At 44.0% G+C, this 144,179-nt stretch overlaps 2 protein-coding genes, 1 long non-coding RNA gene and 4 pseudogenes across 4 annotated transcripts; 4 read left to right on the top strand and 3 right to left on the bottom strand.

Moving 5' to 3' along the window:
* The first annotated feature begins 43,976 nt into the window (after positions 1–43,976).
* On the top strand, positions 43,977–44,454 carry LOC147424034 (uncharacterized; annotated as a pseudogene).
* A 2,863-nt stretch (positions 44,455–47,317) lies between these two features.
* Positions 47,318–139,771, top strand: LOC147424028 (uncharacterized). Of its 2 annotated transcripts, XR_015186573.1 has the most exons (6): positions 47,318–47,455; positions 47,612–47,723; positions 47,817–47,899; positions 48,579–48,695; positions 131,831–131,979; positions 139,203–139,771. It is a non-coding gene; the product is annotated as an uncharacterized LOC147424028 (long non-coding RNA). The 2 variants fall into 2 exon arrangements; XR_015186572.1 differs by lacking the exon at positions 131,831–131,979.
* Positions 57,527–59,066, bottom strand: LOC147424033 (uncharacterized; annotated as a pseudogene).
* Positions 59,501–60,371, bottom strand: LOC147424032 (uncharacterized). The gene has a single exon (XM_086501941.1). It carries the CDS (start codon positions 60,137–60,139, stop codon positions 59,783–59,785), a length of 357 nt encoding a protein of 118 aa, XP_086358067.1. The 5' UTR covers positions 60,140–60,371; the 3' UTR covers positions 59,501–59,782.
* Positions 60,617–61,465, top strand: LOC147424031 (PHD finger-like domain-containing protein 5A). Its single transcript, XM_086501630.1, has 2 exons — positions 60,617–60,714; positions 61,003–61,465. The coding sequence occupies exons 1-2, from the start codon at positions 60,617–60,619 to the stop codon at positions 61,250–61,252; spliced, it is 348 nt and encodes a 115-aa protein (XP_086357756.1). The 3' UTR covers positions 61,253–61,465.
* On the bottom strand, positions 76,154–79,499 carry LOC147424030 (uncharacterized; annotated as a pseudogene).
* On the top strand, positions 93,895–100,229 carry LOC147424029 (putative pre-mRNA-splicing factor ATP-dependent RNA helicase DEAH5; annotated as a pseudogene).
* Positions 139,772–144,179: the final 4,408 nt, after the last annotated feature.

Raw genomic sequence — 144,179 nt, 5'->3', positions numbered from 1 at the left:
GTCGTTTGTTGCGTTGCAATCACATGTAGGAGCTCTATGCATTGATGTAAACATATCATGATAAATTTGACTCATCGACTTGTGGAATTATTTCATCTCATAAGTAGGAATTCATGCTAAGAAATCACAAAGTAAGTATAGGCGGGGTATTGGGGCATCCTTGCTAAGCATTTAGATGCATTCGGGGACAAAAATGACTAGGTCAAAATCTCACTACTGTTAATAATTGCATTTTTTGCCACTCATTGAAAGTGAAATTTGAGATTATAAGCATGTGTTCTTAGGTCTTATATACTTGTTCTATAAGTTTCATAGCATTCATATGTCGTTTGATGTTGTAATGATCATGGTTTGCTTGTCGATTATTTAGCGACGACTAGCTTTTGATGAATTAGGTCATTTGAGTGTAGCTTGAGTTAGATACAAGTTGTATGTTGTTTTCCAAGAGATTGACACCCTCTTGTAGACTCCATGCACTCATTGAAGCAGCTTCGTCCCATGGATTGAGAATTATGGTCGTGGTTCTCGCTATGTCTACAATAAGATAAAAGTGAGGTTAGGAAGCCCATCCATACACATTCTTTGGCCCACCTGCCTTTGCTATGGTGCACTCATATATCCTTGCTAGATAATGGCTGGTCTTCTCTTTTAAAGAGGTGTCAATGGTTTCTATAAACATAGACCCTCTAGGGTTGATAAGCATCACAATCATATGCATGAACAAAGTCTACCACCGTGCTCTTGAGGATGGCTTCAGTACTGTCTTTCACTTTATCTAGATACTATGTGCGCATCTTATTATAATCAGGGAGAGCAAACCCAATTTTGGTTGTGCTCATTAAAGAATCTTGAAACATGGGGTTGCGCATAGCATTGAATGATATACCGCACACCACAAAATCTTGCATTCATTTCAAGTGAAAGTCAAGCAACCATTGCTTATCTAACGCTTCAAACAGCGTTTGGCCATTGGATGATATTTTACTAACTTTAGTTAAGCTAGGATTTGATTTTTTTGATGTTGAAGCATGTCCATGAAGAGGAGTTGACTAGGGAGTGTGATCATTTGCTTCCGTAGGCACATGCTCTGTCCTCTCATTGGCAGCAGACATTTCAACATCCATTGCACCTTGTTTGGCATTAGCACTTTTATTTTTAGCTACAAGAATTTTCTCTGCTATGCGAGCATACTTTGGAAATCTAGCATGAATATCTCTTGGCGGAGCCATACACTTGGACACATTACCAAGGACTTTGAACAAATGCTCTTTGATTTTGGTCGCATTACCACTAAACTCGTGGCTGAAGGTCTTGCATTTTAATCGAGATGTATTCTTTTCAGCACACAGCTCATGGACGTTACTCCACTCATGTCCTTTCACCATGCTGACAAATGAATTTTATTTGCTAGAGTCAATAAATCTATCTGTTAATTTTCAAGGTCAAAATTAATTAAAAAGCAACAAACCACACATCAATATAGTGATTTAACTATGTCCATATTATCAATAGACTTGCGCTACATTATCAATTAACAATAGATAATGATTGTTTTATCGTTCTTCAAAAAACTCATGTCAATCAAATTATATTTTCAAGCACTAAATACCTTCATCACTTCAAACAAAACATTTCAATCACAATGCTCACATTGCACTATATTCATCTAAAGTGCAAGCTTATGATAATCAATAATCTTAATCACTTATTTAGAACAATACAAATAAATCTCATCATCACATTGCACTATATGATTTATCTAAAGTGCAAGCTTACGACTTTCACACATTACGATATAATATTAATCAAATCTTAGAATTGATTCTCATTGGAACATAAGGATTAATTGCAAACCTTGACGATTGTCATATCTATCTGAAGTGCGAACATGAAGTTCTCACACTCCACAATAGATCTTTGAGAGCTTATCTATCTGCAATTGTTGCACGTGTTTGATCACACAGTATGATAGATGTAGCGATCCAAATAAACATAATTTAATATCAATGTATTTGGACATGAGATTCCTAAATTTTAATTCGAATGAAAGCATAGTGTGATGGTTCTACATAGAGCAATTTTTTTAAAAAAACCTATGTTCACTTTGAGGTAGAAAATATATGCACGTCAAAATTGAGCCTACCTAAATAAAAATGACCTCTATTCTATTATATTTTACAGACTGATAACCTCATGTGAGAGTACACTCTGCACACAACGGCCATCTCTAAATTATATCACTGATTCACTTCCACATGTCAGTAAACCGAGCACATAGCAAGTGACTCCTAAAAAATAAACACCTTGTATGAGTGAGAGTTTGAGCTCTACACAACATACAAAGCTTACATAATTTTGAACCTAAAAAAAAGAATCAATTAGATTTTAAAAAAATATTGAATTGAATTTAAACAAAAGATTTTAAAACTATTTTATTTTTAATAATTTTTTAATTATAAATAATTTTATTTTTTTTCTACTATTGACATGGAATACCTTTTGTGATGAATACTAGTCTCAACAAGGCACACTGCCGCTATATATACTTTTTTTAATCAATGTATTCTTTGATCAAAAAATACTTTGTGCAAACTGTTTTTCGATCGAAATTTTTTTTGATCGAAGTTTCTTTCGATTAAAAAACTAGGAAAAAAGAATGGTTGCCCGTTTTTGCTGATGTGGCACCATATAATATGTCCGTATAATATGAGTTCATGTAAAATACTCCCGTATATGACGTATTATATGCATCCTTTATAACGTATACTGCAACCTAGATCCAAATGTGCATGTGGTAGAGGTGACAAATTCAAATGAGATTGACATGGAAGCAAATGGCATTAAGTGTGGCCGTGGAAAAGGTAAGGAGAAAGGAGTCACGTCACAAAGTGACCATGGACAAGAAAATAAGGTGAAAGAGACCAAGGAAGACAAGAGGACTCGATGTCCTATCAACCTCCAAGACTTCCATCTTGTACATGGTATGGATCCATACAACTTGTTGGAAGACATGAGAGGTAAGGGCCACGATATCTCATGGCAGTTTCTTGCAACATGTCCACAATTTAGGAGGGACTTAACAAAAGTAAAAGGTAAAACAGAGTTGCCTATTGTAGAAATTTCATTAGCTGAAATGAATGAAGATATTACACATGGGCTAGATTGTTATATCAAAGAGAAGGTGGTTAGGAAAGGTCTAGTGATGGGGGTGCACAAACTTGTATCATGATAGAGGGACTCATGCTAAGACTTGGCTTGCACATCCATGAGACACCTGAAATCAAAGTGAAAATGGAAAACAATAGCAAGGCTAGGTGTGTAGGCATTTGTAAAAATGTTTTTGTGGAGGCCTTTGGCATACAAAAGGTAACGGAGTTCTATGTTATGTCTACCAAAGGAAATGGTTATTCATTTATCCTAGGAAGACCATGGCTAATGAAAATGCACGCTTTGCAGGATTGGAAAAGTGGAAAGTTAATTTGCAAGAAAGAGAGTCATAATAAGAAGGTTGTCTTTGACATAAAGGAGCAACACCAAGAGGAGCTTCATGAAGAATCATCACAAAGTGAGACGGAGGAAGACTAGACCGATAGCACTTCAGAAGAAGAAAGTAGCAGCAGCATATTGAAGAGGACTCTTCCATCGAAGTCATGGGGGTAAGGTTTAAGCCAAGCAACCAAGAGACCTCTTGCCCAGGCTTGGAAGAGGTGAGTCCTCAAGAGAACCAAGGTGTGCAAGGTGAAGGAATGTTAGAAGGTATGTTGTATACAACACTTACAAAGGACAAAAGAGAGCAGTTCCCATGTGTGCTAAGGAAGTTTCCTAGTCTTTTTGCTAAAGACTACACATACGTGCATGGAGTTGATGTTGTTCAACACAAAATTGATTTAAAGCCAGACGCTACACCTAAGGCTCGAAAGCTATGAAGGCTAGGAGTCATCAAGGAGTAGGATTTACTCAAGGAGATAAGAAAGCTTTTAGCAGTAGGTTTCATTTATCCAGTGGAGAATTCAGAGTGGGTCTCTCCCATTGTTGTCACTCCCAAGAAGAATGCCAAGTGGAGGGTGTGTGTGGATTACCGTCCACTCAATGAGGCGACAAAATGACATCACTTTTCCCTCCCATTTTAGGATGAGATACTAAATGAGGTATCCTGTCATGAGAAGTATACTGTGTGTGGTGGCTACTCAGGTTACTTTCACATAGGGATTGCATTAGAAAATCAATTGAAAACAACCTTCACTCCTTGGGGTTGTCATGCTTATAGAGTCATGCCATTTGGCCTGACAAATGCTCCTGCAACTTTCCAACACTTCATGAATATGGTGTTTCAAGCATTCTTTAGAAAGTGAATCAGGGTGTTCATTGATGATTTTTGCATTTATAGATCAAAATCGTTGCATCTACACCGGCTAGAAGAAGTATTGACAAAGCTCTATGACATGGGAGGTCAACTCAACCCCGACAAATGCCACATAGGAAAGGATGAAGTGATCTTGCTTGGTAACAAGGTTTCCCAGAAAAGCATTGAGGTGGATCCTTCAAAGGCAAATGGTCTTATTGAGTTACCATCACCCAAGAGTCTAAAAGAGGTCATCTCATTCATTCAAAAGGTGAAGCTTTGGGAGTTAAAATGGAGCGATCAAGTAAACATGATTGAATGCCATAAATGAAAACTTTGAATAACACTTATGTGTATGCATTTTAATATAACAACCATGTGCATAATGTTTCCAACAATGGGCTAAATTCTTGTCAAATTATATTTTGCAATGCCTAATAGCGATCATCCAATGAAGGAGTATTGACGAGCATGTGTTGGTGATGTTAAAGTTTCATAAAATCATTGGACCTGAAAATCAATTTAGTAAACGTTTCATGGAGTTTTTGCTTCTTTTATGAAAACCAAGAATCAAATCACTATGGGTATGATTGTTGCAAGAACATCCTCTTAAGGTTATTATTGCTAGCTTTCAGTACTCACAGTACACACACCGCGGCACCACCACCAATTCACACACAAAAAGTCTCATTAGGTTGCATACCCACCCCACTTGCACCTGCCAATCATCTCGCACAGTACCAGCTCATCCTGCCCACCTCTATTACCTTCAAGGCGCTTTCACAACCCACACACACACACACCTAATTTACACATTAAGGCCGGGTTGGCCGGGTTGGCTGAGTCCACACACACACAGACTGTTTTTCCAAAAATGCCAAATCAAGCCCAGTAAAAAACACAAACTCATCAAACCTAGTAAAATTGCATTAAAAACCAATCGGGTTGCTTACGATCACCTGCAGGCACTAATCCCACACACCCTATATCCTCCTCTCTCTACCTTGGAATGCTACAGCTCGCACAGTTGCGGCCCTGCCCTGTTGACCTATTTTTTCACACGCACATACACGCTTGCTTCCTTGCCTTATGCTTGCACCATCTAGCTCAATAAAACAAACTGCAAGTTTGCAAGAACTGCTCAAGCCTACTTGCCCTAAAATGTCATTTTTGGCTACCACTCATTGGCCTAACTATCTGTCACCACCCAGCTAGTTCCCTACCAAGCCTTGACGCCTTCTCTTCTTTGTCACTACTGCAGACGCGCTTCTATTAGCCTCACACTCGCAAACCCCTCATTCCCTTGCAGTTGGCGGGTATGTTCACACTCTTGAGTCCCGACTTCACAAGACACCTCGCTATACGTCCAGTTGAACTCTGTGTTGTATATGCACCTCCAAGTCTATCACTGCATTGACTCCCGAGTCCCCACATTTCCTGCTTCCAATACACACACAAAATTTCACATATCAAGGGCTCCGCTATTATAGCCATTTTCTTCAACTATTTGCAGTGAAAAAACGCCTTAAGCTGGCCCACCCCCACTAATTACAGCTAGCAATAGTCTATCAATTGACTAACCCTGAGTCCCTGTCATGGATGTGCTGATTGCACCAATGCCACACCCACCCACATCTCCATCACGTGTGGACTATAGCCAACTAAAAATAGGAAAAAATAAGATTTTTTTTAAAGCATAAGGGAAAGTTCTCACGACATCTTTTTGAGAAAATAAATGTGCACCTCAGCGTAGCCATGAGCCGATTTGACATTATCAAATGAGGAACTTATAAAAAATAAGACACTTGAAATTGTGAAAAAATAACATGCTTCTGGCGGTAGAAAGAACTTCTGTGAGTTTTCAATTGGTATTGGGCATCATAAAACAATGGAAAAATTGAATATTTGGATTTCACAATGTCACAATGACCATCTTCTACATGAGAGCATGTGCATTTAAATTTTTCCATTGTAAGGACTTCAAAGTTTTTGCACGAAATGCATAAATGATGTGGGATATTTACCTCTAGCTTTGAGATATTGTCATTTGTGACTAAAATCTTAATTTCATTGACCGCTTCAGAGAGATCTTGTATGCCATACTCGCTACGTGAGAGCAAGAAGGTAAAGCATCGATTGTGTGTGCATGATGATTCTGTGAAACACTTCTATCCATTAATGAACTTCATTGCATAAATGCAAGATTTTCTTTGCACTAAAAGGTAAGTTCATTTTGGCTTGGCATACAAGCTTCATTTGAAAAGCTATCATGAGCTTTCTTTGGCCAAGGGAAAGAATTAAAATTTGAGTTGTGATTGAGCAAAATGAGTCTTAGTGCTTGTATTGGATGTTTATATGCTAATGATTGAGATTTTTTGAAGGGTTGTGGCAAAGTCAAATTTTCATTGATCCATGATAGGTGTTGGCATTGCAATATATTGTAAAATTTGATTATTTAGAGCCATTCATTTTCATTCCATCAGAAGTTGCAGCCATTTCTACCTCATATCTTGCTCTAAAATTGTAAATATTTCATGTGAGCTAGTTGTTAGCCAACTTTTTTGGAGAGCTTTAGAAATGTAAAATTTGGCTTTCAAGAGCCACTTCATCTCATCAAAGTTCTATTATTTCTAGGTCTTGGGTTGTTTTAAATTCCATATTTCAATTGAGCTAGCAATGTATCAGGTTTTAATTATGCATGAAAGGTTGTAAAAACATAAAAATGTTCCCAATTTGAAGCATTTTGATCTCTCTCATTATTTGATATGTATGCATGCATTTGCTACTAAAGAGCATCATGTGCATAACCAAAGGCAATTTTTTCCCTATGGTTTTTTCTATTTGGTATATTTGGGTATTTGAAACCCTAGCATTAGGATTTCATTAAATGTTTTCTTTTTTTGTGTTTGGCTTTCAATAAATGGCTTTTGGAGCTTGTGTTCGTTACATTTAGCTTCAAAAAGCTTAGCTTGCAAATAAAAAGAAAAATCAAAGGGCCTCTACATAAAGTGGATGCTTGCTCAAGGATTGTCAAAAGAGTATGAATAGGTGAAATCCTTCCATGATATTACTCTTTTCTTTATCTCTCCACTCTCTATGCTTGGATTAAGTGATTTTGCTTCTAAACTATGGTCCTTTCATTTTCAAAAGCTGGGCATACTCAAGTTTCAGCACTTTTTCTTTGTGAATATTAAACTCATTAGAAAGTTGGTTTTATGTGTGCTAATCATAGGTAATTGGCCTTGGCCTTAGGTTATTAATGTAGGATCATTGCTTGTTAGTCCTAGACTCTTAGTGATAATCTTAATACTCCATTCATTTTTAACATGACCTAGGGCTATGAACATGCTTTATTCCCTTAGTCCATTTGCCATAAACATCTCATGCTGGAAGCAATAAAAAAGTGCTAAATAATGAAACAATGAAGCAAAAAAGTGTCAAGAAAAAGTAGCAAAAATGCTACTAGATACATGAAAAGAGAATTTCTATGTTATCTTGTGCCCATGTGAGGCCTAGCGCCTTATTGGCACTTGGTAGGCGAGGGAACCACCTTGGCTCGCTTGGTCAAGGCCCTAAACCAATGCCCTTAGCTAATAGGGGTTAGTCGTCACCTTGGTAGGCTAGTAGGTTATTGGACAACCTCCTTGAGTGTTCAAGGAGCCGAGAGTTGTAGGTAGACTTGCCTTGGGGTGGTAGACTTGTGATGTGTTTTACTTTTTTCTATGAATGACAAAAACAAATCTTCCATGAGCTTCAAAAAGCTATAACAATGTGCTAATAGATTTTGAGTTTTTTTAGAGCCCGCAGACATGATAGACTTGGATGCTTTATTAAGATTGATCATATAGTTTTTAGGCTAGTAGCTTTATGACCTTGCATTAGCCTAGGGTCTTAATTAATTGCTTGTGTTTCATGCATAAAACTGAAATTTCAAGTGATTTAATCTTCATAATAGTTTAGGTGTTTTTTTTTCTTTATGTTGTTTAGTTTATGGTTATGATTGACCCAACTTTTAGAAGCAAAAATTCACTTTGCATGATTGCTCATTGTACTTCATGTTCTATTCATCCTTGTTGGCCTTTGATACTCATGACTTGTTCTTATGTTTTGGAGCTCAACATTCTTCCAGGGACGTGCTTTCTACCATGTCTCCGTGCTTTGCTTTAGTGGCACACGAGGACGTGCACCAAATTAGGAAGGGGGGAATGTTAGTTGCTGCCAACGGCTAACACATGCGACACAGATTATGCATCAAGCTAATAATGTGCTATGGATGTGCAAAATATTTTCTATTCACATTGTATAAGTTCTTGGGCTCATTTGAAAGTTCTAAGTTGTATTTGTTAGCTAGGATACTCAACTTAATCCCATAGTAGAAAGGCTTGTGGTGCATGGCTTTATAAGAAAGCCTTTTATGCAAAGAGGCTTCATTCTTGAATAGCCATTCTTGAGATCTCTCTCTCTCTCTCTCTCTCTCTCTCTCTCTCTCTCTCTCTCTCTCTCTCTCTCTATGGATGTTCTAGACTTGAGCTTAATGCCCATTCTTAGAAGGCTAGTACTGATCTTTTGTAATTAGAGAAGCATTTCTTAATCTAATCTCTAATTTCTTCATTAGTCTAATTTCTTCTATATTCCATTATGTCATGAAGTAGTTTCACCTTCTCATTATTCTAGATTTGAGTGTGTGGTGATTGACTTCTTGCTTACTGACCACTCCTATCCTTCTTGAGTACTCAATTTGTGATATTTAACATCTCTAATTAAGTTGACTAAGTGGGTTCTTAATCTTCTGATTAGTGTATGTGCCCCTAGTGTTTTCTCTGTGTGGATGGGTTTAATGAGACTCAAGCACCATTCACCCTTGTGTGTGTAGCTTTTTATGAAGTACATTGATTGGCATGTTGTGATTGGAGTGGCCAACACCAATGCAATTAGTGTGCGCTTGTCAAGAGAAGTGCTTTGAGACTCAAGTCTATGGCAAGTTGGACTTTGGTGGGCTTAATGTGTGTAGATGATGCTTGATTGATGATTATGGTGTGATTAGAGTAAGTGATTCATGGCTAATCTGTATTTTATTGAAAGAGCATTCTCTTGAATCCTCTCATTGAATACATCCAATGATGATCATGCTTCCATGCCCTAACCGAATTGCCAATCCTAGGATTGACAATTTTGTTGGTCTTGGGTTGCAATTAGGTGATGCTACGATTACTCCCAACATTTGGCACCGCTTCCGGGGATAAATAGACCTAAACTAGGGAAAACAAGAGTGTCTAACATAGTTGTCCTTTAACTTCCTCTAAGATCACCTAGAGCTAAACTTTCTCTTTAAAACCGCATAGCATAAGAATGTCGTCTTTTGCTGTGTAGAGATAGCTTGGGAGTAGATTGTACTTGCTAAGTAGCTTGTAGGATTGTAGGATTGTAGGATTTTGAGAATGATTGATGGACAAGACAAGTCTTACAATCAATGCTCAAGAAACCATAAAAAACAACAAAACAAGTGTTTGTGGACACCTTCCAGAACCCAAATACAACAGAACTTAAGAGTAGGGTAAGTAGAATCCGAGGTGGGATCTCAAATCATTGCTCACTCCAAAAGAATAAATTGTGAGTTGTTTATGTGAAGCTGTAGAATTTCAGGTTTATGGTTTGAAACAACATCAAAAGACTATCAACCATTGAAACCGGCTAGAGATTATGCTCATAAAAGTTGTATGAACCAGTGGGTAAGCATAAGGATGCGTTTGAGGTAAATTTTCAAGAGTTTGCAAAAACTCATATTATTTACATTTTCTAAAGAATTTAGGCCAAATTCTATGAAACTTGACTCAGTGGCTTAAAACATGTCACAAAAAGATTGAACAGTGAAAAAATTGCAAAAATTGTTCATTTTAGGCCAAAAGTAAATAATCGCGATTATTTACTTTTAGCTCAAAATTTATCAAGGTTGATACCAGAGACTCTATGCAGGATTACAAACATCTTTTGTGAAGGCTCACAGAGTTTAGATCACAAAACAAACCAAAAACTTGGAAAATTTTGATATCTGTACTGATTGTCAAGAAATTGAGTTTGACTTGATGAATCTTGTTCAAATTTTGTGAAACTTGACTCAAAGCCTTAAAACATGTCTTAAAAAGACTGACAATTGAAAAAGTTGCCAAAATTCTTCATTTTAGGCCAAAAGTAAATAATCTTGATTATTGACTTTTAGCTCAAAATTGATCAAGATTGATACCAGAGACTCTATGCATGATTATAAACATCTTTTGTGAAGGCTCATAGAGTTTGGATCACAAAACAGTCCAAAAATTTGGAAAAAAATGAAGTCTATACTATTTGTCGAGAAATTAAGTTTGACTTGATAAATCTTGTTCAAAATTTGTGAAACTTGACTCAGAGGCTTAGTTAAAAGTGTTTAACATATGTGTATGCTCACAGGATTAAAAAATATGCTAAAATTTTCCATAAATAAATAATCATGATTATTTACTTTTGTTCTGTTTTCAAACATTTTTGGCCAGCCAAGCATACCACAAGTTCTATCATGTTGTATTGAGCACTTATATCAAAATTGGTAAAATTTGGATCTGTAAAGTGAAAATTGTGGCAAGTTATATAAAGTCAGTCTGCAGATACAAAACTGTTGACAAATTGAGTAGGGTTTATCCAAACTTGGTGAAACTTTGCTAAGTAGATATGTTGAGTTTCTTTACCTGTTTGTATCAACATCTTGGCAAAAAAATGTTAAAAACTCCAGAAGTAAATAATCACGATCATTTACATCTGTCCTAGATTTGAGATTTTTTGCAAAATTGAGTATACCACAAGGTTAAGCATATCAAGTAGGTGACTCACATCAAATTTTGTGAAATTTGGGTCACAAAAGTGAGACTTAAGTCAGATTCTTGGAAATTTATTCTGCGGAGACTAAACAATTAATAACTTGGACAAATCTTATTCAAAATCTGTGTAACTTGTCCAGACACTACAACAAGGTGTCTATATGGCAAAACAAGCCTAAAAAATGTAAAAACTGAGAAAAGTAAATAATCGCAATTATTTACTTTTGAGCCCCAGAGACAAGATTTTGAACTTTTGGGCTTGTACAATGTTAAAGCAACATAATAGAAAGTCATTGGTCAAGTTTGGGTTCCATCGTATCAAAATAATACATGATAACTCAATTTCTAGGTTGCAGATTAGTCCTTTACCTCTTTGCAACAATAAAATTTAGAAATCTCATTTGCTGACTCACTTAGCTCAGATTGAAGTGATATATACAGACCAATCACAATAGTTAGCAAAAAATTGAGCAGTTTGAGCGAAAGATTAAAAACTTGTCAAAATGGGATCGAGATGTAACTTGCAAATCGGGGCACAAATCACATTCGATTGCAGATTAGGCTATTCAAAGCCCAGATTTTCATTATTTCAAAAGGTTGCAATACACTTTCTAGCTAGAGTTAATCAACTCTTGTGAGTCTAAGAGCAATTAACTGGCAGAAGTACTTTGGAAAAAGCAGTCTATCAAACTCGAGCAGGAGTAATTTTGCTAATCAACACCAAGATTTGCTAAGAGATAGTTCTTAGAGACCAAGACATCATGGAGTCAAGTCGAGCCGAGAGTCAAATGCATGAGAACCAAATCTAACCATTAGCAGTAGCAAGACATGAACAAGTGCAACAGACCAGATTTTACACTCTATGGCTACATTGGAGATAAGGCTTTGTACAATAGATTCAGAAGGCCATAGGTATCTTATGAGTGGCAAAATCACCACAAGAGCCACAATCCAAATTCAGAGAACTCCCAGATATTCACACACTTCAGTGGAGCTAGGTACTGTAAGCTCAGAGACGAGGTGCAGATACAAGTGCAAAAGATAGATCCAAGTGGTTATCTAGAAACATGCACAAGCCCAGAAAGCATCCATTTAGTGCATATGCAATCAAGATCGTTGTACATGGATTACATTGGCCAAATCTACAGTCAAGAGCTGGTAATGGAAGATCTAATAGATCAGCCAATTGAAGCCAATCTAATTGGAGAATCAAGTCAAAGACACTATAAAGGACAAGATAGAGTAGCCTACAACTTGATGCTCAGTGTTTTAAAAGAAGATGCTGACAACTTGGCAAGTACTGAAGCTGAAACTTCTCAGCTAGAGCTTGACATGACAAAACCAAAAGAAATACCACCAATCATGGTGTATTGCTTAGATTATGGAGAAAAAAATGGAATATTTTTTAAGATTGCCCAAGAAATCTAGACAATAGGGACACATCAACTGCCAAGCAAAGCATGGAGCAAACTGGAAATGTGAATCCCAATTTATCACCTTAAGGTCAAAAAGAATGTAAGGTTTGCAAATGATTTTGCAACACTGCCACAAGTGTGCAATCATTCACGATTCTAAGGGACACATTAAACAGAATGATATTAGCATTGTATGGTACACATAATTCATATGCGCATGATGTAGACCAAAAAGGGCAACTGTACAAAAACGATCTACCAGTGTTTGAATGGCCCACATCCCAGCTCATAGAAGTGCGTCTAGTGATAAATCAGAAAGGATGGTTCATTTTGGAGGATAGAATCTATTATAGCCCATCCTCTATAGAGCTAAAGCATATTACCCGAGTGAACCCAAAAATCTATTCAAAGCCAAACTCTCCTCCATCAAAAATCAAGCTTCAACGTTGTGACCAAACGAGCATATACTTTGACCAAAACATTCGTAGATATAGACGAGAGTCTAAGATCTATCATGACTTGGGTCCTGATGTTACCATATACATGTGGTAGTGATGTGTGTGAACACACTAGGACCGCCGGGGCATTTTTTCCCTCTTTAGGAGGTTTTTTCCCCCGTGCATTAAATATACGCCCATCACTCTAGGGCTATCTATCTTTCCATTGCACACTAAGTAACACACTCTCTATTGTGTGCCTTGAGCTTCCTTCGTCTTCTCCAAGCTGTGTGTGTTTCTCTGCAACCCTAATTCCAACAATTGGTATCAGAGCAGGTCACGTCCTCCCGGGCTTAGTCGCCAGCTACTCCAGCACACGCCTGCTCACTTTCTCCGATTTCAGTGAGCTTTGGCGAGCGTTCGCAGGTCGACAAATATTTTGGGGTACCTCGAAGAGCTATTTCTGCTCAGAATTTTGATTTGGGCTCATTTCGGCCTCCGTTTCCACTACAGGCAGTACTGCATAGGCTATTTCGTCATTTTGTGCAGATTTTCTGTCAGTGCCGTTTTCTACATAACAGGTGCCTTATAGTCTTCTACAGTTTGTGCTACATAGCACAAGTTGTTCCTGCTCCATTTCTCCTATTTCGGGCAGTTTTCACATCAGGTGCAGCATTTACCATGGCTGACAACAACAACACAGATGTGTTCAAGATGTTAGCTGCTGAGGACAGGTTGGATGGGGACAACTACCCTATGTGGTCTTATATGATGCAACATGTTCTTGTGTCAAAAGGTGTCTGGAACATTGTGCAGGGCATTGATGTACGTCCTGGTTCTGAAGATGTAGGCGATGTTGAGGATGTTGCAGGTCTTGCTGCAAGGATTGTAGCTGTTAGAGTTGTTTTGCCTACGGCAGAACAAGCTCGTTGGGCTGTTAAGGATGCGCAGGCTCATGCATTGATTGCGTTGTCTGTGAAGCGCACCATTATTCCTCACATTTGTTCAGCAAAATCTGCAAAACAGGCTTCGGATATTCTAGCAGGTCTTTATGCAAGCCGCAATGAGGCTAAAATTGCTTTGCTGCGTAAAGAGCTAGAGTCGAAGATTATGCATGAGGAAGATGATATGGACACTTTCCTTGCTAGTGTCAAGGATATCAATGAGCAACTCATTTCTACAGGTGAAGTCATTTCGGACAGTTCCCTTGTGCAGACTGTTCTTGATGCCTTACCAGATTCCTACCAGACTTTTGCTAGTACTTGGAGACTCATGACCCAAGGAAATCCTGAAGTTGTCAAGTTTGATGCATTATGCACATTGCTGTTGCAAGAGTCACTTTCTAGAAAAAACAGGACTAGGCAGCGTGCAGTTGAACAGGCTTTTATTGCTTCTCAAAGAAAGGGTAGTAACAGTAATGCAGCCACTTCTTATGGTTCTGCTGCGAGTGGCAAAAATTCTGTTCCTACTGCTTCTGGTGGCAGCACTTCGTCTGGCAATTCTGGTGATAAGGGCAAAAACAAGATGCGTTGCCATTATTGTAAAGCCAATGATCACTTGATCAAGTCGTGTCCTAAGTTGAAAGCCAAAGAGGCTAAGAAGAAAGAGGGTGGTTCCACTGCAAATGCTGGTTCCACTACAAATGCAGCCATTGTTGAGTCTTCTGTGAAAGGAGATTGTGATGCTGATGTTGATGCAGAATGGGCTTTTAGCGCAGAGTGCACTTACAATCCTGTTGTCCATGATGCATGCTTGTCAGTTGCTGCAGATTCACATGTGTGGTATTTCGACAGTGGTGCTACAAAGCACATTACCTCACATCGTGAATTGTTTACCTCTCTCGAGTCTGTCCCTTATGGGAATTCAGTCACTTGTGCCAACAACGCCTCATATCCAGTTCAGGGAGTTGGAAAGATTGTGCTCACTGCTGCTAATGGCAGTTCCTTCACACTTGTTGATGCACTTTATGTACCTGGGATCAAGAAGAATCTCTTGTCTGTATCCGCACTTGCTAGACTTGGACTTGTAGTCAAATTTGTGGATGACAGATGTACAGTTCATGATCTCAGTTTTGGTGATGAAATTGTTGCATCTGGGCTTTTGTGCCGTGGGCTGTATAAGCTCACTTTGTATGACAAGTGTGGACAAAATTTTGCAAATGCTGTTGCAGATTCAAGGGCTATTTCAGATGCAAAACTTTGGCATGCACGTTTTGGTCATCTGAATTTTTCCAGTTTGCTGCGTTTGCAGAAATCTGATATGGTTGCTTCTTTGCCGCCTCTTGAAGCACCTCTCAAACATGTTTGTGAAGGCTGTATTCTGGGTAAAATGCAGCGTTCTAAGTTTCCAAAGGATGGTTCAGTTAGGGCCACATGCAGGTTGCAGCTTGTGCATAGTGATGTTTGTGGGCCCATGCAAACTCCGTCCTTGGGCAATTACCTGTACTTCGTGACTTTCATTGATGATTACTCCAGGCATGCATGGGTATTTCCGCTTAAAGCGAAGTCCGAAGTTTTTATGTGGTTCAAACAATTTCTGGCTATGGCTGAAAATGTCTCAAAATGTACTATGGGCACCCTCCGTTCCGATCGAGGGGGGGAGTATATGTCTCATGAATTTAATGCATTTCTGGCTAGTCGTGGGATAAAACACCAATGTACAGTGCCTTATACACCTCAGCAAAATGGTGTTGCTGAGAGGAAAAACAGGTCACTAACGGAAATGGCACGATGTATGGTCAAAAGTCAAGCTTTGCCGCATTCTTTTTGGCTTGAGGCCATCATGTGTGCCACTTATGTACTTAACAGGTGTCCTACGAAAGCTTTGCAGTCTATTACTCCATATGAAGCATGGCATGATAGAAAACCTTCTATTGAGCACATGCGTGTTTTTGGCTGTTTGGCATATGCTTTGGTGCCACAAAAGCAGCGCAGAAAATTGGATGATAAGGCTGTCAAATGTATTTTTGTTGGTTATAGTGCTGAAAGCAAAGGTTACAAGTTGTATCATCCGCAAACAAAACGTATTCTGGTTTCACGGGATGTAGTGTTTGTGGAAGATTCTGTTCAGCCCTTGCTGTCATGTACTACAGACAGTAATGTAAGCTCACAGGACATTTATGACACTTTGTTGCCTCTTTTCAGTGGTGGAAATACGAATGTAAGTTCCAATGAGGCAAATGTACAGCCTATGGGGGTTTCTGAAAATGTTTTAGAACAGCCTATCACTGATGCAGATGTACATGATGTACTTGATGAGGAAAGGGCTGAAAATGAGCAGGCTAGAGGTATGCCAAAATGGCTGGTGCACACTTTGCGTGACAGTAAATTGGATGCACCTTTATCTAGTCGTACTCGTTCAGGCTCTCGCCATGCATCTTATGCATCAGATTGTTATGCTTTGGCTGTGTCTAGTTTACATGATGTTGAGGAGCCTCTGTCTTTTGATGAAGCACAGAATTCAGAAAATTGGATTGCTGCCATGAAATCAGAATATGATGCACTTATAGAGAATGACACATGGACTTTATGTGATTTGCCTCCTGGAAAAAAGGCCATTGGTACGAAGTGGGTTTACAAGTTGAAACGCAAGCCGGATGGTGAGATCGATCGCCATAAGGCTCGACTTGTTGCAAAGGGTTATGCACAACAAAAAGGCATAGATTATGAAGAGACTTTTGCTCCCACTTGTCGTATGACTACTGTGCGTTTTCTATGTGCATTGGCAGCTCATTTTGGTTGGGATGTACATCAATCAGACATTGTTACTGCTTTCTTGAATGGTGACATATTTGAGGAAGTTTATGTAACGCAGCCTCGCGGTTTTGTCATAAAAGGACAAGAGGACAAAGTGTGCAAATGTAAGAAGGCTTTGTATGGGTTGAAGCAATCTCCTCGTGCTTGGTATGAGAAAGCTGACACTCATTTGGTTAAACGAGGCTTTCGTAACAATCCAACAGAAAGCACATTGTATGTAAAGCGTGAGGATGATGTATTTCTCATTGTGGTTCTTTATGTTGATGATTTGCTGATCATTGGACCAAATGAGAGACATATTACTGAATTTAAGGCTGATTTGAATGCTACTTTCAAGATGAAAGATTTGGGGCTGTTGCATCATTACTTGGGTATACAGTTTAAGCAGTGTGATGGTGGTATTGCCTTGTGTCAGAAAAGTTACATAGAGACATTGCTATGTAAGTTTGGACTTGAGGATTGCAAACCTATTGCCACTCCCATGGAAACAGGTTTGAAGTTGAGTCTACATGATGCTGGCGATCCTGCTGATGTCACTCTTTACCAAACTGCTGTTGGCTGCCTCATTTATGTATGCAACACAAGGCCAGATATTCAGTTTGCAGTCTCGCAGGTCAGCAGATTTATGCATAGCCCAGGGTCTAAGCATTGGCAGGCTGTCAAGAGGATTTTCCGCTACCTTAGTGGCACTTTACATCTTGGCTTGTTTTATCCCAAGGGGGGATCATTGCCGCCAGACTTACATGCTTTTTCGGACTCAGATTGGGCTGGTTGTTTTGACACGCGAGTGTCCACAAGTGGTTTTTGTTTCATGCTTGGCAGTTCATGTATATCATGGTTGAGCAAGAAGCAACCTACTGTGGCCACTTCGAGTTGTGAGGCTGAGTACAGGGCAGTCTTCACAGCTACGGTTGAGTGTGTATGGCTCAGACGCCTTATGGCTGATTTGGGTGTTGGACAGGACACTGCCAATACTATCTACACTGACAGTCAGAGCGCATTGGCAGTTGCGAGGAACCCAGTTTTTCATGCTCGCACAAAGCACATTGAGGTGCATTACCACTATGTCAGGGAGAGGCTCTCAGCAGGAGAGATCAGTTTGGCTTATGTGCCAACACAGGACAACCTTGCAGATCTTTTCACAAAGGCATTGTCTCGTGAGAAGCTTGAAGCTTTCCGCAAAGCTTTGGGCTTACTCCCCTTTGTGGACTGATCCTGTCCTCAGGGCATGGCACTTCCCTTTACTCATGTGCCAGCTCTCGTTCACCGCATCACTCCAGGGGGGATTTGTTACCATATACATGTGGTAGTGATGTGTGTGAACACACTAGGACCGCCGGGGCATTTTTTCCCTCTTTAGGAGGTTTTTTCCCCCGTGCATTGTATATACGCCCATCACTCTAGGGCTATCTATCTTTCCATTGCACACTAAGTAACACACTCTCTATTGTGTGCCTTGAGCTTCCTTCGTCTTCTCCAAGATGTGTGTGTTTCTCTGCAACCCTAATTCCAACACCTGAAACCACAGAAGCTCATATCATAGGAGACCCATGGGATAGACAATATTAGGGAAAAGATAATGCTATCTACAACTTGACTTGGGAAATAATTTTTCATTTTTCACAGAGATACATAGGAAACTATGCATAAGGTTTACAAATGCCAAACATAAAAAATGCTACCCAAAGTGTTTCTTCACAATCCCGAAAGGCGAGACTAAACCATAAGCAAACAGTTTTAAAATCTCATAATGGAGCAGGTTAGGGTGATCACCCTAGGAAGGAGGGAGCTACAAATCCATCAAGCTTAGCTTAAGTATCAAGAAATGCTACACCAGTAAGAAGCCCTAGAAATTTTAATCAGTAGACCCCTTCAAAGCAAAAACCATTTAAAGATCATATGGTTGTTGGAAGTTTCCCACTTACCCATAATGCATCAAAATCCGCAGAAAAAATCCTATATGAAGATTATGAGGAACAAAAGTTTCATTTGATCTCCACAAGTCAAAGCCAAAAGCCGACAAATCCTATAGTGTTCAATCACGTGCATGTGACCAAGCTCACCCATGCATATCAAGATGCAAATGACAATGATTATTAGCAGGTTCATGACCTTGTACAAGCCCCTACGGATGGCCCGACTGAAGTCAAAGACTATCTGAACATGATGCCAAGCCTCATGCTGCCAGAACATGCAACAATAAAGTCAAAATCAATGAAAGCTAAAGTAAAGAAGGCTACAGGAAGGTCACCACAAAAATCTCCTCCGAAGAGACAGATTTCGTCGAAAAGTACAATGGATCTTCTAAGATCAAAAGTTACTCAAATGCAGGTAGAAATTTCTCAACAGTTGCAAGAAAAAGGTGCAGTATCACAGTCAGAAGAGTCAACACCGATTGAAGAAAATGGTCAAAGCAAAGAAGTTGAAGCAAAATTTCAATCCAACGACACTGTGTTAGCAGCAAGCTAACTCAGATAACTCGAATATCATTTTTTGGAGCTTTTATAATAAAAACCCTTATTATTTTGATGAATTGGGAATGTTGTAACTCCTACTTTTTAGATAAATATTGTAATTGATGAGCTGTGGCTACAAGCTTCCAGATTGTATTAACCTATCTTTAGTTAGAGCTCCCAGAATATTAGTTTTGACCACAAAAAACTTGGCTAAGGTATAAAAGCCAATTTTTGTAAGTTTTCAAAAGTTTTGGATAATAGAAACACAGCGTGAGCTAGCGGCGCTCACTTCTCTCCTTCTCATGCTTCCTACTCCCTTCCCGGTTGTCACATTGCAGTGCCGTCTGTTGTGTTGTAACTGCAGGTAAGAGCTCTACGCATTGACATAATCATTTCATGATAATCCGTAGCTTTTGGCATCACCGACTCGTGGCCTAATTTCATCATAAGTAGGAATTCAAGCTTCACAATTATAAACTAAGTATAGGCGAGGTATTGGGGTATCATTGCTAAACATTTAGATGCATTCTAGGTCGAAAACGACTAGATCAAAAACTCATTGTGCTGTTAATAATCGTGATTTTTGCACTTGACCTAAAGTGAGATTTGAGACCATAAGCATGTGTTCTTAGGTCTTATAAACGGGTCCTAGAATATTTGTAATGTTTGGATGTCATTTGATGTTGTAAACGGATGTGGTTTGTTTGCCGTCGATGAGCGATTAGCTTTTAGTGATTTCTGTCACTTGAGTGTAGCTTGAGTTAGATGCGAGTTGTTTGTTGTTTTCCAAGATATTGACAACCTCTTGCAGCCTCTATACACTATTCGAGTCAGCTTCGTCCCATGGATTGACAATTATATTCGTGGTTCTCGCTACGTATGCAATAAGATAGTAGTGAGGTTAGACACCCGTCCCATATTTGGCACCGTTGTCGGGGATCGAAGAGACCTAAACTAGGAAAAAACATGAGTGTCTTATGAAGTTATCCTTTAACTTCCTCTAGGATTTCATAAAGTCAAAACTTTCTTTTTAAAATCGCATAGCTTAAAATTATCGTCTTTTGCTGTGTAGAGGTAGCTTGGAAGTAGGATTTACTTGCTAAGTACCTTTTAGGATTGTAGGATTGTAGAATTAGATTAAGATTTTGAGAATGATTGATGGACAAGACAAGTCTTAAGATCAAGGCTCAAGAAACCATAAAAAACAAGAAAACACGACACTTTCCACAACCCCATTGCAGTAGAACTTAGGAGTAGGGTAAGTAGAATTCGAGGTGGGATTTCAGAACATTTCTCTATTCAAAAGAATAAATTGTGAGTTGTTTATATGAAGTTGCAAAATTTCAAGTCTATGGCTAGAAATAGCACCAGAACACTATCAACCACTGAATCCATTTGGAGAGTATGCTTTATAAGTTGTATGAACCAATGGGTAAGCTTAAGGATGCATAGAGATAAAAATTTCAAGAGTTTGCAAAAACTCACATTATTTACTTTTTCTTGACGTTTTAGGCCAAATTAAGTTTTGACTTAACTCAGAGGCTTAAAATAGCTCATAAAAAGAGTGTCCACAAAAAAAGTTGAGAAAAGTGCTCATTTTAAGCCAGAAGAAAATAATCGTGATTATTTACTTCTAGCTCAAAAGTGACCAAGGTTGATACGAGAGACTCTTTGTAGGTGTACAAACATCTTTTGTAAAGGCCCATAGAATTTGGATCACCAAACTGACCAAAAAATTGGTAAAAACTGAATTATGTACTAACTGTCGAGAACTTGAGTGTAAATTGGAAAAATTTTATTTAAACTCAGTGAAATTTGACTCATAGGCTTATATTGAGGTGTTAAATAAGTGTGCATGCTTAGTTGGCCAAAAAAATACAAAAATTTATCAGAATTAAATAATCGTGATTATTTAGTTTTGTCTCATTTTTCAACTTTTTTTACCAACCCAGCATACCACTAGTTTTAGCATGTTATATTAAGCCCACAAATCAAATTTGGTAAGATTTGGATCATTGGAGTGAAAATTGTGGCCAAATTTGCAAAGTTAATCTGCACCGTGCGGACACAAAATTGTTGACTATTTGAACAAGAATTATCCAAACTTGATGAAACTTGGCTAGGGAGCTTAAGTTGAGCTGCTTAATCATTCTGTATCAAGATTGTGACAAAAACTTGCATAAAAATATTAGGAATAAATAATCACGATTATTTACATCTGCTACAAAATTAGACATTCTTGCACATTTGAGTATACCACAAGGTCAAGCATATTAAGTAGACCGCACAAATCAAATTTGGTGAAATTTGGATCACAAAAGTGAGACTTAAGCCAGATTTTTGAAAACTGAGTCTACGGACACGAAACAGTTAATAACTTAAACAAATTTTGTTCAAACTTAGTGAAACTTGTCCAGAGATCTTAACAAGTTGCATACTTGGCAAATCAAGCCAAAAAGTGTAAAAATTTGGGAAAAATAAATAATCGCGATTATTTACTATTGATACACAGAGACAGACTTTTTGACTTTTGAACTTGTACAGTGTTGGACCAACATAATACAAGGCCACCGAGCAATTTTGGATTCAATCAAATCCAAATTAGTACATGTTTACTCAGTTTCCAGGTTGCAGATTAGTCCTTTGGCTTTTTGCAAAAGTAGAATCTGAAAGTCTCAAGTGTTGACTCACTTAGCTCAATTTGAAGAGATACACATAGACCAGTCACTATAGTTAGCAAAAATTGTATAGTCTTTGTGAAAGAATAGTTAACTTGATTAAAACTGATACAGGAATCAGGTTGCAGACAAGGAATTGAAAGCTTGACATAAGTGGAATCAAGTCAAGTGGAAGTTGATAACAAGTCAATCCGACGGTAAGTACTCTATCTAGGGCTTCACAAGTCTATATGAACTTCTTAGATCTGGTCATATACTAGCAAATCAAGGCATATTTTGAGAGATCGCTAGTAGAGTATCCACCAAAGAGAGTGTGAATCAAGGCGATCACTTGGACACTATCTTTGAAGAAGTCTCAGACACTTTTTCAGAATCAACATTTGAAATGTCTTCCTATTCAACTCATCCAGAAACCGGAACGACAGTGCAGTATAGGCACATACTCTCTTTTTATAATACTAATCGTCATGGAGCTTAGGTTTACCTAGATCCTAATGAAGAGTATGCCATTCGCATTGATGACCATGACATAGAGTTTGAAGAGGAAATCAGGGCAAACAACCAAGGAAAAATGTACATGGATTAAGACGGAACTCAGTATCTACAAGTTGAAAACCTTGACGTGATAGAAAAATGGGGGTTAGAAGTAAATACCATAATTCCAGATATGGCAGCAAAAGAAAGACCACCGACTTTAGAATTCGAGAGATACGATCAAATTGATTTGAAGCCTTTGAAATGGCTGAGCACAGGAATTATAGAAAGATGCACTGTCAAACAGATGATGAATGGCTAGATGGAATGGACCTTCGCATCAAAGTACAGTTGAATAATCATAGCACAAATGCATTGGTCGATACAAGGGCTCCAATAAATGCAGTCAATTATTCCACGTACAAGAAAGCATCAAGTCAGTCTTTGACAGCAGGAATATCGACTATTAAATAATGCCACAAGAATCCAACACCGACACTGGGAGTAGTCAACTTAAATGTGATAGTATATGGATGTCCATGCCCTCATCAATTTGTATGCTGACCAGATGAACACATGAATGAACTTCGAGTAGGGAACCTAAAACAAAATGGATTTCAAAGAAAAAAGAGCACTTATCTTCTTCGCAAGCTATGAAATCGATAAAGCATTGGAGAGTTAAGTCTCAAAAGACTCAACCACAATATTCTGACCAAGACAAACCAAGATACCAATGAGACGGATAAAAGATCAACAAACATCATTATTGATACTGACAGCTCAGAAAATTAGCATGCCAAAGAACCCTGACTGTACAATAAAGAAAAGATCACACAAACTACAAGATTTGCTCTTTGGAGGACAGCAAAAGGAAACCTCGACCTCAGAAACCCTTGAGTTAATTACTCAAGACCCAACCCTTGCACAGTATAATGGTTTGAATTGCATTGATCTTCAAATCATGGTAGAGCCAACCAAGGCTATACATAGACACGATTGATTTGACCCATGCACACAGTCGTCCCGGAGTACGCCATTTAGGAGGTGTGGAAGGAAACTAAGTAATTAAGGGCAATGTTTGAAGAGGGAGGAAATAGTTTGATGTTAAAGTGTGATTTTTTGTAAAATTACCTAATAGTGCCCTTACAACATCATCGATAGGGGAAACTTAACTGGTAACATCTCCCTGATGAGTGTAAATAGTGTATATACTATCAGAGAATCATAAAAAACTGGTCTTTTTTTGTTTTTTTTATTTATTTTTCTTGATATTGGGACTTAAAAATGGAGAAATCTACCAAAAAACAATAAAGCTGTGTTTTTCAATGAATTTTCTTAATTATTGATTTTTATCTTTGCTTTTTTAGTGCATTTTGTTATTTTCTTTGATTTTTTCAATAAATAAGTCAAAAATTAATAATAAATAGCAAATGAGCTCAGACGAAGACATCAAAGATACGCTGATGATTAGAAGGACAAGGCAGACAGGCACAAAAAATTTCAATCAAATCAACAGATGGAAGCGGGAAGCCTAAATTAGGCTATCAAGGCCTACTTTCTCGCAACTTCTTGCAGAATGATCTACAGGAATCCAATTGAAGAAATTTTTGAGTCTAGCATAGATTTGACGGTCTAGTAGGACTAATAGGGAAATTTGGAGAAAAATAGTTTGGGAAGTCCGAGTATAGATATCCAAGGTAGCCCAAAATCACCTCATTTCCACTCGTCGCCCTTGAAGAAGAGAGCTCTCGACCTTCTTCACGTGCATTTTCCGGAGTCCACAGTTGCCCTTTTACAACCCTGTCTCGCATGAGACATGAGGGGTAAGTTCTAAGCTTACCAATGATTAATTCTACATGGCCGGTAGCAAGTCTAGGCTCAAGGAAAAAACCCTAGAAACCTAGCGTGCACGAAGTCCTACGACCCAAAATTGACCATAGCAACCTGTCAGCTCAACCAAATTGGACGACAATTGAACTGTAGCATGCCCCTATATAATAGAACACTTCTATATCACAAGATGACCATTCGGCAGGGATCGAGGGGGGTCCCAAGTAGAAAATCTAGGTTTTTGCCAGATGCCAGAATTGGATTCTGACTCCACAGATAGCTTAAAGATTGGGTCCAGACACAATGTACATGGATGGTTTCATGAAAACAGTCAATGCAAGCTCTCAAAAAGCAGAAAACAGCTCGAAGGCTACAAAGCGTCAAATTTGACATATGAAGTCAAACTGACTCCAAATGGGCCAAAATTGGATGGGTAGCTTCAGGACTATGTAGCAGACAAGTCCATAGCTTCAAAAGTGACTAACCAACTCCACAAGCCATCTAGTCACAAAAATCGTGTTGTTGGCAAAGACATTCAGAATGGGCAAACACAGGAATTAGAATGGAACTGGAACAGAACATAGAAACAGAAATAGACTAATTCCACTATAAATTTCGCCTTCATATTTTGAGAAAGATATTGATCGACAGTTACATATTTAGAGAATACTAATGGGCAACTCCCTTTCCCATGAACATCCCTTGGAATCCCAAAACTACAAAAGTTGATATTCTAAATTCCACTAAGGTAAAACATCCAAAATTCCCTCGGCTTAACACCTAGCACAGCCCGGTGGCTAGAGTCATAGGCTGACCTGGACCAATAATCCCGTGATCAAGTAGTCTGCTCCCCAATAACACCTTCTGCATCTGTCTCCAAAGCCTTTTCTGCCACAAAATCCGGATCCGCTTGCTTTTCCACCTCCGCTTCCGCCTGCTTTTCCACTTCCGATTCCACTCCACCTACCAAATTCTGATCTGGTTCCAAAACCCCACTGCTCAACTCCGCCTTTTACTTACTCAGATCCTAGGCACCTACTTCAATTCCCTTGCTTTTGTTCTTCAACTCCTCCATCTCTGCAACCAGCCTCTCATTCTCCATCTTCAATGCCTCATTATCCCTCCTAATGCTCTCCTTTCCAGCTTGCTGAAACTAGTTCTTGAACCGGTCCGTCGACACTACCATATGCTCCCTCCAAAGCTTAGTTGTTGTATTCCACATCTCCTGCGCATATTCCATCACTTCCTTCTTTAAGGCATCCGCATCCGAATCAACTACTAAGACACATGTCATCCCGAGACCCCTCAATGCTGCCTTCTCCATATCCGCCAATGGAGTTAGTCTATTAATCAGAAAAACATTTTTAGCGGTCAAATCAGCCACCTTGTCCCCTATTTCTTCAAATTGCTTATCCACTACGGTCTTCAGTCCATCTGCCCACCGAGTGAAATCCTCAGCCACACTCAAAATTTCAGCATTCCTTGCCATAGCCTCAGTTTGTAATCCTCTTAACCTCCTCCTGCAATCTTTCCTTATCCGACCTCTCTTGAAATAATTGCATCCTGACTTTCTGAATTTCCCATTATCGAATAGCACTACACTTATGTTCCATCTTCTCACTTTGCATCACCATTCAAATGAGCCAAACAGTTAGCAGCCTCCTCCGCAGATAAAATCCCCCTGGCCTCATAACTGGCACTGCTACCTGCCTTAACCTTCAAATCTCCGGAACACTCTTCTCTGCAGCTCTACCAATCCCTTTCCTAAACAGTGTGACCTTCTTACCTTTAGACTCCGACTTCTTGGACTCTGACTCCATGGTGAAAAAATTCAACTTTGATTCAGGCTCCTCCAAACCCTTCCAAGAAACCTTAAAAGGTGATTTGCTTTTATCAATTGTTGGAGATCCCAACAACAACTTCCTCTGCTTCATTCCACTGAATGTTCCCTCTTCCTTCAACACATTTGCACCCGGTGTCCTCAAAACTGCTGGCAATGACAAAACCCTCAAAACATGCTAAAGATTGCGGCCAAATATGGCACCACTCGGCCCACTGCCGGTGTCCAACGCCTATCTCTCTTACTTGTAAGCTGCATCCGATCATACAACACTGTTCCCCAATCAACCTTAATTACCTTCTCAACTTGAAACAATGGTGCAAAAGACTCCTTAGACATATAAGTTGTCTTCTGCAGAATGCACACCTTCTCCAGATACCAAAACAGATTTGTGACTCTGACTCCACCCGCATTTTGCACCATATAATATGCCTTTGTCCCAATCGGATTTCCAAATTCCCCCTTCATCTTAGAGTCAGTCACCTTCCGCCCCTTAGCCAGCATAGACAAATACGAAACTTTGAAAACCCTGGACACCAATTTTGGTGTCAGGCGCACATCCCCTGTAATCACTCCATCACCCTCCTTAATCATGTTCCACTGCTACCCAGCAAACTCGTTCTCTACCCATGCATCCCAAGGTAAACATGCAAACTCGTAAAGGCCTATGAGCTTGAGCTATACCTGCGTTTCCTCCTCATTCGGATCAAACGCTGTCACTGCCGTCTCCGCACTCCCTTGATCACTCATAGACCTAGCTTCATCACTCTCCACCTCAATGTGATCTTCCTGCTGCCTTGCCTTGAATAGCTCCCCCATCGCCATCTTCATCGACCTTGTGTTTGGCATTGATTCTGATGCATCATCCTGCATCCCCGGCATCAGCTTTGCCTTAATATTTTCAGAAAACATTTTGCCCGTGTTCTCCTTAACAGTCAGTGAACCGCAACGTTCGCACACTTGGATATGATCTCCAACACTTCTCACCACCTTAGTCTTATAATGATGAATTTTCACCTTGATTCGGGCACACCATGCAAGATTCACCCAAAAAATATTTGTCCTTAATTGGGTCACATTAGCACTAAGCGAATTTTTAGCCTCAAACTAAGTACCCCCACTAATGAGTACCCCTTGACCCTTTTGCCCAATTCCATTCCTCCGAATTTCCTCCTTCTTGACTTCCAATTTCACAGTCCAAATTCAAACTTCCAGTCCGCAATCCGAATTCCGAATTCCAGATCCCTTTACAGGTTTTGAATTGCAACAAGAAGTTGTCAGTGCTACCTCTGAAAATTCCGTTGTAACCTGCCTGGCACATCCATGCACTAAAAAATTCCTCCAAAATCCATTTTGCATGTTGAATGTACTTTGACATTAAATCTGCATTCTGCTGAACATCCTCTACTTCCACATTTACATCATCTGCTTGACTCCCAAATCGACAAATGGCTTGACAATCCCCATGATAAAATTCAGCTCCATCTGCATATCCAAAGATGACTTCATCATTTGCTGCAATATCTTTAGCCTTCCACAACATCCACTGTGGAATTTCAATAACTTTTAATATCTGAATTTGCATCTGCATTTTTGCATGAATTTGAATTCCAATCTGAGTCTGAATTTGAATCTGAATCTCACTCGGAATATGAATCTGAACCAAAATCTGACACTTGGGATACTCCTCTTCATGTCCCTTATACAATAGTGCCCAATCAACTCCTTCATATTTGTTCTGATTTTGTCCACTCCAAGAAAAAAATGATGTTGTTAATCCCCACTGAGTATCGATGTCATCCTCCTTGTGACATAGAGAAGGAGTCCTTAGCCCCTGACCTAGCATGGAGTTTAAGCCTGTAACCATATACATGTGGTAACACTAGGACTGCCGGGGCATTTTTTCCCTCTTTAGAAGGTTTTTTCCCCCGAGCATTGTATATACGCCCATCACTCTAGGGCTATCTATCTTTCCATTGCATACTAAGTAACACACTCTCTATTGTGTGCCTTGAGCTTCCTTCGTCTTCTCCAAGTTGTGTGTGTCTCTATGCAACCCTAATTCCAACAAAGCCGTGAGCCGGACTTCATCTAGAGGTACCAGCATCTAGTGCTACCCTTGAATGTATATGAATGGAAGCGCACTCAATAAATGACCAGGTGGAGAGTGATATATGTGTACATCACAATGCAAAAATAGAGAGAGGTAGAGAGAGATTGGAGGATGAAATAGACTGCATAGAGACACATGAGAATGACACAAGAGAATCTTTGAATGCCCCATTTAAATGAAACAAGAAAATCATGAATTAATGAATAACAAAATCTAGGTACATCACATCTTCAAAACCATAAATGACTAAGTAGAAGCACTGGAACCTGTGTAGGGATCGATCGGTTCATCCACCCACATCCATTTCGACTATGGACAAAGAGAATTTCACTTCATCGAGAGTGAGCCAGAACACCTCCAACTTACCTGAGCTAGACATAAGCTGAGGCTGCTTTGCCTCCCTCAATGAACACGGGTTCAGAAAAGATTCCAAATACTAGCAAGTGGTAGAAAATAAACACCAACCATTTCAATTTAGGCACCATGCCTCTTTGGTGCCACACTGGGTGTTTTTAGGCCAAGCCAAAGCAAGATCCCCGGCACGTTAGCTGTGTAGTCCATTCAACCCCCAACACATTAACAGTGTACATGAACCTAACAATAAAAGAAGAAGCTTTAAGTTCCACACCCCCGATCCAACAAAGCCCCAGGTCATCGAACCTTTTGTCTAAGGATAAAGAGATTTAGGCGACCTAATCTTATATTGATTCTCCCATGAGAAATATAGCATATGAGTCCAATCAAAATAGCATCTTGCATATGCACAAACAATCCTTTCCAAGGCAATTTAGATTGTAGAGGGTCCCATCCTTACACGTTTGCCATAAACCATCAACCACTTCATAATCCACCCTAAAAACCATAAATCATAATCCAATCACATCACACGGGTGAGAACTCCACCCTACACTAGATGATGCACAACCATCCTGCAAAAACTTTAGCACGTAATATGGTTGTAAAAATTTCAACAGCACATCCATTTTAAAAAAAAAAGATCCAAGAGCCACACCATCTATCACAAACATTATTTTAAGGTGGATCCCACAGGCATTTCTCATGGAAAGACTAAATTTTTTCCCAATCATGGAAACATATTAACTCATACATCATGATCTCTCTTCAGAAGATCTTTTACATTAACAATCGTACGTGTGGCAACTTGTGTTGGGGTATAAAGCCCAATGTGGTCGCCCAGGTAAGTGGGCGGGCCGCCAGGTATGTACACATATTCTTTTGTAAAAACCTAATAAGAACTCACTATGCTCTACACATTACAGAGAGCGAGTTCACCATATCGTCGTGCTCTTCTTCTCGCACTCTCTCTCGCATCGCACTTCCGCTCGTACTCCTTCAACTGGTATCAGAGCTCAGATCGAGGCTCGGGGCAGCACTTGCAGGTAGCCAGAGTCAGCTACTCAGATTGGAGTGAGATTCGACAGGCGAAGACACGGCCATCTCGACCACCGTTCGGCTTCGACAAAGGTTTGCACAGGCCATTTTCGACTACGTGGTCTCGGCGAGTGCAGATCTGACTCTGCAAATTTGGGGTTTTCGGCCTACGATTGCAGGTGTTGAGGATATCGACACTCCCAGAGTGTTGATTTGTGGCTGTCTACACATCGAAGGACGGCTCACAGTTCTTGGAGGCGTGTCACATACGACACGGGCGCATCTACACACAGACTGTAGGCGACATCCACTGGTTCATCAGGTAGCTTGTGTTTGCTGCTTGATATTCCAGATTTCATCCTGACATTGCAGGTACTTCCACATGGGATGTATTGTCAGAGATGATGTATGTCTGTTGAGGGTTTGTTGGCTGTGAGTCACGCAGCAAACAACCGCAGCAGCGGTTACAGCATACAGTGGGAAATTTGTGGATGTATGACTTTGTGGGAAGTCTATGTACTGTCAGATTTACTGCAGCCTTTGTTGAGGGTCGAGTGAGGTTTTATTGAGCTGGGGGATTCTCGAATGTTGAGATCCTTTCGGTGATATAGGTCTTGGAGCGATCCCTCGAGCACCTTTAGATAGGCAGCTAGGATGTATTGACTGTGAGTTAGACAGTTGGGATTGCATCTTTGCTTTACTGCCATTAAGTCATTGTCGCAGTCTATGCTTATAGGACAGTGACAGGACAGTGAGAGACAGTACAGGTGCAGGACAGGTTTACCCGCATCTTGCAGTGTCAGAGAGACAGTGTTTTTTGAGCTGTTTTTTGGTCTGTTTTTTAGTACACCAGAGCCATTTTACAAAGGAGACTCTGCCAAAATTTATGCAGAATCTGAAGCTTTCTTGGTTCATTTGACAGGTTGATATTGGTTCAGAGGTCAGTTTACAGGGGAAACTCTGCCGAATTTTTCCCAGGAAAGTAAACCACTGTGAAGCGTAGCTATGGCTCGATCACAGGACACTGCTCTTTATAATATCAAGAAGCTGGATGGAACCAATTTCCCATTGTGGAAGAAGCAGATTTGGCACGTGTTGGTACAAAAGAAGCAAATAAAACCTATAAAGCTCAAGGGGATAAAACCAGAAGATATGGACGAAGATGAATGGAGCGAAATGGATGAATTGGCACTTTCCACCATTATGCTGACTTTGGCAGAAAGCGTTTACTTCAATGTAGCAGACGAGATGTCGGCTTATCAAGCATGGTTAAAGCTCAGTGATCTTTATGAGAAGCAGAGTGCAGCTTCACAGGTATACTGGCTTAAGAAGCTTGTTGACTTGAAGATGAAACAAGGGACACCTATGTCCAATCATTTGAATGAATTCAACACAATCTATAGTCAGTTGTCAGCTCAAGGTGTCAAGTTTGATGAACCTGTTAGAGCTATGTTCCTGTTGATCACATTGCCGGAAAGTTGGGACACTTTTCGCACAGCTTTGAGTAATTCTGCACCTCCAGATGGTTTGAACATAGCAGGTGTAGAAGGAAGTCTGCTTACTGAAAAAACCAATAGAAAGACAATGGACAAAGGCAAAGGAACAGCCTTAGTTGTCAGGGGAAGGACCAAAGAAAAGTACAAAGGTGGAAAGAGAAATCAGTCTCGTAGCAAGTCCCGCAGTGCTAAAGGCAAGAGTGACATAGAACGCTACCATTGTGGCAAGAAGGGTCACATGAAAAGAGACTGCAGAGAATGGAAAGCAAAAAAAGGCAAAGAGAAAGCTGAAGACCATAGTGAGAAGAACAAGTCCTCAGTGAAGATTCAAGAAATAAATGTGACAAACACTGTTGCAAAGGATGACAGTCTAGTGTCAGGAGACATCTACTTCTTGAAGAATACAATGGACTCAGCTCTTCTTACAGCATCTGATGGAAATGCACTGAGTGACTGGATTATAGACTCAGGGGCATCACTTCATGTGTCTCCAAACAAGGAGTGGTTTACCTCTTATGTGACCACTAAAGATCATGTTCGGCTAGGCAATGGGCAGACATGTGAGATCTTAGGTGTTGGAGATGTTCAATTGAAGTTTCAGAATGGCTCTTCTTTCACGCTGAAGAATGTGAGACATGTTCCCGCAATTACAAAGAGCTTGATCAGCACAGGTTTACTTGATGATGCTGGCTACGTCACCACTTTTGGACAGAACATGTGGAAGATATCCAAGGGTTCTATGACAGTAGCACATGGAGTAAAGTCTGGAGGACTTTACATGATTTATGTATCAAATGTCTCTAAAAATGTAATCAATGTAACCGAGCAGCCGAACGTTTCTTTGTGGCATAGCCGGTTAGGACATATGTCCAAGAAGGGAATGGAAATCTTGTCTCGTTCTGGTTATTTGCCTGGCTTTTCATTTAATGATTTTGAATTCTGTGAACATTGTCTGTATGGTAAGCAAACACATCAGCCACATAAGCATAGAAGCAGTAGAAGAGATACACAGTTGGCACTTGTTCATAGTGATTTGTGTGGACCTATGCCTAACCTATCTCTAGGGGGAGCTTCTTACTTTATGACATTTATAGATGATTACTCGAGGAAAGTATGGGTTTACTTTCTCAAGCACAAGGATGAAGCGTTTAGTGTTTTCAAAACGTTTGTGACACTTGTGGAGAATCAGAGTGGCAAGAAGCTTAAATGCTTACGCACTGACAATGGTGGAGAGTATGTTTCAAAGGCCTTTCAAGACTTTTGTGAGTCAAAAGGTATAAAACGTGAACTTACTGCTCCTTACAATCCTCCTCAAAATGGTGTTGCTGAGAGGATGAATAGGACCATACAAGAGAAGGTCAGAAGTATGTTGTCTAATGCACAGCTGCCAAATGGGTTTTGGGCTGAAGCTGTATCAACAGCTGTTCATCTTGTAAATAGATCTCCTAGCAAGGTTTTGCAAAAGGATTCAGTGCCAGAGATGGTATGGTCAGGCAAAATGCCCTCATACAAGCATCTCAGAGTCTTTGGTTGTGAGGCATATACTCATGTTCCAAAGGAATTTAGGAACAAACTTGAGCCAAAGAGTAGAAAGTGCATCTTTCTAGGCTATGGTAATTCTGGTGAGATGGGGTACAGACTTTGGGATCCCGAATCCAAAAAGGTTGTCCGCAGCAATGATGTTCACTTTAATGAATCCAAATATCATTCTAAACCAGAGAGGGTTGAGGAGATTAGAAGAGTTGTCTTCCAAGAAGATGGACCTGCACGTGCAAGACAAAATGTCAGGGCTCAAGAGGAGCAAGGACAGGATAGATTGGAACCACAGGTTGTGGCTGAGCCTGAGCCACCTATTGTGCGTAGATCTGGACGTGTCACGCGACCTCCTGATAGGTTTGTTCCATCTATGAATTATGTCATGTTGACTGATTGCAATGAGCCTTCATGTTACAAGGAAGCAGTGCAAATGAAGGACTCCGGGAATTGGCAATTGGCCATGCAGTCAGAGATGACAGCTCTGCATAAAAACCAGACATGGAAGCTAGGTAAATTACCACGGGGCAAAAAGGCTCTACCTTGTAAATGGGTTTACAGGTATAAGATCACCGCTCATGATAGTCAGTCAAAGTACAAAGCAAGGCTTGTTGCCAAGGGCTTTAAGCAAGAACAAGGCATTGAATTTGATGAAGTCTTCTCTCCGGTGGTCAAGATGACTACATTGAGATGCTTTCTTGCATTGGTTGCCATATTAGATTTGGTGTTGCACCAAATGGATGTCAAGACAACGTTCTTGCATGGTGATTTAGATGTGGAAATTTACATGCAGCAGCCAGAAGGGTTTGTTGAGAAAGGCAAGGAAGATTGGGTATGCCAGTTGTTAAACAGTCTTTATGGCTTAAAACAATCACCGAGGGCATGGTACCATAAATTCCACAAGTTTATGCTTTCTCAAGGCTACAAACGTAGTGAGTTCGATCACTGTCTATATACAAAGAAGGCTAAGGATGGCAGTTGGCTGATCCTTATTTTGTATGTGGATGACATGTTGATTGCTGGCAAGCACTTGGAAGAAATTTCAGCTTTGAAGTCAAAGATGGCAAAATCGTTTGACATGAAAGACATGGGTGAGGCAAGTCATATACTTGGTATGCGCATTGAGAGAGACAGATCAAAGAAGTTGATTTGGTTATCTCAAACAGAGTATATTGACAAGGTTTTGCAACGTTTCAATATGGAGAAGGGAAAGGCATTGAGTGTTCCATTGCCACCATATGTGAAACTTAGCAAACAAGATTGTCCTGTGTCTGAGGAAGAAAAGGCTGAAATGGATAAGATTCCATATGCGTTTGCAGTGGGTAGTTTGATGTATGCAATGATTGCTACTCGCCCAGACATTGCATTTGCAGTGGGAGTAGTAAGTCGATACATGTCAAACCCAGGCAAGAAACATTGGGAGGCAGTGAAAGGAATATTGAGATACCTGAAAGCTACAAAGAGTATGCGTATATGCTATGGGAGTTAGGAGCTAAGTGTAAAGGGTTTTACAGACTCAGATTATGCAGGTGACTTAGACAACCGAAGGTCTACGTAAGGGTATGTCTTTACATTGGCTGGTGGAGCAGTATCATGGCGTTCTAGATTACAAGATTGTGTTACTCAGTCTACTACAGAGGCTGAATATGTTGCAGCATCAGAGGCATGCAAAGAATCAATTTGGCTTAATCGACTAGTAACAGATTTGGGAATCAAAGAAGAGATGCCTGTGTTATATTGTGATAGTCAAAGTGCTATACAATTGGCTCGCAATCCAGTTTATCACTCAAAGACAAAGCATGTGGATGTGAAGTATCATTTCATCAGGGAAATGCTCGAGGATAAGCAACTTCAGCTTGTCAAAGTTCACACCACAGAAAATCCTGCTGATCTACTTACAAAAGGACTTCCCTCAGAGAGCTTTGCGCATTTTTGCAAGCAGTTAGGTGTAGGGTAGTACATCACTTCTCTACATCTCTTGTATATTAGCTTGTATAGTAGCTTCTCTCACACTTAAAGTACCACATTGGACTTTAAGTGGGAGGTTGTTGGGGTATAAAGCCCAATGTGGTCGCCCAGGTAAGTGGGCGGGCCGCCAGGTATGTACACATATTCTTTTGTAAAAACCTAATAAGAACTCACTATGCTCTACACATTACAGAGAGCGAGTTCACCATATCGTCGTGCTCTTCTTCTCGCACTCTCTCTCGCGTCGCACTTCCGCTCGTACTCCTTCAACTTGCGACATATCACAATCCCTTCCTTCATGAAAGCCATGATCCATGACACTTGAAACCCTACCAACGCAAGTTTCTATGCTTGATTCCATTTTGAAGCGATATGGTTTTTATCATCTCGATCTCTTCTGCTCTAGACTTTGGGTTTATAATCCTTGTATCTATCCCTGTGATCATCATGCTCTATGTGAGTCCTCCAATCATCATCCATGTGGCTACAAACCCTTCTATAGTCACTCTCTCTATCACAGTCTCTTCGTCTTTCATACCTTCTCTCATGTCAATCATGTCTACTACGATCTCCATCATCATCTCTTCTGCAACTTCTGCCATCGTATTGGTTTCACTTTTGCTATCATGTCTACAATCACCATTGATTTTGTATTGTTTCTTCTCTTTCACCTTAGTCTCATGCGGGGATTTAATAGTTACGTAATTACCAAAAACTTTGTGTGATCACAAGGTCTTATTGACATATTTACATAATCACACTTAACATGATCACAAACAAGCCGGTTGAGAGAAACTTGGAAACCGACAGAAAGCCTGCCGAGAAATACAATTTTCCATGTGCGCCCGTCGAGAATTAGTATTTTCCCTACGGGTCCACCGAGAAAACCCAGATGCCCGGGGGGCCCACAACATAATATATCTAGGGCCCCGATCGAACCCGTTGGGTATTATCCCTTGAGTCACTTGGTGGCACGCACACACACACACACACACACACACACACACACACACACACACACACACACACACACACACACGCACACAGACTTCACAGGTACGTCAAGAGGAGAGAGGGAGAGACAGGGTCGTGTGTGAGCGTGCTCTACGTCGTAGTGCACGGCAACAACGGAGTACCTGACCACACGACCTGGGTGTGTGGTGTGTGCGTGTGTGTGTGTGGTGTGTGGTAGCGTGTCTTTTATCGTATTGCACGGCAGTCATAAAGTACTTTACCACACAATGTGTGTGCGTAAGTTGTTCTATTGAAAACTGCTTACTACAGGGGAATCACCTAGGTGACGCAGGGAGTACGGTGTCCTTGTGGTAAGTATTGGCTCACTGTCTGGGTACTATGTCGGTAACGCGGTGATTCTAGTATCCTTATGGTGGGTCAACTTCCCTTCCCCTTTTCCAAAAATATTGGCAATTTTTTTGAGGTGAATCGTGGATAATGTGCAAAATATAAACTCACGTCTTATGTTCTATCGAAATATCTTGAATTGTTTTGGGTGTTTAATCATGTTATGTTAGATTTGGATAATTTTCTTACAAGTTACTTATTTTTATTGAATTTTACACGATTAAATATAGCATTTTAAATTCAAAATGATTATCAACCTGAATGAATATAATCTTGCACAATTTTTTGAAGTCTTTAAGTCAGGGTATGGTTTGTTTGAACTAGTGTGAGAGTGCAACGTGCAAAATATAAACTCATGTCTTGTGGTTTCTAGACAATATGCTAAAATGTTTCAGGTTTTTAACCTGTATTGTTTGATATGGATGAAGTTCTTAAAAAGTTACTAGTTTTTTTAGCATGTAAACATAGCATTTTAAAGTGAAAATGGTTTTCAACGTGTATCAATATAATCGTGCACATTTTTTGAAGTCTTCTAGTCACGGTTATGGTTTGTTTGAACTAGTCTGAGAGTGTTAGTGTAGTGTGCACCCATGAAATTGTATTTGATATGTTGTTTTTTATTGTCCACTGCAAAAATGATGCCAGATCAAAATAAATTTTTTGTGTGCCACTCATAAAGACCGTATTTTGGCAATATCATCATGTGCAGATGGTCGCATACAACAGATTGGTGAAAGTGACATCTTCATGAAAGACCTCAATAGCGCTATATGGGAGAACACATAATGTAGGCTGTGAGGTGAAGGCCAATACGAGTTGTTGATTCCAACAGGAATCCAAGAATTTGACTCCCACCACAAGGTTAGGACAGTGTGGGGCAATATGAAAGTATGCTTGCAGAGACTTAAAAAAAGATATTCCTCCCACCTAAGATATGGAAAAATTAAAGCTCTAGGACAAATTATGGGAGTAATAGAAGGTCAAGATGAAGCGGGTGAAATCTCATGACCAAACTTCATTACCAAAGAGATTGAAGATGGCCCAAGATGCGCAAGCAGCTGTGGGTGGCCAATCAGATGCCATCAGCACCAACACAATCATGCACATGGCATTGAATGCCAAGTGCGCTCATCTGATCGGCATTCCTTGCAAGCCCTTGGTGGAAGGTACAAGGGTTGGAGTAGGCTCTTTTGGTGTGTGCACATTATACACCGTTAAAGGCATCTCTTTCTTTCCAGAGCAAATTACAATGTGTAAATATGCTACAAGGGAGGGAGTGAGGTAATATTTGATAGCTTTCATATGGAGCAAGGAATGCAAACACTTCACCCCTCCATTGTAAGATGCATTGGCTTTACCACCGAGGTTCCCTAGATCACAATCTTTCCATACTACAATGGGGGCACCTTGGGGGACATGATGTGTCGCTTGCCATTTGCCCATAGAGCATTCACATGCCACATGCACATGCTACAACATGGCTGGATGTTGCTGCCACCAGCAAATCAACACTTACTAAAGATAGAAACTGCACGGTCAAAGCAGTGATTGAGAAGATTCCAGCAATCTTACACGCTTTAATTGATGGCGTTGCGGCTGCTCATTTAGTTGGTATAGTGCACAACGACTTGCACCATTTTAACATAATGTTGGACTTTACTCGCACAAATAAACCCCCCGTCAGCATCATTGATTGGAAAATGATGCTTAGAACGCCAATCAAGGGCGTATCAAATAATGTTTTGCATCCAAGCAGACAGTCAGACTTTGCAGTTTTGGAGGCACAATTAGCAAGGGAAGGAGAGATTGCAAAGTGGCCGTGGATTGATCGAGAAATATATAATCCACGATGCATAGATGCATACATGAAAGCAAGTGACATTTATGCATGATGATTTCTATTTGACATGTTGATAGACTTTTGGAGTGCAACTAAGCAAGTGTATTTCCCAAAAAAAGTATTTTACCACCCCGATCAAGATGCCATGAGGTTCATTCAGATAAAATTAGATTAGTGGATGAAGTTAAGAGAGTGAGAAGCTAGAAGAAATACATCAAGTATTTTGATCTTTTTCAAAGAGCATCTAAAGACATACCCTAATCCTGTCCAGCAATTGCTTGTTGAACTTGCGCCATCTTTTTACCCAGCCTGAACAATTTTTTACTATAGATTTGTTGTGATGTCTGGGTACTTTATTTGCATTGAAGTCTATTATTTGGGTTTAGGGTGGTTCACCTCATTGAGTCATTTGAAGTATATTTGAATCTATATGTCTCTAGTCAATTGTCTTGTAGTTCAATTTGATCAACTGTCTTGTGGTTCAATTGGATCAATTGACTTTAGTAACTTATCTTGTGATTCAATTGGTTCAATCAGTTGTGATTTTGTTTTTCGCGTCAATTGTGATTTGATTGAACCAAGATACGACATGTTGTGTAGTGGATGAGACATATGCCTGTTTCTTTGAGACTGTTGAATCATGAGAATATATTTTTGTCAATGATACTGAATATTTGTCCATTTCAGTTCTAAGATACTATGGGTGATGAAGAACAATTTTGTGGTACCCAACCAATGCCAGATAATCAACAACAAGTGGTTAATGCGTTTCAACGCATATAATCTCTAGCTCATAGTATGTCGGCACAACAAACGACTATCAAAATGGGAAAATCCAAACCACATGCAATGGAAATATATCAATAAAGAAGTGACCAAGGATATGATTAAAACAATATGGCCATGTGAGGATGTGGAGATAAAGAAAGGATGGTGGAAGGTATCGTAGTGCCTTCATGAAGCAATCAAAGATAATGCTAAGAGGATCTACTTGGAAGTTTATGGCCATCCATTACACAATGCAGATTGTGCGCTATATTTTGCAAAAATGTTGTATGTATATTTTGTGCAACAGCGACTAGTAGACTTTTTGTCGAAGGAGACAAATGTTGCCACCCATGATATCAGGAAGAGTTGTGTCACTTTCACTCGGGATCAGCTGACATTGATAGTTGAAGGGACTGACATAAAATTAAAAAATGAGAAAGATATTTACACGACATAACTGGCAGATAAAGATGCAAAATAACACAGCTTTCTATAACCACCCAAACACCCCAATCATCACAGGTCCGGATGGAGAAAAAAGTATTCATTGCTTAAGCCAGGATGTTTATAATTTGAGACATTGAGTGAATCCTCCACGTGTACAAGGAACACACATTAGTCACCTCGCCTTGTATCCAGAGTTGGTCCCCACATTTGCTTTGGATGCATCTTCATTTTACCAGTGTCTAGTTTGCTACAAGGATTATGATGGATGGAGTGGATATTATACATTGGTATGTAGTCATTATTATCACCTCGTGTGTTTAATATTTTTTAATGCAAAATAGTAGCCGATGCGCAATCTGTTCACAAGATACTCCACAAGGAATTTATTGTATGTTTGGAATGGCAAATGAGTAAAAATTCAAGTAAGCCCTCCAAGATACCCTAGCACAATTAGAACATTAGGAAGAAGATGGGGTGTAGGAGGGCCTCTTTATTTGCCATGAGATTATGGAGGTGATTAACATTTTGACAAATAGGTGTACACCATGTGTGCAAGAATGGTGGGTGCGTAAGAGATGTGCAAGAGTTGGTCAGAGGATGTGCTTTCCTCCCCAAAAAGAAGATGGACAATTTTATGATTATTTTCCTTTCCATAACTCCCACAAATGATCTTCAATTTCAGCGGAGATCATAGATCTCCAATCTACACGTCGAGCTCTTTCCATAGGTATGCTATATGATTTGGTTTTACCCGCTAGATTTTGAATTCCATTTTGGGGGGAAACTTTGAATTCATATAAACTAGTTGTTTTGCCTGTTTGAATTCAAAAACTATCCTTTGATTTTTTCTTAATACTAAAGATTTGACTTCCTTAAACTACCAAATAAAGAGGCCCTCCTAGGCCCCATTCTTTTTCTAATGAATCTATTTGGTGATAATGAAGATGCAGGTTCTGATCATAACAATTGAGATCGACAGATTATGAATAATCGCTACTGTGAAGCATTGTATATGATCAAAACACATTGAATACAAGCTCTTTCATAATGAGTTTTGACACAAAATTCATTCTACTCTCAAGCTATATTGAACCTGTGAAGTTGTTATTTGGTTCTGAGTCTGAGTGTTATAGATATTCTTGTAATTCAACTTCACATCTATTATCAGATTCTCTTCTATTTCATCTATAGTGCATTGAGATACACCGACATTGAACTCTTCTTCATCTTTGTTTTGACTCTAGCCAATCCACATATCGATCACATATGTTGTAAGCAAACATACACATTGCAATGCACTCTACACGGCATTATAAATACAACAATGCTATGAATTTCTGAATTCAATTATTATTATTATGATTATTTATACATTCTCTTCAATTTGCAAACAATAAGACACATCTATTTTCAAATGCCAAAAGGATAATCAAATTTTGCACTGAAACAATGTCAATTATTTGCAAAACATACACGAAAGCAATAATATCTATGATTGGTCATGTTATGCACTAGCAATCTTTCATAATACATACTGCACTCCCTACATAAACCAATGCATGAAACAATGCAAATAAATCTTCAATACAATCAAACAATTGAGGACTACTTGTACCCAATCAAGGATTGTAGCCCCCTTATGCATCCTAGTCAATATATTTTCATCCAATTAAGGATTATAGCTCTTTTATTGTGCAATGAAAATGTATATCAATTCAAATCTATGATGGTGAAAAATGCAAGACTTCAAGGATATTTATATACCTAGTACACTATTACAAAGCATCCAACCCTTGACTATCGACTCGTCATTTACATATGCTCATCTTCTCAAACCAACTGCAACCCTTTTATGGACCAATGGCTTCGTCGCAATGAGACTAACTCTCCAAAGTCACAATTGTTTTGGTTTCGTACCTTTATGTTTTATGAAGGATTTAAGTATTGTTAGAAAAGGTTACCGAATTAAGAATTACATTCTTAAGCACCACAATAAGCACGAGGTTTACTTTATATAATTACGTCCGTCGAAATTTTTTATTTTTTCATCGGGCCCGCCGGGCAATGTCTTTTTCCCTGCATGTGGGCCCGCCGGGAAATATAAAAACTCCGGCAGTCCGTGGGGGAATATGCTTATATCCAACAGGCTAACCGGCTCTATTGGTTTTTACAAGTCATCATCAAGGTGATGTTAATAATTAACGTGATCATGTATTTTTCTTGTGTAATTACTAGAGTTATTAACATAATCACACGATCATGATAACGTCAAAGAAATCCTTGGTCTCATGCTCAAGGTTCATGATTCCGGACATGGAGACATAGGTGATGTTATAGGCTTGGAAGAGCCTGATGGGAGGTGTAGATTGGTTAGCCAATATGGGCTTTTGAATCACCTCAAAGAGATAATAGCACACTCAACTGCCAATTGGCATAGGGACAGGGGGCCCAATTTGAGAGAGATATAGGTGGCCCAAATTGAGAAGAAAGAAGAATAAGAGAGTTTTTAAACATAGTAAAAAGAAGAATAAGAAGAAGAGAGATTCTTAATGACTTGAGAGGGATGGAGGCAGGCTACCATTGTCAACAGAGCCCAAGGCTTGAAGAGAGAGAGAGCGAGAGATGACAGTTTGGATGCTGCTCAACACTGGCAGGCTACGCTTGTCAACATTGTTTTTACGTGCGTTATGCTGCGCTTTTCATTACATGCATATGCCACTGCGCTATATTTAACATCGTTGTTTATACTTGGTAAGCGTAATGTATAAAAGTGTTGTCTATGTAAGGCTTTGCAATGCTGGTTACTTGAGGCCATTTGATTTGGGTCAATGGACCGCTTCTGGGGTCAAGAAACAACACAGGCACATTGGTTCAGACTGCATGCGAGCTGCACATGCAACCTTCAATCTTTTCCATGTACACTAAGAGTGGACAACATCAGAAATGAATTAGTACATAAGCAATTTAGGGTTGGTTCAGGCTGCATGTGAGCGCACGGGACCTTCAACCTTTTCCATGAATGTCTAATTCACACTAGGAGCGGACGACATCAGAAATGAATCTTCACATAGGGAAACCGTCGAATGAAATTTGGGTTTGTGATTAGAGCCCTTGCCTTTTCCCAATGGCGTCAAGAGTTCAAAGCTCTCTCGTCAAATGCGGTTATGGTTGGATGAAGGCAATGCCTGTGGGTCTTTTCTCTCCAATCGTCTTAGGTACGTTTTGCCATGAGTGTTGAGGCAGGGCCTCGTCACTATACGGCACGGCTCTGGCCAGGGGGGATCTAGGCCTCGTCATTATATGGCACGACTCTGGGTCAGAGGGGATCTGATTTAGGGCCCAAAATTGGGGGCATGAGGCGTCTTCAATCTCAGCCGTCGGATCACGCGGTGAACTAGGGGTGAGTGAACTGGGGGTGAACTAAGGGTGAACTAACGGTGAACTAAGGGCGGGTAAGCTAGGGGTGGGTGAACTAAGGGTGAACTAGGGGCGCTTAAACTAGGGTATGATCATGTGCCATGCCAACATGGACAACGACACGTGCTAGCGTGTGGTAGGGCATTCGTGTAGCAATCGAGACCGACCCACACCCCGCGAGGCGGGTGAACTAGGGGGTGATCTGACGATCGAGATCAAAGCCGCCTCGTGCCCCAAATTTGGGCCCTAGATCCCCCCTGGCCAGAGCCGTATAGTGACACTCCTGACGAGGGGAGACAGGGTTTTGCTGTTGTCACACAATTTTGTCTCCTAGCTGCAAACGACGTTCTTTGCCTCTCTCTTTCTTCCTTTTCGCCCTTTCTCTCTTCTCTTACTGTGAGCACATAACGCCAGTTGGCCACCTTTTGCGACCCATGCAAGTGCGTTAGCGCACGTGGCAGGATCTTTGAGCGGTTGGAGGTGAGCCCACTCACCCGAACAAATTGTGATTGAGATTTGCCGCCCACCCGTTCTATTATAGATGCCCGCCCTGCAATGGCAATCTTTGCGTCCCATGCCGCCTTTATAAACCCCCATGTGCTGCAGTGTATTGCTCATTGCCTCCTTCCATGCAAGAAGTTACGGCCCGTTGCGTGCTTCTACTGTGTGCGCAGGTCTGCAGTTATAACCGTACTGCTTCAACAGCTGCGTGCAGGCGTACTGTGTGCGCAGGTCTGCAGCAGGTTTACTCCATTGCTACCGGCTGGCAGTGCTGTGTGCAGTCTTCGACTTCAGTTGCTGTTTACGCGTGGCGTCTGCAGCAACAGGTTTTCGACAACGCTTATGTGCTGGTAGTTTATTTTCCCGCGCTTTTCAATTTGAACACGCCTTATAATAAATTGCATTACTAACCATTTGCTGTTGTCTGTGTAGTCGATTGTTTGCGGCATCTTCAATCGGAGGATACTGCAGGTAAATACAATTTGATGCTTTGCAGCTAAGTTATTTTTCTCTTTCACTGCATTTTAGCAGCTACACTCGATAATTGTCTTGTTTACTTACATTGATTATGATTTTGTTAGCAGGTTTTGAGCTAACAAAGGTGAGCTGCAAAGGTTCGAATCCAAGGCTGCTTAGCTAGCTAAATCCACCCCATCTGTTTTTTTACAGATTATGGCACTTGCATGCAAGTCTTTCTTTGAATTGTATTGCTAGCAAATAAATTCTCTACATGGTAGACCTGTGTTTTAACAATAAAAGAAAATGCTTAACCTTGTTTTCAAAGCTACACATCCATTCATTCTCTAAATGATAGCGTTGTGATTTAACAACAAAAGGAAAATGCTTAACCTTTTATTTTTAAATATTTACTCTCTTGCATTTCTTTCCTTTGCTAAAAAATTATCATTGAATACATTGTGTATGCCAACCAGGTAATCGCCATGAGTGCGCAATTTGCATTCCACATTCCTAGACGGGCTAGGGGATCGGGGAGGGTGGAGCAAGGGGGGGAGTCATAGGAGAGGGTCTCATGCACACAACTTTCCCAAGATACATTCACTTCAATGTTGACCGATCCAGAATGGGAGACTTGTAACCTTGGGGATGACAATGGGTCACAACCTTTGGGAGGGAATATTCCAATCGAGACCTTCAACGAGAGCCAAAATAATGAGACCATTGGGGGGGTATCTCAAAACGTGAACTTGGAAGGGGGGAGTGATCATCCTGAGACCGAAGGTAGCAACGAAAAGGGTGCGAAAAGAGCGCGCTATGTTTTGAAGGACTTGTGGACTGAGGCCTCTACTTATGCTCTCATAAAACATTTTGAAGAGCGGTGGTCTCATGTCAACAAGGGAAATTTTAGAACCAAGGATTGGGATGAGGTTAGAGATCAACTTAATAAGGAGGTTAATGGGATTTATACTAACGAGCAAGTCAGGACCAAAATTGACACATTGAAAAAAAAAAATCGGAAAGAGAAAGCAAAAGGAACTGAAACGGGTGGGGTTAGGTCATCATGGGAGTACTTTAAGGTGCTAGATACCTTATGGTCATCCACACCTCGTTGTGTGGGAATACCTGGTGGAGTGGACATTGTTTTGCCGACCCCTACTGCCAATGAAAATATTGATAGTACTCCTGAGGTGGAGGGTAGTACTAGCGAACCATGTGAGGAGCTAGGTTGATCAGGGCCCCAGGATAGTGGTCGAAGAGGGCAAGGAGGGGGGTGTCCCAAGTGTGAAGGCCCAATAGGTGAAGGAACCAAAACGTGCATCCCTTTCATCAGTGTCTAAAGCCTTTGGGGATGGCATGAAGGGAATTTGTGATGCAATGCGAGATGTGGAAGCTACAAAGTCGCGGGAGATGAAAGAGATTGCGAAGATGCAAATAGAGGAAGAGACAAAAAGGATGGATATGTACATGCGATATCAAATGAAGATTGCAAAATTGTTTGCAAAGCCAAAGGTAATTTTTTTTTCTTATTTTGAGAGAGAGAGAGAGAGAGAGAGAGAGAGAGAGAGAGAGAGAGCATTGTGTGATGAAGTATTTTAAATGCTTACTTGTAGGATGGCTCAGGAGGATGAACTCTCATTCTTATGTCTCTTTTGGATGGAGACCATGCGTCAATTTCTTAGGGATAATTGTATTGAGCATGATGTTCTCTTTGATGAAGGGTACAATGCTTCTTTATCACATTATTTAGTGTGCTTTGCATACTTCATTTACTGTCGGGCCTCGTTGCTTTTGATGCTTGAGGAAGGTTTAGTGGGGGAGGGCACAAGAGAATGGTGGTGTTTTCTTAGACAGACATCCTTTTGGCGTTGGATTCACTCGCACTTTTGGAGTGAAGCCAGGTTGCAGTGCCAACATAGATATATATGTATTATCGCATGTCCTATGAAGCCTTCCATCAATTGAAATGCATTATAGAACCCTACTTGTCATGTTCACAAGATGGGGGCTTCGTAAGGCGAGAGCCAATCCAAGCAAATCAAGCATTATCATCTGTGTTGTGGAGATTAGATCATGGTCACTCCTCTAGGACAGTTTCAGAGTTGTTTGGGATAGGAGACTCGACTATACAAAAATACCTAGCTATTATTGTGGGTTTGGTTTTCCAACCTAACATGCTAGCAAGGGTGAATATAAGTGTCCCAACCGGCGAGAGTTTGCGCCGAATCATACATGATTTCGAAAACATTACTAGATTACCAAACATGTGTGGAGCAATTGACGGCTCACACATAAGGCTTCAAAGGAAACCACAGCTTGAGTACTTTCCAGCTCAATATGTTAGCTGCCCGACAGGGTTTTCATAGCATCTTGTTACAAGGAATTGTTGATGCAAATAAGAACTTTTGGAATGTTGTGTGCATGGCACCTGGTGGGACACATGATTCAACCATGTTTAAGGGGTCTACAATCTACAACCAATTGAAGGCTTGTCATGTTCTTAGTAGACCTTTAAAACGTGTGCATGGTATGAACATAAGGCCCTACATTGTAGGAGACTCAACTTATAAGCCAACAAGTTTCTTGTTGAAAGCATTCAAGTCTAAGGCACGAGAAAATTTGGCAGCGAAAACTGAATTCGATAGACAAATTGTAAAAGGAAGAGTGAAGGTTGAAAATGCATTTGGCTTATTGAAAAATAGGTGGCGAATCCTAAGAGATTTGAATGTTGCTTTGCCCTTCGCCTACACAACTATGTCCAACTGCAAGGGGAGGTGGAACCCAATGATCAAGTTGATCCGCAACCTGGTGCTGAACAACCTCTTAGATGGAGGTCCATGAGTCGTCAAAGAGCAATGGGTTTGCAAATGAGAAATGCACTATTCAATGACTTCGTGAGAAGAGCAAGGGTTACAACTGTGCAGGTAATTTTTGAATGATTTCTCTCTCGAGTGTGTTGATTACAATATAAGCATTGTAACTTGAGGTATGGTTTATTTTGCAGGATACCTGATGGTCATGCTGGAGGTATGTTTGCTCTATGTATTAATTTGAACATGCTTCTTTTTTCTTCTTGTGTGTTTGCTTGGGTGCATGTATGCGTGTGTATGTCTGTTATGTTTGTGTTCATGTGCATGTGCATGTATGCATTGTGTGCATGTTTGTTCATGCATTGTGTGATGTTGCTTGTGTCTTCATGTGTGCATCTCAAAAAAAGTGGACAGCTTTTTGAGATCATGTGTACATGGTCCACGTCATTGAAGTGGGCTCTCAATGGCGGTTCATAAGCCTGTGGAGGGGCCGGGTCCGATTCCCGGGTGGTCTTTGACGGAGTGGTCTCCCCCCGTAGCACGCGTCTAAGCGACTACAAAAAAAGAAGGAAACACTAGGTATTACATGAAGTAAATGCTTGATATTTGCTTGTGTATGTGATGTTCCATTTTGACCATCTTATTGACTGGCCAGAATTATGTGTTCGTGCACTTACCTCCTCTGGTGACCCATGGCTGGCCGGAGTTATGTGCTCATGCACTTTTCCTCCTTGGGTGACCCATGGCTGGCCGAACTTATGTGTTCATGCACTTTTCCCCTTGGGTCACCTTTCATGTCAAGTAACCTTAAATTGGGTCACTGAATTTATGTGCTCAAGATTGTGGGTGGCTGGAGGAATATTCTAGGAATTTTGCGTGTGAGCCATGGGTCGCCTGAGACGCTTATGTGCTACGGTAAAGGGGCCATTAAAAAACCAGAGTCCTGTGAAGGGACCTCTGGACCCCTCACTTTAAGTTATTTTGTGTCCACTCTAAAGACACCAACGGCCCTTTGATGAGCCGGCTAGCCTAACTTAGGATGGTGTCCGTGCTGACAAATCTTGTGTTCAAGCCTTGTTGGCGCGATTGGCCTACATTACCCCCCTTATGCGGCATTTTTGGTACACGCAATTCGATTTCTTCCATCGCGTGGCCTCGTGAGAGCTTCGATCACGCCAAAAAATTTGTGGGAGGTAGCGACCGATCCGCTCTATCCATTGAGCGTCTTTGCAGCAAAAATGGTGCATTGTGCGGCGTGCAGCCTGTTGCTCCCCTTGGTTTGACCCTAAAGACATCTCACTCTACATTTTCAGTGCATTGCCTGCTCTCTCTCTCTCTCTCTCTCTCTCACTCTCTCTCAGAATTGAACGGAACGGCTTGGTCACCTAGTGTCTCTCACGCGCGCGCTCAAACTGAAGATTTCTCTGTTGCAGCGTGAGGTGATCCTCGACGGCCTATCTGAAGCCGTGCGTCTGCAGTCCGCTACTCTTGTCGGGCCTTGCAGTGCATAAAAAGATCAGACTCAATGCAAGCAGTTTGGCCAAGGTATAAGTACCGCTGGCTCACACGCGAGTGCATGCACAAACACATGCATGATTTCTTTCATAGCTAAACGTAAATGTGGAATGTACACAACAGGTTTTTGCAGCTCTGAGAATTGAAGGTCTCTCTCTACCTGCAAGCTGCAGCTGTCACTCAAATGCAGGCGTATATATTAACAGGTGAGGAACCTTTTTCTCACTCAAGATTGACTAACTTGCCAAGTTTCCACTGTTTGTTACCAAAGTCTCATTGGATCATTTGTATGGGCGTACATGCATTTGCGTTGCATGTATATTGTTTGTGTGTGAGAGAAAAAGAATCCAACAGCTACCTAGAAAAGAAAACTTGCAGGCCTGTCATCCATAAGACAGTATAATCATCAGCTCCGCAATGTGTAACGTTGACTTTTTAATTGGTTCCACATTGGCGGCTCTTGTAGTCCATGCTAACAGGTAGTATGTGGGCCGTCGGTCGAGAATCGACTTTCTGGACTCAAAAAGGTTGCACCTCCCATGCATGTAAATTTATCGTGAAATTTATGATGAAAAGGCTTGCCATGCTGGGGCTCATACTTGCAATTAACCTAGCTTTAGAGTAATCCTGGTGCTTACCTAAATTTTTTGAAATTTACCTCTGCATTTCAAGTTTGAAAGTGAAAATATATCTAAATTTAGAGATAGCTAGTATGAAAATCTTCTAATGTAGTCACTTTACTCCTTGTACAGAGTCTTCAAGATTTAAGAAAAAAGTATATTTTGAGGATGCACAAGCGCATACATAAATTCTTTCATAGGTGTAAACACGATTAAAGCCCTATCATGATTTGTGCTAAACGTAAACGTGAATTGTACACAACAGGTTTCTGCATCTCTAAGAATTGAAGGAAGGTCTCTGTGTACCAAGATGCTGCTGCCAAATCCAATATTATTATATTTGGCCCAATACTCGATCTTATGCTGACACACATATTAACAAGTGAGGAACCTTTCCTCACTCAGGATTGACTATTGTGATCAAACTTTTAACTATTTTGTAACCAAAGTCTCATCATTGGAATTGAATAATTTGTATGGGCGTACATGCATGTGCGTTGCATGTATGGTGTTTGTGTGCAAGAGAGAATAATTTGTATGGGCGTACATGTATGTACCTTGCATGTATACTCTTTGTGTGTAAGAGAGAAAGAATCCAAGTCACCTAAACTTGGGTATACTCGAAGTGTCAACCTATAAATTTTGAAATTTAGCTCTTATACTTTAAATTGAATGAGAGAAAGCTTGGAAGTGTAGATGTTTAGTGTAAAAAGCTTCAAATATAGTCACATGAAAACTAAAATCTTCCATGTATAGGTTAAGAAAAAGTTTATTCTGAGTATTGAGAGAGAGAGAGAGAGAGAGAGAGAGAGAGAGAGAGAGAGAGAGAGAGATTTTAGTAAGTCTTTGAAAGGTCCTGAGGGCATCCACTATGTAAAATTTTCCTATATCATGTGCGTTCACCAAAATGGACTAAAAGTACCCTTTATAGGCCTTATGTACACATGTTTCGTAACTTCACAAGAATATAAAATCCCTTCTATTGAACGCACGTGCTATGTTACATATTCTATGGTGAACTCCTTGGGGAAAGGTCAAATTTGGCTTATGGGACAAATCGATGTACATATGTGATATATCCTCTGTCACTCCAAAAAAGGAACAATTCAAGTGAAAGTAAAGACCATAGCTAAAGCTAACTGATAAACTGGTGATCTGGGTGTACAATGAGTGGTGATTGTGATGGTGGATAGGATCTCACTGTGTCGTAGTATAAATGTCACAAAGTAATGACGTGGCATGCCAACTGAAAGGGAATTGGCCAAGAGAACAAGAGAAGATGAACAGAATTCAGAGAGTTTGGCCGAGGCCCGAGGGGCTTAAACTTTAAGAAAAAGGACATGAAGAACTTACGAAGCACCGGCCGTGTGGCCTAATCCTAAAAAAGAAGTCAAAAGCTTGAACTCTGGACTGACCCTGCAAATCGTGTTGATTGTTGACGTGGCAAATTGTACAGATGCTAACGTGGCATTGTCACAAATTGCTGACGTGTTCAGTCACTGAAGAACAAAGCCAACCTTCAGATCAGGCCGAGGGGCCTAAACCCTAAGAAGAACAAGCAACAATAGAAGAAGAAGTCCTACCAACTTATGGTACCTCATCCGATGGGGCCCAAGTGATATAAAGGGATTAAAATAAAGCAAGATCCACACACACCCACACAAAAAGACACTTGTGCAAGAACCTGTTGACGTGGCAATCTATACGGATTTCCGCGATTTGCGCTGCTGACGTGGCAGTTGTACGGATTTCTGTAAATCACACTGGCAGCTTTTGGGCATCTGTTTTTGGACAAGATGCTGTCATAAATGGAAGCGCATAGCAATAAAGAATATACTTGGATAAATAGAATTTATCACTTAATACTGAAGCCAGAGGATATATAGAGAGAAATAGAGAGAGAGTGAGAGAGATAGAGAGTGAGAAGATCAACATAGAAGATGGGCTGGTCCCTGCCCGTAATAGTATCTTTATTATTGAGGAGAAGTCTATACAAGCACTTGAACTGAACGTATTACCACGTTCGTTCTCGAATAAGACTTGATGGTTCCTGGAAGCCTCGGCTTCCTTTTCCTAGGGCAAAACTCTATTTCAAGGAATTTTCTGTTTCTTATTCGAGAACCAAGGTTCTCGTCTCTGGATCTCACCTTCCAGACTTAGGGCATAGCATCCCTGCAACTCTTTTCCGACTCTGTTCCCAGAGTCATCTTCTTGCAGAACAACTCTGCTTTCTCGGACACGGAGTCCTTACTTGCGAATCCCTACTTTCAGATCACAACTCAAGAGACTATCTCTCCGATCTGTGGATCTACTTTCCAAACTCGGATACGAAACCCTTGGGCTGATCTGGCTAGTTCCTCAGAGTCCTTTTCTCTTGCAGAGGCTCATGCCTTACTCTGCTCCTACTCCCTTGTGAAGAAGTAGTACACCTGCAAACACACACAAACACAGAACAACAATTCGTATGGCGAATCCACAGTTGATACCTGTCGCTTTTTGCGCGGGAAAAGCGACCTTCGTGCTTCGTAGTCTCGCGATCTCTTGCGTCTTCTGGCGGCAGAGTCTCCTCTTACTGGTGCTGGCAACTCCTCCTTGAGTGAGGGTGTATGATGCTTTTATAGCTCCCTGGCCACGGCAGGAATAGTTGAGCGCAGGTTGCCCGAGTAGAGATCGCGGCGGATTTTTTTTTTAATTTTCATTCTTTTACTCTTTTGCCAGGGAAAGTGAGACAAAAAAAGCTCGCTGGTTTTCTGCTTTATTTCCTAGGTGGCTGCCCAGTTATTAAGTGGACGGCTGGCATATTCTAAAAAATAGTATTAATCTGCCCAAAAACTCAATAAAACCTCATAAGTTAAAAACAATGCTTTCATAGCACTTCCCAGGCGTCCCTGGATGCAACCACACGCATTAATGTAATGCAGACATAGAATTTCTCGCGGGAAAGCATATGCTTTTCCAAAAAACAACCTGCTTTATCAAAAGCAACTGTATTTCCTCAAAGTTTCCTCTGAACCCATCTTCATTCAAGTGCTTGCTCTTCCTTGTGCACAATTCTAACAGTTTGGAATTTCCTCCTGATTGTGGATATTTCATTTCCGATGCACCCGTCACCCACCTTGTGACGCATCAGGAATACCCATCACCTAGTCTTTTCGTACCGAACTTACGATACAATCTTCTTCGCGATGCTCTATGTCACCCGTCATACGACGCATCAGAGATGTCCGTTCCCGGATGGTCGGATAATTCTTCCCAATTCTCCCCGTCACCCATCCGATGTGACGCATTAGAAGTACGATGTCCGTTCCCGGATGGTCGGATAATTCTTCCCAATTCTCCCTGTCACCCATCCGATGTGACGCATTAGAAGTACTCGTTCCTGGTGGCCTTACAGATATTCTGTCACGTGCACATCTAACCCTATGTGCATGTGGACAAGCTACCTTAGGTCTAGGGTTCAGGTCAGGTTTCTGGCACCTTTGTGAGTCTGTTCGTAGGCCGCGCATGTCCAGGGACTTAGAGTAGTTGCATTTCCTCTGGTTGCACACAGCATGATCATTAAATTTACAGTCAGTAGCCATCATGAGCATTTTACATTGCATAGAACCCATTTTCCCTATTTTAGCCATCTTTCACTTTTTATTAATAAGTGACTTTGTTGGGAAACTGGGTAGGGCAATTCTGGTAAGTCAGTATATAAGAAAAGCTAGTGCTAGTACTTTTTGGTAGAAGCAGCAGTAGAGACCCAGTGTCTGTGACAGTGCACCTTCTCAGCAAGACCCCGATAGGACAACCTAGCGTTTTCCAGCCATCAAGACCAGCGTAGCATTTTCAACAATTGCAGATCAGTCCCAGCATTTTGCAGATTGCAGATCAGCCTGGCGTTAGCAGTTTCCAGCAGATCAACATAGCGTTTTTGCTGCTGCACCACCTAGCGTTTTGCAGATTCTTGGCGACGGTTCAGCCTATAGCATCAACGTTTTCCATTTGCAGCACCTAGACACCACAGATCAAGTCCCATACCTCGTAGATCTCACTTCCCGCAGAGCAGATCCTCGCCGCACGGTCAGATCAGCCAGCGTTTACAGATTCAGCACGCTATTCGCAGATTTCACTATTTGTGTTTTTCAGCGCATCGTCGTCGTCATTGCCGTCATCGCCGACATAGAGTCAGAATTCAGCAGATACAAGATTTGCAGATTTCAGCTGCTAGCGTTTTCAGTTTTCAGCCCATCTCGTCGTCCTCATCCTCGTCGTCGACATCGTCGGCAAGTCCATTGCATTTAGACCATTGTAGAGATTTGTGCAATCAATAGCATAGACCTCTCTCGCCATAGAGTGGAGGAGGGTCTGACAACATTTTGGTGTCGTATTCTTCTCTCTTTGTCTCGCAATCTTAACACCTTCATGCACAGTGTTTACCCACTTTCTTTATGATCATGTGCACTCTCACTAAAGAAACGGAAGGCTCTCCCTTCCATAAGTAAAAGGAACCCTTGAGCACAGTTCAGAGCACTCATCTTGAGCAAAGTTCAACATTCACTTCCGCTGCACGTTACATTGGTATCAGAGCTTTGACAGTGTTCTGTATCACTTAAGGAAAGAACCACAAGAATTTTTTTTTGCTTGCTGCGGTCGCACGTAACCCAAGTCCTCTTGGGTGTGTCGATTCCTAATCGTGTTTTTGAAGAGTGACAAGAAACCCAAGAAAGAAGGGCTTGTCCAGCCTCCTCTAGTTCCTCTTTTCACTCATTGAGAGCGGACTGTGCACTTCGTGGCCGGCCAATCGATGTGAGGTGGGAAAAGCAACCTTGGTGTGAGCGCAAGGCCGTCAAGGGGTGCGCCCGCGGGGAAGATAGAGCTCGGGTAAGAGAAAAGCCTTCTCTAACAGTTGCAAGCTAAGGAAGAACCTCAAGAACCTCAAGACTCAAGACCTCAAGAACCTCAAGAACCCAAGAACCACAAGAACCCAAGTTCCTTGTGAACTTAAGAACCCAAGATTTCAGTATCACTCGAAGCGGAATGGATACTTCGCATGGAGATGGCGTAGAAGAATTTTCCCCACTAGGAGGTTTTTCCGACCCTCACCCTTTCCCATCTACGCCAAGGATTGCACCAAATCCTATGGAGGCTTTGATGAAGACGATGATGGACATGATGTTACAACAAGCAGTGCAATGCGTCACCTTGGAGCGCGAGCGCGAAGAAAGAAAGGTAGATTGGATCGTGAGCCCAAAGAAAGAAAGGCCGAATGGGAACGCGAGCGCGAAGAAAGACGGTTAGCCTTGGAGCGAGAGCGCAAGCAAGCGTGCTTGGCGGTCGAAGACAGAAGGTTAGCCTTGGAGCGTGAGGGTGAGCAAGTGCGCTTGGCGGCTGAAGATAGACGAGCGGCCTTGGAGTTAGAGCGTGAGGCGCAGAGAGACCGAGGCATGCAAGAGTTGGTCCTACAAGTACTTACCTCGAAGCCCGAGCCGGTCAAAGATGTTGGTAGTTCATACGTAAAGATTCGGACTCCAACAACCCCAGTCACAAAGAAGTTGACATTCAGTAAGTATGATGGTAAGATGGATGCTAATGCTATTCATTCTTGGTTGCATCAATTTAATGCTTATTTTGCGACAACTAAGAAGATAAGGAATAGCAAAGTTTTGACGACAGCCATGTACCTTGCCGGTGATGCCATTAATTGGTATCAAGTGTGGCAAGAGGAGCAATCAGCCGTGCACCTAGAGGAAGCCGAGGTAGGCGTGCGCCTTTCTTTCAGTTGGGCCGACTTCCAAGACGAGCTCAAGACGCGGTTCTTGGCACCTCAGTACCTAGCGCGGTTAAAGGTAGATTGGCGCAATCTTAAGCAAAATCGAACTCCAGTCATGTCTTTTTCTTACCGTATTTTGCAGCTTGGCACCCAATTACGTAAATCGGATGCGAAGCGCAAAGAGGCTTTCATTTTCGAGTTGGACGACTATATCAGGTTTCATGTGGAAGTCTTCGATCCCGTCGATCTCAACAAGGCGGTAGCGATTGCTCTCGCACATGAGATGAAGCACAATAAGGGAAAGCCCAAGGAAAACAAGACTTCTCAAAGTACCACTCAGACTTCTCAGAACCCTCAGAACGGTAAGAATGGTAACTCTTCTAACCAATCTTCCTCTAGTCTCTCAGAAAAGCTCACACAATGAATCTAAGGATAAAGCTAACACAATTGCTAAACCTAAGCTTACTCCAGATGAAAAAGCCACACAAGGAATTTTAGGAGGATACATAACATCAAAAGAACAAGGTATTTATTCTAAGGAAGGTCGATGTTATCATTGTCACGTCAAGGGTCACATAAAAAGAACATGTCCTAAGATTGAATCTAACAAACCTAAAGAACCCACAGAACCCACATCCTCTGTTAATGCCATAAATGAGAACACTAGTGTGTACCAAGTTTCTCATGATCCTCCCATTGATGAGTCTCTCATTAAGTGTTATGGTCATGTGAAAGATCACTGTTTTGTCATATTGTTTGATCCAGGTAGTATGTATGATGTGATTAGTGACTCTCTTGTCGAAAGAGCCCGCTTGGATGTGTTACTATATACATGTGGTAGTGATGTGTGAACACACTAGGACCGTCGGGGCATTTTTTCCCTCTTTAGGAGGTTTTTTCCCCTGAGCATTGTATATTTTGCCCATCACTCTAGGGCTATCCATCTTTCTATTGCACACTAAGTAATATACTCTCTATTGTGTGCCTGGAGCTTCCTTTGTCTTCTCCAAGCTGTGTGCGTTTCTCTGCAACCCTAATTCCAACAATTGGTATCAGAGCAGGTTGCGTCCTCCTTGGCTTAGTCGCCAGCTGCTCCAGCACACGCCTTCTCACTTTCTCCGATTTCAGTGAGCTTTGGCGAGCGTTCGCAGGTCGACAAATTTTTCTGATTCGGGCTCATTTCGGCCTCCATTTCCATTACAGGCAGTGCTGCACAAGCTATTTCGTCATTTTGTGCAGAGTTTTTGTCAGTGCCGTTTTCTGCATAACAAGTGCCTTACAGTCTTCTACGGTTTGTGCTATATAGCACGTGTTGTTCCCACTCCGTAAGAAGAAAGAGGGTGGCTCCACTGCAAATGCTGGTTCCACTACAAATGCAGCTATTGTTGAGTCTTCTGTGAAAGGAGACTGTGATGCTGATGATGCAGAATGGGCTTTTAGCGCAGAGTACATTGTCCATGATGCATGCTTGTCAGTTGCTGCAGATTCACATGTGTGGTATTTCGACAGTGGTGCTACAAAGCACATTACCTCACATCGTGAATTGTTCACGTCTCTCGAGTCTGTCCCTCATGGGAATTCTGTCACTTGTGCCAACAACGCCTCTTATCCAGTTCAGGGAGTTGGAAAGATTGTGCTTACTGTTGCTAATGGCAATTCTTTCACACTTGTTGGTGCACTTTATGTACTTGGGATCAAGAAGAATCTTTTGTCTGTATCTGCACTTGCTAGACTTAGACTTGTAGTCAAATTTGTGGATGATAGATGTACAGTTCATGATCTCAGTTTTGGTGATGAAATTGTTGCTTCTGGGCTTTTGTGCCTTGGGCTGTATAAGCTCACTTTGTATGACAAGTGTGGACAAAATTTTGCAAATGCTGTTGCAGATTCAAGGGCTATTTCAGATGCAAAACTTTTGGCATGCACGTTTTGGTCATTTGAATTTTGCCAATTTGTTGCGTTTGCAGAAATTTGATATGGTTGCTTCTTTGCCGCCTCTTGAAGCACCTGCCAAACATGTTTGTGAAGGCTGTATTTTGGGTAAGATGCAGCGTTCTAAGTTTCCAAAGGATGGTTCAGTTCGAGCCACATGCAGGTTGCAACTTGTGCATAGTGATGTTTGTGGGCCCATGCAAACTCCGTCCTTGGGCAATTACCTTTACTTCGTGACTTTCATTGATGATTACTCCAGGCATGCATGGATATTTCCGCTTAGAGCGAAGTTCGAAGTTTTTATGTGCTTCAAACAATTTCTGGCTATGGATGAAAATGTGTCGAAATGTACTATGGGCACCCTCCGCTCCGATCGAGGGGGGGAGTATATGTCTCATGAATTCAATGCATTTCTGGCTAGTCGTGGGATAAAACACCAATGTGCAGTGCCTTATACACCTCAGCAAAATGGTGTTGCTGAGAGGAAAAACAGGTCTCTTACGGAAATGGCACGATGTATGGTCAAGAGTCAAGCTTTGCCGCATTCTTTTTGGCTTGAGGCCATCATGTGTGCCACTTATGTACTAAACAGGTGTCCTACGAAAGCTTTGCAGTCTATTACTCCATATGAAGCATGGCATGATAGAAAGCCTTCTATTGAGCACATACGTGTTTTTGGCTGTTTCGCATATGGTTTGGTGCCACAAACACAACGCAGAAAATTGGATGATAAGGCTGTCAAATGTATTTTGTTGGTTATAGTGCTGAAAGCAAAGGTTACAGGTTGTATCATCCACAAACAAAACGTATTCTGGTTTCACGGGATGTAGTGTTTGTGGAAGATTCTATTCAGCCCTTGCTGTCATGTACTAGAGACAGTAATGTAAGCTCATAGGACATTTATGACACTTTGTTGCCTCTTTTTAGTGGTGGAAATACGAATGTAAGTTCCAATGAGGCAAATGTATTGCCTATGGGGGGTTCTGAAAATGTTACGGATCAGCCTATTACTGATGCAGATGTACATGATGTACTTGATGAGGAAAGGGTTGAAAATGAGGAGGCTAGAGGTATGCCAAAATGGCTAGTGCACACTTTGTGTGACAGTAAATTGGACATAGTCACATGGGGACGTGGCGGGTCCCGGGGACGAGGACGTGGCAAAACAGTGGACGGGGGAGGCGACAGGGGACGCGTTTTAAAAAACACTAATTCTTTGCAAATTTAATACTGAGACAATAGTGAACACTAAGAGCACAAGATTGCAAAGAAAAAGTTGTTTTTGCATTCATATTACATAACACCAAAATATAACAAAGGCCGTGCGACGTGCGCGACACAGTACACCATTGGTGTGGTGATCAAGCATCAATCATCCTCGCCAAGGGGCAAAACATAATTATGTACAAGTGAAGAGTGGATAAGTAGCGTTTAGCATAAATGGGAGTGAAAAAGGGAAGGACTCGAGTCAAGAGTCAAGACTCGAGACTCGAGACTCGAGACTTAAGAGGTCTAGACTCTAGACTCTACATGTTGGCCCATGGTGCCAACTGAATGTCAAGTGGATCTGCATAGTCCATTTGATCCAAAAAATCATCCTCAAGTGGTGTTGTCTCAATCTCTACCTCTGGCACCTCTGCATCTATCTGTTTCTCTGGGACAGGATTATCCTCACCAAGTGCCCATTCCGCGAAATCATCACTTTGGTATGACTTGGAAAGCATCTCAAATTTGATGAGACATATATGAGATCATTGGCTCTCTGCACATCAAGATGATTCCTCTTCTTTGAGGCTACATGAGCATACACACTCTAAAGTTGCTCCAAGCAACTCGTAGTACATGCTTGGCTAAGAATGCGAATAGCCAAATCCTGTAAACCGCCCAATCCCGCTCCAAACTCCCCCCACCAAAGAGCACTCCCCATCTCAAAGCGAGATGCTTGTGCATCGGGCATGTGACAAATTTCTCCCTTTCCATTCCTGTAGACATTGATTTGCCTCCGAATCTCGGTCCTTTCCTTTGGGTCGGGCACAAGGCACGCAAGGATGGTTTGCCAACCATTCATCACCTCTTTGTCCTTCCATTGGTTCCCTTGTTGGAATTGTGGATCCACTACATAAGCAGCCGCATGAAGAGGAGAATGGTAGGCATTCCACCTTGACACACACAATCCTTGGATCTCCTCGTACCTACGTTATGAAGATTCAAAACAAAGTTAAAACTCAAGCGAGTAAACTTGTAAAGCATAGGGAAAACTTAAAAGTGACTCGTGCGACGTGAATATCTATCGGGGTCGGTCACAAGTTTTTCAAGAGAGTCAATCATGGTGTCCATGGCCTCATATATCTTGCCGATGCAAGGCTTCATGGAATCCAACACCCGCAAGAGGTGGATGATAGGCTTCACCATTTTGGAGATTGTCTTTACTTCCTCCCACCATTCCGGCATGTCGGCCCGTGCTCGGCATGCCACTCCGTTGGCACTTTTTGACTCGGGCACTGCCAAGAACTCATCACTAATGAAGAGTCCCCTCAATGTCCCACTACATGAACTCAAGCGATGGAGCATAATGAAGTTGTAGGCGAAGCGAGTCTCCGAGTGTTTGAGAAGAGCTAGCTTTGACCTCTTTGAAAATTCAGCCCTCGCCTATTTAGAAAAATCAAGTTTCAACATTCAAAACGAGAATTGGCCTTCCATATTGAAATTAGATTCGAATTGAAATAAGATTGGTTAACACTTAATGGTTACCTTTTGATGATTATTGACAAAAGTCACCATTGAATTCGCATGCTCAATGACTGGGGAAATCCATTCCAAGGCGCCCATATCTTTGAGAAGATTGTTGAGGCAATGAGCGATGCAATATGTGACTGTGGTTTGTGGATAAAGGGATTCGATGATGGCTCTGGCGGCACGATTGCAATTTTCTCTATCGGTGACGATGGCAATGACATCATGCTTTCCCACCTTCTCAATGGTAAGCGCCCACTCCGATGCAAGTACATGCGCACTCTTCCTGGTCCCCGATGCATCATGGGAGTCAATGAAATACATCTCCTCCCGAGAATATGCCACCACGCCATGAATGGAGTGGCGACAGGTATCACTTCACCCATCCACAATGAGGGATACCCCATTCTTCTTCCATGAAGCCCTTGTGGATGCACATGCCGCCTCCACCATGATTTTCTCCCTGTCAAGAAGAGTGGTGTGCAATCTCCGAAGAGGGAGGGACATATGTGGGTCCAAACTCTCCGACCTTCCGTGCCATTTCTTTAAAATATGGAGATCTTTTATGTCAAAAAAAAAGTGTAAATGAGACTTGATTGATATACATTGTATAAACTAAAGATTAAAGCTTAGCTTGGCTTACCGCGCCGCATTGAAAGCAATATGGTCGTGGTAGAAAAATCTTGCTACGGCGACATCTACCTCCTCTATCAAGGCCGGTTTCCAACTATCTCCAAGAGTTGCTTGCAATACACATCATAAATGAAAGCATCCTGTACATCTCGCACAGCATCTTGTTCAACAATGTTCCTTACAAGAAACCGCTTGACAGCCTTGTCCTTGGGCACACATCGCCCATAGTTAGAGCATCTGATGGGGTTGGTGTGGCCTCTTCCATGCTTGTTACATCCACCATTGCGGACATCCCTATGCTAGAGAGAGAGAGAGAGCAATCTACCAACCAACAACCCTGTTAAAGAGATCTGGCAGTTTAGATACAAGAGAGGACTAGCTAGTGCTTATAGGTGGTGCTGGTGGAAGCTAGCGAGCTAGGCATGCGGGCCGTGGCCACCATGACCGCCATGCCCCTTATCGTAGCTGCCGCCATAGCCCTTGCCTTGGTCGCCTCCATGGCCGTTGTTATAGCCGCCCTTGCCACCTTGACCGCCATGCCCCTTATCGTAGCTGCCGCCATAGCCCTTGCCCTGGTCGCCTCCATGGCCGTTGTTATAGCCGCCCTTGCCACCTTGACCGCCATGCTGATCATAACCACTGCTGCCCTTGCTGCCATAGTGGCCCTTGTCCCCACCCGCGTTTGTGAGGCTCGCCACCCCCATCGCCAAAAGCATGGCAAGAAGCAGCAGTGCTAGACCCTTGTTGCTACCCACATAAGAAGAGCTCGCCATTGCAGTACTATGGTAGACTCAAACGCTACTCACTAGTGAATACCTTGCTAGAGGTGCAGAATGCAAGTGATGGATTCTCTCTCTCGCCACCTTGACCGACATACGCGCTGATTTTCAGCAGCTTACAAGGGGATGCACTACTCTTGAGGAATTGCTCTTTTAAACCAACCCATCTCCTACAGCTCTAGGCATATACCTAGCCAGTATTCTAGAACATCACACACTACTCATGGAAAAGGCAAAGGGTGCTACACACCACACCCCCCCCCCCCCGCAAGGGGAGTTTGCTTAGAGTTTTCGAGGGTCCCATTGGTCATTTTGGCCCCCCGAGGACGTAAATATCAAATCAAATCTCAAACACTCAACTCTCTCAAAGAGCGCGCGTCGGCGCGTGCTCTTTGAGAGAGTTTTTTTTTTTTTTGGAGAGAGAGACACTCTCTTAGCACACGCGGGGCAAGCGGGCATTGACGAGCAGCCATGGCGAAGCATCATCCTGATCTGATAATGTGTCGCAAGCAACGGGGCATCACTATAGGGCGACTCTGGGAGAAGTGCGATGGCAACCTACCGCAGAAGTCGACGAGCAGGCAGCCATCACTGAAGCGTACGAAGGGGAATCCCGCGAATGTCTGGCCGTAGGGGCGCTGCGCTGTCCGAGTCCCACCATTACTCGCTATCCGCAGAGCCCAACCATCTCTGCAATGTCCCCTATTCGTGACCTCACCCTCAGGTCCTTGCTCACGAAGAAAACTCAATTGCCGAGTGCTCTCCCTTGCAAGCAGCGCTTCCTCAAATACCCTCAACCCCACAGACAGACTACTGCCTCCATCCTTTCCCTCCTCTCTCAGCAGCAGACATGGGAGTCAGTGCGTGATTTGCGAAACATACGTGCGCCCCTGTACTCTGGTTCGAGCGTGCGATGAGTGCAATTATGGCTCCTTCCTAGGGCGCTGCGTCATCTGCGGAGGTGTCGGCATTTCTGATGCTTACTACTGCAAAGAGTGCACCCAGCAGGAGAAGGATAGAGATGGTTGCCCCAAAATTGTGAACCTTGGCAGTGCCAAAACTGATTTGTTCTGTGAACATAAGAAGTATGGTTTCAAAAAAAGATAGGTCAGTGCACTCTCTCAACCTTTTGCTTTGTCGTGCCTTATGAGGTTGGGGGGTGCTGCATACATACAGCTGAAATGTGTCATGCTTATTGTGGGCTATGATGGCATGTTCTTGCAGATGTAAGAGTGCAAAGAATGACACCTTTTAATTGTGAGGTTTGCACCCGTTCAGATAGACATACTGTATTGATGTTAAATTATCTCCTATTGCTGTTAGATGCTGCATAGTTATTTCAGAAAAGGTTTTTCTTTCCAGAGAGAGAGAGAGAGAGAGAGAGAGAGAGAGAGAGAGAGAGAGAGAGGGCAACGCAGGGTTGCGGGAGCAGAAGCAGAAGCAGCAGAAAGAAAGGAGAGGAAACCAGCAGAGATGTCGTCCAAATTGGATCCCTCGCAGATAGTGGAAGGGACGACAGCGACCTTGGCTTGACGATTCTGGACAGTGAGCTTGACGATAACCCGCAGGCCCTTCCAGTCCTTGGCAGTCTCCTTGGCGATGTCCTCTCCTACCTTCTTGGGCGACAGACTCAGAGGCCCGATCTTGGGCGCCAATGAAGAGGCAGATCCAACTTCCCCTCCTGTTAAACGAGCAAAAACCACCTCCTCATTCTTTTTTTTTTCCGAGAAAAAGATCCTTCTATTAGTTAATGAAAACTACCCATAGGGCTACAACCACCTCTGCAAGAGAGGGCTACAACAAGCATGATGGGGAGACTCTCCCAATGAAAAAACAACATATATACAATGAGGCTAAATCAAGAGATGGGAGGAGGGAAGAGCCACACAGGTGGACAGTAGTGCCATCTGAGCACCCCCTGGACTATGGTGTAGAAAGGCCCAGGGCGCCAGAGTCGAAGGAAAGCCTCGTGGCGCTCCCGCATGCGGTCGGAGCTGCCTTGTAGTCCCTCAAGCTGTCCTTTGAGAGTATGGATCAGCTCTAGCCAGAAGTCACGAACAGTCTCTGTTGGTGACACAGGGAGAGCCTCAAAGATGCGGAAACAGCGGGCCCGCCAGATGAACCAAAGTGTCAGGCCACTGATGAGCTCCCAACACTCCTCTCTCTCACTGCATCACTCCTGTGGAGTAAGCTCTGTAGCAGGCTGGAGTGTAGGTCGCCCCCCTTGCATCACTATCATCCTGCTGGTGGAAGATAGCTCAAGAGGGGGGTATGTCACGAGGACGTGGCAGTTATTAACCATGTCACAGAGATGTGGCAACTGCTAACCTTGGTTGTTGGTTTCTTTCCAATGGGGTTTATTTTATTTGTTTTGAGACCCTCTTTTTGAAGTAGCAAACGGTCGGACATTGTATGGCCAATGTGAACGGTAGATTCACCCGCAGACGGGAAGTGGTCGGCACTGGAATTCGTATGGTAAGAGGATGTCTAGGCTCAGAGCAAGATCATATAGGTTCCCCCCGTCGCACTTAGCAAGTTGGTGGATACTAGGAAGTGAACTCAATTAAGGCGTAAAGTCAAGGTGGGACTACCAACAAAAAGTATCCGACAGTTGGGCCACATTGCATTTTTGGATGCGGTCCCAATGAGGATAGATGGTCAGAAGACCAGTGGGAGCCCAACGGAAGCATCTCCTAAAATTTAGGGAACTGCTATTTTGGGCCGTGAAATGTGTTCGCGTCATTACCTCCGGTATGACTAGGGGAACACTTTATAACTCTGCCGCGAAGTCAACTGACGCGTCGGCTGGGATATTTTTAAGCGGCGAACCCGAAACGGGAAAATGCTTGAAAATGCGCCAAGTGTCACATTTTCGTGAACTTTCCTCTTGCAGAAAAATGGGTGCTGATTTTTATGCTGGGAGAGGCCTCATTTCAGTTTTTGTCACAGGTTAAGAGCTATGGAGTGCTTCCTTTCCCTCTCATGTACAGTGTGGTGCTAGGAGTGATGCCCTGCACACTACACACTGCTCTCTCTCTCCCCTACGTGCAGTTATGTGATGCCCCACAAGAGGGCTACTCATTTGACTGATGTACAGTTGTGTGGGTTCATGCTTTTGTGCTGAGGCAAGAGCCTCCTTGAGCAGGAACAGGGGTAGCTAACTGCTGCTCCAAAGCAGGCACTGGTGAGGGTCATAACCTCACCGTACAGGTGCAAAATCAGCGCTGTGTATGCGCTGTAAATTCACTGTTTTTCAGCCGTACGGACGCCAGGATCATTGGGAATCGTGCCCCACTGGCAAAGGACAGTTAGGGGACTGTTTGGGGCTGAAAACAGGGCAAAAACCAGTAAATACAGCGTGCTGAATTTACTGTTTTTGGACAGAAATCAGAGGGTATACGACAGTGCAAGCGAGTTCCAGCAGGGGAATTGGTTTCGCGCAAGTTTTGGGGTTGTTATGCTGCCGAAATTTGGCCAAATCAAATGGTATCTAGGTGGATACACGTGAAGGATTCCGAGGACCTTACCTTGTAGTTTACCCTCCTAAAGAATAAAGAAATACCGAAAGGGGCGCCAATTTTGGGGCCTACAGATTGTCGGCGTCTGCTCGGAGCATTCTAGCTTCCGAGCTGTGTGTGTGATTAAGTGTTAATTCCCATTACAGGTTCTCTTTGCAAAGTGCTCTGTGTGTGTGTATAAAGTAAAGAATTTCGGGTGAAAGCCAATGTCTACCGCCCTACGGGCCGGTTTCAGCGGGGCCTCTACTGCAACTCGCTGTAATCGTCCCCCACCCTGAAGCTCGAAGAACAGGGTTGGGACTATCTCTGAGCAGGCCCTGACTGAAATGAGAACCTCCAGTCGTGTGAAGGCTCCCATCCACCGGGGTGCTACTGGCTTGAGAGGCGTGAGCCACTCAGCTGGAACTAACTCTGAGATGTCCTGACACATGCTCTGCATCCCTCTCATGCCCTGCAGCTGGCAACCCTGTACCTCCTCTGACAAACCTGTGAACTCTAGCTAGTCACCTAGAGAGCGCGCTGGACCTGCTGCCATGGGACCCTAGGAAACATGCGGTCGACTACCAACCAAGTGGCCTCTTTGAGTGCTAACCATGGGGTTCCAGACGAGGGGCTGCCGTAGGCGCTCCTCCGTGCACATCGGCTGTCGCTGCTCCAGGCCACGCCGTAAGAGCTCCCAAGAACGAAGCAAACTCACAGCGAAGTGGTCCTCCAGTCTCCTGCTCAAACCAACTCGGCGCATCTCTGTAAAGATCCATCTGGTCGAAGGTTGCCAAGGGCCTGCTGACTGAGGCACCCTGGCACGAAGCCTCTGCAACAAGAACTTCTTCCAGGGCTCCTCACCTGGAAGAAGTCCTCTGACTATGAACTTCCCTAGAAGGGCTCTGCTCTGCTGTGCTGGATCAATGATCCCAAGCCCTCTCTGAGAACAAGGAAGCGTGATGACCGACCAAGCCACATTGGCTATGGCCATCTGAGTGTCACGTCCTTACCAAAGGAAGTTCCTGATCAGCCTCTCTACCTGGCTGATACAAGAACTCGAGAAGATCGAGCAGGAAGTGATGTACCACATAGTTGCCAACAGCACCTGGTTGGCAACTACTACTCTACCAGCCAGCGACAGACGTGCTGAGCTCCAATGTAATAGCTTTCTCCTGATGGACAGGAGAAGAGGAGCAATTTGCTGCTCGGGAGACAAGTCCAAACCAACCTGACAACCTAAGTATCGAACTGCAGTCCCTGGGGGAATCCACCTGAAACCCTCTCTTGGCATCCAATCTGGCATAGGAGCACTACCAAGTGAGAAAGCCACCGTCTTTCTCCAGTTGATCAGTGCGCCCGATGCACAACAAAAGGTCTCCAGAGCCTGCTCACATCTGTGAAGATTGGCCTCCTGGCCATCTAAGTACAAGGTTGAGTCATCGGCAAACTCAGCGTCCAGTAGCTCCTCTCCCCGAATAGGGAGTGCTAAGCCCCGAAGACCAACCTGCTATGACACCAAAAATCTGCTCATCGCCTCCGCATAGAACAGAAAGAGAAGGGGGGCAAGAGGATAGCCTTGTCTGACCGAGCTTATGAGCATGAAGCGCTCACCTCTCCCCCCTGCCAAAAGCACCTGACTGTGAGTCTGTCTATACAAAGGTGACACCCCTCTGATCCAAGCATTTGAGAAGCCCATCCTGCGAAGAGTGCCCTCTAGAAAGTCCCAGTCAACTCGGTCGTAGGCCTTCTCAAAATCGAGAAGAAGAATCACAAGGTCCTCACCACGGAGCCGTGCTAGGGCAGAAGCCTCCCAAAAACTAAAGATGTTGTCAAGGATACTGTGTTCCTTGACAAAACCTGTCTGAGTCCCATGTATAAGGCTCTCTAAAAGTGGCTGAATCCTCAAACTCAGAGCCTTGGCAAGAATTTTGTAGGCTGAGTTGAGGATGGTGATGGGGCGCCACTGTCGAATCTCATCCAAGGAGCCACCCTCCTTGGAAATGAGGTAGATCAGGCCCTCACTCATGCTGTCAGGCATCACTCCTGTGTGCAAAATGTACTGAAAAGCACTACAAAGATCTGGGCCAAGCAGGTCCCAGTACTCCAAGAAGAAGCTAGGAGTCAACCCATCCTCTCTTGGACAGCTACCACGAGGGAGGGCCCTCAGAGCTGTGTGTAGCTCCTCAAGCTGAAGTGGCATCTCTAGCCTCTGGCGCATCTCCTCTGTCACAAGACATGGCATCTGTGCCCAAACCTGCTCCTTGCATGCATCTTGCCGCTCTGACTGAGGCTCAGCCGATAGTAACTCACGGTAAAAGTCAGTAGCGACTGCACGCATATCCTCCGGCTCACAAGCAACTGACCCATCGGGCCTCCTCAACTGACTGACCTTGGCATGCGAGTGCCGAGGCCCCACTGTCTCAAAAAAAGCACCAGTCACTCTGTCACCCACTTGAGTCCACTGAGATGCCTGTCGGTGGAAGGCAAACTCATGACGCCTCTCCTTTGTGCTAGCAAGCTCCTGTCAAGCTTGCTATAACTGCTCCTCCAACCATGGACTGTCTGGATACTGCTCCTGCATCCTCTGTAGTGAAGCAATGCCTCGTCTGAGACGCTTCTCCGCCTCTCTCGCTGCAGCCCGGCGAGCCAGAGACTCCTGGAGAAAAAAGTGGCTAAGCTGAGCTAGGCCTGAGGCCACTCTGTCTGCAAGTAGAGCCTGGCTGTCCATGCCCTCTGTCCAGAGAGCCTCTACCCTCTCTCTGAGTGCTGAGTCCAACAAGACCCTCTCTGGGATGCGGAGCATCGTGCTCCCACTCCTCTGCCTGTCTGCCACTTTGAGGATCACTGGTGCATGGTTCGAGAAGGAAGTCCCTGCTAGGATGCCCACTGAACCCCCCATGTCACTGAGGTGGTCACTAGTGTAGAAGCGATCTATGCGCGATAGATTCACTCCTCCCACTCTGCGGTCCGATCTAGAGAAGGTAAGACTGTCTGGGGGCCTCACAAAACCTGAGTGCTGCCATGTATCCGAGACCCTCAAAAGTCATGCAAAACCTCTCCCAAGCTGCCAACTCGACTCAATGCACAGTAGCATGGTTGCCGCCAATCCTGTCAGAAAGGTCCTCCAACATGTTGAAGTCCCCTCCTATACACCAATGATCGGCCTGCGGCAAAGACTCAACAATCTGTGACCAAAACTCTGCTCGAGCACTCGCCACATTGGGCGAATAGATGTTCAGGAAGCCCACAAGGCCACCCTGAACCTGCATAGTAATCCCCTGAGCCCTGCCTGGCACAATAATCCCTCTGCCCACAATGGCCTGCTGCAGTGAGTCCGCAATAGTCATACATACCCCTCCTTGGATGCCTCCAGGTCCAAAAGCAGCTGACCAAAAGGTATCATAACGTCCACGCAAAATCTGACCACAACGTCGAATGCGGCTCTCACACAGATGGTGCTCCTGAAGCATGAGGAGATCAATCTCTTCTCCCACAAGGCAATGCTGAAGCTCCTGACACAATCGGCCCCGCTGTCGCTGAAACTGGGGCCCACCTAGTCCTTGCACATTCCATGAGACGATCCTCATGGGGAGTGAGAGAGAACAGATGCTGTTGCAGCAGCAAGACGGGCTATCTTCGAGGCAGGCTTGGATGGGGAGTAATCCGCATCCGAGCGTCCTCTAGATAGGCGTGACTGCAGTGAGTGCCTAGCCCAAGCCCAAGCAGAGCGAGCCGTACGCAACGCAACCTCCTCTGTCCAGGAGTCCTCATGAATGTATACATAGCAAGGCAAACACTGCGTATCAGCAAAGAAGTACACCACAATGTGCCTACATCCTGTTGAGTCCGGGGGTGTCACCACAACCGGGGGTGTCACCACAAACTTGGCCAATGGCCACAAAGTCTTCAACATATCTGTATCTCCAAGTTCTCCCATGTGGTGAGAGAACTCTAGGACCTGTGTATGTAACCATCCCACCACTGAGTCAAGGGACCACTCTGAATCGGCCCTACCACAGAGGAGGAAGGAGAAACCAACTGCTAAGTCCAGGGCCTTTGTCCTCCTAGCGGTGAGGAACAAAACATGGACCCTGAAACAGGCTGCCTCATGGTTTGCTGCGGAATCGCCGAGAAAACGAGTGAACCCGTAGTCGAAGAAGTCCCAGCGGCCTCTGATGTCAATGCTCGTCAGCCCACGAGGGATGGCTGCAAGGGAGGATGTCTGAATCTGCAGAGAGGGCCGCAGGAAGGGCTGTCCCTCTCGCACTAGGCGGCTCGTGGCAAAGGCGCTGCCAAGAGATCGCCTAGCCGTCGGAGAGGGACCAGTCTCCTGAGCCGACTGAGGAACTGGAGCAGGAGGGGGGGGAGAGGGAGCTGGGGAGAGTGGAGGAGAAGAGGGGCGGGATGGGGCGACAGAGGTAGAGGGGCGAGGTGGAGAGGCGACGAGAGCAGAAGGCGGGGAGGATGAGGCAAAGGGGGGGAACTTTGGGGGAGGAGCGACTGTCGAGGGAGAAGCGGAGGTGGAGGCTGGCGTAGGGATCTCCTCCCGCTCGAGAGGACCAAAACGGTTCCCCGTGGGAACCCACTGCTGCTGAGTAGGCACCTGAGGGCCACTGTGAGTGCCAGGCTGACGCTGTGGCCCCTGGCGTCGGCGGCCACGGGCCTGCTGCCACCCCTCCTCCGATGGAGCCCCAGGCTCGGAGGGTGGCTCTGCATCTGTACGCTGTGCCGCTGGCTGTGGCTGCGGGCCAGCCCTAGCAGGCTGGGGCTGAGGCTGAGGCTGTGGTGCAGGTTGCGGCCTCCTCCGTGGACAGGCCTTCGCTAGATGGCCCATCTGTCGGCAGATGAAGCACTGGTTCGGAAGGCCCTAGTACTCCACACTCTGTCGAAACCAACCCCCACTCACCCGAGGTAAAAGGATAACCTTCGGGAGAGTGTGGGTATCTCTAACCAAAACTCGAACTGAGGGAATGCCAGCCGCCTTGGCAGCTACTGATGCTGCCGTGCGAGGTGTCTCCAGGAAAGTCCCAATGGCGGAACCGATCCTGGAAAGAAGTGGTAGGTAATCTCTCCGTAAACCCGGAAAGCAGACTGAGATGGGGATGTTTGCCTCCTCTACTAGAACATCCGAAGCTGGGTCAAAACCATGTCGCCACTGTCGAAAGTGGGCACGTGAGGCTCGGATGGCCAGTGGACTCATAGCTATGACCTTGGACGCCATCTTGGAGGACTCAAACTCGATCTGATAGTACCCCCGTCCGAGAATTTAGACATCCAAAATCTTTCCCACCTCTGCGAGAAGGCGGGCCTGGAGAAGGTCTTGCAGCTCTCCTCTGCTAGGTCGGGTGCCGAGAATCTTGCAGATGAAAGAGGTCGCCTGCAATCGCTCTACCTCGGCGGCAAGGCTCGCTTGCTCTGTAGGCGAGAGAGCAAGTCGAATGGTGGGCTCAGCGGGGTCTGGCGAGTCCCACTGTGGCGAAGCTGGAGCCTCCATCTGTGTCTACTGCTGTGGCGTAAGAAGAGGATGACGGGAGGGTGCTGCAAAAGGGCGCGCCGACACTGCTCCAAGGAGTTGAAGCAAATGCCAAAAGTGCCGAATTTGCAGGGAGCAACCGAGGCGGAGGGCCCAAATTGACGGGCGAACGGGCCGAGTCGGGGTGGGGTGGGGTGGGGGGGGGGGGGGTTGAAAAAGCGGGCTGGGGCAAGCGGGCCAGCGGCGAGAGAGCTGGGGCTGAGGGCGTGCGGCGGCAGCAGGGGCTGATGGCGGGAGCGGACGAGCTGGGACAGGGTAGCGCGAGGGGGGGCAGCGGGGGCTGAGGGCAGGGGGGGGGGGGGGGGGGGGGGGGGGGGGGGGGGGGGGGGGGGGGGGGCTGGGTGGTGATGGCGATCGCGCAGCGAGGGTGGGTGCACAGCAGCAGCGAGCGCGCTATCTTTTTTTCTAATGCCACCTCCTCATATTCTTGCTGCCCTTTCTTTATCAGCATTGCATCTTCATCGTGGGTGCAAAACATGCATCACTCAGCTTCATGTGTAACAAACTTGGACATTCCAAGTCAAGAATCAACCGCGACAGCACCAAATAACCACTTCAAAACAATTCACAGATCACAATAGATTTGCCCTGGCCCGGCGGAGTTCCGTGCCTAGAGATATTGGCCCCAAAGACTGGCGCCCCTTTCGGTATTTCTTTTTGTATTAATCAATCATCAAAGTACAAGAGAGCGGTTAGGGTTTCACTCTTAGACTCTGCGTCCAGATGCTCTGAGAAGTGAGGCCCTCACCACTAATTTAAAGGTTACAAGGGATGCCCAAAAGCAGAGCCCCAAAAGCTTTTAAAATCAAAAGCATCAGTTCTCTCTCTCTCTTAGAGAGTCTTTTCTCTTTTTTTTTTATAAAAAAAAAGCAAAAGCAAAATTCGCGTCGCTCATCATTTTCCAAAAAAAATTTTTTTTTTTTTTTTTATAATAATCCGCCTCCGCGATTTCCGGAATTTAGGGTTTTTGGCAAAAATTAGGGTTTGCAGGAATTTTAGGGTTTCTGGCAGAAATTAAGGTTTCTGTTGTCCGCCACGTCATCACTTTGTGACATACCCCCCTCTTGAAAGCATTGTAATCGACCGCGATTACGCCTGCAAAACCGACAAAAGCCATAAACCGTCTTAGCAGACACTGACTGTTAGTACCTACGTACTAGGAACACACATCTAGCACATGTACAAAATCGACAGTCACATCACACGACATCACAGGACATCACCAGACATCACAGGACATCACATGACATTCAACATTCATTCGGATCTTAGACCATGATTTATCGGCAATGTAGCTAGCAATCACATCTAGGTCCAATCGGGACCTCATCGATGTCCGATTGACTAACCCCTATTGCAACCATGTCTATTCGAGATCAATCAGACCAAAATGCTGCAGTCATTTCGGCTATCAGTTCCTGTACTCACAAGAAGTCAAGAACAAATCAGTATCATAATCAGGAATTCCATTTCATAAAGTCATCCAGCAGAATACTGTCAGCTCTCAGTATCCCTGAAGCTCAAAGAGACATCAGTGACTTTAGTATCAAAATCGAGGCATCTGTTGACAAAGGAGTGGAGTAACTCCCCTCTTGTGCATCCCACTGCACCAGATCTTCGGCCAAGCTGAATTCTGGGTTCCATTTGGAGTAGACTATGCTAAACCAAAAGCATCGAGGTAAAGTTTCACAATCTGAGGAGTATCTGCTAGGTCCTCCTCCTCCATCCACTTCGCATCAAGTGCAGGATAATTCTTGAACTTAACCAAGAACCGCCTTCGAACTTTATCCTTATTCTTCGTATCCTTATGTGCCAAAATCTGTTCAGGAACAAGGATCTCCTCGTTTTCTTCCACTTCGGGTTGCTCATCAGGCTCCCCATCATCAGGCACATCACCTTTAAAAGGTTTCAAGAGATTCACATGAAATGCATTGTGAATCCTCCAAGTATCTGGCAGTTTCAATCGGAAGGAGACTTCATTTATCTTTTCAGTAATCTGGAAAGGGCCGTAGTATCGCATACTAAGCTTTGGAAAAAGCCTCTCCTTTCCCTTGTTCTTTCGTAGGCGTGCCTTCTCAAAACGTAAGAGCACCCAATCATCCTCCTTCAATTTCATGTCGCGACGACGGCGATCCGCTGCCTTTTTCTGTCGTTCTTGAGACTTCTGCAAAGTCTCGCGAACCTTGGCAAAAGCCGTATCCAGATCTCGCGTATATTTATCCGCTTCAAAGATCTTATCTTTCGTGCTCAGGAAGGGTGGAACCTTCGCAGCACCTTCAGCAATCTCAAATGGCGCCTTACCCGTCGACGAGTGTATCGTGTTATTGTAGGCAAATTCCACCAGAGGTAAATATCTTTCCCATTGAGTCTTCTGATCTGAGATATAAGACTTCAATAAATCTAGAACCACTGAATTGGCAATCTCGGATTGCCCATCAGTCTGCGGGTGGAACGATGACGAGAACTGTAACCGCGTGCCAATGTTCTCCCAAATTGCCTTCCAAAACAAACTCGTAAATCTGGGGTCTCTGTCGGAGACAATTGTCTCAGGCATGCCATGTAATCTGACAATCTGGGCCACAAACAGTCTCGCTAAGTGATCCGGCTTGACTGTTTTCTTCACTGGAATGAAATGAGCCTGTTTGCTAAATCTGTCAATAACAGTCCAGATACCATCGTGACCACTCTGTGTTCTCGGGAGATCAAAAATGAAATCCATCGCTATACTTTCCCAGGGGCGGGTGGGTATGGGTAAAGGCTGTAACAATCCCTGTGCTTTATGCCTATTAAACTTAACCTTCTGGCATACCAAGCAACTGCGCACAAACTCTTCCACATCTTTCTTGAGTCTCGGCCAAAAGAAATATCTCTCTACCCCTTTCATGGTGGTAGCAATGCCGCGGTGACCCGTAAAAGGTGGACAATGGCATTCAGTCATAACCTTTTCCCTCAACGGCTGTGTAACGCACAACATAGTCTTTTTCATCAAGTAGCCTTCCCGAAGGGAGTATCCAGCTACTATCTCCCCCTCCCGTATCCGTGTGAAAATATCTGCAAAATCTGTATCTGTGGCATACTGATCGACCATATCCTCGAAGCTCCTATGATGTATCGCGGAAATAGCCAGAACCAACGGTTTCCGAGACAAAGCATCTGCCACCACATTCTTCTGTCCCTGCACATGGACAATCTGGAAGTGGAATTGTGACAAGATGTTCACCCACCGCATCTGCTTTTCCGAAAGCTGCTTCTGTGACAAGAAGTAGCGCAAACTCTGATGGTTTGTAAAGACAGTAAAATCCGCTCTGAGTAGGTAATGCCGCCACTGAGTAAGAGCATGGATAACCGCCAAAAGCTCTTTCTCATAGATCTGTGCTGTCATCTCCGGCCTAGAGAACAAACGGCTCTCGTAAGCTATGACATGGCCTTCTTGCATCAAGACCGCACCCAGACTACGACCACAAGCATCACAATATACTTCGAATGACTTCTGCAAGTCCGGCAAAGTCAAAATAGGTCCCGTAGTCAATTTCTCTTTCAATGTCTGAAAGGCAGTCACCTCTGTGGGTCCCCACGAAAAAGGTACTCCTTTCTGTGTCAAGATATGCAAAGGGGAAGCAACCTCTGCAAACTTTCGTATGAACCGCCTGTAGTACGAACATAGTCCCAAGAAGCTTCTAACTTCATGGACATTCTTCAAGTCGGGCCAATCACGGATAGTCTCTATCTTGGCCGGATCCATTTGCACTCCTGCTGCTGACACAATGTGCCCCAAAAAGTGTATCTCTGGTAGGAAAAATTCACTTTTCTTTGCATTGATCACTAACTTGTGATCTCGTAATGCCTAAAAGACTTGAAGCAGATGATCTCTGTGTTCTGCCTCATTCTTCGAGAAAACAATGATGTCGTCAAAGAAAGTGCCAACAAATAGCCTGTACTCTCGAAAAATCCCGTCCATCATCCGGTTAAATGTCGCAGGAGCATTGGTTAAGCCAAAAGGCATCACCAAAAACTCAAATAACCCAAAAGTCGTCCGAAAAGCTGTCTTGTAGACATCTCCTGGCGCTATCCTGATCTGATGATATCCACTCTTCAAGTCAATCCTGCTAAAGCACGAGGATCCCTGTAACCTGTCGAGTATATCATCGATCCTAGGAATCGGAAATCTGTTCTTGATGGTGATTTCGTTGAGAGTGCTATAATCGATGCACATTCTCCAAGATCTGTCTTTCTTCAAAATCAACAACACTGGAGAGCAATACGGTGAAGTACTAAGCTGGACAAGACCCTTTTCCAAGAGGTCTTTCACTTAGTTCATAATCTTTTCATTCTGTACTCGGCTCACACAATAAGGTGGCCGATTCGGTGGCGTGCTTCCAGATATCAGATCAATGGTATGATCTTCAGGCCCTCTCAAAAGCAATCGGCATGAGTGTGGAGAAAAAAATCTTTGCGTTCTTTTCTTCAGGTCAAAACATATTCAACTTTTATCCATCGTTCAGTTCTCCCAAAAGAATGAGTAAGAAAACTGAAGTTCATCAAGTACAATCTCTAAGCCCTTCATTTATCAAAGTCGCTTTCTCGGCCCGGTAGTCAACCACGGCATAGTTCTTGTGGTACCAAGGGATCCCGAGTAGAACGTCACTCACGTGCCCTGAACACCCCTGTCATTGCAAACGAAGTTTGCCAATGCTCGGTGTAATGGCAACATCCCATCCGGGTGCCAGTCGAACTACCTCCGCCAGTGGCGTCAGTCTGTCGGGCGCAGTTCCAAATCGAGCCGCCAATTCCAAGTGAAAAGAAGTTGGCCTTGGCTCCTTCAAAAGAGCTTCCTGATCCTTCACTTTGCCCCAAAAAAAAACGGCAAAGTTTGTACTTTCATTCATTTGATTCGGTTCAAGTCCCACGCCATGTGGTACCAGTTCTGCTTTTCTATCTGCCTTTTCTGCCACATTCCTCAGCTGCTCTCGAACTCTCAGACCTGTCGTCGTCTTTATCATTCTGTTCTTTCTGTGCCTTATCATGGCACTTTGCGGAAATATGTCCATGTTTCCCGCATCCAAAGCACTTCCCCTCTCTGATGAAGCGAGCTCTCTCCTCAGGAGTAAGCTTGGGTCGTGCATCCTTTTTTTTTCTCTGGGTTGCTCTTTTTCATTCTACTTTCATTCCCAGAAGTCTGTTTGGCTCCTTGTGTCATGGCCTCATCTGTGGGGTAGGTCAGACTGCCAGAGTGAATGGCAAAGCCCCGCTTCGCATGACTCATCAACTCCTAAATAGAAGCTGACTTCTGTTCCAAGCAGTGATCTCGGATCTCTGTAGGTAGACCCAAGGTAAACCGCTCAATCTGTTCTCTGAATGAGATCTTCTTGAATGAAGAGGCGGGTAGAAAAGAGCTCCAGAATCTTTCACAATAAGAATTCACTGTATCGCTCTTGGTCATCCGGAGATGGTTCCAAGCAGCTCGTATATCTCGCTCAAACTCTTGAGTCAACCAAGAAGAAATAAAAAAGCCTCTTGAATTTCAGCCATGTAACTGGCACAGTCTTGCTTAATAGAAGCGTGGACCACCAAGTACGAGCATTCCCCTCAGAGTAAGAATCAGCTCTCCGAATCTTGGAGTGCTCTGAATAGCGTCCTCCCGCGAAAGCGATGTCAAACTGCTGTATAAGAGACAAAGCCTTCGAAGCATCTGAGTATCCTGAAAAGTATCAAACTTGATCGAGTGGCCACCTTCCTTAAACTCTCGGACTTTCTTGCTGTTATCTTCGAGAAAGTCATACTGGTTGGCTTTGTAAAAATTCTTCTTGTTCGCATAAAACTTTCCGTCATCGGAATCTGAGCTGTCTGTAGACGAGTCCTCAGTAGAACTGTCAGTCTCTGGGCGAGATGTAGCCTTCTTTGCCTTTTTCTTGCCCGTTCCGAAGCTTTGTGTCTTGCTTCGCTTTTTGCTTTTTTTTCTGTCTTCTTCGCTCTAATCCGAGGAGCTAGAAGAACTGTCAGAAGAAGAAGAAGAAGAACTGGGTACTCCTTCAAATCGAACACGCTTCTTCTGTTTCTTTGCTTTGTCGAATGTCGACTGACGACCCAAATATCCCGGGAAGTCAGTACCTTTGTTCTGCTTTTTGCCGTGCTTTTTGCCTTTCTTTTGCACGTCGAAAAGCTGAGCAATCCGTGCATCAACCACGTTCTCCAGTTCCTTCTCCGTATATTTCTTGGAGGTAGAAGGTTTCTTGAGAGCGGGTTTCGGGAGTGGTGTTGTGGTTCTCTGCCACTCCATCTGTACCTCTTTCAAAGAGGTCTGGTTCATATATTTTACCATCTTCGGGTCCTTGGCAAAATTGAGCATCATCTTTGTTGCATCGCCAATCAATTGACGACGCTCCATCTCTGTTTGCTCCGCCTGAGTAGGCCGAGGCGGGCCATACTCTCTGTCTGAATCTTCGTTGTGATCCCAGCCCGCATCTCCAGATGCAGAGGGAGTCGACTGATCATTGCCTGAAGCCATAGGTGCCGCGGAAAAAAAATTCAGGGATCGGATTTCCCGTAGAAGAGAAATCGGCCGTGCTCTGATACCACTGTAACAAACTTGGACATTCCAAGTCAAGAATCAACCGCGACAGCACCAAATAACCACTTCAAAACAATTCACAGATCACAATAGATTTGCCCTGGCCCGGCGGAGTTCCGTGCCTAGAGATATTGGCCCCAAAGACTGGCGCCCCTTTCGGTATTTCTTTTTGTATTAATCAATCATCAAAGTACAAGAGAGCGGTTAGGGTTTCACTCTTAGACTCTGCGTCCAGATGCTCTGAGAAGTGAGGCCCTCACCACTAATTTAAAGGTTACAAGGGATGCCCAAAAGCAGAGCCCCAAAAGCTTTTAAAATCAAAAGCATCAGTTCTCTCTCTCTTTTAGAGAGTCTTTTCTCTTTTTTTTTTATAAAAAAAAAGCAAAAGCAAAATTCGCGTCGCTCATCATTTTCCAAAAAAAAAAAATTTTTTTTTTTTTTTAATAATCCGCCTCCGCGATTTCCGGAATTTAGGGTTTTTGGCAAAAATTAGGGTTTGCAGGAATTTTAGGGTTTCTGGCAGAAATTAGGGTTTCTGCTGTCCGCCACGTCATCACTTTGTGACATCATGTCTACCATCTAGTGGAGTTCATGGGTGGCTCCCTCAACGGTGACGCTGAACTGGAGCAGGACTAGAAGTAGGGGAGCAATTAGCGCCGTTGCCCTTGTGATCAAAGCCCTTAAGGAGCCCGAGCGCGATAAGAAGAAGATGAATGCATTGCTGCAGCTGCTACTCCTCGCGGGACTGAAATAGTAGCTAAACGTGTTATAATCCTTGGTCAAGAACGAGTACTGCTGTGGTGGGCGCCTGTGCTCTGGTGTGAACACAGCCTCTGAAGACAACTGGAGCTGCTCATGATTAGTGCTAAAGGCCTTGTTAATCCGCTCTGAGTTTCGTGCAGCAATTATCTCCTTCCTGATCTTGAAGAGTGCGAGCTCTGACAGTCAGATTCCTGCCCATTTAATCCATAATTAATACCACAATGATGAAACCGACTGACATAAACAACAGAGATGCCATCATTTGCATTTATGACATTGTTATACTGCAGGTGCTCCTCATGATTGCTGGCCAGTGGCTACTCTCATAATTGCATTGTCAGAATTCCTCCTATTAATCTGACCGTGCAAGCCGCTGCAGCACTCGATTGCCTCCCATGGTGGTCTACTGAGGGTCCCCATACCTGAACTCCATAGAGCATAGCTAGAGTCACTAGAGTGTTAAAACCCAGAGCTTTGTTCGCGGTGCCCGAAACTGAACCTGTAAACACATCCTCTCCAGTCCTCCCAAAGCTGCATATGCTCTTGTCAGTCTAGTCTCTGATGCTCTCCTTAGTGAAAACACCGGTCCACGACTACCCCAAGATAAGTACATGCATCTGTGTACTCCACAGTCTCCTGGCCATACGTAAATGTGGGTGCCGACCTCCTGACCCACTATGGTGTGGTGTTGAACACCATAACCTTGGTTTTCCCTAGATTGACAGACAATCCACTGTCAGAGCATCCAAATGACGTTGCATCCCCTCTGGAGAGTCAGAAATCAGCACAATATCATCAGTATATAGTAACAACGGAATCCATGTCCCTACTAGCTGATCCCCCTTGTCTCCCTGATGCTCTACATAGTTCGAAAACTTATCCATATACATCCCAAAAAGAGTCAGGGATAGGGGGCATCCTTGCTTTACTCCAATAGTGGAATGGACCATGTCAGACATTCCCTCGGTGGTGCGTACCCGCCCCATCACTGTGCTGTATAGAACCAGAATACCCCATATCGGCTCTGTAGGCACACCCATGTCGTGTAGTCTGCGTATAAGTCTGGCTCTCGGCACTGTGTCAAAAGCTCTGCAGAAATCCACAAAGCTACAATAGATCCTCTTGCCATGGTGTCTACCCTCCTCAATAATAGCTCTGAGTGTCAGAATCCGGTCAAGAGTGGAGAAACCTCTCCTGAAGCCTGCTTGCCCTGGTGCTCTTATGCCCTCTTGCTCTGCCCATCTACTCAGCTCCTGCTCAAGAATGGATGCATATAGCCTAGCTAATGTGTGACCAACCATGATGGTGCGATAATTCATGGGATCTCCTGACTTGAAAATAGACACAATCGTAGGCATACTCCAAGTCTCCGGGAAGCCTTCATACATGGCTCGATTAAACATCATAGCCAGGAGCTCTGCAAGCATATCTCTGGCATGGATGAAGTGCTCTGCTACCAGGCCATCATGATCATGTGCTCTCCTTGTCTTCATCCTGTCAACGGTTTTCCTCACCCTCTCGGCAGTAAAGAAAGAACATGTCTCCGGACATGCCTCTAGTGGGTGCGGCAAAGGTGGTTGACCTGATGCCGTGTAGCAAGATGTGGCATAATCCCTTCATGTCTCAGTGGAGGTGACCGTTGGTGGTGGTGAATGCTCGTGGAATAGCCTCTATGCTTTGCCTGAGTCCTGACTTATAAATAGCTGATACAGATCCCGCTCTAGCTGAGATAGATAAGCCCTTTTCTTTCGTCGCACTAGGCGGTAATACCCATGAGCACTTCCCTCTATAGTTTGATCCTCATCTCTCTACACTCATCATCATATCAACTATTTTGGGGCATGCTCCCAGATCGTCTCCGTGTGGGTTGGCTGTGGAGGTATGCCTCTGATGCTGCATCATGGAGCGTCTCTGTCAGTATCTGAGTGAGTTCATCTAGTGGCCGTCCCGGCTCCTGGGTGCATAGCTACCTGTATATCTCATTTATATACACAGAATCCGTCTCCCTCATGAAGGTATACCGAGTGTGTGTGGGGACCTCTCCTAATGGAGCTGTACTGAACTGAAAGGTCAGAGTGAAAGACAAGATAGCATGATCAACTGCTACTCCAACTAGCCTAGTGCCCACCATGAAGTCTTGAAGAATGGAATGAGACCTGGCTGGGCCATAACATAATATACTGTGCTGGCACCATGTCGGTGTCGGTGTGGAAAGGAAGTAAAACCTCTAGTTGTCGAAAATCTTTGTAGGCCATTCACAATGGCCAATCTATGTGCGGTTCCCATATCTATCAAATATCTACCATATTCAGTGTATTCCTCATCTTGTGATAGTCTAGATAGGCCCATCTCTGTGACGTCCAGCTCCCTACGCATCTCCTCGGAAGTATCATAAATATTGTCTGGTGAGGGGTAGTCCTAGCATTGAAATCCCCTAGGATGATAATGTCACCATCCTTGGAAAACTCCCATATGTCATTATCCAAAATAGCAAAGGGAGATTGTCCTCTAGGTGATGCATATACTGACGAACTCAGAGGAAAGTAACAAATAGCAATGTAGAGGTATGTGCCCGTCTTTGCCCTGAGCCTCACCCACATATACCTAGCCTGTTCATCCTTGCATGCTATATATATTAGTGGCTGCAACTCCTCCCTGAATAGAACTGCCACTCCCTCGATCCCCGTCCTCGATGCTTCGATCTGGTCTCCTGTCTGCAGGCTGTCTCCCATCTATATCTGCTCGCTTGTGGCATGGATTGCCCAGGTGCTTGATGCGTCTCAGAGTAGAAAATGATGTCTCCCAATGAAACTATCCTCAAAAGGCCCCTACATCAAGGCGGAGTGACCCATTACAATTCCAGGTTGCCATCTTTAGTGTGGTCCCATAGGTCTCGCACCGTCATGCGGGGCGTCGCTCTAATACCACCACCTTTCCATCCCTGTAAAAAGCAATCTTCCCCTTTTCCCTTGCTCCTCTAATTTCCAGCATTACTTCTTGCATATGAGCAATCTGCGAGAGGGTGAGGTCATCTCCAAGAAAGATGCCAGTCTTCTTTAGGGTCGGTCTCTTTTTCAAGAAAGATGTCAGTCTTCTTTAGGGTCGGTCTCTTCTTCAAGAAATCCTTCTTGGCTTCCATGGAGGGGAAGCGGAGAATGCGTGCCCTTTCCTACGAGGTTTCTCCGTTGCTCCCACTTGTCTTAGTCCCCACTCTCTAAGCCCTCGTATGTGTCTGCTCGTTGACTCCCACCAGAGTCATGAGTTCTTTCACCTCTTTATCCACATTATCTCGGTCTCTGAGGCCTTATATCCTTACGTGTAAGGCTTGCACACGTCTCCTTTGCTCCTCTTCTAGTGTCAAGTTGATGAGGGGGTGGGGGTTATTTCCTTGCCTTTTCCTTTCTTGACAATCTCGATCCATTTTTCGGCCTTTTCTTCTTTTTGTTGGGTCTTTGTGATGACATCTACCCACGAGGTCGTCATTTCTTTTTGTTGCTCCTCACCTTCTTTGATGGCTCGCACTTGTTCCTTAATCGTGTGAAGCGAAGAAGAAGGTCTTTTTTCCTCCCTCCCTCTCTCTCTCTCTCTCTCTCTCTCTCTCTCTCTCTCTCTCTCTCTCTCTCTCTCTCTCTCTGTAAGATGCAAAAAGAGAGGGAGAGGGGCACAGAAGTGAAGTGAAGAAGAAGGTCTTTTTTCCTCCCTCTCTCTCCTCTCTACGCGTGCAAGCTCTCTCTCTCTCTCTCTCTCTCTCTCTCTCTCTCTGTGTGTGTGTAAGATGCAGCGGAAGTGAATGTTGAACTTTGCTCAAGATGAGTGCTTCGAACTGTGCTCAAGGTTCCTTTTACTTATGGAAGGGAGAGCCTTCCGTTCCTTTAGCGAGAGAGTGCAATGGACACAAACAAAGTGAATAGACACTGTGAATGAAGGTGCATGAGTCTGAGAGATAGAGAGAGAATACGACATCAGAGATGTTGTCAAACCCTCCTCCGAAGGCCCCACTCGATGGCGAGAGTGGTCTACTATTGATTGCACAAATCTCTACAATGCTTTGGACTTGCCGGCGATGTCGACGACGATGAGGACGACTATGAGACGGGCTGAAATCTGAAAACTCCAAGGGTTGAAATCTGCAAATCTTTATCTGCTGAATTCTGACTCTATGTCGGTGACAACGGCAATGAGAACGATGCAACGACGACGCGCTGAAAACGCAGATGCTGAAATCTGCGTTTTCCGGGCTGAAACTGTAAACCTTGCGGAAATTGACCGTGCGGCGACGAATTGCTGCGGGAAGGTGAGATCTGCGAGGTTTGGGGGTTCTTCTGCGAGTGCTAAAGGCTGAAAACTGAAAACGCTTGTGGTTCTTGATGTTCCGTCGCGATGATCTGCAAAAACGCAGAGGTTGGGCTGCAAACCAAAAATGCTAGGGCTGAAATTTGTCTTGCCATCGCCGGTGGTTTTGCAAATGCAAAATGCTAGGCTGATCTACGGTGTCTTGACGACGCCGGGGCTGATCTGCTGTGCATAAATCGCCAAGGCTGATCTGATGCAAAAACGATAGGTCTTCTGTGGAGAAAACGCCAGAGTAGTCGCGGGGGTTGGTCTTGCTAGGAAGTTGCGTGTTGCGCAAGGTGCTCCTTCTTTTTCTTTTGCTAGAAAGTGCTAGCTTTAGTTTGTTTATGTACAAACTTAGCAAAATTGCCCTACCTACTTTCCAACAAAAGTCACTTAAAAATAATAAGTGAAAAATGTCAAAAATAGGAAAAAGAGGCCTATGCACTGTAAAAATGCTATTGATGGGATTTGATTGGAATCTGATGGTCATGCTGTGTGCAACCAGAGGATATGCATCTAATCTAAGTGTCTGGACATGCACGGTCTGCGAACAGACTCACAAAAGTGCCAGATCACTTCCTATTCTAGACTGACTTGACTGAAGTGAACCCTGATCATGCTATAGCTTGTCCACGGACACATAGGGTTGGATGTGTCACGTGACATCCCCTCCTTTTCAAAGTGAGGTACTGGTACGCTCTATGGTTGCCACTCTTTCTTCGTAGTCACGATCTATGGCTGCCCTTCTTTCTGCGAACTCCTTGTCCATCATCCTCATGTCGAAAGCCTCCATAGGAGTTAGGGCAATCCTTGTCGTAGATGGGGAAGGGTCGGAAAAACCTCTTGGTGGGGAAAACTCTTCTTCGCCATTCCCATGCTCACCACCTCCAAGCGAAGTATCCATTCCGCTTCGAGTGATGACAATCCACTGAAGTCTTGGGTTCTTGTGGTCTTGGGTTCTTAAGTTCACAAGGAACTTGGGGTTCTTGTGGGTCTTGGTTCTTGAGTTCTTGAGGTTCTTCTTTCGCTTGCAATCTGTGTTAGAGAAGGATCTTCTCTTCACCCGAGTTCCGCTCTTTTCCGCGGGCGCACCCCTTGGCGCCCTTGCGCTCACACCAAGGTTGCTTTTTCCCACCTCACGTCGATTGGCCGGCCGCTAGGTGCATGGTCCGCTCTCAATGAGTGAAAAGAGGCACAAGGGGAGGCTGGACAAGCCCTTCTTTCCTGGGATTCCTGTCACTCTTCAAAAACACGATTAGGAATCGACACGCCCAAGTGAACTTGGGTTCGTGCGACCACAACAAGCAAAAAAAATTCTGTGCTTCTTGTAGTTCTTTCCTTTAGTGATACAGAACGCTGCCAAAGCTTTGATACCAATGTAAGATGCAGCGGAAGTGAATGTTGAACTTTGCTCAAGATGAGTGCTCCGAACTGTGCTCAAGGTTCCTTTTACTTACGGAAGGAGAGGCTTCCGTTCCTTTAATGAGAGAGTGCAATGGACACAAACAAAGTGAATAGACACTGTGAATGAAGGTGCATGAGTCTGAGAGATAGAGAGAGAATACGACACTAGGGATGTTGTCAAACCCTACTCCGAAGGCCCCACTCTTGATGGCGAGAGTGGTCTACTATTGATTGCACAAATCTCTACAATGCTTTGGACTTGCCGACAATGTCGACGACGATGAGACTGGCTGAAATTTGAAAACTCTTAAGGGCTGAAATCTGCAAATCTTTATTTGCTGAATTTTGACTCTATGTCAATGACGACGGCGATGACAACGATGCAACGACGACGCACTGAAAACGCAGATGCTGAAATCTGCGTTTTCCGGGCTGAAACTGTAAACTTTGCGAAACTGACCGTGTGGCGAGGAACTGTTGCAGGAAGGTGAGATCTGCGAGGTTCGGGGGTTCTTCTGCGAGTGCTAAAGGCTGAAAACTGAAAACGCTGGTGGTTCTTGATGTTACGTCGCGATGATCTGCAAAAACACTGAGGTTGGGCTGCAAACCAAAAACGCTAGGGCTGAAATTTGTCCTGCTGTTGCCGGTGGTTCTGCAAATACAAAATGCTAGGCTGATCTGTTGTGTCTTGACGACACCGGGGCTGATCTGTTGTGCACAAATCGCCAAGGCTGATCTGATGCAAAAACGCTAGGTCTTTTGTGGAGAAAACGCCAGAGTAGTCGCGGGGGTTGGTCTTGCTGAGAAGTTGCCTGTTGAGCAAGGTGCTCCTGCTGCCTCTTCTGCCAGAAAGTGCTAGCTCTAGTTTGTTTATATCATAGTCACAAGGGACGCATTCCGGGACGGGGGAACGGGGGACGGAGGACGGGGCTGAAATGGATTTTTAGTGTAAAAAAGAGAGCGGGACGGCAAGTGGGGACGGAAAAGTGGGGACGGGAAGCCCGAAAAAGGGTGTCCCCTGTTACTATGGTTTATATACAAACTTAGCAAAATTGCCCTACCTACTTTCCAACAAAAGTCACTTAAAAATAATAAGTGAAAAATGTCAAAAATAGGGAAAATAGGTCTATGCACTGTAAAAATGCTATTGATGGGATCTGATTGGAATTTGATGGTCATGCTGTGTGCAACCAGAGGATATGCATCTAATCTAAGTGTCTGGACATGCACGGTCTGCGAACAGACTCACAAAGGTGCCAGATCAGTTCCTATTCTAGACTGACTTGACTGAACTGAACCTTGATCATCCTGTAGCTTGTCCACGGACACATAGGGTTGGATGTGTCATGTGACACTCTCTTTCTTTACGCTCGCAGGTATTTTATTCCCTCTCTCTCTACGCGTGCAAGCTCTCTCTCTCTCTAGGCTCGCAGGTTCTCTCTTTCTCTCTCTCTCTCTCTCTCTCTCTCTCTTACATGGCTATTCTCTCTCTATGCCTGAACTCCCCTCTTCTCTCTCTACACCTAAATCTCTCTCTCCCTACGCTAGAAAATTGAAATTACTCTCCACGTTGGAACCACCTTCTCTCTCTATGCTGGGAAAAGAACCGAAGTGCCCATTCTCTCTCTACGTGGGAGGTCAGGGGTACGGGAACGAGGCTGCGCGTGCGGGAGCAACGGGAAAAGAGGTGGGCAGGCAGCCCGGGGGGGGGGAGGGGTGTGCAGAGCCCGCGCGAGCACGAGAAGGGGCGGGTGCAGAGCATCAGCGAGTAGGGGGAGGGGGTATGCAGGGCAGTCGCGAGCAGGGGGGCAGAGAGAGAGAGAGAGAGAGAGAGAGAGAGAGAGAGAGAGAGAGAGAGAGGCAGGTGGGTGCAGAGTAGGGGTAGGGGTGGGTGCAGAGCAGCAACAAGCAGGGGTGGTGGGTGCAGAGTAGGGGTAGGGGCAGGGGCGGGTGCAGAGTGCGCGCGCGAGAGAGAGAGAGAGAGAGAGAGAGAGAGAGAGAGAGAGAGAGAGAGAGAGAGAGAGAGAGAGAGAGAGAGAGAGGACGTTCATCAGTTTTGTCCACTGCATGGGGTCCCATTAATGGTCCAATCCCTTGGGCCATGCCATGCCAACTTGTGATAGTTTGATTGGTCATGATGGGACTTGTGTGCATATTTGATCGTGGATACTATTTCAACAAATTGTATGTTCATAATACTCGAAGCTCGAGAAGGCCAAGCAAGAAACTGCGTCAAGGGCTCGCCTAAAAAAATGCTTTTAACGGGAGAAAAAATGGGCACACGTAGAACTCTCCAAGTTTCTAGGTTAAAATTTGAAGCATTTGTGGGACTTACACTAAAACTTGTAAAGTTTCACCTGTTTTCTTCAAGGCAAGCTTGAAAGCTGGCAAGGATTTTGCAATTTAGCTGGTTAAAAATACATTAATTCTTGGGGTTTTACAAACACTAATTTCCACTTGGTGATACAAAAACATGAGAATTGAAGCAACAAGAGCCACTTAAACTCTAGAAACAAATTTTACTTCTACTAGAACTTTTGCAATCACACCATGTAAACACTCAAGCAGCTTGCTCCACAAGAACTTAAGGTAAGAATGCCCATAATTTTTCCATTTGTTAGGCTTATTGTGGCTATGTCTAGATTGCATTGCAAATCTAGTGCAACTTAACACTAGTTTTGTGATTGGAAATCCAAGTGTCGTGAGACACTTATGTCGGGCATTTACCAACCAAAATTTGAACTAATTTTACAAAGCTATAAATAAAAATCTGAGGTGGTGTTCATTTCGTAGTCAGGTTATGACATGAAAATGGAGGATTTTTTTCCCTGTCAAAATGAATACTAGCTTAATTCATGAAAAATTTTAAGTTGAGCATTTCAACTAATTTTTAGTTGTCTTCTCAAAAAATTCATGAAAGGCGTATACCCTTTTTAAAAAATTGTATTTCTCATGTTTATAAATCCTTTCTATTAGCTAATGACGTTTAAAAAGGAAGAAGTACCCAGAAAAGCTATTTTTTATGCATACCATAAGTAATAAGCAAAAATTGAAATTGAAAATTTTGGTCTTTTGAAGCTCATATCAAAGAGTTGAGATGTTTTTTAAGTGTAAAGCTAGGTGTTGGAACAAGGGTTGCAAAGAAACGCACACAGCTTGGAGAAGACGAAGGAAGCTCAAGGGACACAATAAAGAGTGTATTACTTTGTGTGGAATGGAAAGCCAGATAGCCCTAGAGTGATGGGCGTATATACAATGCATGGGGGAAAAAAACCTCCTAAAGAGGGAAAAAATGCCCTGGCGGTCCTAGTGTGTTCACACACATCACTACCACATGTATATGGTAACAAATCCCCCCTGGAGTGATGCGGTGAACGAGAGCTGGCACATGAGTAAAGGGAAGTGCCATGCCCTGAGGACATGATCTTGTCCACAAAGGGGAGCAAGCCCAAATCTTTGCGGAAAGCTTCGAGCTTCTCACGAGACAATGCCTTTGTGAAAAGATCTGCAAGGTTGTTCTGTGTCGGCACATAAGCCAAGCTGATCTCTCCTGTTGAGAGCCTCTCATTGACATAGTGGTAATGCACCTCAATGTGCTTTGCAAGCATGAAAAACTGGGTTTCTCGCAATTGCCAATGCGCTCTGACTGTCAGTGTAGATAGTGTTGGCAGTGTCCTGTCCAACACCAAAATCAGCCATAAGGCGTCTGAGCCATACTCACTCAACCGTAGCTGTGAAGACTACCCTGTACTCAGCTTGCTTCTTGCTCAACCATGATAAAGATGAACTGCCAAGCATGAAACAAAAACCACTCGTGGACACTCGCGTGTCAAAACAACCAGCCCAATCTGAGTCCGAAAAAGCATGTAAGTCTGGCGGCAATGATCCCCCCTTGGGATAAAACAAGCCAAGATGTAAAGTGCCACTAAGGTAGCAAAAAATCCTCTAGACCGCCTGCCAATGCTTAGACCTTGGGCTATGCATAAATCTGCAAATTGAATATCCGGCCTCGTGTTGCATACATAAATGAGGCAGCCAACAGCAGTTTGGTAAAGAGTGCCATCAGTAGGATCGCCAGCATCATGTAGACTCAACTTCAAACCTGTTTCCATGGGAGTGGCAATAGGTTTGCAATCCTCAAGTCCAAACTTACATAGCAATGTCTCTATGTAACTTTTCTGACACAAGGCAATACCACCATCACACTGCTTAAACTGTATACCCAAGTAATGATGCAACAGCCCGAAATCTTTCATCTTGAAAGTAGCATTCAAATCAGTCTTAAATTCAGCAATATGTATCTCATTTGGTCGAGTGATCAGAAAATCATTGACATAAAGAACCACAATGAGAAGTACATCACCCTCATGCTTCACATAAAATGTGCTTTCTGTTGGACTGTTACGAAAGCCTCGTTTGACCAAATGAGTGTCAGCTTTCTCATACCAAGCACGAGGAGATTGCTTCAACCCATACAAAGCTTTCTTACATCTGCACACTTCGTCCTCTTGTCCTTTTATGACAAAACCGCGAGGCTGCGTTACATAAACTTCCTCAAATATGTCACCATTCAAGAAAGTGGTAACAATGTCTGATTGATGTACATCCCAACCAAAATGAGTTGCCAATGCACATAGAAAACGCACAGTAGTCATACGACAAGTGGGAACAAAAGTCTCTTCATAATCTATGCCTTTTTGTTGTGCATAACCCTTTGCAACAAGTCGAGCCTTATGGCGATCGATCTCACCATCCGGCTTGCGTTTCAACTCGTAAACCCACTTCGTACCAATGGCCTTTTTACCAGGAGGCAAATCATATAAAGTCCATCTGTCATTTTCTTTAAGGGCATCATATTCTGATTGCATGGCAGCCATCCAATTTTCTGAATTTTGTGCTTCATCAAAAGACAGAGGCTCCTCAACATCATGTAAGCTAGACACAACCAGAGTATAACAATCTGATGCATAAGATGCATGGCGAGAGCCTGAACGAGTACGAGTAGACAAAGGTGCATCCAATTTACTGTCACGCAATGTATGCACCAGCCATTTTGGCATACCTCTAGCCTGTTCATTTTCATCTCTTTCCTCATCAAGTACATCTGCATCAGTAATAGGCTGATCTCTAACATTTTCTGAAACCCCCATAGGTTGTACATTTGCCTCATTGGAATTTACATTCGTATTTCCACCACTGAAAAGAGGCAACAAAGTGTCATAAATGTCCTGTGAGCTTACATTACTGTCTCTAGTACATGACAGCAAGGGCTGAACAAAATCTTCCACAAACACTACATCTCGTGAAACCAGAATATGCTTTGTTTGCGGATGATACAACCGGTAACCTTTGCTTTCAACACTATAACCAACAAAAATACATTTGACAGCCTTATCATCCAATTTTTTGCGCTGTGTTTGTGGCACCAAAGCATATGCAAAACAACCAAAAACTCGCATGTGCTCAATAGAAGGCTTTCTATCATGCCATGCTTGATGTGGAGTAATAGACTGCAAAGCTTTCGTAGGACACCTGTTTAGTACATAAGTGGCACACATGATGGCCTCAAGCCAAAAAGAATGCTGGAAAGCTTGACTTTTGACTATACATCGTGCCATTTCCGTAAGTGGCATGTTTCCTCTCAGCAACACCATTTTGGTGAGGTGTATAAGGCACTGTACATTGGTATTTTATCCCACGACTAGCCAGAAATGCATTAAATTCATGAGACATATACTCCCCCTCTCGATCAGAACGGAGGATGCCCATAGTACATTTCGAGACATTTTCAACCATAGGCAGAAATTGTTTGAAGCACATAGAAACTTCGGACTTCGCTTTAAGCGGAAATACCCATGTATGCCTGGAGTAATCATCAATGAAAGTCATGAAGTAAAGGTAATTGCCCAAGGACGGAGTTTGCATGGGCCCACAAACATCACTATGTACAAGCTGCAACCTGCATGTGGTCGTAATTGAAGCATCCTTTGGAAACTTCGAACGTTGCATCTTATCCAAAATACAGCCTTCACATACATGTTTGACAGGTACTTCAAGAGGTGACAAGGAAGCAACCGTATCAGATTCTCGCAAACGGAGCAAACTGGTAAAATTTAGATGACCAAAACGTGCATGTCAAAGTTTTACATCTGAAATAGCCCTTGAATCAGCAATTGTATTTGCAAAATTTTGTGCATGCTTGTCATACAAAGTAAGCTTATACAGCCCATTGCACAAAAGCCCAGATGCAACAATTTCATCACCAAAACTGAGATCATGAACTGTACATCTGTCATCCACAAATTTGACTACAAGTCCAAGTCTAGCAAGTGCAGATACAGACAAAAGATTCTTCTTGATCCGAGGTACATAAAGTGCAAGAACAAGTGTGAAAGAACTGCCATTTGCAACAGTAAGCACAATCTTTCCAACTCTGTGAACCGGATAAGAGGCATTGTTGGCACAAGTGACTGAATTCCCATGAGACACAGACTCGAGAGAGGTGAACAATTCGCGATGTGAGGTAATGTGCTTTGTAGCACCACTGTCGAAATACAACACATGTGAATCTAAAGCAACTGACATGCATGCATCATGGACAGCAGGATTGTAAGTACACTTTGCGCTAAAAGCCCATTCTGCATCAACATCAACATCATAGTCTCCTTTCATAGAAGACTCAACAATGGCTGCATTGGTAGTGGAACCAGCATTTGCAATGGAACCACCCTCTTTCTTTTGAGCCTCTTTGGCCTTCAATTTAGGACACTGTTTGATCAAGTGATCATTAGCTTTAGAATAATGGCAACGCATCTTCTTTTTGCTCTTATCACCATAATTGCTAGACGAAGTGCTGCCAAGCAGAAGCATTGGGAACAAAAGTTTTGCCACTCGCAGGAGAACCATAGGAAGTGGCTGGATTGCTGTTACCACCCTTTCTTTGAGAAGCAATAAAAGCCTGTTCAACTGCACGATGTCGAGTCCTGTTTCTTTTGGAAAGTGACTCTTGCAACAACAATGTGCATAATGCATTAAACTTGACAACTTCAGGATTTCCTTGGGTCATAAGTCTCCAAGTACTAGCAAAAGTTTGGTAAGAATCTGGTTAAGGCATCAAGAATAGTCTGCACAAGGGAACTGTCTGAAATGACTTCACTTGCAAAAATAAGTTGCTCATTGTTATCCTTGACACCAGCAAGGAAAGTGTCCATATCATCTTGCTCATGCATAATCTTTGACTCCAGCTCTTTACGCAGCAAAGCAATTTTAGCCTCATTGCGACTTGCATACAAACCATCCAAATATCCAAAGCTTGTTTTGCAAATGTGAGGAATAATGGTGCGCTTCACAGACAACGCAATCAATGCATGAGCCTGCACATCCTTTACATCCCAACGAGATTGTTCTGTCGTAGGCAAAACAACTCTAATAGCAGTAATCCTTGCAACAAGACCTGCCACATCCTCAACATCGTCTGTATCCTTAGAATCAGGACGTACATCAATGCCCTGCACAATATTCCAGACGTCCTTTGACACAAGAACATGTTGCATCATGTAAGCCCACATAGGTTTAATTTTCCCCATCCAATCTGTCCTCAGCATCAAACATCTTGAACACATCTGTGTTGTTGTCAGCCATGGTAAATGCTGCACCTGATGTGAAAACTGCCCGAAAAGAGGAGAAACGAAGCGGGAACAATAGGTGCTATATACGACAAACCGTAGAAGACTGTAAGACACCTGATATGCTAAAAACGGCACTGACAAAAATTCTGCACAAAATGACGAAATAGCCTATGCAGTATCGCCTGTAGTGGAAACGGAGGCCGAAATGAGTCCGAATAAAAAATCTGAGCAGACTGAGCTTTGTAGAGTGAGAGGCCCAAGGGCCCTTTTATTCTTACAAGGGATGCCCAAAAGCAGAGCCCCAAAGCATTCAATTCAAAAGCACTTAACCCCAAAATCATCTGCTCTTCAAAAGCCCATGTAAAATCAGCAAAAATCTGCAGCCTGCCACGTTAGCACAACAACGCGTCTTGCGGAAATAAGTCATGCCACGTCATCATGTCAGCGTGATTTACAAAAATCAGCGAGAGTTTGAGCTTTTGATATTTTTAGTGTTAGTCCCCCATGGCCAGTGCTCCATAAGTTCTTAAAGTCTTTCTTAGGCCTCTCGGCTCTTTCTGAGTTCGGTTCATCTTCTCTTGTCCTTTTGGACAATTCCCTTTCAGTTGGGCATGCCACGTCATCACTTTGTGACATTCCTCCATCTTAAAAGAATAGTAATCGCCCTCGATTACACCTGCAAAAATAGCCAAAAGACAAAAACTTTCTTCAGTAGACACCGACTCTATGTACTCAGGCACCAGACTCCACAAATTCGACACAAATACAAAGACATCAGTCACTGATCAATCACAATTCTGTCGAGGTTCTCATATACAGATCATGATCATTGTAACCATTTAGCAATCACATCTAGACCGCACTGATCTCTGACGGATGTCTTGATCTACTAAATCTTGTTAATATCAGGTTCTTATCTTTTCTTCACATTTCAATCAAGCCAATCTTGCCCATGACCATCTCCACAAGACAGTACATCCACATAGCATGCAGTTCATAAATCATCACACTTAGTTCACACTAAACACCGTGTTTCAATCATTCAACCATTTAATCTACCCATCTCATTCCATCCAGAGCTCTTGATGCACATAGTAATTGTGCAGTCATGTCATCCTTCGGGAACTCTTGATGCACTTACACCAGTATCTAATCATCTCATCTAGATAGAAATCTTGATGTACTAGAGTCTTATTCAATTCACGTTCACTTAGGCATCGCATCTAGATCTCACCGATCTCTTACAGATGTCTATATGCACTAAGCTCAAATCACATTCTTTCCTCATTCACTTACTAGATCTCACCGATCTCTTACAGATGTCTATATGCACTAAGCTCAAATCACATTCTTTCCTCATTCACTTATGCATCACATCCAGATCTCACTCATCTCTAATAGATGTCGGGATGCACTAAGTTCAATTCATTCATCAGACAAAATGCTGCAGACATTTCATCTTTCTCTACATGTCTCAAACAATACACACATGAAAGAGCGCATGTTCTTTAGTTCAATCAGAGAAATTTCCAATTCAGTGCACACATTTTCATAAAGTCATTTCGCAAAATTCTGTCAGCCCATCAATATCCCTAAAATCTTAAAGAAATTAGTGACTTTATTCAATCTAGGCAATTTGTGAGTCGTGACAAAGGAGTGGAGTGGCTCCCCTCTTGTGCAGTCCTCACCGCACTAGATTCAATCTACTGATTCATTGGTAACTCTTGGCATAGACGCAACTAAAAATCCAAAAGTTTCAAGGTACAACTCACATATGAGGAAAATTTGCAAGGTTCTGTTCCTCCATCAAGTGTGCATCAAGACCCAAAAGGCGTCCTTGAGCAAATTTAGCTTACCTTTCTAGTCTTTTCTAGTACCCTAGGACCTGTTGGTAGCCCTACTGGCCTCCCCTCTCCGTTGGCACCTTCATCGGAATTCTCGGAATGCTCTGATGAACCATCAACTGATTTCCTTTCTTCTTCTTCTTCGGAACCCTCGGATGCACTATCATCTGATTCCATTCCCTCTCCGGAATCCTTTGATGAACTTGCATCTAGTTCCTTTGATTCTTTCTCTTCACTTGAAGACTCTTGCCCTGCTGAGGTGGACACTGGCCTGTCCCTGGGATAAGTCATACATACCAAAACCTTGTTTCGCATACCCCATTAACCTCTGAACGGAGTCAGACTTCTTTTCTAGAAAGAAGGTTTGTATCTTTGTTGGTAATCCATAGCAAAACCGCTCAATTTGGTTCTTCAAAGTGATCCTCTTAAACTAGGACATGGGCAAATACGTATCCCAAAACCTTTGACAATAGTCGTCCAAGGTATCTTCTTCGGTCATCCTCAGATGGTTCCATGCTGTGATGACATCGTATTCATATTCTTTTCTCAACCATGCAGAGTTGAAAATTCTCTTGAATTTTACCCAATTCGTTGGTGCTTCCATCCGTAACAATGCCGCCCTTCTTTAATTTTACCCAATTCGTTGGTGCTTCCCTGCATAACAACAGAGTAGACCACCATGTCTATGAATTTTCTTTCAAGTAAGATGCCGCCCTTCGTACCTTGGAGTGTTCTGAAAAACGATCCCTTGAGAAGGCGATATCAAAATGCTGTACAAACTCAAGGGCTTGATGGATGTCTTCATAGCCTGAAAACGTGTCAAACTTGACTGCTTGACGCCCTTCCTTGAACTCCTTGGTTTTCTTGTTCTTTTTCTTTCTGTTAGAAGAGGACGAAATCCTATCCTCTGATATGCTAGATGGCCTCCCATCCGTATAGTCTGCCTCAAGAATCTGCTTTTTTCTTGCTTTCTCTCTGTTTCTTCTGCTTTTTCTTATCCTCTCTAGCACTAGAGGACGACGAATTGTCGGAACTCTCTGAAAATGGAAAGAAAATATGAGTCATTCTCGAAGGGAACACGCTTCTTGGATCTGTGAACCACCTCGAAAGCCGACCTCCGGCCTAAATAACCAAGGAAATTTGCTGACTTCCTCTTCTACCGAGAGTGCTTCTTGTTCTTCATCAGTTTGTTGACTCGTCGCTCTACAGCTTCGTCAACATCTTTTTGCGAGTACAGCTTCTGGTTGCTTGCACCCGTCTTTTCTTTCTGTTTCATTTCTTGCATTCTTTATGGCTTATGCCCCTTAAGACAGAGCGATGAAGACAGGAGCGCGCCCGATGCGTGATGTATGAAAGGTGGGAGTGGCTAGTAAGCTTGAGGCAGGGACACAAAGATTCTTTATCAAAATCTTTATACACTCTCTTCCTCTGTCAAGATTGCCTTTGATTTCTTCTGTTCCCTCACCGGGAACTTTTTGTTCTTCAAAATATGTCAAGACTCTCCGCGAGAACCCCTTGTGTGCTGCAGAAAGGATCGGATTCTCCGTAGAAGAAGAATCCTCTGAGCTCTGATACCACTGTCACAGGCTTGGACACTCCAAGCCAGAAATCAATAGCAACACACGAACAAATTTTCAAACAACTAGACAAAACTATAACAGAGAGAGGGAGAGAAAAGAAGAGTCGACACGGCACGGCAAAGTTCCGCACCTAGATGCAGTGGCCCCTAAGACTGGCGTCCCTCTCGGTATTTCTTTATTATCCAGTCGTCAATGTACAACTCCTGAGGGCTCTCTTCTCTCAATCTCTGCGTCCAGATGCTCTGCAGAGTGAAAGGCCCAAGGGTCCTTTTATTCTTACAAGGCATGCCCAAAAGCAAAGCCCAAAAGCATTCAGTTCAAAAGCACTCAACCCCAAAATCATCTGCTCTTCACCAGCTCACGTAAAATCAGCAAAAAGCTGCCAGCACAAAATACGGAATTCCGTACAGCCTGCCACATCAGCACAACAGCATGTTTTGCGGGAATCCGTATAGTCATGCCACCTTATCATGTCAGCGTGATTTATGGAAATCAGCCAGAGTTTGAGCTTTCGATATATTTGGGTTAGGCCCCACGGCCGGTGCTCCATAAGTTCTAAGTCTTTTGTAGGCCTCTCGGCCAATCTTTTTGAGTTATGTTCATCTTCTCTCGTCTTTTTGGCCAGTTCCCTTTTAGTTGGACATATACCACGTCATCACTTTGTGACAATCGCAGGGATAGATGCAATGGATATGCTGGCAGTGATGACGATGATGAACGTAGAGGCCGGAGCAAGAGGGATGATAGAACCCCTAATCTTCAAAAGGGTAACTAGAGCTCTTCAATATATACCGAGGTAGGGTTTATGGATCGTGGCTGCTCCGTATAGATTGCGGGCTTCATGATCGAAAGGAAAGGATTGTGCATGTGTCGCAAATTTCCACACGTACTTGCTAATGCAAAAGATGTTGTGAAGAGAGATCAAGAGGTATGGGTTAAGGTTGTGTCCATGATTGGGAACGACTAGCCTTTCCATGAGGGATGTGGACCAAAAGACAGGGCAAGATCTTCTATCAGTGAAAAGAAGATTTTTCGATGAGCAATTTAATCCCAGCCTTCAACAGATTGCAAAGGGATTTCTGGGATTATCATCACAGAGGAGGATGAAAATGGCTCTTCTAGACGACCACTAAAGAGAACTAGTTAACCTGAGAAATGGGAAGCTAAGCAGCTAATAGCATGGGTCTTGGATGTGAGAGATTACCCCAATTATGATGTTGATGGATTTGGACTCGTGTCAAGATGAAGAAAGCCAAAGAGAAACTTGAATTGAGCTCATTGATGATGAACCAGCCTTCTTTAGAGGCAAACAAGGTACTCCATGGATGTGTCACCTATCATACGAAATCCAGATGGTTCACTTCAGATAGCTACAATGAGACAATCTGCTTTAGCAAAGTGGCAAGAGCAGCAGCAAAGGACCATGCTTGATTCTATCCCAAAGGATCTGAATCGTCCAAGGACGCTCCTACGCTAGAAACAGAAGTGCTGCATCTCGCTGAGGAACTTCGTGGTGAATCTCTGCGTATGAAACGCTGGAGTGGAAGAAGGATGCATTTGGTAAGGCACCCACATTTGGTCAACGGTGAAAGCTACCAATACAGGAGCGAAGACAAAGTCTTCCCATTTCCAAGCTGAAAATGAGCTAGTTAGAGCAGTCCAGGAGAACGGGGGTTTCTAATCACCGAGCAAAAAGAATCGAGCGAAGACAAATCCGAGCAAATTGATACAATAGCAACAATGGTGAAAGAAAATAATTATGCCATGCACATTACTTACACTACCACAAATCTGACACTCAATCGACATAAAATGAGATTTTAGAACCATTATGAAAATTGAATTCACGAGACACAAGCAATCTCTTCATACTCGAAACATACATAAATCAATTCCATGTTGCATACCTCCTCTCAAAAATTTGGCACTAGATTTTGCAAAAAATTCAACACAACCTCCTAAGCCACGATGCTATCCGGGAACATCCTAAAGCTTGAAAAAACTCCACTTTTGTAAGCAAGCAGAAACAAGCCCACTTTCTGTCTGCTCTCAACTTCATAGTGAAACACCCTTGAGCTGCCCTCCCTTTCCTCTTGCTAGCTCGGCACTGGGTGGATGGTGGAGGAAATGAGAGCAACAAGTTGTGGATGTACCTGCTATAACTACATCGATGTCGTATGCATTGGTGATGATGACTTAATGTGCCCAATGCATGATGAGATTAAGTATATACCCAACTGCTTCATGGCCATCTCAACAAGATTCTTGAGGTACGATTTTTCTATTACTTTTTACCATACTTGACTAACAGTTAATCCATGTTAAGTTTTGCTAAGAACACAAACAAAGGGCCCATTCTGTGAGGCTCACGTGAAATAAATAAATGTTTATTAGTTGCTGCTTTGCTTGGTTGTGAAAAACGTTGATTCCTAAAGTCTCCTTTACTCAAACAGATTTGCAGACAGCGACATTCTGTAATTTGGCCTTGTATGGATGGACAAGACCATGAAAGGGGTTGACTGGACAACTCTAGCCTACAAAATCAGAAAAATCAACCAAGGAAGCATAGAAGGTTGTCATTTCCTTTCAAAATGGTTGCATCACAATGAGAGTGGTCCTTTGGAAGTTAATACCCCTGCTGAAGAAAACTGGATATCTGTGCCTGAGAGAGAAATTGAAAGAGTCGTAGTTATAGTGGAAAATCTAAGTAAAACGAAGTTATTTTAAAGAATTTAGAAGTTGCTTATACAAGCAAGTTAAATTGATTGAGAGGCTAACATGTCTAGCTATCATAGATTCGCCTAACCTCTTGGGAACCGATTGTTGTCTTCTAGATTTGTGACATAGTTGCTGACATGCATGAGGTCTTAGACAAAATTTTAAGGGAGGAGTCCAAGACAAAAGCGAAGCGGCAAGGTATTTTGAGAAGATGCAGTAAAAGAGTTGTGGAAAGCTCCAATTTACTAATCACCAAAAGTTCAAGTCAAGACTGCTTGTCTCGCTTAAGTTCCTTAACAGCTTGTACAACATTGGCTTCTAAGCTGCCTCTTTTCCCAGCCCACGATAAAATAAAGCTTGAAGAGGTGCTTTGCATGGACCACCAAAACGCTACTTTATCTAATCGTTTTGCTTTTGGAACCACTTTCCTTGAGGACCATTGCTTGCCTAACGAGTCTATCGTGAACAGTATAAACAGTAACGATAGGACCTAGAGCCAAATGCAAGTTCTTATGCAGAGGAAAGGCCCAAGTGCTCTCACTGTTGAAACAACCAAGGTCATGGCACATCTAGAGCATCATTTAATCCCAGGATATCCGAGCCTTGTCCTGGCAGGCTTTCGAAGCTGTACATTGCCATTATGTGAGCACAGCTAGTCATATACACGTTCTGACATTCCACCGGGAAGCGAAGTCAAAGGATTGCACGGCAGCGGCAGGATTGCAGGGTAGGCCGTTGATTTTGAGGGTGAGCTGGAGCTGCTGCAGCTCGTCAGGGTTGAGGGCCACGAAGAAGTCTTGCAAGGGGTCCTCGTCAGCAGCACGAACAGTTGGAGTTAGGACTGTCGTCTCTGCCCACAATCCAATTCCTTCAATCTGTCGCCGTACAATCGTCCGCCCTCAAACATCTTAACATTCTCTTCCTCAGCCTGTGGCGCCACATGCTCTAGTAGCTCCTTGGTTTGCTGCTGCAACCAGTCCGTGCGGCGTGGACTGGTTGCAGCGGCAGACCAGTGGGGGTGGAGTCATTTTTAAAAAAAAAATTGTCAAAATGAATAGGTGGGCACTTAAGTGGAATCTGCAAGGCGTTTGTCTCACTCGCACCTTTGATTGCTGTGTTTTGCCCATTTATTGCTTCTTGCCCATAGAATAAGGCCCACGCAATCCCCTGCTTCCATGCTTATCTCTGTGTGTGTGTGTGTGTGTGTGTCTAAAGGCGAGCAGGTGGTGTGGTAGGGAGAGAGGAAAAGCATCACCAGAAAGAGGGTTGGGGGGAGCGCGTTGACAAGAGAGAACGGGGAGGGGAAGGGGGAGGGCGAGCATGGCAAGAGGGGGAATGCCTAGGTGGTGCAAGGGGAAATCAATTTTTGAAGGCTTCTGTGAATAAATTGTTTTTATTTAATGAAGAGCATGTAGTAGGTGGGTCAAGTTTTGAAAGTGCGTGGGATTAATAGGAATCTAGGGCAGATGCCTCATGGGGCGAAGGACGAAAAGGTAGGCAAGCATGGGCCGTCGCATCGTGCAAGGCAGAAATGCAATCTAGAGACAATAGCTATCAGGCAAGGACGTAGAGTAGCAGTGTTCGAGAAAAATGTGTCTCTTCTTAATATGGTGCCGTTTTCAATTTCAAAAATGCCGGTTGAGAGCAAGGGGAAAAGGAGAAATTCCACCTCAAAATAGAGAAAAATAGTGTAAAAACCTGAAAAATAAATCTAATTTTTGAAAATTTCCTCTTGTGCTGAATTCAAGAAAAGGAATTCTATAAGTTTGGAAAAATACTTTTTCTCAAACAATGCAAGGTAGGGAGTTTAATAGAGGGGAGCTCACAAGAAAAATAGCAACGACGAGGACAATGAATTGTACTATGATGATGGCATCATGAGATCAATGCTCTGGGCTGCTCGAGGAGTTTTCTTTCCATGGCTATGAGGTTGCAAAGGTATCTTCCAAGATTTCAGAAATTGAGAGTGTAGAAATGCCTATTAGGATATATTGTCTTTAAGATATGCAGTGTCGCCACGTGTTATGAATTTGGCCAGATCACTTCAGTTTTCAAGCTGAAGAAATCATATAACTTAAACTTCTTTAATCCAGCTTGTCCGACAAGGAAAGCTCTTGAATGCTAGGTACTCTTGACTACTAATTGATTACGTTTTTCTCATTAATGCTTAGGCGGTACAAAGCTAGAAAAACACATTTTCCTTGATAGGGCAAACTTGAAATTCTCCCAGTTTTTCTCTTAAAATTTGAAGCTTTTGCCGATAATTACACTAAATGTGTGTAAATTTCCCAGTTTATTTCTGGTTTTGAAAAATTGGGTATAGTCTTGAGAATTAGGAGAGCCTCAAAGAAAATGAAGATGGTTTGGGGCTCATCATCCTCTATGTAGTGATCAAGTGAGCTCTAAGTCAATCACAAAGGACTTTGATGACAATGATCTTCATGGTGATGAGAGCGAGAGCACAGACATTGGCTTGGGGCCATGGAATGAAGTAGATGCTCACATAGCTAGGCAAGAGACAACCTTGAATTGGCTCCAAGTTCGATTCCATGGGATTAGTCATCATGGGATTTGAGTTTGGTTGTGGGATTAGTTTTCAATAACGGAAAACCCTCTTGTACTAAGGCAATCCGCTCTTAGTAATAAAGAATGCATTAAGGGACTTGCTCGATTATTTTGTTGCTCGAAAATGCTTGCTCACCAATTTGTATAACCCAGGAGAACCATTTTGATTGGAGAAACTGGTTCTGGGAAAACAGCACAGGTTACACAACATCTAGCAGAAACAGGGTACACAACAAAGGAAAGATTGGCTGCACAGAACTTCAAAGAGTGGTCCCAATGTCCGTAGCCAAGAGGGTCGTTGAATAATTTGGTTGCAGGCTTGGTAAAGAGGTTGGTTATGCGATTAGGTTTGAGGATCTAAGACTGTAATCAAGTATATGACAGATGAAATGCTTCTGAGAGAAGTGCTTGTAGCTTGTGAATAGCCAGCTCTGTTATCGTGCTTGACGAAGCATATGAAAGGACAATACACAATGATGTCCCCTTTGGGCTGCTAAAGGACCTACTAAGGCGGCGTTAAGATTTTGCCTCTTATAGTCACCTCAGCTACACTCGATACTGAGAAGTTTTTTGGGTACTTTAGTGACTAACATTTTCACTATTCCAGGAAGATCGTTCCTGTGGAGATTCTGTATGCAAGCATTTAGAGAGTGACTATCTAGATGCTGCACTTACTACTGTTAAGCAGATCCATTTGATTGAGCCAGAAGGTGATATCCCTCTCTTTTAAACAGCACGAAGAAATTGATACAGTGTGCCAGAACTTGTATGAGAGAATGAAGGGGTTGGGTCCCAACACACAACCAGGAACAAGGAAATTGGTGGTTGCAACCAACATTGCAGAACCGTCGTCAACCATTGATGGAATCTACTATTTAGTAAATTGGGGTTTCGCTAAGCAGATTGTCTCTAAACCCAAGCTTGGGTTAGATTCACGTGTCATCACGCCCATTTCTCAAGCTTCTGGAAAGCAAAGAGCAGGGCAAGCAGGCAGAACGTGACCAGAAAAGTGCCATGCTTGTACACGGAGAGTGCTTACAGGAATGAAATCTTACCAACAACTGCACCTAAATTTCAGAGAAAAAATTTGGGCAAAACAACTTTGCAAATGAAGGCTAGGGGCATTGATGATTTGTTGACCTTCCATTTTAATGGATCCAACCCCTCCACAAGCTCTAATATCAACCATGGAGTTAGGAGCCCTGAATGAAGAGGGGCTTTTGACAAAGTTGGGAATGAAGATGGTTGAGTTTCCTTTCGAACCTCCTTTACCAAAAATGCTACTCGCTAGCGTGGACCTTGGCTGCAGTGATGAGATTTTAACCATTATTGCCATATTAGCTGTGCAGAACATTTTCAATCAAGTGCCATTACACACTGCCCGTGATGAACCTACTTCATTGATTAGCAACTAAAGAGTGGACACTAGCACAAGACAAGAAGCATTACATGATAGAAATCTGCAATATGCATATCACTTCAGAATCCGTATGCAACCTTGAGGCTGACCACAAAAGAGCAAAGTTTTTCCTGCTAGAGGGGGACCATTTGGCCCTAGCTGTTTACGAGGCATAGAAAGCTCAGAATCTCCATGGAAATGTCACTCTTTCTGTGTCTCTTGCTGTTGCTCTCTATCGTGCTGCGTGAACGTTTCAGTGCTGCCATGATTCCAATTTCTGAAGTCAAGAACAACTCTCTGTTAGGCTGAGCATGTGTGTTCAAAAGTCGACAGAGAGCGAGGGGCTATCCTGATTCCTGGTCTTTGTGTGGTGTGCGCTGCCCCAAAATTAAATTGACTTTGGCCAGAATGCTTTTCAGTTCTTCCATTATTGAGGCGGGCTCCTCGTGCTTTGGAGCTGGTTCTGGGGAGGATAAAGGAGGTGTTAGAATGTGTGGTAGAAGATTTGACAAAGCTGGGTGAGGTGGATGCCTAGGGAGGTAGTGGAAGTGGGGATGGAGGGCTTGTAGTGAATAAGAAGGGTTGACGCTTTCTATAGTAGTATTGGACATGGCTCTTGAGGTGGTTGGAATGGTCTTTAGACTGCCTTGTATGTATCATACATGAGCAGCGTGAGAACCAACTAGCCTAGCAGGAAGAGAACCGCTCTGTACTGCTAGACAAGTCGACCTTACCCCAATCGACTTGCTAGTCTATTGGACTAGGCTCGACCTTGGTCTATGGACTAGGTTGGATCTACTAAGCCAAGGTCAACTTGTTGGACCATGGTAGTCTAGGCCTCTGTAGCAGGCTACAATGTCACTTTCACAAGACACACAATTAGTACAATTGGTCTGGTCTGGTTCACACTAGATGGACTCTCTGGGTTTGGGAAGTGACACGTGGCAGGGATAAGGACGGTGGTCAAGTGGACATCGTGGCGAGGTCACCACAGACTTAGATGGCTGACATTTATGAGCCGTTGGTGGCTCTTTATGGTTGTACATCTGAGTAGTAGCTGTTGGGTCATCATTATCATCTTCTTCAAATATGGTCCAACGTCGTTGTCTAGAGTAGAGAGTCTATACACATCACGTCTGCACCATCCCTGCACATCTGAGCCTCGACACCCCAATTGTACGAGTGAGTTCTGGGCTGGAGCTGAGTGTGCTGCCACACCGGAGTCTGGACTGGTTCCTTTGAGATAGTCGAGTCCATATGTTCTGGTTTGTTGCTGTGTCTCTGTGTTGATTTGTTGTTATCTATTGTTTCCTGTGTTTTCATTCGGTTTGAGTGAGATGTCACGCATATTGCACTGAGGAGCACCCACTGTAGAGAGCACGACACAGTATCCACGCTACAGGTGCTCTCATTTTTGGCACGCCCGGTGGGACCTCAACTGAAGTCTCACTCTTTGTTGAGGTACAAATCGAGGAGCTAGCTGGTTTTTACCTAGCCTCGCCTACTTCACCTTGCACAATGCAGCTTGCTGGTTTGGTCCAGTTTCACCCTAGACAACTTAGTCTAGCTGACCTAGTCTCTCGCCCTGCTGGTCTGGTCCTCTCTCGCCCTGGTCCAACCAGCTCTCGTCCTGGTCTAGTCCTTCCTCGTCCCTCGTCCAGCGAGGTGGTCTAGTCACTCGCCCTGGTCTAGTAGAGTCTAGACCGATGTTCAGCCAGTTAAAGTCTTCTTGCCCAAAGCTTGGTTGGGTTTGTGGTTACTGCATGACATATACAAGGCAGTCATTAGAGCGTCAAAGCGCACTACGGAGTCCTCTGAAGTACTACCACAGCAGGCGTCAACCCTTGGTACCTAGTAGAAGTCCACCAACCCCATCACCCATACCTCCACATACCGCATCATCCATTCCTCTATCTGGTTCTACATCTTCCAGGTCACCTTCCCAAGTAAAGCTCTCTCCCATTTTGTTACAGCAAGCTATTGAGCAACAGGCTCTTGAGCAAGAGGCCATGGAAGAGTTGACCAGTGTTTTGGCCAATTTAAACATCAAGTTTCCTACTTTCAAGGGACTCTCCTCAGAAGATGCAGTCGACCATGCAAGGAGGTTTGTATCTCTCTGTAGAGGTCGTGGTCTTAATAGAGAAGATGCTTATTTGGTGCTGTTTCCATCAACCTTGGATGGTTTAGCAGACAAGTGGTACAATTAGTTTGCAGGGAGTCACTTTCCAACTTGGGCAGCTTTAAGACAACAATTTTGTGCAACATTCAGGCCATGTGACTTTCAAGAAAAGGTTTTGGATGAGTTGGCCAACATTGTGCTCCAGCCAGAGGAGGCTTTTGCAGAACTCATGACTAAAACCAAGTCTCTGGTTGCCAAGCTTCCTTAGCAACCAGGGGAATTTATGGTCAAGAAGTGGGTAGAGAAAGCTCTTCCAAAGACGTCTCAATAGAAACTACGCGAAAGTCTTCGACGTGAAGCATCTCTGGAGGAGTTTATAGCGGCCGCTACCAGGATAGGAGGAGCATGGAGCGCTTAGAATGGTTGTCCCCTATGGTTATCGCTCCCAAGAAGCAGTCCAACAAAATTCGAGCTTGTGTCGACTACCGGGCTCTGAATAAGGTGACAATCCCGGATGGATTTCCGACTCCTTTCACTGAGAGAGTCCTCGAAGATGTCGCTGGGCATGTACTGTACAATTTCATGGACGGGTTCAACGGCTACAATCAGTTAGGAATACATCTTGACGACCAAGTAAAGAGGACTTTTGTCACTCCATGGGGATTTTTTATCTACAAAAGGATGTCCTTTGGGCTGAAAAACGCTCCTCCATTCAACCGTACTGTCTACATCATATTTTGTCCCCTTCTCAACGACAATCTCAGAATCTTCATGGATGATTTTCCACCTTCTCTGGCGCCCAATGTTCCACTCTGGTGGAAAACTTGGAGGAGCACCTGGATCAACTCTCTGCAGTCTTCTCGAAGTGTCGCAAGGCGCGTCTTAAGCTCAATCCAAACAAGTGCCACTTTTTTGGTGACTCAAGGTACGCTTTTAGGTCATGTCGTGTCTATTGAAGGTTTAGCACTTGACCCTGAGAAAATAGTGGCCATTTTAAGATTGCCCCCTCCACTTAATCCCCAAGGTGTTCAAAGATTTGGAGGCCATACAGGCTATCATCGGAGGTTCATTCGCATGTATGCAGAGGTTGCCCAACCCTTGACTCGCCTGACTAGTACTGCTGTACCCTTTCAGTGGTCCACAACTGAATCCCAAGCTTTTGCCTATCTCAAAAAGCGCCTAACTGAGGCACCTATTTTAGTTGCTCTTGATTGGTCCACTCCTTTTCATGTCCATACTGATGCTAGTTAATTTGCGGTCAGCGCGGTCTTGACTCAGCCTAGCAAGGAGTTCAACCTAGATTGCCCAGTCCACTATGCCAGTCGCGTGCTCAGTGCTCACAAAGGCTGAGCGCAACTACAGCACCACAGAAAGGGAAGGTTTGGCTATGGTGTATTCTTTACAAAAGTTTCGTTATTACTTGTTAGGGGTTCACTTCACTATCATCATGGATCATCATGCGCTGTGCTATCTTCTGAATAAACCCCAAGTTGCAGGAAGAGTCTGGAGGTGGCTATTGATATTCTAGGAATTTGATTTCGACGTGGTTCTCTGTCCAGGCAAGCCGCACGTCACGGCTGACCACCTCTCTCGCATACACACAGGTGAGCAAGATACTGGGGTTGATGATGACTTTTCGGATAGTCATCTCTTTAAGGTCGACACGACCCCGGAATGGTATGGAGATGTGTTACATTTGCTCTCTACTGGCCTATATCTTGAGAATGCTTTTCCCTTGCAAAAAAGAAGACTCTTGTTGAAGTCTAGACCCTTCTCTCTGATTAGCGGACAACTCTACAAATCTGGTCCAGATGGTGTGCTGCATAGCTGCGTCTCCCCTCATGAAGTGGACCACATTCTGGAAGATGCACACGGTGGTCCTACAGGTGGCCATTACCTTGGTCACATCACGGCGCAAAAAATCTTACAGACAAGCTTATGGTGGCCCTATCTATTCAGAGATGCTATTGCTCATGTCGAGATTTGTGATGTCTGTCAACGATGTGCGCCCAAGCCTAGCAAGCAATCCAATCGCCCTCTGCAGGTATCTATGGCGTGGTTGCCCTTTGAGCGATGGGGCTTGGACTTTGTTGGTCCAATTGCTCCACCTGCTCAACCCGGCTATTGTAAGTATCTCCTGGTAGCGACGGATTATGCAACCAAGTGGGTCGAGGTAGTGGCTACCATCGACTGTACATCAACCACTGACACAAATTTTCGTATAAAAATATTTTTTGCAGGTTTGGGTGCCCTCTAGAAATCACAAGTGATCGAGGTAGTCATTTCGTCAATGAGCTGATCTTCACACTCCTCACAAAACACAAAATTTTTCATCGCAAATCTTGCTCTTACTATCCCAGATCGAATGGGCAAGCTGAGAGCACTAACAAAGTGCTATTCGCACATTTGAGGCAAGCTTGTCACTTGCATCCAACTTCTTGGGCTCAAGCTATCCTTGGCATAGTCTGGGCTTATCCCACAGGCTCTCCAGAATCGGTTGAATCCTCAAACTCAGAGTCTTTGCTAAGATTTTGTAGGCTGAGTTGAGAATAGCGATGGTTCGCCACTGTCGGATCTCGTCCAAAGAGCCTCTCTTCTTGAAGATAAGATAGCTCAATTCTTCACTCATGTTGTCAGGCATCACCCCAGTCTGCAAAATGTGCTAGTAAGCACTACAAAGCTCTAATCCAAGCACCTTTGAGTACTCTAAAAAGAAATTGGGAGTCAAACCATCTTCCCTTGGGCAGCTACCCCTACTGGGAAGTGCCCTGAGGTCCTCTTGCAGCTCCTCTCGCTCGAGCGGGCGCGCGACCCACAGGCGCATCTCCTCAATGACTAAGCACGGCATCTGTGCCCACATCTGCTCGCTGCATGCCTCTGACGCTCTGGCTGTGGCTCGGTTGAGAGTAGCCCGCGGTAGAAGTCAGTAGCAACTGCACACATATCCTCTGGCTCGAAGACCCATCAGGCCTCCTCAGCTAACTAACACTAATGTGTGCATGGTGAGAACCCACAATCTCAAAGAACTCATGTTAGGTGCAGCGGAATGAATGTTGTATTTTCTCAAGATTAGTGATCTTTATTGCTCAAGGTTCCTTTTAGTTCTTATGGAAAGAGAGAGCTTTCCGTCTTATGGAGAGAGCTATGATCACGAACAAAGTGAGTGGATATTGTGTGTGCAAGTGAATGAGACTGAGAGAAGGAGAGAGAAGAGATACGACACCCGAGAGGTTGTAAAACCCTCCTCCGAAGGCCCCACTCTCGTCGGCGAGAGTGGTTTATTCTTTGATTGCACAAAGGTGTACAATGCGTATGCAATGGACTATGCAACTTGGTCTATGCCGACGACGACGACTGTGACGACGACGACGATGGCTGAAATCTGAGATCTTCTAATTGCTGAATTTCAAGACTGTTTCGGTGGCTGAAAATGACTGTTTTGGCTGCGTTTTCTTGGCTGAAAAATGAGGTTTCTTAGGGCTGAAAACTGATGGTCTTTACGGGCTGAATCTGCTACACTTTACGTGAATGATGCCGGTCTTAATTTGCTGCTGAAATCCAAAAACGCCAAGGGCTGAAATTGGTCCTTCTGTCGCCGGGGTTCTGCAAATGCAAAAACGCTAGGTTGATCTGTTGTGTCGTGATGACGCCGGGGCTGATCTGCTGTGCACAAATCGCCAAGGCTGATCTGATGCAAAAACGCTAGGTCTTCTGTGGAGAAAACGCCAGAGTAGTCGCGGGGGTTGGTCTTGTTGAGAAGTTGCCTGTTGAGCAAGGTGCTCCTGCTGCCTCTTCTGCTGTGGAGTGCTAGCTTTGGTTTGCTTATATATTAACTTAGCAAATTTGCCCTACCTACTTTGTTGGAAAGTCACTTAAAAATAATAAGTGAAAATCCCAATAAATAGGAAAATAGGCTAAATGCACTGGAAAATTCCCCTAACTGATGCTAATGGATTTTGATGGGAATTCCAATGATCATGCTGTGTGCAACCGGAGGATATGCATCTATGCTAAGTGATTGGGGATGCACGGTCTACGAATAGACTCACAAAAGTGCCAGATCACTGCTAATCTAAACTGACTTGATTGACAGGAACCCTGCTATGGTGTAGCTTGTCCACGGACACATAGGGTTGGGATGTGTCACGTGACATCCCCTCCTTTTCAAAGTGAGGTACTGGTACCGAACTGTATGGCGTCGAGGGAGATCGCCAATAGCATCCGGAATTCTGGAAGGGACTCTTCGCCGGCCCACTCTGATGTGTGGGTCATGCGGGACTTGAACTTCATAAAGGTCTGCAACGCTTGCTTCTTTGGGCCGCGCCAAAAGCGACTCAAAGTCTTCTGAATCTCCTTTCTTGCTTCAACTTCGTCTAGAGTCCTGCTTCTTTCGTCTTCAAGAATCTCCATGGTTGAAAATTCCTGAAACCATCTCCAACACAAAAGCATGAACATACCCATTCCATGTAAAGCGAAGGAAAAAAATCTCGTCTTCTCTAAAGACCGTGTATCCAATGTAGATGAACATAAAGACGGAGTGACAACCCGTTCATCAAACACATGCAAACAATGCGATCGAATCTTTTCTGTTTGATCGAAATCAATCAACTGTGGCAAATCACAATGGAAATGCCCATGCTTGGTGCTCATACAATCATGTGCTCATTCGGAAACTGTGTCATGCCAAGGAAGAGACATGGAATGTGACTTCTTGACATAGAATCTTTTTAACTTTTCATGAACAATCTGCATACATTCGTGCTCATCCATGAGAGAAACATGCTCAACATACAATATGTCATGCTTAGGAAAAGGGATCACATAACGATGCTGACTAAAATACAGGAAACCGTCACGAATGAAACACTCTAACAATGCGTGCATATCAATCATGCGAACACATAATACTTCCTGTGATGTTTCTTGAGACCTAGGCACGAGAGCTAAGATCGGTGCTTCCTGACGGGGTTCTTCTTGAGTGGGTTCTTTCTGAGGGGGTTCTGTTGAGCTAGGCTCGAGAGCCAAGATCGCTCCTTCGTGATTGATCGAATCTACTTGTGGGGGATCTGTGAACCTCGACTCGAAAGCCAAGATCGATTCTTGGTGATTGATCGAATCTACAACGAGGTTAGCTTCGCTAGAAAAAGCATCTACTAACACATCATCCTTGTGAACAATCACATCATCTTCATGCAATTCATCATGCTTGTGAGAAATCACATCTTGATCATGCAAATCCTGTGTTTCATGCTTTGGAGAAGAAGAGACTGAGAGAGTCTCCTTTTTCCGATTCTGTTGCATCTGTGCCTAAGCTTGAGAAAAGAGTCGCAATAACTCTTGCATTTGTGCTTTGTTCTCGCGATAAAATTCTGCCCTTATGGCTGCCCTTATTTCTTGGTACTTACGCTCGATGGTTGCCATATCTTCTTCGTAGGCTTTTCTTTCTGCTTCTCTTTCTTGGTCCAACTCCTCCATAGAAGTTAGTGTGCAATCTTTGTCGTAGATGGGGAAGGGTCGGAAAAACCTCTTGGTGGGGAAAATTCTTCTTCGCCTCTCTCATCCTCATCACTTCCAAGCAAAGTATCCATTCCGCTTCGAGTGATGACCATTCTGCAATCGTGGGTTCTTGTGGGTTCTTGGGTTCTGAAGTTCACGAGGAACTTAGGTTCTTGCGGGTCTTGGGTTCTTAAGTTAACGAGGAACTTGGGTTCTTGCGGGTCTTGAGGTTCTTGAGGTCCTTGATTTGTGAGAATCTTGGGTTCTTGAGGTTCTTGAGGTCCTTGATTCGTGAGAATCTAGGGTTCTTGAGGTGTTATTTCGCTTGCAAATCGCGTTGGAGAAGGATCTTCTCTTCACCCGAGTTCTACCCTTTTCTGCGGGCGCACCCCTTGGCGGCCTTGAACTCACACCAAGGTTGCTTTTTCCCACCTCACGTCGATTGGCCGGCTACTAAGTGCACGGTCCGCTCTCAATGAGTGAAAAGAGACACAAGGGGAGGCTGGACAAGCCCTTCTTTTTTGGGATTCCTGTCACTCTTCAACAAAACACGATTAGGAATCGCCACGCCCAAGTAAACTTGGGTTCGTGTGATCACAACAAGCAAAAAAATTCTTGTGGTTCTTGTGGTTCTTTCCTTGAGTAATGCAGAACACTTCCAAAGCTCTTATACCAATGTTAGGTGCAGCGGAATGAATGTTGTATTTTCTGAAGATTAGTGATCTTTGCTCAAGGTTCCTTTTAGTTCTTAGGGAAAGAGAGAGCTTTTCGTCTTATGGAGAGTGCTATGATCACGAACAAAGTGAGTGGATATTGTGCGTGCAAGTGAATGAGACTGAGAGAAGGAGAGAGAAGAGATACGAGACCCGAGAGGTTGTAAAACCCTCCTCCGAAGGCCCCACTCTCGTCGGCGAGAGTGGTCTATTCTTTGATTGCACAAAGGTGTACAATGCGTATGCAATGGACTATGCAACTTGGTCTATGCCGACGACGACGACGGTGACGACGACGACGATGGCTGAAATCTGAGATCTTCTAATTGCTGAATTTCAAGACTGTTTCGGTGGCTGAAAATGACTGTTTTGGCTGCGTTTTCTTGGCTGAAAAATGAGGTTTCTTAGGGCTGAAAACTGATGGTCTTTACGGGCTGAATCTGCTACACTTTACGTGAATGATGCCGGTCTTAATTTGCTGCTGAAATCCAAAAACGCCAGGGGCTGAAATTGGTCCTTCTGTCGCCGGTGTTCTGCAAATGCAAAAACGCTAGGCTGATCTGTTGTGTCGTGATGACGCCGGGGCTGATCTGCTGTGCACAAATCACCAAGGCTGATCTGATGCAAAAACGCTAGGTCTTTTGTGGAGAAAACGCCAGAGTAGTCGCGGGGGTTGGTCTTGCTGAGAAGTTGCATGTTGAGCAAGGTGCTCCTGCTGCCTCTTCTGCTGTGTAGTGCTAGCTTTGGTTTGCTTATATATTAACTTAGCAAAATTGCCCTACCTACTTTTGTTGGAAAGTCACTTAAAAATAATAAGTGAAAATCCCAATAAATAGGAAAATAGGCTAAATGCACTGGAAAATTCCCCTAACTGATGCTAATGGATTTTGATGGGAATTCCAATGATCATGCTGTGTGCAACCGGAGGATATGCATCTATGCTAAGTGACTGGGGATGCACGGTCTACGAATAGACTCACAAAAGTGCCAGATCACTGCTAATCTAAACTGACTTGATTGACGGGAACCCTGCTATGGTGTAGCTTGTCCACGGACACATAGGGTTGGGATGTGTCACGTGACAACTCACCAGGAACCTTGTCAGCGACCTACGTCCATTGGGATGCCTGACGATGAAAGGTTAACTCGTGGCATCGCTCCTTTATGGTGATCAGCTCCTGCCGAGTTGTTGTATTTGCCCTTCCATCCAAGGACTATCTGGGTGGTGCTCCTGTATCCGCTGTAAGGATGCAATGCCCCGTCAGAGTTGCTTCTCCTCTTCCCTGGTCGCATGCAAGCAAGCTGCAGACTCTTGGAGGAAGAAACTGCTAAGCTCTACAAGGCCATTGGCTGCTCTAACAGCAAGGTCCCCTTGCACGGCCAAGCTCTTTGTCCACAGTGTCACAACTTGCTCTCTGAGCTGTGTATCCATCAAAACCCTCTTGGGATGGGTAGGATGACACTGCCACTCGTGTGTCTGTCTGACACAGTGAGAAACAGTGGCGCATGATTTGAAAAAGTGGTCCATGTCACTTTGCAAACTGAGCCACCCATGTCACAAATGTGGTCACTAGCATAGAAGCGATCTATCTTGAATAGGTTCACGCTTTCGACTCTGGGGTTTGACTGAGAGAAGGAAGGGCTATCTGAGGGCCGTACAAAGCCTGCATACTGCCATACATCTGAGATCCTCATAGTCATACATAGGTGTTCCCATGTAGCCAACTCTGTCCTGTGAATATTGACATGGTTGCCTCCAATCCTATTCGAGGGGTCTTCCAACAGGTCGAAGTCCCCTTCAATGCACCACTGCTTTGCATGAGGCAAGGTCTTTGCAAGATGTGACCAAAACTCAGCCCCTCCACTCACATGGTTGGGCGCATAAATGTTCAAGAAGCCTATAAGGCTCCCTTGAACTTTCACGGTGACCCATTGGGCCCTGCGTGGCACCACAATGCCTCTGCCCACAATGAGCGTGTTGCCATGAATCTGCAATAGTCATACATACACCTCCCTAGATGATGTGACAGGTTTTAGGGTTAGGGTTTCTGTGTTGAGGTCATTTGACCTATGCGTCCGTTGGCTTGTCACGGATCTCCTCTCCCTAGAAAGGTGGTCCATGCCAACCTCTAGGTCAAAGCTAGAATCTTCTGTGTGTGAACATCTCTCTTTATATGTGGCATTTGCATTTGCAAGGCTCTAGGATATCTGAGACTAGCTTTATTGAGTTTTGCAGGGACCGGCCTAAGGGCCTAGACCTAAGTTTACTGTGTTTTGCAAGAACCAGTCGAGGGGTCTAAAAGCTAGAGGAAAGAAAAGGTACCAACTTATAAGTTCTATCGAGAGGCCTAACACACACATACACAGAGCTTGCATTACAAAGGATGACGTGGCAAAATTGTCGAAAATTGCGTTGAGCATGATGACGTGGCAGATAATACGGATTTTTGTTTTTTGTGCTGACAGGTTGACGCCTGGCTGCCTATACGGATTTCCACTTTTTGTGCTGGCATATTTTTGCAGTTTCGAGTGAGCTTTTTGGAGGCAAAAGTTTTTGAGTTAAATACTTTTAGGTGCCACGAGCTGAAGGCACATTGTTGTTCACTTCTTTGCAGATGCACAGCTTCCTCCTTGCTATGTATATACTCATGAGGACTCTTGAACAGAGGATGTGACTCAGAGGATCGTACGAGCCTCTTGGGCATGGGTAGGACATGAGATGCAGTCTCGCTTATCTCGAGGTCGATCGAATGCAGATTACTCCCCTTCCAAACCAACCTTGAACATAGCTTGCCTGGCTGCTACAACAACATCGGTCTTTTCTCACTGAGACCATGAGGATAGTCTCATGGAACAAACAGGGCCTTGGAGGACTACAGTTTGTGCGCCATCGGGGCTGTCTGAGACAGAACTTACAGAGATGCTTAGTGGGTGGTCCTATTGATATTCTTATGCTTTAGAGACACCACCTTTGTGAGAGCCGTATTCGGCGCTGTGGACGGATTTTGCATGGCCGTTACGAGACTTTTTCGTCAGGTGCCTTTGGGCCTGGTGCTATTTGTAATCACTTTCGGCGAGTGATCGGACGAAAAAACAAAGATACTGCAATCTACATGCTTGGCAACACTTTTAGTACTTCAAACAACTTGAAGAACTGAGAGAGAAAGGGAGAGAGAAAATCCACGTGGGAACACACATAGTGGTAGAGTTCCACCCCTAGACGTTTGGCCCCAAACACTTGTGTCCCTTTCGGTATTTCTTTATTTATTAATATGCAAGAGTACAACTCCCGTCGGAACCAATCTTCGAGGTCTGCATCCAAATGCTCGAAAGAATGGCCCAAAAGCCAAGTCCCAAATGCTCGATCAACAGACAGTGGGACCTCTTTAGGTACACCTTCACCGCTTTCTTGGCGAACCGCATGTTGAGCTAGAGACGGCTTGCTTTCAAGTTCGTATTTTGTTTCTTGCGGCACGTGGTACGGATGCTTTAGACTCTGCAGTGGAGTTTTCTTTTCCATTGTGCGGTTGTGACCAGCAGGATTGGACCTTGGACTCATCCCTTGGTTGGCTTCAGACTCATGTCCTTGAGTTCTCTCATTACACAAGGGACCTCGGGATTACAGATTTGTTGTAGACATTGTGGCCGTTGGCCAAGTTTATAGTAACTTTTCCCGCCAAGTTAATCTATCTTGGAACGTAATTTGCTTGAGTGATAATCTAGCCTACACACTCACTCGCACCCTAGCTAGCACGATCCCATTTCCATCAAGTGATATTAGAGCTATGGTGTGCTAGCTAGGTTATTACCATTCTTTTGTGTTAGTATGATTAGCAGTCTTTAATTATGTGTTAGTATGATTAGGAGTCTTTAATTGTCATTAGCATTTCCATTAGATTTCTCTACCCTCTAATCAATTCACGACTAAGCTATGTGTGGGTAAGTTCACGGTCAAAGTCCACTGAGCCACTACCCTCCATAGCTAGGTCGAGTTTGATTAAGAGCTCCTTGCACTTGATTATGGTCGATTTTTGCACTTTTTGCGTCTTTGATTAATTTCATTGAGTTCTTTTTCTTTTTCATTGGCTATATAATCTTAAAGCCACACTCACAAGCTACCCGAAGAGCTCTCAAGCACCTCAATTAGAGCTCGGGAGCTCCCTCATCCCCATGCCCAAATTTATTGCTTAAAATAGGTGTGTGTGTGTGTGTGTGTGTTTTTGGTGGGTGAAGCCCTGCAGAGCCGAGGACAAATATCTCTATTTTGGAGTTTCCCTCACGTGGAGCCCATTGGTTCCCTTGGTCTAGCTCAACACACTATTAATAGTGTGTATGTGGTGGGTTGTGGGTTCAAGATGCCCTTTTAACAAGGGGAAACGTGGGCGAACTTGTAATAAGCGCTCAAATTCACTTTACTGGCCCGGTGGGTCTGTAAGCGGTTGCTCCGGTGCGCATGTGGTGACGCCGTCGGACGTCGAACCGCGCCTCTGCCCTGTGCTCGCTGCCTAGCCTCTTGACCGCCTCTATACAAATTAAAAATGGAACATAACAAAGATGTTGCAAGCTTGGTCAATCGCCTTAAAAGCATGACCACACAACTAGCTTATGTAACAATACAGTACGAGAGGAGGACAAGATTGCAGCTCTTCTAGCAGCCTTACCACCTAGTTTTGACCCGATAATGACCATCATTGAGGAGAAGGATCCAATGCCAGATTTCCAAGATGTAATCAACTCTTTAATGTCCAAGGAGAAGAAGCAAGGGAGGAATGCTACTTCAGGGGGAGGAGCTTTTGGAGTTATCTCTAGTAACAAAACATGCTTCAAGTGTTGCAAAGAAGGGCACAGGGTCCGCACTCTCGGGCCCAACGCTACGCTTTGAGATGGCTTCAGTTGGTAGGATGATAGTGATACAGGAGGGCAGGCCTACATTGCAACCCGCCATAGAGCTCGTTCCTGTGTAGTGGAGCAGTGATAGTGAGTGGTGTTGGGAGCTCATTTGCAGCCTGATATTGGTTCATCTGGAGAGCCCGTTGATTTCGCATCTTTGAGGCTCGATTGGTTTTATCACTCTTTACTTAATAATGCTTATAGGATAAGCTAAATGATGACGTGGCATGTCCACCTGAAAACTTATTTCTTTTTTCTCTATTTGGAGCGCTCTTCAACAAATTTTACACACCGCTGGAGCTTTAAAGAGTGAACCTCTCTATCTCTTTTATTGCCATTAGAACCGGTTTTTGGTGATCAAGATTTCGGAAAATGCCGACTGGAAGAGATAATCAACTTAGAGTAGCTCCATCGTTACCCCTGAGCACGTTGAGGTGGAGACTGTTCATGACATATGGCTAGAGTTGATCCATACACTTGGGGGCCAGTTTGAGCGACTCTAGGGTAGCTCCGACCGCATGCGGGAGCGCTACGAGACCAGCTTGAGATTGTGGCGTCCAGGACCACTTTTCACTATGGTTCATGGCGTGCCTAGATGGCAGTACCGCCCACCAATGTGGTTGTTTCCCCCTTCCATTTCTTATCCACCCTTGTACATATCTTGTTTCTTCATTGGGAGAGTCTCCCCACATGCTAATGTAGATCTCTCTAGCAGCGGCAGTTTGTAGCCCATAGGGCAGTTTTCTTAACTCATGGAAGGATCTATTTTTTGGAAAAAAAAAGATGGGACTCCAATGGAAACATACATCCTCAACAAGATAAAACAAAAAATAAGGTATTGTCAAATGCATCGTCCAGCACAAAGATTGACACCAAAGGAAAAGCCAAACTGGTCGATTCCAATGATGGTTGGCAAACCCCTAAGAAGGTGGCTAAGCCTAGAATTCCACCTACATCAAGAAACTATGTGCCTTCTTCAAAAGGAAAAATTGGTGCGACGTTCTGCATCTGCTCGCATGATCACAAAACGTTGGTTGAAGCATGGAATAGAGTGGGCCATTCTTACAAAGATCCCGTGCTTAACACCACAACCTCTTCATCAACTTTGCAACTCCCTCCTTGGCAAGAAATGCATTTTGATAAAAGGGTGTACGTGAAGTAACGAATGTGCTCACTGCTGCTGTTCTCCCTCCCCGCCCCCCTGCTCGCCATCGTGCCCCCTTGCTCTCCATAGCCCTCCCCCCCTACGTGCTCACCCCGCCTCCCTGCCCGCTATCTGCCCCCTGTCCGGCTGCCCTGCCCGCTACTGTTGACATGCACACTAGTATGTCAGTTATTTGGTGAATCAGATGTGGTTTGTTGGTAAGTCGGATATACTTTGTCGGGTTGTAATAGATCGGATTATGGTCAAATCATATTGTGGTGAATCGGATATTTCAGTTGGTTGTATTCCAAGATTGAGGTTGTTATAACCACATTCAGGTGAAGCATGCTTATAAGCTCACTCTGCGCTTGTATGGATCCGACTGTAATGGGTTGAGGTTGTAGTTCCTTTCTTGATGAATAAAGTGGATCTGAGTTCTGTTCTAAGTTACATTCTTGCTCGATCATATCTCTTCTATGTATCACTTTGCTGTATCTGAATGTAGTCTTGAGTTATGTGAGGTTAAGGGTAGTACTTTGGTTCAATTTTCTCTGTGTTGATGAACCACAACACATTTGGCGATCCTGTGGGTTATATCCTCTTTTCTGAGGTCGTAAGCAGTTGTTTGGTATTCTTTTTCTCTTTTATGGATGTTTTTCTGGGATGATGCATGTCCGAGAGGGGTAGGAGAATCTCTCGCATATATTATACAAGGGCTCAAGCCAGAGCAAGAAACATAGATCCATTTCATTATGATAATGTTCTTGATGATGATGGAATTGATCCACCACTTGAAGAACCACTGTTAAATTCTTGTGCGGAGAGTTCTGGCGCAACAGAGGGAAGGGTAGTGAGGCAATTTGTTCGGGCATTACTGTTGACAGGAGGACCTTCAAGAAGTAGAAGACTACTCCACTTTGACCCACTGGAGGTTTCTAACAGGCAAAGACCTACAAGAATCCCAAATCCTATCCCCATGGCCCAGCCACCTCCTAATCCGCAGATTAAATCAGCAAAATTCAGAGGAAGTCCAAGGAAGATGCAGATTGTCACGTGGCGCAATTTGAAACGAGATGGCAAGCTAGTGGATATCAGGTGATGTCACCGATTCCTATAAAATTACAGCAATTTGCAGCTACATTGGAAGGTAAGGCCATGAGTTGGTTTAGCCAATATGGTATGGCTCACTTTGCTACTTACAATGCACTTAGAGTACCCTTTTTACAAAGATTCAGAAAGGAGAAAACATTGAATCAATCCCTTTAACATCTGAGTAATCCCAAGCAAATACATCCTTATATTTCAACAATAACTGCAACAACTCCTGTAGAAATTCTCCATCCACATAAATATTGACATTGACCATTTTAGGATCATCCTCAGTTCCCAAATTGAATTCCTTTAATTCATCTCGTTTAACTCTTTTAGAGCCACCAAACCTTTTGTTATAGATCTTCTCCACCATGTCTTTGGCATCCTTTTCTTCCTGTTGAACTTCCTGTCTAGTACTAGAAGATACACTCTGATTCATTAACTTGAGTATTTCGGATCTCTGAATTTCCTGACCCAAAACAGGTTCAACAACAATTTCTTCAAGTTCCTAGTCTTTTTGCAAGATACCTGCAATATCCACCTCAAAAATTGGAACCACAGCCAGATTAGTCTGCAAAAAGGCTTTCTCCTCATCATCCTCCACTTTCGCAGCCAAATTAATAGATTGGGCAAACAATGGCCTTTCTTCGCCAGGAATATGCTTTCTTCCCAACATAGGAATAGTGATTACCTGTTTACCCTTGGTAAGAACCACCTGATTCTCACCCCAATCTTGTTTTACCCTAGCTAACCTGAATCAAGGCCTTCCCAACAACATTTCATAAGAAGCACCTCCTTCCTTCATCCTTAGTACTACAAAATTGACTTAAAACTGCATATCTGCAATTTGAATGGAAGAGTTCCTCAAAATATCCACAGGCCGGACCCTTCTCTGATCTGCCATTTTGACTTGAAAAGGTGACGGTTCCAACTTCCCTAAGCCCATTGTAATATACACTAACTCAGGTAGAATATTGACTCCAGATCCTCCATCCAACAGTATCTCATCAAATATCCTGTCTTATAGGGTAACTTTAATAACAGGAACTACAAAATCCACATCAGAAGGATGAATTGTGTTCACACCAGGTTCCCCCATTTGCTGAGTCGGAACTTCATAGTGCTTACCCAGCAGTTTATGCAACAACCTTTCTTTAAAGGCTAGAACTATAGAAAGCATCTGATCCAAAGATAAATGTAAAGGAGAATTAATGAGTACCTCCAACCAATCAGGTTCAGATACTTCAACCCTCTGTTGGTGTTACCGTGGTTCATCGAAAGAATCAAAATTATCCTCCAAAATCTGATGCTGTTGTTGCTTCTGAACATGCTTATTCACCCGATCTCGTACCCCTTTCTGCTGCTCTTAGTCAATAGGACCCTTGACCTTAGACCTTGTTACAGCCAATACCTCAATCTCCTGCTCTAGGTGCTCTGGATTATTGCAACTAATTTCCTCCTCTTCATAATCCTCAATCTGGACTATTGAATCTGATCCAATTTTTGGTCCGTGATAATTCGGAATATCAATGTTATGTCATTAGCTTGTGCCTGAGGTTGATTTTGGGGAAGTTGTGGAGGATCTGCTTGTTGGTTCTCCTGATTAAAAGGAACAACTGGAAGACCTCTTTCTTCTCTATGTTTTACCCATAACGCACAACGGAGCCTAACCCAATAATTAGGATCACCATAGTAAACACAAGGCATCACCCCTTGGGGTCTTCTTTGATTGTTGTCTTGGTTTCTCCCAGGTGCTCTCTGATTTCCCTGACCAGGTGGTCTTTCTTTGAATGGAGCCACTTGATTAGCCTCAGCTGAAGTACTACCTCGCCCGGTATTAGAAGGTGGTTTATTCCTTTGCTTTGGATTATACTAACACTGAGCAGTTGTATGACCATCATTCTTACAAATTTCACAAATACTCTTTAACTGTTGAATCAAATCAACTTCATCACCCGTTTTATCTTTCTTTTTCTTATCAGGAGTCTTTTGCTTCTTCTTCTGATCCTGATCATCAGATAAATTCTCTGAATGAGATTCGGAAGAAAAAGCTGTACCTGAACCAGAACCAGATTCAGAATCCTTGTTTCCTCTTTTGCTAGACTTGGTCATGCCAAGCCTTTTCTCAACTTTGGATGGAGCTTGTACCAAAACCACCTGCAATATCAATACTGGCCACAACATTCCTAATACCACTCCTTAAACCTTTCAGAAAATAGCCAGCTAACATCCCATCTTGAATTTCTGAGCAAAATCCTCTACAAGCATGGTACCTTGTTTGATACGACGCAGCTTTCTTAAAAGGTTTAAGGAGTGGTACTAAGAATGCTGTGGCAAGTATTGATATTGCAGGTGGTTTTAATGACTTGGTACAAGCTGCATTCATAGCTGAGAAAAGGCTTGGCATGACCAAATCTAGCAAAAGAGGAACTAAGGATTCCGAATCTAGTTCTGGTTCAGGTACAACTTCTTCTTCCGAATCTGGTTCAGACAATTCCTTTGATGATGAGGATCAGAAGAAGAAGAAAAAGACTCCTGATAAGAAAAAGAAAGATAAGACAGGTGATGAAGTTGATTTGATTCAACAGTTAAAGAGTATCGGATATTCGGTAATTGCTCCTAAAGAGAATAGGTTTTGTGAAATTTGTGAGAAGTATGGTCATACAAATGCTGGTATAAATTAAAGCAGAGGAATAAACCACCTTCTAATACTGGGCGAGGCAGTGCTTCAGCTGAGTGTAATCAAGTGGCTCTAGTTAGAGGAAGACCACCTAGTCAAGGAAATTAGATAGCACTTGGGAGAAACCAAGACAACAATCATAGAAGACCCCAAGGGGTGATGCCTTGTGTTTACTATGGTGATCCTAATCATTTGGTTGGGCTCCGTTGTGCGTTATGGGTAAAACATAGGGAAGAAAGAGGTATTCCAGTTGTTCCTTTTCATCAGGAGAACCAACAAGCATGTTCTCCTTAACCTCTCCAGAATCAACCTCAGGCACAAGCTAATGACATAACATTGATATTCTGATCTATCAGGGACCAGAAATTGGATCAGATTCAATAGTCTAGATTGAGGATTATGAAGAGGAGAAAATTAGTTGCAATAATCCAGAGCACCTGGAGTGGGAGATTTGAGATATTGGCTGTAACAAGGTCTAAGGTCAAGGGTCCTATTGACTCGGAGTAGCAGAAAGGGGTACGAGATCGGGTGAATAAGCATGTTCAGAAGGAGTAGCAGCATCAGGTTTTGGAGGATAATCCTGATTCTTCCGATGAACCGCGACAACACCAACAGAGGGTTGAAGTATCTGAACCTGATTGGTTTGAGGTACTCATTAATTCTTCTTTACATTTATCTTTGGATCAAATGCTTTCTATAGTTCTAGTATTTAAAGAAAGGTTGTTGCATAAACTGTTGGGTAAGCACTATGAAGTTCCGACTCAGCAAATGGGGGAACCTGGTGTGAACACAATTCATCCTTCTGATGTGGATTTTGTAGTTCCTGTTATTAAAGTTACCCTATAAGACAGGATATTTGATGAGATACTGTTGGATGGAGGATCTGGAGTCAATATTCTACCTGAGTTAGTGTATCTTACAATGGGCTTAGGGAAGTTAGAACCATCACCTTTTCAAGTCAGAATGGCAGATCATAGAAGGGTCCAGCCTGTGGGTATTTTGAGGAACTCTTCCATTCAGATTGTAGGTATGCAGTTTTAAGTCAATTTTATAGTACTAAGGATGAAGGAAGGAGATGCTTCTTATGAAATGTTGTTGGGAAGACTTTGGTTCAGGTTAGCCAAGGGAAAACAAGATTGGGGTGAGAATCAGGTGGTTCTTACCAAAGGGTAAACTTGTAATCACTATTCCTATGTTGGGGAGAAAGCATATTCCTGGCAAAGAAAGGCCATTGTTTGCCCAATCTATTAATTTGGTTGCGGAAGTGGAGGATGATGAGAAGGAAGCCTTTGTGCACGCTAATCCGATTGTGGTTTCAGTTTTTGAGGTGGATATTGTAGGTATCTTGCAAAAGGACCAGGAACCTGAAGAGATTGTTGTTGAACCTGGTTTGGGTCAGGAAATTCAGGAATCCGACATACTCAAGTTAATGGATCAGTGTCTATCTTCTAGTACTAGAGAGGAAGTTGAATAGGAAGAAAAGGATGCCAGAGACATGGTGGAGAGGATCTATAACAAAAGGTTTGGTGGTTTTAAAAGAGTTCAATAAGATGAATAAAAGGGATTGAATCTGGGAATTGAGGATGATCCTAAAATGGTCAATGTCAGTATTTATGTGGATGGAGAATTTCTACAGGATTTGTTGCAGTTGTTGTTGGAATATAAGGATGTAGTTGCTTGGGATTACTCAGAGGTTAAAGGGATCGATCCAATGACTCGCCTGCCTTGCCACTGCCTGTCCACCTGCCTGCTTGCTCGCCCGCCTGTCTGCTCACTGCCTCGCCTGCCTGCAGATTGTCCCTAGTCCACCTCCTTGCCCTCTTCAGTCTTTCTTGGCTGTTCTCCACAACACTTTGGAGGTGCTCGGTCCAGGAGATCTTCGTTCGTCGACGCCTCTTTGTCCTCTCTTCACAGCAGCAGACACAGATGTAGGCTCAAGTTCCACCACAGAGAGACTCCAATGAAGTCCCCTCGCTCGACCCCGCTGAGCCTACCATTCGGCTTGCTCTCTCACCGACAGAGCAAGCGATCCTAGCTGGAAAGGTGGCTCACCGACGGAGCAAGCGATCCTAGCTGGAAAGGTGGAACGCCTTCAGGCGACTTCCGTCATTTGTAAGATTCTCGACACCAGACCCAGGAAAGGAGAGCTGCGTGATCTTCTCGAGGCCCACCTTCTCGCAGAGGTGGGCAAGATCTTGGATGTTCAGTTCCTCGGACGCGGCTATTATCAGATAGAGTTTGAGACTTCTGAGATGGCGTCCAACGTCATTGCGATGAGCCCCTTGGCCATCCGAGCAGTTCGAGCCCACTTTCGACAGTGGAGGCATGGTTTTGATCTAGCTACAGATGTTCTGTTAGAGGAGGCAGACCTTCCCATCTCCGTCTGCTTTCCTGGTTGGAGGAGGGAGTACCTACCACTTTTGTCCAGGATAGGCTCAGAGCTTGGGAGTGTCTTGGAGACACCTCGCACTGCAGCCTCTGTAGCTTCCAAGGTGGCTGGCATCCCCTCAGTATGTGTTCTGGTTAGAGACACCCACACTCTCCCGAAGGTCATCCTACTTCCTTGGGTGAGTTGGGGTTGGTTCTAACTGAGCGTGGAGTAGTCGTGCCTCCCGAATCAGTGTTTCATTTGTCGACAGATACGCCATCTTACGAAGGCCTGTCCACGGAGGAGACTTTGAACTACATCTCAGGCCTAGTCCCAGCCCTCAAGGGTGGGCCAACAACAACAAATAGAGTCACATAGTACGCTGGCAGAGCCACCCTCCGAGCCGGGGGTTCAAACGGAGGAGGGTTGGTAGCAGGTTTGTGGTCGACGGTTGCAGGGGCCACCATGCCAGCCTGGCACTCAGAGTGGTCCCCAGGCTCCTACCCAGCAGCAGTAAGTTCCCACAGGGAACCAATTCGATTCGCTCCAGCAGGACGAGGTCCCTGTTCTAGTCTCCACCTCAGCCTCACCCTCAATAGCCCCTCCTCCCCCCGAGTTCCCCTCTTTCGTCCCTCTCCCTCCACCCTCTCCATCTGCCTAGCCATCTCGCTCTCCTCCCCCTGCCACTCCCCTTGGCCCCCCCTCTCCCCCTTCTCCCTCGAGCCCCCCTGCTCCCACATCCCCTCCCGCTCCATCCCCGCAACCGTCCTAGGGGGCAGCATCAGTTCTCTCTTGCTTCCCACGAGGGTCGTCTCATGGAACGTGCAAGGATTAGGTAGGCCCAAGTTTCAGCGTCAGAGGGGCCGACTGCGTCAGAAGCTTCAGCCATGCATTGTGGGAGGAGAGATTGGCCTTCTTATGCTACAGGAGCATCATCTGTGTCAGAGCCGCATTAGACGTTATGGTTAGCTTTTGTGTGGACGATATGAGACTTTTTAGGTGAGCTGCATTTGGACCTGGAGGCATTCAAGGAGGGGTATGTATGACTATTGTGGATTCTTTGCAGCAGCAGGTCATTGTGGGCAAAGGATCATTGTGCCAGGCAGGGCTCAGTGGATCACTATGCAGGTTCAGGGTTGCCTCGTAGGCTTCTTGAACATCTATGCACCCAATGTGTCGAATGCACTTGTAGAGTTTTGGTCTCAGATTGTTCAGTCTCTACCACAAGCAGAGAAATGGTGCATTGGGGGTGACTTCAATATGTTGGAGGACCCCTCTGACTGGATTGGAGGTAGCCATACTGTTGTGCATGGAGTTGAGTTGGCAGCTTGGGAGAGGCTTTGTATGACTGCGGGTTTTAGATGTGTGGTAGCATTCTAGCTTTGTGAGGCTCCCAGACAGCCTGGCCTTTTCTTGTTCGGACTGCAGCGTGGGAGGAGTGAATCTATCTCGAATAGATCGCTTCTACACTAGTGACCACTTCTGTGACTTGGGTGGGACAGTTTGCATTCTGGCTGGGACTTCCTTTTCGGACCATGCACCAGTGATCCTCATAGTTACAGATAGGCAGAGGATGCGAAGCACGATGCTACGCATCCCTGAGAGGGTCTTGCTGGACTCTACGCTCAGAGAGCGAATGGTGGCTCTTTGGACAGAGAGCTTAGACAAATTCTCATGCGCTAACAGAGTGGCCTCGAGACTTGCTCAGCTTAGTCGGCTCTTTCTTCAGGAGTCTTCGACTCGTCTGACTGCAGAGAGAGAGGAGGAGCAGCGTCTCCGACGGGGTGTTGCTTCCTTGCAGAGGATGTAGGAGCAGCATCCAGACAGTCCTTGGTTGGAGGAGCAGTTCAGTCGGCCCGCCAGGAGCTCGTTAGCACAGAGGAGAGGCGCCATGAGTTTGCTTTCCGTCGACAGGGATCTTAGTGGACCCAGGTGGGTGACTGAGTGACAGGCGCTTTCTTTGAGACAGTGGGACCCCGACATACGCATGCCAAGCTCAGATAGTTGAGGAGGCCTGACGGGTCAGTTGCTTCAAAGCCAGAGGACATGCGTACAGTTGCTACTGACTTTTACCGTGATCTATTGTCTGCAGAGCCTGAGTCAGAGGGTCAGGATGTATGTAGAGAGCAGGTGTGGCACAGATGCCTTGTCTTGTGATAGAAGAGATGTGCCAGAGGCTTGAGCTGCCTCTTCAGCTAGAGGAGCTACACGCTGCCCTTAGAGCACTTCCCCGTGGTAGTTGTCAAGGTGAGGATGGTTCGACTTTGAGCTTTTTCTTGGAGTACTGGGACTTGCTTGGCTCAGATCTTTGCAGCGCTTTTCAGTACATCCTGCACACAGGAGAGATGCCTGACAGCATGAGTGAGGGCCTGATTTACCTCATTCCCAAGGAGGTGGCTCCTTGGATGAGATTCGACAGTGGCGGCCCATCACCATCCTCAACTCATCATACAAAATTCTTGCCAAGGCTCCGAGTTTGAGGATTCAGCCACTTCTAGAGACTATTATACATGGGACACAGACAGGTTTTGTCAAGGAGCGTAGTATCCTTGACAACATCTTTTCATTTTGGGAGGCTTCTGCCCTCGCGCGGCGCCATGGTGAGGATCTGGTGATTCTTCTTCTCGATTTTGATAAGGCCTACGATAGAGTTGACTGGGACTTTTTAGAGGGCACTCTATGAAAAATGGGCTTCTTAGATGCTTGGATAAACGGTGTGTCATCTGTGTACAAACGGGCACACAGTTATCACCATCCTTAACTCATCCTACAAAATTCTTGCCAAGGCTCTGAGTTTGAGGATTCAGCCACTTCTAGAGAGCATTATACATGGGACACATACTTGTTTTGTCAAGGAGCGTAGTATCCTTGACAACATCTTTACTTTTTGGGAGGCTTTTGCCCTCGCGCGGCTCCATGGTGAGGATTTGGTGATTCTTCTTCTCGATTTTGAGAAGGTCTACAATAGAGTTGACTGGGACTTTTGGAGGGCACTCTTCGCAGGATGGGCTTCTCAGATGCTTGGATCAAAGGTGTGTTAGCTCTGTACAGACGAGCACACAGTTAGTTACTTTTGTCAGGAGGTAGAGGTGATCGTTTCATGCTCACACGTTCGGTTAGACAGGGGTGCCCTCTTGCCCCCTTCCTCTTTTTGTTCTATGCTGAGGCGATGAGCACGTTTTTGGTTTCACAGCAGGTTGGTTTACGTGGCTTAGCGCTCCCTATTCGGGGAGATGAGCTACTAGATGCTAAGTTTACAGACGACTCAGCCTTGTACTTGGAGGGCTAGGAGGCCAACCTTCATAGGTATGAGTAGGCTCTGGAGACCTTTTTTTGTGCATGAGGGGCGCACTGATCAACTGGAGAAAGACAATGGCTTTCTTGGTAGTGCTCCTACGCTTGATTGGATCCCAAGTGAGGGTTTCAGATGGATTCCCCCAGGGAGTGCAGTTCGATACTTGGGCTGTCAGGTTGGCTTGGACTTGTCTCTCGAGTAGCAGATTGCTCCCCTCCTCCTGTCCATCAGGAGGAAGTTGTTACATTGGAGCTCCGTACGACTTTCTCTTGCAGACAAAGTTGTAGTGGCCAACCAGTTGTTGTTGGCTACTCTGTGGTACATCACTTCTTGTTGGATCTTTTCGAGTTCTTGTATCATCCAGGTAGAGAGGTTGATCAGGAACTTTCTTTTGGTCAGGGCGTGACACTGAGATAGCCCAGGCTAGAGTGGCATGGCAGGTCATCATTCTTCCTTGTTCTCATGGAGGGTTGGGGATCATAGACCGAGCACAACAGAGCAGAGCCCTTCTAGGGAAGTTTATCGTCAGAGGACTTCTTCCAGGGAAGGAGCCCTGGAGGGAGTTTTTGCTTTAGTGGCTTAGTGCTAGAGTACTTCAGGCTGGAGGCCCATGGTGACCCTTGACCAGATGGATTTTCACAGAGATGCACAGAGTTGGCTTGAGCAGGAGACTGAAGGACCGCTTGGCTATGAGTCTGCTCCGATCCTGGGAGCAACAGCGCTAGCCTACTTACACGGAGGAGCGCCTGAGAAAGCCCCTTGTTTGGAACCCCATGGCTAGCACTCAGAGAGGCCACTTGGTTAGTAGTAGGTCTCATGTTTCCTTGGGTCCCATGGCAGAGTGTCCAACACGCACTTTAGGTGACTGGCTACAATTCTCAGGCTTGTCAGAGGAGCTTCAAGGCATCCAGCTATAGGGCATGAGGGGTGCAGAGCATGTGTCAAGACATCTCAGAGGCAGTACCAGCTGAGTGGCTCACACCTCTCAAGTCAGCAGCGCCCAGATGGATGGGGGCCTTCACGCGACTGTAGGTTCTTATCTCAGTTCGGGCTTGCTCAGAGACTGTACCCTCCCTGTTTTTCGAGCTACAGGGTGAGGGACGCTGACACGGAGTTTCAGTAGAGGCCCCACAGGTGGAAGAGTGCTGTTTTTAGAGGACCTGAGTGATGGGCATCTCCGGGAGGACTTGTGTCATAGATATTGACCCAACAGCTCTTGAGATTGGCCACTGGATGCTAAGGGCTTGGGAGAGCTGTCCAGTGGTACGAGTGCAGTGGTATTCTAGAGAGTGGTTTTGGAAGGACCCTTTCTCCTCAGCAGACCATCCAGGTGTCCCTTTCTTTCAGTACACTGTTCGACTGGGACGTCACATACTAGCAGCACGGAGAGAGGCTTGTCCTGTTGCAACACCTCATTGGCAGGCGGAGGGTCTCACAGCTGAGTTTGGGTCACCTTTTTGGGAGAGGTTGTGGGACTCCAGACAACCAAGGCGAGTCACTTTGTTCCAGTGGCTGGTTGCACATCGAGCTACAACAGTTGGAAGCTGGCTTGTACATAGTGGTCTCTCGGCAGCATGCGCAGCTTGTGACCATCTTGTGGAGAGTCAATGCCACTGTCTTTGGGATTGTCCTTTGGCACAGCAGGTTTGGCTTCATGTTCTTCGGCTGATGCTAGCTCTTTCCACAGCTCGGCAGTACACTTGGGGGGCAACTGCTTGGTCCACTCACGGGCTTGGCACTTCAGTTTGAGCTATCCTCCACCAGCAGGATGATAGTGATGCAGGGGGGGGGGGGCGACCTACACTCCAGCTTGCTACGGAGCTTACTGCACAAGAGTGGTGCAGTGAGAGAGAGGAGTGTTGGGAGCTCATCTGCGGCCTGACACCCTGGTTCATCTGGCGGGCCCGCTGCTTGAAAGCATTGTAATCGCCCTCGATTACGCCTGCAAAACAGAGAGAAGCCATAAACTGTCTTAGCAGACACGGACTGTTAGTACCTACGCACTAGGAACACACATCTAGCACATGTACCAATCGACAATCACATCACACGACATCATAGGACATCACAGGACATCACATGACAAATCATATTCATTCGGATCTTAGACCATGATTTATCAGCAATGCAGTTAGCAATCGCATCTAGATCCACTCAGGACGTCATAGATGCCCGATTGACTAACCCCTATTGCAACCATGTCTATTCGAGATCATTTAGACCAAAATGCTGCAGTCATTTCGTCTATCAGTTCCTGCACTTAAAAACAAGTCAAGAACAAATCAGTTTCAAATTTTTCTAGAATTCCATTTCATAAAGTCATACAACAGAATACTATCAGCTCTCAGTATCCTTGAAGCTCAAAGAGACATCAGTGACTCTAGTATTCTAAAAATCAAGGCATCTGTTGACAAAGGAGCGAAGTAACTCCCCTTTTGTGCAACCCACTGCACCAGATCTCCGGCCAAGCTGAATTCGGGGTTCCATTTGGAATAGACTATGCTAAACCAAAAGCTTTAAGGTAAAGGTTCATAATCTGAGGAGTATGTGCTAGGTCCTCCTCCTCTATCCACTTTGCATCCAATGCAGGATACTTCTTGAACTTAACCAAGAACCGCCTTCGTACTTTACCCTTATTCTTTCTGTCCTTATGTGCCAAAATCTGTTCAGGAACAAGGATCTCCTCATTTTCCTCCACTTTGGGTTGCTCATCGGGCTTCCCATCTTCGGGCACATGATCTTTAAAAGGTTTCAAAAGACTCACATGAAATGCATTGTGAATCCTCCAAGTGTCTGGCAGTTTCAGTTGGAAGTAGACATCATTGATCTTTTCGGAGATCTGGAAAGGTCCGTAGTATCGCATACTAAGCTTTGGAAAAAGCCTCTCCTTTCTCTTCTTCTTTCTCAGGTGTGCCTTCTCAAAACGTATGAGCACCGAGTCATCCTCCTTCAATAAGCCTCGCGGACCTTGGCAAAAGCCGTGTCTAAGTCGCGTGTATACTCATCAGCTTCAAAATTCTTATCTTTCGTGCTTACGAAGGGTGGAACCTTTGCAGCACCTTCAATAATCTCAAATGGCGCCTTCCCCGTCGAAGAGTGTATCGTGTTGTTGTGGGCAAATTCCACCAAAGGTAGATACTTTTCCCGTTGAGTCTTCTGATCCGAGATATAAGACTTAAATAAACTAAAACCACTGAATTGGCAATCTCAGATTGCCCGTCAGTTTGCGGGTGGAAAGATGACAAGAACTGCAACGGTGTGCCAATGTTCTCCCAAATTGCCTTCCAAAACAAACTCGTAAATCTGGGGTCCCTGCCGGAGACAATCGTCTCAGGCATGCCATGTAATCTGAAAATCTGGGCCACAAACAACCTCGCTAAGTGATCCGGCTTGACTATTTTCTTCAGTGGAATGAAATGAGCCTGCTTGCTTAATCTGTCAATAACAATCCAGATACCATCGTAACCACTCTGTGTTCTCGGGAGATCAAAAATGATATCCATTGCAATACTTTCCCAGGGGCGGGTGGGTATGGGCAAAGGCTGTAACAATCCCTGTGCTTTATGCCTGTCAAACTTGACCTTCTGGCATACCAAGCAACTGCGCACAAACTCGTCCACATCCTTCTTGAGTCTCGGCCAAAAGAAGTATCTCTACCCCTTTCATGGTGGTAGCAATGCCGCGGTGACCCGTAAAAGGCGGACAGTGGCATTCAATCATACCCTTTTCCATCAATGGCTGTGTAACGCACAACATGGTTTTCTCATCAAGTAGCCATCCCGAATGGAATATCCCGCTACTGTCTCCCCATCCCGTATTCGTGTGAAAACGTCTGTAAAATCTGTATGCGTGGCATACTGAATGACCATATTCTCGAAGCTCCTATGGTGAATCGCGGAAATAGCCAGAACCAACTGCTTCCGAGACAAAGCATCTGCCATCAAATTCTTCTGTCCCTGAACATGGACAATCTGGAAGTGAAACTGTAACAAGATGTTCGCCCATCGCATCTGCTTTTCCGATAGCTGCTTTTGTGACAAGAAGTAGCGTAAACTCTGATGGTCTGAGAAAGACAGTAAAATCCGCTCCGAATAGGTAGTGTCGCCACTGAGTAAGAGCATGGATAACCGCCAAAAGCTCTTTCTCATAAACGTGTGTTGTCAATACCGGCCTTGAGAACAATCGGCTCTCATAAGCAATGACATGGACTTCTTGCATTAAGACCGCACCTAGACTACGATCACAAGCATCACAATGTACTTCAAATGACTTCTGCAAGTTAGGCAAAGTCAAAACTGGTCCCCTAGTCAATTTTTCTTTCAATGTCTGGAAGGCAGTCACCTCTGTGGGTCTCCACGAGAAAGGGACTCCTTTCTGTGTCAAGATATGCAAAGGGGAAGCAACCTCTGCAAACTTCCGAATGAACCGCTTGAAGTACGAACACAATCCCAGGAAGCTTCTAACTTCATGGACATTCTTCAAATTGGGCCAATCTCGGATAGTCTCTATCTTGGCCGGATCCATTTGCACTCTTGCTGCTGGCACAATGTGTCCCAAAAAGTGTATCTCTGGTAGGAAAAATTCACTTTTCTTCGCATTAATCACTAACTTTTGATCTCACAATGCCTGAAAGACTTGAAGCAGATGATCTCTATGTTCTGCCTCATCCTTGGAGAAAACAATGATATCGTCAAAGAAAGTGCCAACAAATAGCTTGTACTCTCGAAAAATCCTGTCCATCATCCGGTTAAATGTCGCAGGAGCATTGGTTAGGCCAAAAGGCAACACCAAAAACTCAAATAACCCAAAAGTCGTCCGAAACGTTGTCTTGCAGACGTCTCCCGGCGCGATTCGGATTTGATGATATCCACTCTTCAAATCAATCCCGCTAAAACATGAGGATCCTTGTAATCTGTCGAGTATATCATCGATCCTAGGAATCGGAAATCTGTTTTTGATGGTGATTTTGATGAGAGCTCTATAATCGATGCACATTCTCCAAGATCCGTCTTTCTTCAAAACCAACAGTACAGGAGAGCAATATGGTGAAGTACCAGACCCTTTTCCAAGAGGTCTTTCACTTGGTTCATAATCTCTTCGTTCTGGGCTCGGCTCACACAATAAGGTGGCCGGTTCGGTGGCGTGCTTCAAGGAATCAGATCAATAATATGATCTTTAGGACGAGCGGCTGGTAACTCGCCTGGCAGGCCTTCTGAGAAGCAATTGGCATGAGAGTGGAGAAAATCTTGGCGTTCTTTATCAAGTTTAGACATATTTGTCCTATCCTCATGACTCAACTCTTTCATAAAGATCGAGTAAACAAACAGACTGGATTTCATTAACTTTGAAATGGCCGAAGCCGATACAATAGGGGAGACTCGCCCTTAAGTTTAATGTCAAGTACAATGGTTCTGTCCTTCTCTGTGGTCAATGTCTCTTTCCTCGCCCGATAGTCAACCACATCGTTGTTCTTGTGGTACCAGGGAATTCCCAAGAGAACATCACAACCTTCCAAAGGCATTATGTAAAAGTCCTCATGCCCCAAATACCCCTGCCAATGCAACCGAAGTTTGCCAATGACAGGTGTAATGGCTACGTCTCTGCTGGGTGCCGCTAGAACTGCCTCCGTAAGTGGTCCCATCCGATCGGGAGCAATCTCGAGCCGCGCCGCCAATTCCGGTGAAATGAAGTTGGCCTTGGCTCCTCCATCAAAGAAGACTAGGGCTTCTTGGTCTTTCACTTTGCTCCAAGCTCGACAAAGTTCTGTACTCTTGTCCAACGCGCTGGGATCGATACCCACGCAATTTGGAACCAATCCTGTTTTTCTTCAACGTTCCTCAGTTGCTCTCGAACTCTCAGGTAATAAGCGTCCTCTGTATCTTCTTGGTCATCTGAAGATGGTTCCAAGCAGTTTGTATATCACGTTCATACTCTCGAGTCAGCCAAGAAGAAATAAAAAGCCTCTTGAATTTCAACCATTTAACTCGCCCAGTCTTGTTTAATAGAAGCGTGGACCACCAAGTTCGAGCATTTCCCTTAAAATAAGAGGCAGCTCTCCGTATCTTAGAGTGCTCTGAGTAACGCCCTCCCGCGAAAGCGATGTCAAACTGCTGTACAAAAGACAAAGCCTTCGAAGCATCTCTATAACCGGAAAACGTGTCAAATTTAATTGACATTCCACCTTCCTTAAACTCTTGGGGTTGGCTTGGTAAAAATTTTTCTTCTTTGCATAAAAGCTGTTGTCATCCGAGTCCGAATTGAGTCCTCTGTAGAACTTTCAACCACGGAGCGAGATTTAGACTCCTTTGCCTTTTTCTTGTCCTTTCCGAAGCGTTGCTTTTTGGTTCGCTTTTTGGCTTTTCTGTCTTCTTCGCTCGAGTCAGATGAGCTAGAAGAACTGTTAGAAGAAGAAGAAGAAGAAGAAGAACTGGGTACTCCTTTAAATTGAACACGCTTCTTCTGTTTTCTTGCCTTTTCAAAAGTAGAGTGACGACCCAAATAACCCGGGAAGTCATTGCTTTTCTTCTGCTTTTTGTCGTGCGTTTTAGCTTTGTTTTGCGCGTCAAAAAGCTAAGCAATTCGTGCATCAACCACCTCTTCTAATTCTTTTTCTGTATACCTCTTGGGAGTAAGAGGTTTCTTGAGAGCGGGTTTTCGGGGTGATTTTGTGGTCTTCTGCCACTGTTGTGCACTTCCTCAAAAGAAGTCTGGTTCATATATTTTGCCAATTTCGGGTCCTTGGCAAAATTAAGCATCATCTTTGTTGCATCGCCGATCAATTGACGACGCTCCATCTCCTGACGCTCCGCCTGAGTAGGCCGAGGCGGGCCGTACTCCTTGCCCGAATTTTTGTTGTGATCCCTTCCCGCATCTCCTGATGCTGAGGGAGTTGACTGATCTTTGCCTGAAACCATAGGTGCCGCGGAAAAAAAATTAGGGATCGGATTTTTCGTAGAAGAGAAATCGGCCGTGCTCTAATACCAATGTAACAGACTTGGACACTCCAAGTCGAGAATCTACCACGACACTACAAATAATCACTTCAAACAGTTCACAATTCACAATTGATTCGACACTGGCCCTTGCGGAGTTCCGTGCCTAGAGATATTGGCCCCAAAGATTGGCGCCCCTTTGGGTATTTCTTTTTGTATTAATCTGTGTGTTCAAAGTACAGGAGTGCTGGCAGGCGCTCACACTCAGACTCTGCGTCCAGATACTCTTAGTTGTGAATGGCCTACCCACTTATTTAAAGAGTACAAGGGATGCCAAATGCAGAGCCCCAAAAGCTGGTAAAAATCAAAAGCTTTGAGTATTTTTAAAAGCCTCATAAAAATAAAGCAAAGGCTCTTTCTCCCTCTTCTCTTATGCTTAAATAAAATAAAGCAAAAGCTTCTCTTCCTAAGTCCTTGCGTAGAAACCCACGCAGCCAAAAGCTGGCTAAAAGCTTGCGTAGAGACTCAGCCCTGAACTTCCGCTTGTGGGGCTGCCGTACTGATTTCCCTACGCTGCTGCTGCTTCAGACAGTCCAGCCAGCCACGTCAGCAATCGCAGGTGAGCCACGTGTCAGTCCAGCCAGCCACATCAGCAATGTCAGGTCAGCCTGCAGCCGCAGTTTCCGGGAGTTGCCCCCTCCCCCTCCCTACACGCGAGTGTGTGTGTGTTCGGATGCCACGTCCCAGAGTTGTGACACTACCGTATACCTGTGTGGCTTTTCCCTGCTCCTATCTCTTGATTTAGCCTCATTGTACATATGCTGTTTTTTCATTGGGAGAGTTCCCCCCTCATGATTGTTGTAGCCCTCTCTTGTAGAGGTGGTTGTAGCCCTATGGAAAGTTTCATTAACTAATAGAAGAATCTTTTTCTTGGGGGAAAAAAAAAAGAAATGCATTTTGATTCTCCTTTGCTGGCTGTTGGCATGGATGCAGATGTGCCAATGGGCACCACTTTGTGATGTCCTCTTCCTGCGATTCTCCTGTATGTATTGTACAAAAAGGAATTACTTAGATATCAGATGTTGTTGAGGCTGATGGGCATGTACTATCATTTTAACAGGTGACTTTCTTTTGGTCGTGGTATGCATTATAGACACACATGGCAGATTATTTGCGATCTTGTCTCCCATTCTACCACTCTTTGTTGAGGATTAACTTTGTGGTTGGCATTATGACGGTTCCTCTATGGCTTTTTTATCTGCGAAGAAGGTATATTACCATTTGCAATCATCCTCTTGGATAGCGGATCAGTATGGCATATAAATAAAAGTACTGCATGGCAGAGCACATTAAGGTCATGAACGTGTGGCATGCTAAACTTCCCCTGAAAGAGCGATTGTTCATGCGGAGATGTATCATTGGAGTTCTCCCAACTGGCAAAATTATGCCCGAAGAATTGCTTTGTCATGATCCTGCATTTATTGTAGTATTGCTCTCATACGCATTGGTTTGTTGATTACATCTCTGCATGTCTTCGCACTCGTTTCCCTGGGATATCTTTTGGTTGATAATTTTGCTAGTGCTTCCGCCATTGCTTTGGCTGTATGCATACTTTTTTGCTTGGGTTTGATTTTGGGTGCTCTAGACTGTTTGGAGAGCACGTACTCTTTTCATATTTCAGCAGGTTCAGGTGGACTATGTATTCCTCTTTAAAACATCTCTCGTCAATCTCTTAAATTTGCCCATGACTTAGAAGAGCTCTCCTCCCTTCACTATGAGCTCTACTTTGACTGTTTCTGATTTCCCTCATGTAATGTTTTCTATGGGTTTTCCTCATTTTGAGGTTTCCCATTAGTAATTCAATCCGACATTACTTTTATGAAAGAAAAGTGTATGTGTGTGTGTGTGTGGGGGGGGGAGATAGGGCTCGGAAGCATGTCATAGACGGACAATGCCCACTAGTTTTCATTAAGACATATAAGATGAGGGACTATACGGAGATATGAGATATGAGACATGCACAACTTAAGACGTGAGACATAAGTTAATGCGTCCTTGAGTGGGATCACAAGCCGCACCTGTACCCTTATTTGGCAAATTAGAGCACATGTTAAAAAAATGTGGCTTAGAATTCTTTGGGAAGGAAGGCGGAAATGCACAACTTAATGCGTCCTTGACTAGGACAAGGATCACAGGCTGTAGCTGCCGTACCCGTGTTTCGCAAATTAGAGCACATGATCAAAAAATGTATCTTCTTTTTTTTTTCTGAGAAAAAGGTCCTTCTATTAGTTAATGAAACTGCCCATAGGGCTACAACCAGCTCTACCAGAGAGGGTACAACAATCACGATGGGCAGACTCTCCCAAATGAAAAAACATCATATGTACAATGAGGCTAAATCAAGAGATGGGAGGAGGGAAAAGCCACACAGGTGGACGGTAGTGCCATCTGAGCACACCCTGGACCATGGTGAAAAAAGGCCCAAGACGCCAGAGTCCGAGGAAAGCCTGTCTGCGCTCCCGCATGCGGTCGGAGCTGCCATGGAGTCTCTCGAACTATCCTCTGAGAGTATGGATCAGCTCTAGCCAAAGATCCTGAACAGTCTCAGCTGGTGGTACAGGGCGAGCCTCGAAGATGCGGAAGCAGCGGGCCCGCCAGATGAACTAGAGTGTCAGGCCGCGATGAGCACCCAACACTCCTCTCTCTCACTGCACCACTCCTGTGGAGTAAGCTCTGTAGCAAGTTGGAGTGTAGGTCGACTCCCCCTGCATCATTACCATTCTGCTGGTGGAGGATAGCTCAAAGTGAAGTGCCGAGCTTGTGAGAGTAGACCAAGCAGTTGCCCCCCAAGTGTACTGCCGAGCTGTGGAAGAGTTGGCATCAGTCGAAGAACATGAAGCCACACCTGCTGTGCCAACGACAGTCCCAAAGATAGTGACACTGACTCTCTACAAGATGGTCATAAGCTGCACATGCGGCCGAGAGACCACTATGTATAAGCCAGCTCCCGAGTGTTGGAGCTCGGTGTGCAACCAGCCACTGGAACAAAGTGACTCGCCTAGGACGAGCCTCTCTCTGCGCTGCTAGTATGTGACGTCCCAGTCGAACAGTGTACTGAAACAAAGGGACACCTGGATGGTCTGCTGAGGAGAAAGGGTCCCTCCAAAGCCACTCTCTAGGATCCCACTGTACTCGTGCCAATGGACAACTCTCCCTCGCCTGGCATCCAAGGAGCACTATTAACCGAGAAAGCCACTGTCTTTCTCCAATTGATTAGTGCGCCTGATGCGCAATAAAAGGTCTCAAGAGCCTGCTCACACCTTTGAAGGTTGGCCTCCTAGCCATCCAAGTACAAGGCTGAGTCGTCTGCAAACTCAACGTTCATTAGCTCATCTCCCTGAATTGGGAGCGCTAAGCCACGTAAACCAACGTGCTGTGAAACCAAAAACCTGCTCATTGCCTCAGCATAGAACAGAAAGAAGAAGGGGGCAAGAGGGCAGCCTTGTCTCACCGAACGTGTGAGCATGAAACGATCACCTCTACCTCCTGACAAAAATTTGATTGTGTGCCCGTCTGTACAAAGCTGACACCCCTCTGATCCAAGCATCTGTGTAACAAACTGCTGACGTGTCAAAGCCCAAAGAATGGAGTCAACTTACAGATGTGGCCGAGGGGCCTAAACCCTAATTTCCACCAGAAACCCTAACTGTTGAAACAGTGATGCTGGAAACCCTAACCCTAAAATCTGCAAACCCTAATTCTAGAAACCCTAACTTCAAAAACCCTAATCCTAACCCTAAGGGCAGCAGACAGATTCCGAAAATTACGCTTGACATGATGACGTGGCAAGCTGTACGGATTTCCGCGTTTTGCGCTGGATGATGATGTGGCAGGCTGTACGGATTTTCGTAAATTGCGATGGCAGCTTTTTGGCTTTGCTTTTGAACCAGAAGCTTTTGCGTTTTAAAGGCTTTTTACTATAACTGTTTTTCAAGCCAAGGGTCTTTAAATATGAGGCTAGGGCTTATTCTCTGACATGCTTCCTAGCGAAGGTCCAGAGTCTGGAGTATCGGCTTGTACTGTGTTGATGCAATATAAAGAAATACCGAAAGGGGTGCCAAGGTTTGGGGCCAATACTCGCTGGGGTGGAATTCCTCCACTCCGTGTTGCGTGTCATCTCTCTCTTTCAGTTCAGTTGTAATTGAAGTGCTAAAAGTTTGTTCAGTCTGTTCTTTTCTATTGGCACGTGGTGCCCGTCTTGTGACAGTGGTATCAGAGCATCAGGCGTGTGCTTTTTTGAAAGCATACCGGTCCTACAAAAGAGCAGACAGAGCGGACTCATTAGCCACTCCCACCCTTACTTCATCGCGCATCGGGCGCGCTCCCGTCTTCTCTGCTTATGTCTTACAGGGCATAAGCCATTAAGATCACTTGCAAAAGAAGAATCCCCGATTTGTTTCAAGTCACTGTTTTTCTCAGAAGCAATGCCATGCAGATGTTGATGTCTACAGCTACCAAGCAACACACTCCAAGGACTTGGCAAGCTTTCAAGAAAAATTTTGTCCGAAGTTGTATGGTTTCTGACATCTTCCTTTAGAATGCAACTTCTGGCAGAGTGGGGTATCCTGAAATGCTTGCCATGGAAACCCTAACAGTTTATAACTTGAAATTTCTCGACATCTCTCAGTAGATGTCTCTTCACGAGCAGATGACCTTGGAGGTTCGGTGTGATTGCTATCTCTTGGGACTACCATTGTGCCAAAGAAACACTGTTTGTCCAAGAGCTGATGGACCATGCTGTGCTCGGCTACGACCTCATGGAAGGAACCTAACCCTAATTTTTGGTGCAGGTTTCAAGATGGAAAGTCAATCGATTTTTCAAGCTCGACTGATGTTGAGATTGCTTTTTAAGTTTGAGCTCTATTTGAACTTGTTTGGTGATCTCGTTTGGAATTTGTTTGAAATGGATGGTATCTGTTTTGAACCCGTCTTGGTGCCAATTTGAGGTTTGATACTGGTTTCAATGATTGGTGATTTTACTCTCGGGTGGAGAAGTTATTGTTTTGGTATTGTTTGAACCTTGGAACGACGGAGGCCGATGCCTGGGGAGCGTTTTGTTGTATGTTTGAAAACCTCCGAACGACGCAGGCCGATGCCTGGGGAGCGTTTGGTTGTATGCTTGTAAACTAATGGTTGTTGTGACTCCCGGCCCGGACCTAGATGGTTATGCGGGAGGAGTATTAAGAAGTCTGAACAGTGGTTACTCTCAACACCTCCAAACGACGCAGGTTGCGGTCTAGGGGGTGTTTGGTTGTAAAAGGAATATCTCTCTGCCCGGACCTTGTTAGGTTATGCGGGAGGAGTGTTTATCGGCGGCTTTATGTTTCTATGTCTTGTAACATGCATATGAGGCTAGGGCTTATTCTCTGGCATGCTTCCTAGCGAAGGTGCAGAGTCTGGAGTACCGGCTTGTATTGTGTTGATGCAATATAAAGAAATACCGAAAGGGGCGCCAAGGTTTGGGGCCAATACTCTCTGGGGTGGAATTCTGCCACTCCGTGTCGCGTGTCATCTCTCTCTTTCAGTTCAGTTGTAATTGAAGTGCTAAAAGTTTGTTCAGTCTGTTCTTTTCTATTGGCACGTGGTGCCCGTCTTGTGACATCTGAGAAGCCCATCTTGCGTAGAGTGCCCTCCAAAAAGTCCCAGTCAACTCTGCCGCAGGCCTTCTTAAAATCGAGAATTAGAATCACCAGATCCTCACTACGAAGCCGCGCGAGGGCAGAAGCCTCCCAAAAAGTAAAGATGTTGTCAAGGATACTATGCTCCTTGACAAAACCTGTCTGTGTCCCATGTATAATGCTCTCTAGAAGTGGCTGAATCCTCAAACTCAGAGCCTTAGCAAGAATTTTGTAGGCTGAGTTAAGGATGGTGATGGGGCGCCACCGTCGAATCTCATCTAAGGAGCCACCCTCCTTGGGAATGAGGTAAATCAGGCCCTCACTCATGCTGTCAGGCATCTCTCCTGTGTGCAGGTTGAACTGAAAAGCACTGCAAAGATCTGAGCCAAGCAAGTCCCAGTACTCCAAAGAAAAGCTGGGAGTCAAGCCATCCTCACCTCGAAAGCTACCACGGGGGAGGTGCTCTAAGAGTCGTGTGTAACTCCTCTAGCTGAAGAGGCAGCTCAAGCCTCTGGCGCATCTCCTCTGTCACAAGACAAGGCATCTGTGCCCACACATGCTCTCTACAGGCATCGTGACGCTCTGATTTAGGCTCTGCAGACAATAGATCACGGTAGAAGTCAGTAGCAACTGCACGCATGTCCTCTGGCTCTAAAGCAACTACCCATTGGGCCTCCTCAACTGGCTGACCTTGGCATGCGTATGCCGAAGTCCCATTGCCTCAAAGAAAGCGCCTGTCACTCTGTCACCCACCTGGGTCCACTGAGATGCCTGTCAAACTCATGGCGCCTCTCCTCTGTGCTGACGAGCTCCTGGTGAGCCTATTGTAACTGCTCCTCCAACCAAGGACTGTCTGGATCCTGCTCCTGCATCCTCTGCAATGTATCTTAGAATTCTTTGAGAAGGAAGGCAGAAATGTATGCAAGGCTTAGCTATAGTCGGCCAAGGGCTAGCAAAGGCATTGTCTTGTCTGCATAAGAGTGTGTGTATTTGTGTGTGTGTGTGGCCCTCCCCCGTCCCTAAGGAGAGGTCCACTTGGTGGAGGATAGGCCACCAAGTGGACCTATCTCCCACCAAAACTCTTATTGTGTCTGCCAATGAAAATTGAAAAGCTTTAGGCATTGGTGTTTGAAATTTTGGGATAACTAAAAGGGGATTGTTACTAATGCTTCGTACAATGTTGCAAGTGGACTTGAGATTGTGAATGTCAAAAATTTTAATTGATAAAGGGTTGGCTCTCCTTTTCCCAACCTATGACTGTAACTTTTTTTTTTTCATCAGTCCAACTCCCATTCTACAAAAAGAAAGTGCAGTTTTATTGTCTAACTTTGGTACTTAATATATTTTCTTATTACTTTTTTATTGTCTTGTACTGTGTGTTGGGCATATTTCCTTGAAAGCTTGTGCTTTTAGACCTCTTGGAAGGTCTGGAGCCAGTTTATTCTATTTTTTGTTTGAAAATTATGCGCGACTATATTAGAAAGAGTTACATCAACATGAGATGGAGCTCGTTCTCCGAGCAGGCACACTGCCTCAATAGTCATGTTCGTTACAAAAAATAGATACAAAATCATTATCATCACTTTCAAATTTGATCCGCCTGGACACTTGAAAACAGAGACTTTCTGAATATGTTCTTGGTAAATGTCTCGTTCCACAAACATGAGCTCGCTTTCCCAAATTTCCAGTCATGTACTGGCTTCAGAATCGACTGCGCAGCCAGACGCTCATCCGCCTCCATCTTTTGGAAGAATGTGTAAAGATGGAGAGAAAAGATGCAATGAAGTTCTCATATAGCCATTTTTTGAACTACACATTATAACAGCTCTATAGACATCTCTGCCAACTTGTCAATGTCTGTATGGCAAGCTACGTTATGCTGTACAAATTAAAAGGCAGCAGTGCAGATTCATTGGGAGGCTTGGCTACTGCACCTAAAGTTTTGAGAGCAGTGTTAGAAAAAAACTGGGGTAAAATCGTAAAATCCTGATTAGATTTTGAGCTTGCCTTGAAGAAAACCGGCAAATTTACACAAGTTTTAGTGAAAATACCGGCAAAAGCTTCAAATTTTGACCTAAAAACCAGTAAATTTCAAGTTTGCCCTTGTTTTCTTCGGTTAGGAAAAATGTATTTTTCTAGCCATGGAGCACACCCAAAGAGCATAGCTCAGTTGGTTGGGCCTTCGTGAAGTAATCCCAAGGTTGAGGGTCCGAGGGTCATGGGCTGCATTCGATGGGTGCTACCAACTTCTCCATTGGTGGAGTTGTTCCCACTGTATGGCCCCTGGTAGGTATGATGTGTATAGCAACTCCGGTTGTAAAGTAAAGTTTCTGTAGAAGCACAAAATTTTTAGCTTTCTAAAACAAGCCAAGTAGTGAAGAAGGAAGTTAGGCATACACTTGACTTTTGCATGTCAAGCATTGAATGATTCTTCTTCGGTATTTTAGTTTTTTATAAATGCACCTTGTTTAATTTGGATACTACAAAAAACACAGATTTTTAGAATGGTTTGACTATAAGGAAAGGTTAGTGTCCTTTTAGCTGTAAAATTTTGAGAAATTTATGTATGAGAATGAAAAAGAGACAGAAAGAATTTGTACGAGGACCTTGGAATCAGTCAACTCTATTCAAAATTCCTCATTGATTGCTCTGTAACTTATGAAGGAGAATTCTATGAGCACTAATTTTATATTAAGTAAAATTGCTGCGCTTCAAAATTTGGTTCTTACGATCAAATATTTTTGTTTGACGAACAAGCTGTTGTTGAAATCAAGCATGGCCAATTCTGAGGAGTTTTTGTTTTTTTTTGGGCAGATAGTTTTACTAGCAAGGTCACATCAAACGGTAGCTTTCTTTCGTGACCATCACCCTAGGTGCTCAACTGCGGCGCTTTGAAGCTCATGCGAACTCTGCATAGAGACCGGAAGCTCATTGTAAACAGCTGTAAGGTTGTGAAATTTACGTCTAGATGGTCCCAAGCTTTGTGCAGCGACACAAAAGGATAAATGGTCGAGCTAGACCCTCTGCAAACACAATTACTCGCGTCCCTTGCAAAGGGCCCTTCCGTCGGTAGCTCAAGAGAACTATACAACGTCACACGAGCCCAAGATGGTTATGGGTGAGCGTTATATGCATGGTTCCATATTTATTAGGTTGATTAATCATGATAATCCCTGCATGGCCTTGCGTGAAGTAAAAGATACCATTTTTCGACCTCCAAGCTACCTAATTAGCTTTTCTACTCACAGTTTATGTGCATGCTTATCCCCTTTTCTGACGAGTGGCTGGGTTTTTTACACAAAAACTAGCCCATGCTTGATGTAGTATGAGCTTTGGCTTATTACTTTATTCCTCTATTTTTATCATGTGGCTTTCTTGATCAATGCTTCTGCAAGGGGACTCAACTATACACTAATTTTTTGTCTGCTGTGGTTTTTTGCAATTTAACTTGCATGTTAGTCCTTGCACATGTTGCCCAAACACGGGAAGGTGGTCTGTAAACACCTTTCAAAAGCAGGGTTTATGCAAGAATCCACGCTATTTGTTGGGACTTACGACCACAGTCCTCAAATTTTGGTGTCAAAAATTAACATTTGAAGAAAACTTATTGGGTCATTTTCAATAGGCAAAATTCAACCCTTGATCTTTTTCAACCTATACAGTATTATGTCCAATCTTTGGGAACTTCAAGCTTCTAGAAGAAGATAATGTCATGTAAGACTTTTACAACACCCTGGCTCCTACATTGAAAACAACACCAAATTGATGGTATATAGTAACAACTTTGGTAGTGTACAACACCAAATTGAGCATTGTAAAATAGTAGTTATTAATTTGGAATGTAGATTTTGGCGCTTTAGAACACCAATTTGGTGTCGCACATCAGAAAAACCTGGGTTGGATAAAATCAGATTTTGGTACCATAAGGAGCCTTTTGGTAATTTGAAAGGGGAATTTAGACGGTGTACAGGTGCAATTTGGTTTTGAGAAGTTTAATTTTGGTACTTCTCTCATTTGTATGTACAATTTGGTACTTTAATATATCATTCTTGTGCTCCTTACGACCAAATAAAGTACCATTCAATATCATGTACAAGGATGTTTTTGGTACTATATCAAAATTGATAACGCATGGTACTACTAATTGGGTCGTGTATGCTATCATTACTGTATAGTAGCACTTTAACTTTGGTACTACATAGTACGTAGTAGTGCTATTGAGTAAAATACCAAAATTTTCTTCTGCAGTTTTGTGTAGGTGTATACCAAATTTTGGACTATAAAGAAACACTGGATTTCATGCAACAAACTACAAAATGGCACAAGCACATGAAGGAAGAGAGAGAGAGAGAGAGAGAGAGAGAGAGAGAGATTGAGAGATTGATTTCCCTCTAGAACATTGTGGCTCATTATTCATTTATAACATATTGTAATGAATAATTGGTAAGTGAGGTTAGTTCAATATTGTGTGTTAGACATTTCCATTTGAGGCCCAAGATATTGGGTTTTAATCGATCAAGCTCCCACTTAAATGCCAATATGTCTTTAAGCAAGCTATGGTAGTTTATACAAGGTATGCAGAATGTGAGTCTCTACCCAATGCATATAAGCACTTGATTATTTGGAAAATTCTTAAAGTATAGACTGTTTGTAAAAACAACTGTGTGAACCTTCACAAGCCTAATGATTCTTTCCTCACACACCTTGCAAATAAAGCGATGCCTCACATCAATATGCTTTGTCTTTGCGTGAAACTCTAGGTTCTTTGCTAGGTAGATAGCACGTTAATTGTCACAAGGGGAAATTGGAACCTCTATAGTACTACGCAAATCTCTCATTAGAAATGTAAGTCACATAAATTTCTTTTTGGCACTTTTTTGCAACAATATGTTTTTGTGGTAGATTACAATGTGCAAACCTGAAAACAAAATCACCATGAAATTGCATCACGAGTGAATGTAAGTTCTATGTGTAATCTACATATGTGTAGCTAACTACACATGCATTATTCTTTTGAAACAGTGCGTTTTATGAAGTCTATAATTGATTTTGATATCCACCTCAAATAATGTAGCCTAGCTCCAGTTTCTTAGGTGCTTCAATTTTCTTTAGCTTTTCATTCATTAAAAAAGAAATTGCTCACTCACTTGATAGGTTACATGATTGTAGCACTTGCCCTTTCTACTCAAGGGAACAATGCCTTTAGATCGAGGTTAGTTTGGAACTCATCTCAGAACATGCACATAAACATGATGCATCCAAAAAATTTAAGGAGTTAAAAAACAAGTTTCCTAAGAATAAAATTCTCTTGAGGTGTCATATCATGCATTGTAGTGATAGTAGTCTTGTTGTTAATAATGTAGACAATTGTAGAGACTAACTCATTAGGCATGCTCTTCTCATTTATCAATGCTCTTGCAACTTTTGTTGCATGTTTATTCTTTTATTTGAAAAAACCAGTTTTTTAATGGGGTATACTTGCACAAAAACCACCTTTACATTCCATGCTTTTTCAAAAGTTTCTTTACACATTGGAGAATTACTCTTCCTCTACATTTGATCGTAGGATTTGGACACAATTCCCATTCTATTTTTCAACCATGGTCTTAAAATTCAAAGAGTGATCAAACTCTTTGCATCTATCCCTCATGAGTTACAATCATACATTCCTTAGATTGTCATCAAAGACATAAAACTATTGCATCCTTCACCACGAGGTAGTCTTTGCACGACAACTTACTTTAAAATCTGCTAACTCCAACACATTTTCCTCACATTCTTATCATCATTACAAGGTTATTTCTCGTCCTTTTGAGTTTGAGAAGCCCCACAAACTTATGTATACAAGTTACTTGAAGCATTGAAAATCCTGTAACAAGTTCTTGACTTGGTATTGTTTTCTTCCTTTACACATATGCATGCCCAATATGATTATGCCTAATTTCAATATATGCAACAACTTTGCAATCTTGTGCAAACATGACAGTTTTTATTTTGAGTATCTACATCATAAGTGAACACTTTTCCCATCTTCTTTCTTGGAGGATTTGGCTTGCCTTGCATTAATATAGAAAACTTGAAGTGAACATGGCTTGAAAATGGTTTTTATTTTGAGTATCTACATCATAAGTGAACACTTTTCCCATCTTCTTTCTTGGAGGATTTGGCTTGCCTTGCATTAATATAGAAAACTTGAAGTGAACATGGCTTGAAAATGCTATTCAACCGTCTTCCCAACTATTTTTGATGCCAAATTGGTGATCTTTTGGCATTATTTTTGGAGCATTATATGTCAATTTATGCCTTGTCAGCACTCTTGATACTTTATGCATTGATTTTACGTTTCTTTTGGATTGAGATTTTGCTCCCCATACAGAGGAGACTATCGGTTTTTTCTCGCGAGTCCTAGTTTGCTTACAATGCTCTTTTGCATTGACATTGTAGTGATTTTGCAGTTAGCTCTTGTGAGAAAGAAGATTACTACATTAAGAAATTTGATGGCACATATTCACTATATGGAAGCAGAGAATGCTTAATGTGCTAATCAACAAAGGACTTGCCATGCCATTGAAAGAGCACAGAGAGGGTTTGTACACTGACGATCAGTGGGAAGAGCTTGATGCTCATGCCATAGTAACTATTAGGTTACCCCTTGGTGACTCTATATTCTTTAGGATTATGGACAAGACTAATGCTAAAGAACCGTGGGAGCCTTTATGCTCAAAGTGGGATGGTAAGAGTGCATCAACCAAAGTGTTTCTGATGAAGAAGCTTATGCGACGTTGGTGCAACCAAAGTTGGTCTGTGAAGGGAAGTGCTCTACATCGAGCTACGGATGCTAACACGCCCATGAAAGGCGAGCATGTTGTGGCGGAAGTGTATGTCTAATGTGGTTTTTTAGGCCAAAAAGGCCCCATAATGGTCCAAGTGGGATAGTAGGTAGAGATGCTTGAAATGCTGAGTCAATGCTCTGGAATGTAGTATTCCAAATGCTCTGGAAGCTCGTCCAAACGGCTCGTCAAACGGAGCCCCGTGGTGAAAGATATCAAAGTTCAAAGCTAGAATGCTTTGCAGATCCTCGATGAGCAGGGCAGGTACCGACAGGTGGCCAAAACTGGAATCAGTGGATACACATGTAAAGCTCAAGCTATGGAGCATGCCAGTCTTTTCGGTTTGCCATTCAAAGCTCAGACGGGCAAGTTATGGCCTGTGGAATTTTTGCTGGGGGTCGGGTATGTGCTCACCGGGCCGTGTTGGTAGGCGCGCGACAGAATCTTTTTTGAGCTCGCTAGAGTTTTGGAAAATCGCATGCAAGATGGGGAGTCAGCCAAAACTTGCGGGTCGCCGCTCGGAGTCGAACGCATCATGGTACACCCAATTTAACTTGGCGGACAATCGCAACGAAGGCGAATCAGTTTTTTCCCCCCACTTTTGCGACTTGATGTTCGAGGGTGTGAATTGATCGAAAGAGGCAAAGTTTTCGAGGTTTGGAGCTGGCTTTGGTGTGGCTTGGCGAGAAGGGGGTTCAACGAACTTGAGCACAGGGAGCACGGATTGCATGATTGCATGGGAAACAAAGCCTAAGAACCTTTTTGGTTGTGAATTTAGAAAAGGGTGGCTGGACTCAAGGGGGAAGAAGAAAAAAAAATAAGTTAAAGGCTAAGTTAAAAAAGGGAGGTTTAAGTAAGAAAAGGAAAGCCCAAGGCACAATAGCGGCGGCGTCACTGCTGAGAGAAGGGTTTTTCTTTTGTTTTTCTTTTGCTTGAGGGTAAGAAGAAAAGGAAGAGAATT

The sequence above is a fragment of the Adiantum capillus-veneris genome, chromosome 26 (assembly GCF_014529385.1).
Source record: "Adiantum capillus-veneris isolate H3 chromosome 26, ASM1452938v2, whole genome shotgun sequence".
NCBI lineage: Eukaryota > Viridiplantae > Streptophyta > Polypodiopsida > Polypodiales > Pteridaceae > Adiantum > Adiantum capillus-veneris.
This window is presented reverse-complemented; position numbering and strand designations above follow the sequence as displayed.

Bases quoted from the DNA above. Each gene is read 5' to 3' on its own strand.
- LOC147424032 (XM_086501941.1), bottom strand. From the start codon at position 60,139: ATGGCGAGCTCTTCTTATGTGGGTAGCAACAAGGGTCTAGCACTGCTG.
- LOC147424031 (XM_086501630.1), top strand. From the start codon at position 60,617: ATGGCGAAGCATCATCCTGATCTGATAATGTGTCGCAAGCAACGGGGC. The intron at 60,715-61,002 runs GTCGACGAGCAG...CAGACATGGGAG, and splicing joins GATGGCAACCTACCGCAGAA to TCAGTGCGTGATTTGCGAAA.